The sequence below is a fragment of the Sinohyriopsis cumingii genome, unplaced genomic scaffold, assembly GCF_028554795.1.
Source record: "Sinohyriopsis cumingii isolate HCF-2022 unplaced genomic scaffold, ASM2855479v2 utg002715l, whole genome shotgun sequence".
Lineage (NCBI taxonomy): Eukaryota > Metazoa > Mollusca > Bivalvia > Unionida > Unionidae > Sinohyriopsis > Sinohyriopsis cumingii.
Window position 1 is genome coordinate 125,895 of NW_028316281.1, and position 144,179 is coordinate 270,073.

Genomic DNA, 144,179 nt, shown 5'->3' on the forward strand with positions numbered 1-144,179 from the left:
GTTCAGTAAAATACTCATGAATATCGTAAACAATACAAGTTTGATGAATATCATTGATAATACGACACATAGCACACAATTTGCCATCACAAGAAGCAGTTCCAATATTCAAAACTCAATGGAAAATACTTGTGACCGTATGGCGCAAACTAAGTCCTGACGAACATGTTGAATGGAGAATAGCCGTATCGTAAGAAGATAAATATTACAATGTCAGCTCAGCGCAACTTAGTACGCATGCTACGTGCCACTAAAAATACTCAACAAATACTCCACCAATCCCATCCTTTGGAGAAAATACGTTGAGTAGCTATCGCTGGTAGAATATGTTTTATATGAAAGAACTCCCTCCAAATGTTCTATAGCAATCCCAAAATGTCCCGCATTGTATCGATCTGTGCTTGAGAAAGTTGTGTACCTGGGTGCAGTAGGAAAATTGCGCTAACTCTGTTCATGCTGACAAAAGGTATGTTCCTGGGTAAAGTGTAAGGCTCCATTCAAAACAATCTAATAGTTGACACGATCTACAAAAAAAACAAAAGTGAATGATATCTTGCTATGTTCCACGATAAAGGGATCAAACGGAAGCTGATTAGTGTTTTTGTGTCTCGACTTACACAGACTGACGGTAAGCACAAAGATTTTGTTGAGTCCGTGAGATTCGCAGTTGGTTTTACATTGAATAATGGATGGTTGACCTGGTTTCACACTTATGAAAAATCACCTGTGATTAGAACGATATTACATAGGGTTAGAGAAAAATGTCCTACAACATTATCTGACCTCTGAATAGATGGAATATGGCATTATAGACCAGGACGGTCTAGACATGGATCACAAGCTTCTTCTGTTGGAGTCCTTCGAGAACACTAAAAGTGGTCGCTTTCCATCTGATGCAGAACAATGTCATATTGGCAGATGTAGTAAGATATTATTTTGCCTATCCAGTACCTTATCTACCCTTAGCAACAATTTGCACAACCATAACGTTTATGCAAAATTTGTTCCGCTTCACCGCATGGAAACAAGATTATCTAAATCCTTGTAGGGATTATTTTTATACCATGGGCATTGGTGGTTACTAATCTCTATTTACTTTTTCTCAAGCACCAGTGTTACCGCCGATAGATCAAGATGTCATAAAAGATGGCTGCTTTTGATCTGGATCATCCGACACGAGGATAGTGGGTACAACAACACCGCGCTTAACCTTTAAGAACTTCTTACTTTTATAGAAACAATGGAAATGAATGTAAAATGGTAAATGCGCAATTTGTAAAGTGTGGCCTATCTCTGGTGTATTATTAATATCTCATTGTAAAATGTTTATATTATACTACAAATGCCAGTGAGCATATATCATCAACATATCTTTATCAAATATAAATAATATGCAGTTCATATTTATGGGAGTGTGTGATGCTTGTAACATTGAGTATATGCCAATATCCACATACGTCTTGAGCATAATATATTTTGGTATATATAATCAGTTGTCTACGAAACATTTTAGCAATTGTTCTGTCACGGACTTGTCAGACTGAGTTCACCATTCAAAAGTATAGGAAATCTCCATCAACTGATCTCTAATGATGGACTCCGATAATTTTTTTCTTTCGGTTGCTTTTATGTCCAAAAGATCCATTTCTTGTACATGTCGTTATAGTTCGTGCAATACCAAGGACTCACTGATTGGAGAAAGGAATATCTTTGATAAATAAAAAATCACTTTCTACGAAAAAATATTCTTAATTTTGCACAAAATGAGTGAGTCGAGATTCTGTATTTCACTTGCCAAGACTTTATAAAATTTCACGGGTTTTTACACCGGTTTCTAACAGTCACGAGCCAACTACTTTGACGATTATGCTTTTGTAATGTCAGCTTGACTCAAAAATCGGACTTTCATATGCTGTTTGAGCACGGTCTTTTGTAGATATAATTCACTTACTTAGTACCTGATCATGGAATAGTAACGATTCTTTATGATTGTCTGTGTACTAACGTTTGCCGGATCATTCTTGTAAGACGTTGTATTATCCCTATATACATCAATACTTAACTTTCGTTGAATTTAAGGATATACTTAAGTTGTTTCATCAAATTTCGGCACGATGAGTTCTTTCATTTAAAATTTGACTCGTAAAGAGAAAAATGCAAGGGCAAACAAATATATTGCATCTTGCTTTGCTAGGTATCTTATCCAAACATATGACGTACGCATGACTCCAGGACAGAATGACAGGTTAGTAGTTAAGTGGGATACATTAGGGACAATGGGACTTAGCATTAAAAAGACCCCTGGGACACTTTAGGGACAATGGAAATTTAACATGGAGAAAAATCGTGGGTCACTTTAGGGACAATGGGAATTTAACATAGAGTTTGGGTCTGTCTAGGGACAAGGGAAATTAACATGGGAATAGAGTTTGGGTTTGTCTAGGGACAAGGGGAATTGAATATGGGATTTTTTTTTTTTTTTTTTTAAAAGTTTTTTTTTTAAATTTAAATTTAAATTTAAATTTAGAAAAGGGGTAGGCAATGGAAAGGCTATCTCTTTTCGAGAAATATGGCTGGCCCTGAAAAGGGCCTTTGGGTTTATGTTAATATTAATATTAACATAGATGGCATCTGTCACATCTTCTTCTTCTTCTTCTTAAACTCCTTCTAACTACCGGTCCATACACAAGTACCCTCTTGAGACATCCTTGTCTTTCTATGTAAACTCTCCTCATCCATTGACTAGTATCTGTCCTATCAACAACAGTCCACTTTGACCTGACATACATGAGCATGTCCGTCCTAAACATCATGGAAGACACAAGGGTGGATGACTCAACTGTGGTCCACATCTTGAAGCGACGAGAATAGGTGAATCAATGCAGTGAACTGTGCTTATTTATAGGTACAGGAAGGATTGAAACGGATTGAGTTCATTCACCAATCCGAACACGCGTTACAAAATTCAGTCAGCTCGCGTCCAATCCGAAGAGAGCAGTCTGTGACGTCACGTGGTCTATATAGATTCGTTAGCGCTTGTGTGCAGTCAATCTATGCGACAGTGATTCAACATGACGGAAACTCAGAAAACGATCCATTGGGGTGCACCAGCAGGGGAGACTGCCCAAGGGAACCCGGACTTACTTTCAGAAGAGGTACACTGGGATTTTGTGGATTTTCTTACCTCGCAAGAATTTGTTCCAGAACCTTCGTTACCTTCTTCATTACCGCAAGTGGAGAATTTTAGACAGAGACAGAAAGAAGAATTGGAGAAATTTATGCAACGACAAAAGGAAGCGGAACAAGCTTTTCTCCTACAGCAACAGCAACAGCAACAAGAAGAGGTAAGAAAAAAACAACAGCAACAACAGCAAGAAGAAGTATCAGCAAAGAAACAAGAGGGTGAAAATCAAACGGCTACGGTACTGTTGGACATTTTAGCGGAGTTAAGAAGTCTGAAACAAATGTATCAGACTTCTTTATCACGACCGAAGAGAATACGACCTTCCCGAGCTAAACACGCCAACCCTGTGACTAAGCCTGTCGTACCACCCTTAGTGATTTCAACCCAATCATCAGAAGTAGGCCTTGGCCGTGGCAAAGGCTTAAGGCAGTTAAAGTTGATTGGTTAAACTCACCCCTACACCAAAATAAAAAGGCCCTTTTCAGGGCCACCCACATTTCTCGAAAAGAAATACAATTTCAATTTGCCAATAACTCAAAAATAAACCCCACCCATTTTACCCTTATAGTACGTGTCTGTGTATGAGTGCGTGATTGTAACTTCTTATTTTAAAATCAAAACTCAAAGACACTTACCTTATATCATTCATGTATTCTTTTATCCATTTTTTTACAATCCAATTCACAATTCACCACAGAACACTTTAATTAAAAGTTCATTGACTTCTTCTTTCTCCTTGTTTAGTCTCTCTGTTTTTTGAATTTCTTCACCGTTTTTACCTCATTTTCTTCCCTTCTTCTTTTCTTCTCCTGTTTCTTTTTCTTCACCTGTCTTCTTTCTTCCTCTTCTTCCTCTGAAGAATCCCTCTCTTCTTCTGAAGAATCCTTCTTTTCTTCTGACTCCTCTTGTTTCTTTTTGGGCAATCTGGAGACCAATGTCCTTTTTCTTTACAATAATAACAGGTATCTTGACTTTTGTCTCTTTTAGTCCCTGTTTTTGTTCTTTTTTGACGGTCTGGACACTCTGAAGATCAATGCCCTTTCTTCTGACAGATATAGCAAGTATCTTGACTTTTATCTCGAAAGGAAGGAGAGTAGTCCGTCGGCTGGTCTGAAGAGAATTTTCTAATGACCCCTCGCAAAGCTCTGACGAAACGTTCCATCTGGGTAGTCTCTTCCATCGTTGTGCTCGGCTTGGGAGTGAAATGAATAGTGAAAGGACAAGACACACACCCTTTTTATATACGCTGGTTTGCCAAGACTATAAATTAGTCTGTGGTGTTTAAACTTGAGTCATTTGACGTTTTGCACTCAAGATGAAACGATCCCATTCATTCGAGAAGAAAGAAGAAGAAGAAAGTAAGAGGCAGAAACGTGATCTATCGCCTCGTACCAGGGCTGAAATCTTGGCACAAATTCATGCCAGTGATTTTGAAGAGGACATGAGTGAACCAGAATCCGAACCCTCTAAACCAAGTTCACCACCCTTAGTCAACCCTGAAAAGTACTATTCCATTCGAGAGAAGGAAAAGCGCTCCTCTAGAAAATTTAGAACCACGGCTTACACCTACACGGTGAAGTTTAAAGATTTCAAGGCCGACGTACCCTTGGAGAAAGCAGAAGGGTTTATCACCGAGATGTGGGATTCTTTGCTCACCTCACTCAAGCGACAATGTCAACCCAAAGAAGACGATCGCTTGACACTATCCATAGATCACGACAGCTTGAAATCCCCTGTTTGGATCGAGTTTAGCAGACCCGCAGAACTAACCCCTTCCAAAGTCATGGACAAGATTCAACACGTACAACAATCTAATGACCAGTTTGACATCACCGATGGTAAAGCCACACTGAAAATGGCTCACGTCTCTCTTCCTCAAGGGACAGGACGCAAAAAGATGTTATTGGTGGACGACCTTCGCAACACCAAAAAGAGTCTCGTCCGAATTAACAACCCTCAAGACCAGATGTGCTTAGCCCGTGCCATCGTGGTGGGACGAACCTATGCCAACAAGAACGACACGGTAGAATGGAAAAGAACCTGGGAGAACATTCGAAAATCGAACCGAACCAAACAACGAAACGAAGCAGAACTCCTGTTGCAACAAGCTGGCCTGTCCAAAGACACACCCTGTGGCATTCCTGAGATGCAAAAATTGCAAGATGCCCTAGCTCCACGCTACACCTTGAAAGTGCACCCTCAAGAAATGCGCGGGTCTCTGTTGTTTCGAGGCCAAGACTTTAAGGACGGAAAATACATTCATGTCTATCATCACGATGACCATTTCGATACCATTACCAGTATCACTTGATTCCTGGGATACGGTTATTATTGTGAGAAATGTGATTATGGTTATAACAATCGAGAGCAACACAAGCATTGTGGATTGAAATGCCCAGGATGTTTGGCCTCTCCACCCTGTCTGAGCGAAGAACCAGTGCCTTGTTCAACTTGTCTGCGTACGTTTGTCAGCCCTGCCTGTTACCAGCAACATCTGAAGACGCAAGGTTCACAGCAGAAATGTGCTTGTCAACTCTTGAGATTGTGCCCTACCTGTGGACAAGGCATACTTACCAACAATGCCAAGGCACACGTATGTCGAGGAAAGAAAAAATGTCACATTTGTCACCACATCGTGGACTTGGAACACGAATGCTACGTGCAAAAATACCAACCCCCACCAGAGAAAGAGGACGGTCACAAGAAGAAAGGCAATTTCATCTTTTTCGATTTCGAATGCATGCAAGAGACTGGGATTCACATCCCTAATTTCTGCGTGGCTCATCGAGCGTGCGAGAAGTGCATTCAAGAACCTATCTTCAGTCATTGCCCTCACTGCAGCAAGATTCCTGGAGGGCGTGAAAAAATCTTTCGGGGACCAAACACGTTAGCCGATTTTGCCCAATGGGTCTTAGACCCCATCGACAAGACGTGGAGCCAAGAGGACATCGAACGTTACGGAGATTGTCATCGTCATGCCACGGTGATGGCTCACAATTTCTCCGGATACGATGGACAGTTTCTTTTGAGGTACTATACGGAACAAGGCACCGAACGTCCTAAAGTGATTTTGAACGGAGCCAAAATCTTTTTCATGCAAGTGGGACAAGTACAGTTTAAAGATTCGATGAGTTACTTGGCCATGCCTTTGAGCCGAATGCCTAAAACGTTTGGAATGACAGAAATGGCTAAAGGGTACTTTCCACACTTTTTCAATACGGAAGCCAATCAACATGCTGTTCTACCTCATTTGCCTGAGGCTCACTATTACGACCCCGACAACATGCGTACCGAACAACGAGAAGCTTTCTACGCTTGGTACCAAGCTCACGCCTCGGACCCTTTCGACTTTCAGGAAGAAATGTTAAAGTATTGTCGTTCCGACGTGGACATTTTACGGCGTTGCTGTGGAAAATTTCGAGAACTGTTCATGGAACACGGAGGGGTCGATCCTTTGAAAGAAGCTTGCACCATTGCCAAAGCGTGTTCCTTAGTGTACCGCCAACGATTCATGCCTGAAAACACCGTGGCTGTCATCAGTCCTCAAACGACCCACTATGTCAAGCGTCAATACTCGGTCAAAGCCCTACGTTGGTTACATTACTTGTGCGACAAGGAAGACAAATGGATTCAGCATGCCCGCAACGGAGGAGGCGAAAAGACCATCGGAACGTATTCGGTCGATGGCTGGGACTTAGAAAACCCCAAGATCGTGTACGAGTTTAACGGTTGCTTATTTCACGGATGTCCCGTCTGTTACCCTGACCGTGGCACTAAAAATCAGTTTTTGCAACGAACCATGGAAGACTTGTACCAGGACACTTGTCAGCGACGCCTAAAGTTAGAACAGCAAGGATACCAAGTGGTGGAAATGTGGGAACACGAGTACGATCACCGTTTGAAAACCGATCCCGAGTTTAAACGCCTCGTGGAAAGTTACCAGTTCATGGACCCACTGAACCCGAGGGATAGTTTGTACGGAGGAAGGACCAATGCCACCTGTTTGCTGTACCAAGCCGACGAAGAGAAAGGAGAAGAAATCAAATACTTGGACGTGTGTTCGCTGTATCCCTACGTGTGCAAATATTGTCGCTTTCCTGTAGGGCACCCGCAATTGTTCACGGAACACATCGACCTGAAAAACATTCGACAATACGAAGGCTTGATCAAGTGTAAAGTTTTGCCTCCCACGAACCTATACCATCCCGTCTTACCTCACCATTGTCAAGGCAAACTGATGTTTCCATTGTGCCGTACTTGTGCCGAAACGTGCAACCAGGACCAACCTTGCCATCACAGCCAGGAAGAACGTGCCTTGACGTGAACCTGGGTCAGCGTGGAATTGTTCAAAGCTCTGGACATGGGATACCAACTGTTAGAAGTGTACGAAATTTGCCACTTTCCCAAGACACAACAGTACCACAAGGGTGACCCTACTCAGAAAGGCATTTTCGCCGACTACGTGGATGCCTTTTTGAAACTGAAACAAGAAGCCAGCGGCTATCCTTCCTGGTGTCACACTCCCGAAGACCAAATACAATTCAAAGAGAAATACTACGCACAAGAAGGCATCTCTTTAGACCACATCGAAAAAAACGAAGGCAGACGATCGTTTGCCAAAGTGATGTTAAATTGCTTGTGGGGTAAAATGGCACAACGACCGTGTTTACCCAAGACGGAATATTTGACAGAACCTTCCCGCTACTTCCAGATGATTCACGACAAAACCAAATACATGAAACACGTGGACGTCGTTCGAGAGGATTTGATCTTGGTCAATTACGAAGAAGATCTGGACTTTGTACAAGACGACCCTTTTGGAAATGTCATCATTGCGGCTTACGTGACAGCTCATGCTCGCTTAAAATTGTACGAAGCTTTAGAACTGTTAGAAGAACGCGTCCTGTACTTTGACACGGACAGTTGCATTTACATCGATCACCCGATTCAACAGCACCCTGCCATCGAAGGAGACCGTTTAGGAGCCTGGACAGACGAGCATCCCGACGACAAGATTCTAAGTTTCGTCAGTGGTGGTCCCAAAAATTACGGCTACGAATACCGGGACAAACAAGGAGAAGTGCACACGACGTGCAAAGTGAAAGGACTGACTCTGAATCATCGTACCAGTCGAGTGGTCAACTTTGGGGTATTGAAAGAAGCCTTGCATTCGGGAGAGGATGGAAACTTTAAAGTGACCACCTATCAACCGAACAAGATTGTACGTTTACCCACTCACCACATCGTCAGTCGCCCCTTGGAAAAAGTCTATCAAATTGTATACCAGAAGCGAGTGCGACTTCCCAATCACTTCACCTTACCGTACGGTCACGTCGGTATTGGTCTGTATATGAAAAGGAACCCTAGGCAAGATCGATAGTTCATTGTTCATTGAAGTAACTTACCATGTCGTTGACGAAGAAGAAACCAGACTGGTTAGGAGTCAAATGTTGGACATCACCGAGACCAGGGTTTTGAGGCTTGGACACAAGAGGTGGCCCAGTATGCACGAGAGTTATTCAAGGAAAAAAGTTACTTTTCAACCTGTGTTAGTGACGGTGCCAGAAGAACCCGTCACCCAGGACAGGACTGTCGTGGACAGGCCTGAAAGACCCTTTCGGGAGGACACTTGTGTGACCTTACCCCTACTATAGAACTGGTGAGAACTTTACCCAAAACATGTTGTACAGACACTTGTGTTTATTCCACGTTCATGGTTATCATGTGCCTTTTATTCTTGTACTTAAGCCTTTGGCTTTTATGCATTTTTGTCTTTCGTATTCATGTTTGAAACATTCAATAAACGTGTTCTGAAAAAGTATATAAACTCTTGTCTTGTTTGTTTTTTCGTGTCACAAGTGACATTTCTCACACCATGGCTACCTCTGCTGTCTCTGCTCCCTCTTCCTCTACTGTCAAAGTCATCGACGAACACTTAGATCGTGCCAGTTGGGAGGCTTTGTATCTTCGCCATCCCTTTAACATGCTCATTGCTGGACCTAGCGGTTCAGGCAAAACCGAATTCGTCAAACGTTTGATCGAATATAAACATCATTTGATCGATCGACCCCCTCAACGAATCGTGTGGTGTTACAAAGAGTGGCAATCGGCGTACAGCCTCTTGCGAGAAAGTCAAGGCGATTCCATCGTGTTTGTGGAAAGCATTCCTAAAGAAGACGATGGCATCGTCTCTGACTCCCGTCTAACCCATTTGGTCATTTTCGACGACATGTTAGGAGAAGACGAAGAAGAAATTAAACTGTGGTTCACGCGCAAAGGGCATCACCGTAATGCCAGTGTCGTTTACATCACCCAAAATTTGTTTCAACAAAGTAAAGCCCATCGCACCATCAGTCTCAATGCGCATTACGTGGTCTTGTTTAAAAGCCCTCGAGATAAATCGCAAGTGCAAGTCTTAGCCAAACAGTTAGGAACGCCTTGGCTGACTCAGGCGTACGACGATGCCACTCAAACTCCACACGCCTATTTACTCGTCGATTTGAAACCTACGACTCCCGAGGATTTGCGATTTCGTACCCACTTGTTTCACCACTGGTGCCAAGACGGAGGGCCTGTCCTGTACACGTCTCCGTCCTCGACTTCATTTCACTCCCCATAAAAAAATCTATAAAAACCTCAGACCCTTTTTTCGTCTGTCTCACTCTCAGTGCGAACATGACGTCCCTTCAGTCGCATCTTCCCGTCAAATTGATTCGTGCCTTGTATGGCATCAGTCGAGAAAAAGATCCACAAACACGAGCTCGTGTCTTAGAAGCTAGTCTCAAAGAAGTCTTACGATGGTTCACGGTGACAGCACGTCAATTACTCCAAGGAATCATTCAGATTCCTCATCAAACCAAACGCTTTTTCGATCGAAACAAAGTCGCTTTGGTCCAACTGGCCGATCCCCGCATCGACACTCAAACCAAAAAACAAATCATTTTGAAACCTGGAGGGAGCGGTACTCTAGGAGGGGTCATCATTCGCTCACTCTTAAGATGGGATCCTAATGCCCCCAAAGTTATCCCCAAGACAAAAGTCCAACGAAGCCCCAAGAAGAAAAAGACCAGGTCCCCAAGGAGAACTTCTCCAGTGGCAGGACCCTCCTCTGACCAGACACCACCACCACCCCGGAAAAAGAAAAGAAGCCCCCAGAAAAAGAAAAGTCCACAGAAAACTAGTCGCAAGAGAGGCACTTCGGCCAGGACGCAACCTTACACTCGCAAACCACGACCTGCCACGGCGGTGACTGTGTCTCCGGCAGCTTCACGTTTGTCCACTTCTCCGTTAATGACACCCAGAACTGAAGAGTACTTGGAGACGTTGATCACACCAAGAACTTCTCCGTTGATGACCCCCAAAAGAACTTCCCCAGTGGCAGGACCTTCCAATTTAGTAGCAGTGGCTGCTGCTCACAAAGTACCTTCTCCCAAAATCAAAGTCCAAGAAAGATCGGGCAAGTTACAAAGTTTGCTGGATTTGTCCAAGCAAGAACTGGCTCGATTTAGTCCGTTACGTACCCCTGCACGACGTGTCATGCCTGTCCTCAAACTAATACGACGTAAAGACAATCAGTGGCGACGCGTTCCAGTATAAAAAAGGCCTGTGACCAAGTCGGGTATCAGTGTTTTTTTTTGGTGCTCCTGAAGACTCAAAGATGTCACCCTCCAGAAAACCCCAAGGAAAGAAAAGGAAAGGACTGCCACCACGTTTAGCCAAACATGGGGACATGTTATCTGTCCTGTCCAAAGCTTCTCCACCCCTACGAAAAAAACTCATTCAAACAGACTCCAAAGAGGTCATCGATACCGTGTGCGAATGTTGTTTGAACGTTTTGAAAGGCACGATCCCTTTGTCCAAACACCAGAAACAATGCTTAAGCAAACATCGTCACGTTCTTCGCCAAATGGTTCAAAAGAAAATTCCCATTCGTCAAAAAAAGAAGATGTTAGTGCAACGTGGAGGTATTTTACCTCTCTTGTTAGGCCCCATACTGAAAGGAGTCTTGGGAACCATGTTGGGAGGACTGGTGGGAGCAAGATAAAAAGGCCTCGGAAGTTCCAAGATCTCAGAATCGACCCCTGACAACCCCATGGAAGGACGAAAACTAGCTTTAGTACCTTACAAACGATGGATGGAATACCATCGGTGGCAAGAACAACACACCCCGCATTTACCTCCCAATCCCCATTTGAGCGAGATGTCCCAGTTACAACACGAATTGCAGTCCTTGATGGATCGCCAAGATTTGTCCGAAACAGAAAAATCGCAAAAGTACCGTCAACTCTTGCAACGACTGCAACTCTTTCACCAGAAAGCTTTAGACGAAACAGCTCTACCCACTCTGAAAGATTTTAAGACCTTGATGAAAAGTCCAGCACCATCACCAGTACCAGTACCAGTACCACCAGTACCCGTGACCAAGACAGAAAAAGGAGAAGAAGAGGAAGGGTTTCAAACTCCACCAGAAAAAGTACGCAAGTTAACAACACCACCTACCTCCAGAATTGGATGGATTAAAAAGATGATGGCCACCCCTTCTTCCTCACAAGAGAAAAAGAAAGTGAAGACAGAAGTGAAGACAGAAGTGAAACAAGAACCGATATCCCCCGCTCAGACATCCTTCTCCTCTTCGACACCTATTGCTGGCCGCACACGCAAAGCATTGCAATCCAAGAAAATACCCCAAGAGAAAAAGAGTAGCCTCCTCCAAGAGTGGGTGTCTTATTAACACACCAACCAACACAAAAAAATGGAAAAAGTCTTAGCCAGCATTTACTACGATCCCTCCCATCCTGCAGGTTACGCAGGAGTTCAAAAATTGTATCGTGCTGCCAAAACGCGACTGAAAAGTCTCCGTTTACCTCAAGTGCAACGATGGTTACAAGAACAAGCTACCTACACTTTACACAAACCCATTCGACGCAAGTTTGCCAGAAGTCGCACCCGAGTGGAAGGCATCGATCATCAATGGCAAGCCGATTTAGCCGATGTCTCTCATTTGGCCAGCTACAATCGTGGCTACAAATATTTGTTTTGTGTCATCGACGTCTTTTCCAAATTTGCCTGGGTCGTGCCCTTGACTTCCAAATCGAGCAGCGAGTTAGTGCGAGCCCTGCAACGGGTGTTGAAACAAAGCGGTCGTCACCCTCTTCGATGGCAAACGGACAAAGGCACCGAATTTCTGAACCAAGCTTTCCAAAAAGAATTAAAGAAACGTGACATTCATTTTTTTACCACCGAGAATCCCGAAACCAAAGCCAGCATCGTGGAACGTTTTCAACGCACTTTGAAAGAACGCATGTGGAAATATTTTACGCATCACCACACTCTGAAGTACATCGACATCTTACCGCACCTGGTGCAAGCGTACAACCAATCTTACCATCGAAGCATCGGACGTGCCCCGCAAGACGTGACTCCCGACAACGAAGTGTTGGTGTTTGAGCGTCTGTTTGGTACGTCCCCGACGAGGGCTGTCCCCGAGAAAAGTGGAATGTTGGCCGTAGGAGATTGGGTGCGCATTGGCAAAACCAAACGCACTTTCGACAAAGGTTACTTACTTAACTGGACGACCGAATTGTTTCGCGTCACTGGACGAGTGCATGGCCGTCATCCTGCCGTCTATAAATTGGAAGACATGAACGGAGAAGTGCTCAAAGGAACGTTTTATTTGCCCGAGTTACAACGTGTCACCAAAAAAGAAGACGACGTGTACGACATCGAAAGCATTCTCGAACGCAGAACCCGTAAAGTGGGCAAACGACGTGTCAAAGAAGTCAAAGTACGTTGGAAAGGATATCCACCCAGTTTCGATTCTTGGATCGACGCTTCGCAAGTCATCGACTATAAAAAGAAGTGACCATCATGCCCTTTCACACAGCAGACGCAGCTACGTCGACCACTCCTCCTTCACCTAGTTCTTCTGTGCAAGATTTACAAAAGCAACCCTTGTGGGTGTGGTGTGGAGAACGTGTGCCTAAAACGCAAATCGTCTTTTTCTGCCAAATCTTCGTGGTGTATTGTGTCATCGGGGCAGCCATCGCCAATTTGAGTTTGCAACAAGGAGACAAACAATTGTGGACCATTTTATTGAGCAGTTGCATCGGTTACCTGCTTCCTAATCCCTCCCTGAAATTCACCTCGAACGGGAACCCCGGGAACCTTGTGTCCAGTGCCAGTGCCAGTCACCACTTCAACCACAACCAGAACCCCATTTTAGACGGAGACACGCCTCTGACGTCCAGTAATATCCCCTCGGACAGCCACAGAACTCTGGAATTATGAGTCACCAAAACCAATTTTACTTAACCTTACCCAGTGACAGCTCCATGGAGGTGTTTCCCAAGAACACGTTGTGCTGTTACACGGCCAAATTACCTCAAGCCATCCAGTTAGATCACGAAGCTCATTGGGAAGTGGCTTTAGTAGAAATGATTCACCCGACCCAAGTCCTCAATGTCCTTCCCAATCAAAATTTTTTTGATGTGGAAGTTCATGACGAGCAAATGCAACAGTGGATGGATAGCAATGTCAAATATGACAAGAAAACCCGTACACAAAATCAAAAGTACACCACCTATCACTTGTTCATTCCCCCAGGCTATTATTTTAGTGGTCAACATTTGGTCAGCACCATAACCTCCAGGTTTAATGTCGTGTTTCTGAAAGCTTTGGAGCATGTCAACAAAAGTGTCACCATGGAGTACCACAAAACAGCTCGTCGCTTCTTGATGAAATTTGAACGGAGTAAAATCATGTCCATTTTATTTTGTCCTGAATTGTTTGACATGTTGGGCGGAGACATGGACATGAGAAAGACCATGATCAAGAAAAACGAATTACCCATCGTTTACGACAACGAGTCTTTTAGCAAGTTATTTCGTGCCCCGGTAGAACTGAACCAAGGACTGAATTTGATGTTTGTGTACTCCGATGTGGTGGAGTATAACGTGGTGGGACACACCTCCGTACCGTTACTGCGTGTCATTCCTTTCAAAGTAGATTCTGCCACGGGCGCTGACGAGGAAGGTGGAAACACTTACCACGTCCACCGCGAATTTGTACATCCTCACTATTTGCCTGTCAGTAAGTCGTATTTGGACACGGTCAACATTGCTATAAAAGGAGATCTGGGACAAAATATTCCATTCACCAAAGGAAAAGTCACGGTGAAACTCCATTTTCGAAAACGGTTCTCTCACGACTCGTAAGTAAGTCATGTATCCAGTGTACCGAGGGGTTGCTCGACAGCGAGGACACGGCTTAGGAGATATGTTAAAATCGGAATTTCGTTCGGTGGCCCCGGTGTTGAAACCGATGGTGACACGCGGATTGCACGCCTTGAAAGATGCGGCACTGACGCAAGGCAAAGAATTCCTCCAAAATGTCATCATCGACAAACAAAACCCTAAAGAAGCCTTCATGAGGGCAGGCAAAAATGTCTTGCTGCAAACGGGCAAAGACATTTTAGGCCAACGAGAAACAACTATAAATGCCCTGCACACTACCGAGTCAGGCACTCAGCAAGGACAAGGCAGAAAGAGACGACGAAGAAAACACCCTTTCACCAGACTTCAAGCGAGAAAGGCCAAGAAAAGAAGAACCGTTCGAGACTTAGACGTTTTCGATTATTGAGAAAAGAGACAAAAAAATGATGCACCGAGAATCTTGCGCTTGTTCCAAGACGGAACTGGATCTGTTTGCCATGCCCCCCACGATGATGACGATGCAAGAATCCCAGTGGGTGGAATTTCACCCCGTCTCCTCACTGACCGATTCCGCTCCCATCGAGTTTGAAATCAAAGGACAGCCCGAAGATTACATCGATCTGAATAGCAGTTACTTGTACCTGAAAGTCAAAATTCTAGATAAGACTGGAGGTGCTATAGACGATGAAGCAGTAGCTCCCGTCAACAATTTCATGCATTCCTTGTTCAGTGGAGTGGACTTGTACTTGAATAACAAACTGGTCAGTAGCAGCATGGATACTTACCCTTATCGTGCCTACCTGGAAAATCTCTTGACGTACGGAATAGATGCCAAGAACACTCATCTCAATGCCTGTGTGGTATGGGAAGCTGACGAACCTACCAAGTTTGAAATATTGGAAACTGATGAAAAGAAAGACAACAATGATGGATTTGTAGAACGAAGAAAGAGAATCACGGGAGCCGACACAAGTTTAGAACTGATGGATCGTTTGCATTTGGACATGTGGTTGCAAGAAAAGTATTTGCTGAACGGGGTGGATGTCCGTCTGAGACTGAATCGTAGCAGTGCCGCTTTCCATTTGATGGCTGATAGTGACGGTTACAAAACCAAAATCCTAGAAGCCAGACTCTACCTACGCCGTGTGGAAGTGTTACCTAAAGTGGGAAACGACGTCAGTCAGACGTTGAGCAGAACGACCGCCAAGTACCCCATACGACGCATGGAAGTGAAAACCTTCACCATTCCAAAGGGACAGCGATCCATGATCGAAGATCATCTGTTCCAAGGACAGTTACCCAAACGTTTGATCGTTGGTATCGTCGAGAATACAGCCTTCAACGGAGCTGCCGAAAAAAATCCTTTCTACTTTCAACACTTTGGCGTGTCCAAAATCGAAGTCAGTCGCGATGGCAAGACCTTGTGTACCCGACCTTTCGAACCTGACTTTACCAAGAAGAATTACTTGAGATCGTACTTGTCCCTGTACGAAGCCACCGGACAGTTAGGAACCAATAACAGTCACGGTATTACGTACGAGGATTATGCAGGAGGCTACGCTTTGTGGGCTTTCGATTTCACTCCAGACCAAGGCAGCGACGAGGGACATTTCCACCCTATAAAATCTGGCCAGATTCGTGTGGAAATTCAGTTTAAAGACCGAGACCCTGATGAAACGGTGAACGTCATCCTGTATGCAGAATTCGATAATACCATAGAAATCAACAGTTTGAGAGAAGTCATCCTAGATTACTAGAAACCATGGAAGACTGTTATCCCTCTTTACCTAGTGGAGAAACTTTTAGTGTTGCATTGTTGTTAAAAAATGTTAGAGTTGTTGTTGTTTAGTGTTAAGTGATTTTTGAATAAAAATGTTGTGTTTTGACAAAATTGTTTGATGCTATATTGTTGGATTATTGTTAAAAATGTTAGAGTTGTTGTTTAGTGTTAAGTGATTTTTGAATAAAAAATGTTGTGTTTTGAAAAAAAATGCCTTTGTCTTTTGTTTAGCTATAAGAATGTTGGATTGATGCTCTTTCATTTCTTACTATCCCTCTCATGACACTCACTAAACGTTGCGACTCAAAAACCGTGTGGGGATGTTTTCCTTCACGTCCGCGCTTTGACTTTAAGAACCGGGTTGTTTCCAGTCTAACCATCCATTGTCGACTCATCCTCCTAAGAAGATGTGCTCCAAACTAGCTAAACTCAACGAAGCCTACGTGAATTTGCATAGGGTCAGACACAGTCTGATACCGAAGCCAGAAGAAATAGAGAATGTGAGAATGTTAAAAATCACTGAAGACCTGATAGAAGAGCTCTTCAGAGAAGAAATGAACAGGGAAAAAGAAGAATGGACAGAGAAGTACAGACTTCAGAGACAGCAGCAACAGCAGCAACAACAACAACAACAACAGCAGCAGCAACCTGAAGCTGACAGAGGCTTTGTCGATTGTCGTATCGACACCAAAGAGTTCTTCTTTTCTTTCCGAAGAAGCAGACCTATCGCCAGAAAGTCTATCCTCAGAGGACATCGCATTCTTAGAAACTAAAAAAAGAATGCCATAGCAAACAAAAAAAACCCAGCCCTTTTCAGGGCTACCCCAATACTCTAGAAAAGAAATAACGATCGATTTGCCAATGTGTGTAGGTAGAGTAGTGTGAAAATAAACACTAACTCTTTTTTAAAAAATGTGAGGGTATGTGTTTGTGTGTTAGTAAGTGATTAAGTAAGTTGGTATGAATAGTAGATTAAAATCATGTTTTTTTGGTGTTTGAGGTGTATATTTGGAGTTAGATTGGATTGCTTTGCGTATGTGGATAGTCTAATGAAGTGATTTATAAAAAATTTTAAAATAGTGATGGGTAGCATAAAAAGTGAGTGAGTGTTTCTTTTAGGTCCGCGCGTTGTTGTTTTTGGTCATGATGTAGGTAACATCAATTTTATGTTTTTTAGGGGGATGTTTTCCTTCACGTCCGCGCTTTCACTATAAATTGAAACTCGCTGGGCAGTCTAGCTACCCTTGTTGATTGATCAACACCAAAAATGAACACGAGACTGTCTAAACTGTTGGAACTTCATGTGCATCTGGAATATGCCAGGCGCCTGTTGAATGAACTGGCCGCGGAAGCCATTGTGGAGGAGGGAAGGATAAGAGAGGAGGAGGAAAGAAGAAAAAAAGAAGAGGAGGAGAGAAGATATAAAGAAGAAGAAGAAGAGGAAAGAAGATACAAAGAGGAGGAGAGAAGAAACAAAGAAGAGGAGGAGGAGAAGGAAAAGAAGAGAAGAAGAATAAATTTCAGAATCCCAGAGAGCGAAAATTGGGATTCTGAAGCGACATATCCTGCCTCTGCTCTCTCCCCCAAAAAAGTAAAAAGTAACTGGGGGATAAGATGTGTATGTGGCGCCAGGCCTGGAAGGTGCCACCATTAACCAGGTGTCCATGAAGTTCCACAAAAACAGCCCTTTTCAGGGCTACCCAATGCTCTAGAAAAGAAATAACCATCAATTTGCCAATGTATAGGTAGAGTAGTGTGAATATAAACATTAACTCTTTTCTAAGATAGTGTGAGGGTATGTGTTTGTGTGTTGGTGCTTGTAAGAGCTAAGGTATGTTTGTGTGAATAGTAGATTATGGGTTTCTTTATTGTTTCTTAGCGTATGTGGAGAGTATAGTTTGGGTTTTGTAACCGCTCACGTACGATTGTGTGGATAGTAGATTATGGATTTGTTTATTGTTTCTTAGCGTATGTGTTTGTGTGTTTGTGTTTGTGTGTTTGTGTTTGTACCCGCTCACGTACGATTGTGTGGATAGTAGATTATGGATTTGTTTATTGTTTCTTAGCGTATGTGAAGAGTATAGTTTGGGTTTTGTAAGCGCTCACGTACGATTGTGAGGATAGTAGATTATGGATTTTGTTTATTGTTTCTTAGCGTATGTGTTTGTGTGTTTGTGTTTGTGTGTTTGTGTTTGTACCCGCTCACGTACGATTGTGTGGATAGTAGATTATGGATTTGTTTATTGTTTCTTAGCGTATGTGGAGAGTATAGTTTGGGTTTTGTAAGCGCTCACGTACGATTGTGAGGATAGTAGATTATGGATTTTGTTTATTGTTTCTTAGCGTATGTGTTTGTGTGTTTGTGTTTGTGTGTTTGTGTTTGTACCCGCTCACGTACGATTGTGTGGATAGTAGATTATGGATTTGTTTATTGTTTCTTAGCGTATGTGGAGAGTATAGTTTGGGTTTTGTAAGCGCTCACGTACGATTGTGAGGATAGTAGATTATGGATTTTGTTTATTGTTTCTTAGCGTATGTGTTTGTGTGTTTGTGTTTGTGTGTTTGTGTTTGTACCCGCTCACGTACGATTGTGTGGATAGTAGATTATGGATTTGTTTATTGTTTCTTAGCGTATGTGGAGAGTATAGTTTGGGTTTTATTATATGAAATGAAAAAGTAGGGGATTTTTTCCTTCACGTCCGCGCGTTGTTTGGTCATGATCTATGTAAGATCAATTTTACGTTTTAGGGGGATGTTTTCCTTCACGTACGCGCTTTAAGTATAAGAACCCACAGTATTCGTCGTTCAAACCATTCTGCAAAGAATAAACAAAGAAGATGGCTTCTAACCAAATGGACAAAATACAAACATTACAAGACGTTTTAAACAACTTAGGAATGATGGAGCAGATGTTGATAAGACTGGTTGAAGACCATTATTCGTATAGTCCCCATCGTGTAAAGATGGAAATTAATAACTTAAAAAAGGTAAAGGACAAGATTAGTGGTGTCATGAAAGAGATAAAGGAGGAGAAGGAGGATGAAGAGGAAAGAATAAGAATAAGCAAATGGAACAAAAGATTGAAAAAGAAGAAGAAAATGAGAAGAGGAAGAAAGAAGAGGAGGAAGAGAAGAAGAAAGAAGAGCAGGAGAAAAAAAGAAAGAAAAGAAGAGAAAGAGTGTTGGAGATAAAATAAGAACTTGGTGGAGAAAAAGAAGAAACTAGAAGCAGAAGAAAACCCAAAGGCCCTTTTCAGGGCCAGCCATATTTCTCGAAAAGAGATAGCCTTTCCATTGCCTACCCCTTTTCTAAATTTAAATTTAAATTTAAATTTAAAAAAAAACTTTAAAAAAAAAAAAAAAAATCCCATTTTCAATTCCCTTGTCCCTAGACAAACCCAAACTCTATTCCCATGTTAATTTCCCTTGTCCCTAGACAGACCCAAACTCTATGTTAAATTCCCATTGTCCCTAAAGTGACCCACGATTTTTCTCCATGTTAAATTTCCATTGTCCCTAAAGTGTCCCAGGGGTCTTTTTAATGCTAAGTCCCATTGTCCCTAATGTATCCCACTTAACTACTCAGGTTCGTTGCAGTTACGTTTTGAAATATTGTGTGGATACATAATAAAATCCACAGCATTACATCTTTTACATTTAAGTTCAGTTTACAATATCATGAAGAAAAGTAGTGGAGCACTTTACTATTATAATTTACTCTCAGATGCAATGGGCTGGCGAACGGCGTTTCTCATGATAACAACTGTAGACGAGCGTTGTTTGTTAGCCCTGTATATCTAATTAGTCTGCTTGCTCATAATCAGCTGTGTGCACTCCGTCACCTAGTTTTGCTAATCGTCTCATATTACATTCCTCGCAATTATATTTCTAAAAGTAAGCTTTTAATATAACTCGTATCAATTATCTAGTTCATGCTTTGCAAACAAAATGCCTCAACTGTAACTTGGTCGATCAATGGAATGAGTGATAAGCGTGCAACAGACGTCGAGGACCTTGAATTGAATGCTTCAGACTGATCTCAGTCGCTTCGTGTGCAATAAAAAAAACATTGTATGTAACCCAGTCTAACAGCGTAGGATAAAGGAACGATATATATATATATATATATATATATATATATATATATATATATATATATATATATATATATATATATATATATGCACAACATGGAGATTCATTTTCGCGAACGATTGACATTCCGTGTAATATAATTTTTTGTAGGTTTGCACAGGCTAACAACACGCACGTGTCGCACATATAGTGTCACGCGATGTCAGACAACGTTCATATGACGTCACGAGGATCCAGTCAGCTGCATGCGTTACTTGAACAGTACGCATTTCATAATAGCTCGTGACTAATAGTATTACATTTTGACACACACACACACACACACACACCTACCAGTTTTTCATACATCATAAAATCAAAGTTCTTCTACTTTGTTTTGTACTAAAAGAAAATTGTCAGACTTGGTAAAGGGATCCATCTTGATAAATACTAATCTCTTCTTACAAAATAAGGTTGTGAAGGGGCAAATTTCTGGCGACCTATGAAGTACACATTAACTTGGGCCAGAGAACAATGAATTAGATTTATGGAGACAGGCGCGTATCAAATAGCCATACTCTATGATCGGTCTTTTCGAGGAGAGAATTTTATTCTTAATTAAGCATTCGTTTATTTAGCCAACAGAAGACTGGTGGAAACAAAAGCTAACTTCGATTCTATTGTGTAAATATCAGGATTGAAAGACTGCAGAACTCTGTTACTCAGACTAAAAGGTCAAGTTGACCACGTCTTTGGCGCCTCTGTAAAAAGGCGGCAAATATATTTAATCCTGATTGGTTACGCTAAATAAGGGGCGTGTTTCCCACACTAAATTTCCTAATTTTAATATCGCCACATCGAAAATTATAATCAGTCTAAGCTTTTCTGCAAGAGAAAACAAGTGTAAGAAGACACAGAGATTAAATTTGGGAGAAATTCTCTCGTAAAACTGTTGTCCAAAAGGAATGTTGTCGAGAAATCCAACGAACAAATTTGGCGGTAGAAGCGAGGAAAGCCGAAAGCTCAAATGTATTTGTGACAATTCCATGTAATTTGTGATGCCCATGTATCATGCTTTGCTGAATTTATTTATTTATATTTACATGAATCTTTTTGCTACATTCGTATAAAAATTTGCTTTATGAAGTATAACTGTCTTGAGTTTATGCATAGGAAGTCGTACATTAATCTTTAGATAAGTTTGACGAATTGTTTGAATTTGTCGTCTTTTTTGCATAAGAATTAGGTTCTAAGAATTTCATTCATTCCATTAGTTAATATGAGTTACGAGAATCCGTGTGAATTCACCGAATTTAGATTTCACGTATGATTAAGGATGAGTGTGTATTCGCCGAACATGACGTAGTAAACCATATATTTCATTCATTCGCTTGCGTAAATTGAGGCTGGCTCGGAACCGTTATGCCTCGTGCGGTGTTAATGCGTGATGAATTAGCCATTAAACTAACGAGGGTCATTATAGGACATGTGGAACCGACTGATAGCCTTAATAATAATAATAATAATAATAATGAGAACTTTGTATAGTGCCTAATCTTTAGAAGCTCTAAGCGCTTTACAACATTAGACAACACCTATAAGATAAAAGACATATAATGATATGATTACAAAAACAAACACCATGAAATTAGAAAACATTAAAAACATGCTGAGAATATTTAAGGTAGGAAACATTATTAGGTCTTTAAGTTTGTTCTTGCAGTCGAAATAAGTGAGTTTTGCGAGCCCTCTTGAATGTGATCAGTGTCTTTGTGTCTAAGTTCAGTAGGCAATTCATTCCACGTTGCTGGGCCCTGGTATGCAAAAGAAAGCTGTCCATATGACTTTGTTTTCATAGTGGGAATAATGAGTATACGATTGTCAGTAGAGGAGCGTACGTATCTTGCTGGTGTGTAAACTAGGGTGAGGTCGGATAGGTATGTAGGTCTAGAGTCCAACAGTAAAACGTAGCACAAATTTTGTGTTTGATACTGGATCGAATGGATAGCCAGTGTAGGGTACAGAGGAGCGGGGAGGTGTGCTCTGATCGTGGTACTCTAAGTATGATCCGAGCAGCTGTGTTTTGAACTTTTTGAAGTTTCTGGAGCAGATATTGAGATGAACCAGGCAGAATTGAGTTACAATAGTCCAGTCTTGAAAGTACTAATGAACACACAAGTGTTTTAGTGGCATCAACTGAAAGATATTTGCGAATTGAGCTGATGCGTCTCAGCTCAAGATATGCAGCCTTGCATATATTCATGACATGTTGGTGCAATGTGTGAGTACTGTCCAGAGTAACACCTAGGTTTCGTACTGATTGTGTGAATTTAATGTTGGTGCTGCTGATATTTATTGTTTGAGGTAAAGGATGTGAATGGGAAAGTTTTTGTGTTGTGATCAGAATGGCCTCCGTTTTATCATCATTCATCTGCAGCTTGTTACATGTCATCCATGATTTCACATCAGAAATGCACCTCTCTACACCTTGGATGGTAGCATCAACTTCAGTTGGGTGGCTAGATTTGTATATTTGGGTGTCATCAGCGTACAATTGGTGAGACACTGGATGATGATCTATGACACTTGAGAGCGACTGAGTGTACAGAATGAAGAGAACAGGTCCAAGAACAGACCTCTGTGGAACACCACAACATAGATCAACTCGGTTGGAGTGTATTCCATTTGCAGATACGATTTGTGTCCTGTTGACCAAGTAGGACTTGAACCACAGTAAGGCTGTAGCATGAATGCCAAATACATACTGGAGACGGTGAAGTAATATATCATGGTCTATTGTGTCCAATGCTGCAGACAAATCAAGGAGGGTGAGGACTGTAATCTGTCCGCTATCCAACGCAGAGAGAATGCCATTAACTACTTTAGAAGAGTAGTTTCAGTACTGTGGCAAGGGCGATATGCAGATTGTACATTGCTAAAAAGACTGTTGGAATTTAGATGAGATACAAGCTGGGATAGAGCAACCTTTTCTAAGATTTTTTTATATGAATGGGAGATTAGAATCTGGGCGGTAGTTCTTTAAATCGTTATGGTCTAGTGTTGGTTTCTTCAGCAGAGGCTTTACAATGGCAGTTTTGAAAAATGATGGGAATTCCCCGGATGAGAGAGAGGTATTAATAACATTAGTTAGTGAATGCAATACTGGATCTAAGCACTCAAGCAGCAGAGATGTTGGAATTGGATCAAGTTCAAATGACTTGTGTACTCTTCATCAGGATTGTACGTACGAAATCCATAGAGACAGATTCAAATGCTGAGAATGGTTGCCGCTCAAATTCTGTATCCCAACTGTATGGTGACGACGAGTCAGTTGAAATTGTGATGTCAAGCTTATCTCTAATGGTTTGTGCTTTGTCACGGAAGAAATTTGCAAACATGTCCGGAAGGTCGACTGGAGAGAAGTTAGTTGGAAGTGGTGTAGATTTCTTCTTTGACATTAGCTTGTTAGTAATCTCGAAGAGCTCTTTGCAGCTGAAACTTTCCATGATCTTAGTAGTGTAGTGGGCTGATTTCACTGCATGGACTATATTTGTGACATTCTTCTTAGCGGCTTCATAGATTTGCTTATAAATAGTGAGTCTGGTGGAAAGCCAAAGCCTCTCAGCTTTACGGCGGTCTCTTTTAACAGTGCGAAGCTGGTCCCTAACACTTAGCATCTGTTTAGCACCGATAGTAAGATCTGATAACGAGAGGGGGATAATGCAAGCCCCAGTTATCATAAACAACAGACAATTTAGGTTGTCTCTGTTTATATTTTTTATAAAGGAAGAAAATATCTCATGTGACCTTTTAACTCTGAGACGTATCCTGCAACGTATTATCTCTGAGACGTATTCTGAGACGTATCCTGTGACGTATTATCTCTGAGACGTATTCTCAGACGTATCCTGAGACGTATATTGAGACGTATTATCCTGAGATTCCGGTATCTGTGAAAGTACGTGCCACACACAGAGTGAGGATCGAAAGAGGCAAAGCAGAGGGAAGTCGAAGGAACAGCTACAGTGGAAGTGGAGTGGACCGGAGAAGCAAGTTATTGTTCACTCGATCCTATGATGAACTAATTCTATAAGTAAAACAGATCGGCTACTTTATTCAAATAGATTTGTGTTTTTGTAAGTCGATGAAAGTTTTTTTTTCTTTTTAGAAGCAGAGTATATTCCTGATGTAATGAATTCTTACAGTTGTTTTATGTAATTGATTAAATTGTTGTTTACATGTACGGGGGCTCGTGTTGGTCTGTTCTATATCTCTGCTCAGATCTCTATCTATTTCACCTATAAATTTCACCACTTATATTTATATTTACTCGAACCGGGCAATGACATCGAGGGTGGTAAACCTCTAGATAACGAAAACCAAATTAAGCGGACACCTTGAAAGAAGGTACAATCCGCCAACCCACAAGCCTCTTGCAAGAAAAGGGGACTTTGTGCAAGGTTTCTACAAAGTTGACCGTAGGTCGCTTGCACAGGTCTCTGTGATTTATAGGCCATGCTTCTGTGACACTTGGACATTTTGTGTTTAAAGGTCATTTGTTTTGTTGCTGCTTTTGTTATTATTATACAACTTGATAAATGGATGCATTTCTGTTAATACTAAACACATTTATATATGTTATTGGTTTACTTTACGAACATAGGTTTAGTATTTCCGTGTGTGTCAAGAAATAATTCTGAAACGATGGATAATTTTTAATATCAGAAATAATTCAAGATATTAAAATGATAAACGTTTGTAAAAATTAAGAATCTTGAGCTGGTTTAACCATCATTTCAGATGTCATCATTTTCAGCTTCTGAGTTTTTTTAAAGTTTTTTTTACGATGTTTTTAATCTAAACATTGTAGACAATACCTCTTGCATTACACATTGGCTGATGAGTATCACTCCAGCTACTGGATGAGCTGGAATGTTTGGAAGAAACATTAAAAATATTTATTACAGGTATACTACACCTTAAATGCAATTTGGGAGTTGATGTTTTATGCAGGTACACGACAGATTTCTGCCCCATTAAGATTATAGAGTCAAACAACTACTGTGTGTAATTACTTCTTCAGAATAACCATACGGGTTGGGGATACAAACTAGGCTGCACGCGCCCGCCCGCCTGACGTGAAAGTCGACTAACGGAGACAGGAGCTGCGTTGGCACAAGGCTTATTATGCCGAACAATCGGATGAAATGGTGCAGGTTCTAATCTTACCATCAGATCAATTCACGTAGCCTAGCATTATGCGTCCTTAGACGATACAGTTTGATCTATTGTCGCAAAACACCGAGCCAGTTCAAACCTCATGAGAAAAGGTCATGATCAGACATGCCGCAGACATGTAGCATGATGTCCCACCCAGTCACATTATCCTGACACCAGGCCGACCAGTCCTAACACTAACCTCTTAGTGCCAAGCGAGGCAGCTGTTAGTACCATTTTTGTAAGTCTTTGGTATGACTCGGCCGGGGATCGAACCCTCGACCTCCCGCATCCGAGGCGGACGCTCTAACCACTAGGCCACCGGGGCGGTCCCCTCTTGAGAAAAGGTCATAATCAAATAACCGTAATAAAAACCTCTTGAGAAAAAGGTCATGATCAAATCACCGTAATAAAAACCTCTTTTCTGTGCATAACCGTAGCAAATTACAAGATATGAATAAGTTTAAATATTAACAGTTCTTTAGTTTTAGCAAGCTCGGGAGAACAGATATGAGTTTTAAAAGCGTTAAAATTGTTAGGCTTACTGTGATGTGCTTACAAGTTGTAAGCTTTGCGACCAAAGGATTCACATTTTTGATACTTCCCCATTCAGTATACCTAATTTTAGAGGAAAATTTTTAGATTTTTGAAAGTGTAACTTAATAAAGCCTTAAAAAAAACAAAAAAAAACAAAAAAAAAAAAAAAAAAACAAACAAACAAACAACGAAATATTGCAATGCAAGGAAAATCTGAATATTTTTTAATTTATTGTTTCTATGTTTGGTCCAATATCTAATTTCAAAGTTTGTATGAGGTTAGACGTTACTATTTTGAGTTTCGACTTAAAGATAACTTAATATTGGATTTCTAAATTATTATTAGTTTGTCCGTTAGGGTTTGATGGATTGCCATGAAACTTTGTAAATCTGAAAATAAGACCATATCTCCATTCCATTACGTTCCCCAAAATTTGAAAGTTTTGTGCCCTTTTCAATATGGAAGTAAATTCAGTATATGACATTATCTTTCTGAAATAACTAGTCTGAAAGATTTCACTGGATTACAATAAAGCTGGAAAATATTTCAAACATCATCTAACACTGCTCAGATCGAAACATAAATGAGCTACCGCCATTCTTTTCAGTTATTGACATTTTTGACTTGTAGCTCGATATAGTGTTTGACACAGTCTTGCGAACATAGCCAATCTCACAGTTTTTTAAAAATCGCCATACAATTTTGTAAGATTACAGTCATCATTTGATGATGTGCTTGTCGACAAATCGCTATGTTCTTACAGTGTTGTTTAGAGTTATTGTCCTTTATTTCATGCAGCTGACTGAAGTCTTGTGACCACAGAATGCCTTGTAGCTTGTTGGACTGTTGCAAACCTGGCGCATAGTATAGTCATTTACGAAGGAGCATATTGACTAATGGTTGTTATTGCTTGCTTTTTATAAGAGTTATTGCCCTTACTGACTTATGATAGATGCATCGTTTGACATAATTCTGTAAAGGCAATGGTCCTCCTCCTCCTCCTCATCATCATCATCATCATCAGATTTCTATGCTGACCAATTTTTGTACTCACACTATTTTCAAAATCTGTATGCGCTTAGTTTGACTATAGACTGAGTTACATTATGATCTAGGAGTGGGCTGTGGTGCAGACAGTGGTATATTTTACGTGAACACATTGCTCACCATTCCACTGGTTTGGAACTATGCTAATACGCGTGAGTTCACTGTAAGACATTAACCATGTGGATGGCTTGAACATAGGACATAGAAAAAACGTGCCCATTTTGTGGTCAAAATATAAAAGGTCGAGGTTAGTATCGATGTAACAAGAATGGTTTCTGCATAATATCTTTAGTCATCTAAAACCCCGCCTAAAAGTGTGTGGATGGCTTGTACTTTGAACACGGAAGAAATCTGCTGATTTCAGGGTCAAATAGTCAAAGATAAAGCTCACTTTTACTGACAAATTATAAAGGGTTTCTGCACAAAAAAGTATGGCTATAAAAACCGTTGGTTAGGTAGTAACAAATGTATCAGGTGCAGGTTCTTGCTGACAGTTGTACATACTTGCTTTGCACTTCCTTAAGTCTTTGTTGATTGATACACACGTCTTGACTTATCTCAAGATTATAATGAGCAGGATTGCTCCCCAAATAGTCAACATTATTGTCTGAACCTTTTGCTACGTTGCCTGTACTGAAAAAACCCAGAATATTCTTGAAAGCAGACATTAGATCATATATGTTTATTGATCAATTAATCAAATATTTCTATTAATCCGATATTACTATTAATCAGATTCTTTTATTAATCCGATATTTTATTAACCAGATACTTTTATTCTATCATCTGTTCATAACATATGATTCTGGTACTCGTATGTATTTCATCTTGCAATATATGCCTATAATGTTTTTTTGTCTCTTCTTACAAAATGACCGGATTCATCATTTCAATCCAGTTAGGGATGTATTAACGTGTAAAAGATGCCACATATTTTATGTGTAGACTACGATACAGTAAGATGTTTCCCTTAGTCATGTGTGTTTTCAGCTACAGTAAGATACACAGTGTAGGCTTGGGTAATATTTTCATTTTGGTTTATTTTCCTTCCAGTTTGGTAATTGTCAAGCATGTGACTTAGGGTAAAAATCTATTCAATCGCACACCATTTGAAAAGCTGAGAATATAATAATAATAATAATAATAATAATAATGTGGACTTAGTACAGCGCTAATCTTTAGAAGCTCCAACCGCTGTACAGCATTAGATAAGACGTAAAAATGTATACAACGAAACGATTTTACAAAAACAGCACCATGAAATTACAAAACAGAAAGATATTGTCAATAATTAAGGAAGTAAACATTATTAAGTCTTAATGTCTTATTGTAGTCAAAATATGTGAGTTTTAAGAGCACTCTCGAATGAGATCAAGTTGTCCTTGAGTCAACACTCTATGGGCAATTCTTTCCACATAGCTGGGCCTAATACATAAAAGAACATGGTCCGTATGACTTCATTTTAACAGAGGGAACAATGAGAATCTGAGAGTCTGAAGAGGAGCGTACATTTCTAAATGGAGTTCATGCATAGGTGGGGTCAGCTAGGTAGATTTGACTGAAACCAGTCAAGCAAATGTACCATAATTAACAGATTTTCTGTTTGATTCTGTAATTTACTATCTAATAGAGATAAATTCTCAAAGAAAGGCTCATGTCAAAACTCGTTGTAAGGAAAGACGTTACGGCTATGCGTGTACGAAAGATATAACAGACCCATAACTAGATAATACATGAGAGGTGTTGGATGTAGGGATTCAGTTAGTACAAATTATTGATGATGGTTCTGTGGAGTATAAAAAGCGCTCAAAATTCACTTGTACGTTTTATTATTAAAAAAATGAATGGCTATTGCTGATGCGTATCATTTTATACGTGCCATGTGTTGTGATGTTCATTGGTTATAAAATATGGGATACTTACGTTACTTGGTCCAAATAATATGAAATCGAAATCAAAGGATTGAACAAACCCTTCGGCAATGTAATCATGTTTCATATATGTCAGAACATAAAATCTTGATAAATATATCAATTAATACTTTGACAAATTTTAGCATAAATAATAAATAAACATACGTACGTTACCGATACATACGTGACATAGATATACTAAACAACGGAACACGAGCTGATGCAGATGTTGAAAATTTATATCTGACCCCACGAAGACAGAATTTTTTAAGAAGAAAACTCCTTGTATGTAATGCAGTTTTGTCTGAAATAAATGCGTCAAAACAGTTGTTCAAATTTTAAAATATTTCCCTGTTTTAAACTACGACACATATGTTACCATTCTACCTTACAAAAACATTTTATAAAATAGATTAGTTATTTTGTTGTATTGTAAAATTCATGAATTCACATAATTAAGCATAAAAGTTTAATTATTTTATCTTCCTATAAAATATAAAATAAGTCGTAATGATTACATCAGATCAATGATCATGTGAATAATGCTGATGTTCAACTGTCACATACAGGAGAAAATACTAAAATGACGAATGTACGTGTTTGGTATGGTTAATCAAACATATTTGTAATAATTTCATACCACATTTTCATGACCAAAAGGGAACCAGGAAAACTGAGTGAAAACAATTAAGATTTAATGAACAGTATCTTGTCGTGTACATCTGATACATACGCTATATTTTTAGAGTGGCTAAATTTGAATCTTTCATGCTTATATTTTAAATCGGAATCTGTTATAATTAGAATGATATTAATTTCACAACTTAAAATGTTTTTGATGTTTTGAATATTCATTATTATCTATTTAAATGAAATTTAAAATACGAGAAGTTTTGGTAAAGATGTATTTTACTTTGCGCACATTTATCTGCCTTTTGTCATAACTCATAATAGATGTTTTGAATTAAATGTATGTGAAATTATCGCAAAATACCTAATTATACAATTTTCAACCATTTTCCCGGTATAATTTTATTTTGTAAATCATACAGAAATACTTTCAAATACGAGAAGATCTCTTGTAACGTATGTATTTTGCTTGAGAATTAAGGTTTTGAGACCATATTTGTGAGTAAACATATACAAAATATGGGTCAATTGGTGTTGTTGAAATGTTTACAGTTTAAATTTCAGATATTTCTCTGTAAAATAGGCGAATAAAGTTGTTGTTTCTAGATCATTTTATTCTTCCATTTATACGTCTAATTGCGCCTCATTGGTGAATTTGGGCCTTGAGACCCTCTAGGTTTATCACTGTTACCATCCTAAACTGCATGCTCAGATCTGCCGACTCGTCTTATGAGTATCGACGGCAACAGTTTTGCTGTTGTTATGAAATACATGCAGCGTCATATTATGCTGGGTAGACAACGGTAACTATATCCCGTTAATCTTCATGAACTGATATAGTGGATCCCTACGCTTAACTTCTATCATACTGGTTCACCTTTTCCTCTTTTGTTACACACAATTCCCATACCAATCTTATAATAAGTGACCCCCTTGCCCCCATGTGCGGGCGCCCATACGCTTACGAGATACTATAATGCATATTTACGATATATAGCAAAATTTAAGGTAGTTTTCATTATAGTTAGGCGGATATTAAGAAGGAAGGACTGAAAATGTGCCACATGCTGTGTGGGTAGGAACCCATGTGTATACAAACTTAACAGTCGTTGCAGCTTGTTTTGTCTTGTACAACACCATAATTACAACTAAATAACTGAATTATATCTCTTTGTCGCTATCTACTGCTTGTCAAATACAACATACAAATTGTCTTTATAGCTCTTGTAAATACCTTCCTTGCAAAACAGGCTGTGCCTAGAAGTTGCTTTGATAGTTTTTTAAGCAAATACTGTAACAGTTTCTGCACATAATTATCTGACTTCACCACACCCGCCGTACGAAGCCTGTACATGTTACGAATGACCCTTAAGAGCTTTCCTTAGAGGTTTCTGTAACTTTATTTTTGGGGTTGCGTTTCAAATATTCATAGCTATAATACCAGGCACGAAAGCTCGATCATGCAGATTAGATTTCTCTTGCCTTAATATCTATCCAGAATCTATAACGCTAACACATTTACAAACACGATTATATATGTAATTACTGTATCAGACGCTATCATTTTGATATTTAAATCTAGTTAGAACTCTCGAATATTCATTACTTTTTTCTATTTGTCAAAACATATGCAGCAAAAAATTGCGCCTATTCATGCGCTTATAATATTCATAAATATTTATGAGTATGTTTACTTAGTATTTCCCCATTTCACAAATGCCACTCATTAGCATTTTTTCAAAACTATTGTTATTGATTTTTACTGACAGCTTTTGTATATTGATTATCAACACACACACACACACACACACACACAGAGACACACACACACCTCACCACTAACCCACGGGAAGTTACAGGCATGCTTTCTCACACACACACACACACACAGACACACACACACCTCATTAATGTTAGGCTGTCGATTGATCACGCGAAGTAAAGCCGCTTTTTCACATTTACAACGGATTGGGTGCATGTAAGCATATACGGGGTTTGTAATTATAGATCAACGTTAGCTATAGACTAATACATGACAATTTAAATAAACTAATATAGCATACATAGCAATAACTGCATGGTTATGTTGGTTAATGCATAGCAAATTCAACCTACAACCCCTTGGTTTCCTAAAGGAGGGTTTGCTAACGGTACACTATCGTTGAAATCTAAAATTTACTTCACTGCAAACTCTAACACGGCAATTTAAGATATTTCATGCAAGAACAAGTTAAACAAAATTGTCTCATACATGTTACAAACGGTATAAATTTAATTTTGATATTCCACTTCTGTTTCCGAATACTACTAGTACATGATACGTGGTTTTCAGCTAGACGGATTCAGGTCATGATATTTTTTCTAAGTTGAATATAACCTTTACTCAAACGCCCATAAAATGCAATAGCAGGTTAATATTATGTGAAGTCAATGTTTTGATAAATATACAACTATCTGGCTGCACACGGTGGCACCAAGAACAATGACTAAGCAATACAACCTGTCGATTTTATTACAGAACTTGACACACCATTTGAATATTTACCTTGATCAGGCAACTCTATCAAACCCAATGAATTCGTTTAAAAGGAACAAATCGGGTTTGCCCTGAGGCACCACAAAGTGGATAGCCAGGATACAAACCAGGTAAATCAATACCCTGACTTAACAAATCTTCCGGGTCAAGTCTCACGAGATTATTGCAACACGTTCCTGTGTTGCGTTTCGTGGATACTTGTACATCTGGGACAGAGATACAGTGTGATCTTCACAGGTAGGAAACTATGTATATTGACCATTTTGTGATAGGTATTAGTTAATTCTGTCATAAGATTATCGTACGTCAACGCAAGTTTATTTAAGTAGCGATAGCGTAAATATGGATTTTAATCGACTATAGCCGATGATATCCCACTATTCCCCACTGTTAGTTATGCTTACTGTAGCCATTTATAAAATACTAATATTCTTGTTTTTAAATTTAGATCAGTTTATACTGTATGCGATGCGATTTCATGCAGCATACAGCTCATTGTCATGCCACATTAGTGATAAAAACCGTTATGCAAAGCCTAGAAATGTTTTAAGATCGGTAGTAAACTGAAAGGAATAGTATATTATGAACAATTGCTCATATTTACACAAGGAAGTTCGATGTAGAGGCATTGTCCTTAAGTGTACAAAGCAAAACGCAAAGCAAAATATCACGCATGTGCGGCATAATGCCGCTTTAGCAGCAGAAGGATTAAACACACACACACACACACACACACACACACACACAGAGAGAGGGGTATAAATACTACTTTTGTGGTTTTAACGTCATTATTAGCACATGATAGCTATACATGGCGTCCGGTATATTTGGTGGAGGAAGAACCAGGGAAAACCCCGGGAAGAACCACTAACCCACGGGAAGTTACACGCATGCTTTCTCACAACGTTGACCGAGCCGAGGCATTCAATCATGTGGATAGAAGTATGTATGTATGTATGTATGTATGTATGTTCACATGCATTGGATTGCATTGAAAGTGGAACAGCTAAAATATATCAGTTTATCTCTTTTCATCCCTCTCATCCTCCCTCGCTCTTTCCTATCGATCTATCTACCTACCTATGTGACCGCTCCGGTGGTTAGAGCGTCCGCCTCGGATGCGGAAGGTCTCGGGTTCGAACCCCGGCAGAGTCATACCAATAACTTATAAAAATGGTACTTACAGCTGCCTCGCTTGGCGATCAGCATTAAGAGGTTAGTGTTAGGTCTGGTCGACCTGGTGTCAGGATAATGTGACTGGGTGGTCTATCGTTCTTCATGTCTGCGGCATGTTGCCCCAGTGCTGGACATCACTATAAACGACCACAGTGCAGACATCGTAGCGATATGACTGAAAAGGCTACGTTAAAAATCCAGAACACACACACACACACACACACACACACACACACACACACACACACACACACTATGTCAAGTACATAAAATTGGAAATTTCTTCATTCATACATGCAAAAAGATAGAGTCCCGTCTATGTGTTACACTGAAAAGCACCATGAATCATAAATAGGCATGTAAAAACGATAAACCAACAGGTAGATATACAAAATGAATATTGACAGAATACACATACACCCAAAGAGAGTGTATGCTAGAGGAAATTGCAGTTTCGTTACAGCTTACAAGCAAAATAAGAACATTAACCAGTTCGACATTACGAAATCAAGCTTTCGAGAGCTACATTTTACTACGAGACTTGGTAAATCAAGGGGATATGGTAATGTTCACAATATTGCAATGTGTTGTGTTACCGACATATAACTACCCTGTTTTGAGGCAGTTGTTTGCAGTCACTGATAATAGTGACAAACAACCTTGCCTGATTTTATTGCAATTATTCTATTTTGGGTTATATTGCGTTAGAATGTACTTCATTTCTTACATTATAGTTAGAATTGTGGTATGTTACATGTGAGCTTACTTTACCTGCAAATGAACCTAAAGATCATTCAATTTCTCTTATTCATCATTTCTTGTTATTTTCTTTTCATACTTTGATGTTTGTTTATTGTTTTTTTTTTTAAACAGATATATTTGCAATTTTATGTGTGTGAGGAAGTTATTTTGAATTGATATTTCCTTGCAATATATAATGCTTCCTCAAGGATCAAAACAGTTTAAGTGTACGAACGAATGTTTATCAAAACGAACGTAAACGGAACGAAATGACGAAAAAACCGCAAGCTACTTTAGCTGTATTTTCGACAGAGAATAAGATCGGTATACGGCGTTTTTTGATGACTGACATACCTGAATTTCAAATGAAATATGTGTGTATCCCGTGTATTTCATAATAAAATATAGTAATTATTTCATGGTACGCATATGAAATCGCCACATCGTTTGTCGTGAAATAAATATTTCAGTTTTTAGCTCATCTTGTCATACGGACCAGAGGAAATTATGGGATTGCATTTTGTTCGTCGTTCGTTAGTCCATCGTCCATCCGTTATCACAAGTTCGTTATCACTGCTTCTCCTAATCTGCTTCGAAGATTGTCATGAAACTTTAAACATACATTCATCACAATGTCCAGTTGGTTTTAAATGTCGGCCATCTAAACAAAGCCTCATTGTCGCTACGCTTCCTAAGCAGATGGTGAATTCATCGAACACACAATCATTTTATGATTGCGTCCCGGTCTATAATAACAAATGGTGTCGATCTGACCCTTAATATGGCGGCTATCATGAAAATCTTGTTACCACCTCTTCTCCTGAATGAATGACATATCTACATGGGGTTCTCTTCAAAAGACTTCTTATGATGTCTAGATGATCCTAAATTAAATGGTACCGATCTAACATCAAATATGGCTATTGATAGCAGACACCGTAAACTCTTTTAGTTCTGTTTCTTCTCCTAATTGGATGGATATATCAACACAGAATTTTCACCATAAAAATGTGTTTCGTGTACAGAAGTGCTAAATGAAGAAGCCGCTTATCTGACATTCAATATCGTCATCATGGCGGTCATCTTGAAAATCTTGTCATCGATACACCTGCTGAAGGATGGTGATATCTACGTGGGGTACTCACCGAAAGACTTGTTATGCTGTCTAGGTTATTCTAGATGACAATGGTGGTTATCTAGCATCCAATAAGGTCACTACGAAATCCATATCTTGTCATCGTTGCTTCTCCTTAGTGGAAGGTCATATCGACATAGAGCTATTTCCAAAAGTCTTGTTCTTATTTCTAATTAGTCCTAATTAAAACGATGTCTATCTAGAAAATCTAGGTATGCTAAAGAATAATATAGTTACAATGTTCAGCAATTTAAGAAAAACGAAGCAGTCCTATCATGGATTTGTGAGAATTCTTTTCGATCAGAAGATCACTTGTCTTTCGAGCCTACATGAAAATCTTACTTGTAAATTCATAGAAGCATAACACTGTCTTCGTCTGTCTGCTCAGATTGGAAAGAATCATTAAAAGGCACAAATTACACTAAAAAGGAACAAATCGTACAAAGGCCTTGCTTTAAACTTGCTGGCATGAAGTAAAGTTGACCCTTATCAGGATTTGATTGGCTAGCTGGCCTAAGTGAACTATCTGAGATAATGATTGACAAGTGCAGCTTGAAATCTTATTGATTATTTATTAATGTCTATTTATATGTAGAGGAGATTAATTAACCTACAACCAGTATGTGGTAGTTATTATATACGGGTTGATATTTGTGTTCCATCAGCTTGGCCAATCGCAGCTCATGTGCAGTATATCGTACATACCCGTCATTCTAAGTCCAACCGCCGGTTTACGATTTTCACAACTCTCGAGTGCCAGCAAATAATTATGGCAGAAATAACCCGTGTATTAGGAAATACTGAATTACGATACAATTCCTTGTTACTACTAAACTAAAAGTTATGCAGGGTATGCTTTAAATAGAATCTTTGTGGAAAACGTCGATGAGCAGAAAGCATGTTATTGTTGTCACTTGAAATGGAAATTGGAAAGCGTAATCAAATTCGTTTTCAACTTACTGTCATGTTTTCCATTGTTCCTTCTTAGAGTATTTCGTGTGAATGATTGTTCTGTTGTGGCGCATATTGATTAAAGATACCAATCAATATGTCTTCTCCATCTTTACAATCTCTCTCTCTCTCTCTCTCTCTCTCTCTCTCTCTCTCCAAACACACACACAGAAGCATACATACATGACAGAATGTGATCATTTGACGTAAAATTCAAACTTTCGGCTTTGAGCAACTTGAACATAAAAATTCTCACCCAAATTAATATGATATTTTTTCTACAATTACGTCATATTTTCTACCGAGTTCTTTATATATAGTATGTAATACCGTTAGTGGCTTCTCGTTATAATACTCCACATCATACTGCTTCCCTTAAATAAGAAGGGTTTGGGTAAATTATCCCTTCAAATTGTTCGAAATTTATTGTATTACTGTTGCATATATATATATATATATATATATATATATATATATATATATATATATATATATATATATACATTCAAGAGAGCTCTCAAAACTCACTTATTTCGACTGCAAGAACAAACTTAAAGACCTAATAATGTTTCCTACCTTAAATATTCTCAGCATATTTTTTAATGTTTTCTAATTTCATGGTGTTTGTTTCTGTAATCATATCATTATATGTTTTTTATCTTATAGGTGTTGTCTAATGTTGTAAAGCGCTTAGAGCTTCTAAAGATTATGAGCTATACAAAGTCCTCATTATTATATATATATATATATATATATATATATATATATATATATATATATATATATATATATATATATATATATATATATATATACCTCTGTGTGTGTTTGCAGAATTGAAAGTTGTAATAAGAAATGTTGTTCGGAAAATTAAATTTCAATCTTGATATATTGAGAAGGCTTGATACATTTAATGAAAATGCAGATTGTTCTAAATTATTTAGTGTCACATATCTGCAAAATGGTACAACTTCACACTTTTACAATGGAATAACACAGAGTGCTTGATTTACTTTAAACTGTACTCATTATGACTTACTTTTAGTCACATATTAAAGAGTAACTTAACGGTGATAACTCGATAAAACTGGGCCCCGACATTAGAACGATTTAAGACGTGCACATGAATAGTACCGCACTAACGGGAGGGGGGGGGGCAGTTTCCCCGAGTGCCGGAGGTCTTGGGGAGCCAGAAAAAGTAAATTTAATTGGTCTAGTGTGGAAATGACAGACATGCATAAACTGGTGCTTGATTCTCTTGGGCGAATGCTAGAATTTAGATGCCAGGAAAAGCCACCAAATGGCATTAATTGCAAGAAAATCGTTGGCGGCCTTGGCTCTGCGTTACGCTGAGGGAGCTCACAACACTCCCTCAACCACCTAGCTGGGGGGGGGGGGGGGCACTAGTCCCCTCCCAGGAACCCTCCTCGACTTGGCCTTTGGGTCTAGTATTCTGGTTCTTTGGGCCATCATCATAGCCCTGTGTGCCATTTACACCACTGGCCCCGAACTCCATTACCCAGAGTACGGCACTGCAGATGAAATTTGTTTCAGTTACTATATATATATATATATATATATATATATATATATATATATATATATATATATATATATATATATATATATTAATGAGCAAATTAAAGAATATTGTATATTTATATTCTACACCTTATTCCAGAGGAAAATGCTAAATTATCAAATATTCACATAATCTCTGAAGTTACATAATTAAAGGACACAGTGCTTCTGATTGTTTTTACCTGCTTCCATTCAAATCTAAACAAACATGTCTCTTCTTTTTTGTTTTGTCCTCCTTGCGATCTGGGAACTCAGTTTTTCAGTAAGGGCTGGGAAAATAATTCGTTGACCCAGTGCGTGGAGTCAATCCCAAAAGTTAAGAATTTGGTGTTAAGCCACAAGACCTTTCCACTTTTTTTAAAAGTACCAGAGGTTCATCATTGTAAAGTAAGAAGTTTGATACGTATTAGTTTGTGTTCTGTTTGTCATAATATGTAACTTTTCGTTCCGATTATGTCAACATCGATGTACTTAAGTTTGAACTTGGCCGTATTCCATTGGAGTATTGACACTGCCGTCAATCTGAGTTAAACTGCATATTACTGTCCAACACATTATATTATCCATGGCTGACGTACACGCAGGCAAAGTGAGATACTCATAGTTTACCTCATATGTTGCGTATTACAGCCTGAGTCTAATAATGAATTTGCCATTGTCATTGTCAACAAAAAGAGTTCGCACTGTAATAGAGTTCAGGCAATATACAAAGTGTTTCGTTTTATGCTTGCTGCTTTTAGATTATTCACCACAATAAGAATTCAAATCAATTTCAACAAAAAGGGAATTATATTAAAAAACGCTACTTATTTTCATCACTTTCTTCGTTCATGAAAGACGAGATTCTGATTTATATGATTGCCTATGTTTCTGATCTACCTATCCCAATAAAAATGAAAACGAATCTTAAGTATGGCTGCTGTTCGTATTATGCAATGCATAAAGATAATTTTCTTATGTAAATATATTTTAATAATACTTTGTAAAACTTCTAATTTTGTGCAATTTCATCAGTCAACATCCCATCAGGCTAATTAGGAATTCCGTTAATTAATGGCTACATTTATAGAACAGTCCATCCGGACGCTATTAGCTGATTACAAAAATATGTTATGGTTACTTTCCTTGGTTTGAACAACAGTTTTATGCATATGTTTTATGCATTTAACTCATTCTGAAATTTTATGCGAAATGTTGTTATTGTATGAATTATTTTCAGTTTGTGCGGAGCAAAATGAAATTCAAAGGATGACTATTTCAGCATTTTCTCTTCTCCATCTTTTAAACAAAAGTTCGTGTTTGCAACAATCCCCAGTAACGTTAAAGTTAATTCATGACTAGAAACATTCCTTGTCATAGGTTTTATGTATGTCCACAAATGTATGGCCACTGTACTATATCGATGTTGCCTGATACTTTATATAAGCAAATATGCCTCTATAATTTGAGTTTGGATGTGGTCCTAACTAATAATAGAGAATGGAAGGAAATAATCACGCCATTTCGTAAATCAAAATTATAATTTTTTTTATCTTATGTGTGCTGCATTTCGCTGGGAATTTCAATATATTTCTGCAGATAACTGAACTGTTTTCATGAAATGTTCACATTTGGACATGGAAATGTCCTTTCTGTGTGTGACTGAAATTTTTAAATGAAAAAGACATGAAAAGTTACGTAAATTAAAATGGCAATATGTAAAAATTAAATCTCCACACTAGTAATACTTTCATTGAATTTATAAAACAAAGCAATATTAAATTGTAAACTTTATTTTTAAATTGGCCTCTTTGGACAGTAGCTTTCCACGTGGTGTTTGGCAAATAAAATAACTACCCGTGAACACCATGAGAGAAAGATACATTCGAAAGAAAACTTAGCTGCTAATATTTCTTATAAAAAAAACATGAATAACCAGGTTTGAACACACATAAAACAACTACTTAAAGATAGTCAATGATTCAAGATTGTGGAAGTGGAGAAGAAGAAGTGTGACTTGTTCCATGTACTGTGGAGACATATATCTCGTGGCTTCAAATACAAAGCAAGAAATTATAAGCCTGTTGCATAGTGAAGTTGAGCTGCAATAATGCATATTGCTATCAAATAGAAATGCGGTTGTTTCTGACAAACATGCAATATTGAGATTTATGAAAAATATTTTTTATGATGTTCCTAAGATTGCCATCTTGAAAGAGTACTTCCAGACAACGATCCTCGGGATACAATATCAGTTACGGAATTAAAATTTCACAGCATGTGTATTATGTCAGAACTTTTTTGCACAAATAATTTTGACGAAAACAAGTGTTTATGCCACAGACCGCTGACAAAACAATATTGATTAGTACGGTGAAATATTGTATTTGTGGTGGTGATGATGGACGAAGGATGATATTGAATGAAAGCGAGAACCGTTCAAAGAAGTTTCATCTTCAGTGTATTAAAATCGACAATGTGCTTAAAGGAACATGACTTTATGTCGAATGCCAAAACCGAGTATTCTTCAAATGTTCGTAACAGTTAGCTTTTTTAACTTGAATGATAACCAATTGACTGATTGCAGCCCATGAAAATTGAAAATCATAATATGTTTCTACTTGTTTATGCATCCATTTGTTTATGCGTCCGTGTATTGATTGAACTATTTATTGATGAAAGAATATTAAAAATGGCTGAAATTTCAATGTTTTACTTGAATAAAAAATGAGAAAAGTCGCGCATTCGGTCTTCATTGGTTAATATGCACACCAGAATGTGATGTATTAGGATATCGGTAGGCACAAAATGAGTCGTCCCTCCATAATTATGTGAGAATAATAATGTTAGACGCGGCTAGGGAATCAACATGGCGGATATGGAAGTGCACACGTTTTGTGACGTCACCTGAAAACAGCGGATGGAGGACTGGCTACAAAATGTCGTAGCAATAACGGAGAGGGATTGCAGACTCGTGAATTGTTAAACAGAGCAGAGAGACAGTTAATGCATGACTCGTTTTAGCGAAGCAGAAATCAACACCTCGTGGATCGTTTCGCAGTAGAAGAGATTAAAAAGTCTTGGTCTTTATCATAGTCAGAAAGAGATTACCAACTCAAGACGAGATTACCAACTCAAGACGAGTTTCGATGTAGCAGAGATACTACAGGGCATGTTTCATTGTAGTAAAAGAAACTATTAGCTCGTGACTAGTTTCATCTGTTGCAAGGAGACTAAATGCTCGAATAAATATAACAGATTCTACAAATTTGAAGTCTGCTTAAAATGGAGTTGGGGAATGCAAACTGATGGCTCGTCTTTTATAAAGGAGCTACAACTAATTCAAAGTTCATTTGAAGGTAACAGAGACCATACGAACTCGTAAACAATACGAACTCTTAAACAATACGAACTCGTATCATACTACAATGTAGTAGGACGATGACAAAACGAGTTTTGAGCATCGAGCTCTAGCTCTGATTTTACTCTATGACACACTTAATCTCAGACGCTGCATAACTGAATACAAATATACAAATACAGCATTGTATATTCATGATATAAACATGGTGCTTAGGGACGATATATACGAGATTATGGGATCGTCCTATAATACTTTATCATGTCCATTTTATATGAATTAACCAAAATCTAGATAGTTTAGAATTTAAATCCCATAATGCTCGAATGTAACAGGTATGACGAGAATATTTGTGACTCGTGAAATCTTCAAAACATGTTTAACAAGCATAAATCTTACCTACCTATCTGCCAGCATGCATACTTGCACACCACTCTTCCGTGCATCGGTGAGTGCCTAAACATAGTGATGGATGGGTTAAAAGATGCGTGAATGTGGGAACTACTGGAGTATCACTATCCATATCCATCTGTCTATGGGCATATTCATATCCACGCGTATGTATGTATGTATGTATGTATGTATGTATGTATGCATGTATGTATGTATGTATGTATGTATGTAACTGTTACTAACCATCTATCTGTATGCTTTTACAATAAGTTTTCCCCTAATTTTTCCATTGTTACCATTTTTTACGCTCTCTCATTCTGGCTGCATTTACACATCTATGTTTCTATGTATTTATGTACTTATGTGTAAGTGGACTAATGCGCTCGCTTTACGTATCACTTTTATGTCACCCTTGTCCTCGTATGGTTTAGCCTCGGCTTGGCCAACATGAACACGTGAGGAAACGTGTAAGTAGCTTCCCATGGGTCGATGGTTTGTCCTCGGAGTTTCCAGGGTTCTTTATCCACCGAATGTACTAGTTCCTGTGTATGTGTATGGGCTGGAAATGGCGCGAAGCCAATAAAAAGAAAGCTAAACGTAATTACGTATAAATCATCCACGACTTTTTTCATTCATTCATCTGTGCATCCGCCCATCTCTTCCGCTATGTATGTATGTATGTATACGGTATTTAAATTTGTGCTTAATATAGGATCAACACAGACAGTAGGTAAGTTCCCGGTCTAGTTCATGCATCAGTTCACATCGTGACCGACTATGGTCTTGGTGTATTGTAATTTTTTTGTATTGCACATTAATGCATGATCTCATCAGTTAGAGAAGACATATTTAGTTGCGTGCCGGCCTCAGTGTTTATTTGATTGGTGAAACGTCATTTGGCTTTTGGGAGACTATAATACTGCCGTGCGTGAACATAATCTTGGCTTGCGTTCTGCATGAGAATGCGTCCATTTAACAGGGAAATTAATTCGATATAGGTAAGGTCAGTAAGGATTTGTTTTATTTGCGTGTGTGCGTGTGTGTGTGCGTGCGCGCATTCAATTACGTTTGGCTCTGTTTATGTGTGTATGTGTGTGTGTGTGTGTGAGAGAGAGAGAGAGAGAGAGAGAGAGAGAGAGAGAGAATGGCTTATCTCACTGCTATAGCAAGCGAAATTAGATGGGGTTTTGGTTTAGGGGGTAAATAAAATAATTACGTAAAACATTCAAATTATGGGTGCTCTCAAAAGGAAAAATTAAGAAAAAGAATAGTGGAAAGGAATTGGTATTAACACTATTTGCCTTCCCTTAAGCTGTGTGTGCCTTTCTTGACTGTTAACCGTGCATTCTGGCTAGACGTATAAATTTCAACAAGCACAACATCAACAATATATTTGAACTGATAGGATTATCTAGATTACAGGGGTGTAATTACCAATGGATACCAATACTTAATCAACTGCCACTTAAAAAAGCAACTGCACTTTTAGTGTCTAAAACTTCACCAGAAAATGGCCAAGTCAAAAATATTTTAAAACTATTTTGAGACGACCCCAATAATGATCATCACTATACACGTGTCTTCACAATATTGTGTTCATTTATTCAAACCGCAGTGGTCACCTTGGTAACTCATGTTACCAAGGGGGAGGTGGGGGAGAAAGGGTTTGTCACACTGATATAAGGAGCGAACTTAGATGGGTCCTAGTTTAGGAAGTAATCAAAGTAAGCAAAGCATGCAGATTAAGGAAGTTATCAAACTGGAAATTTAGAAAAAAAATACTGTGAAGGAATGTCTGGTAATATTATTTGCTTTTCATTTCAGGATCATCAACACCATGCATTTTGGCCATGTGACTTTCAGTAAGCACGACAAAAATATAAATTGTAACTAATCTGAACTAATGGGAGTATATTACAGTAGTATAATTACAAATCGGTAACAATACTTAATCGACTATTACTTACGCAAGCAATTTAATTGTTGTTACGTAAAATGGCTTATAAGGTTTTATGTGCTTTTGTGGTAACTAAGCCATACATGTGGTCCATATGACTTCTAATGAGCACATCAGAAATTACATGTGTCAACTAATTAAAATTGATATGAATACCTAGATTATATTTTACTTCTAATACATTTAAAAAATTGAAGCTTTCTAAAACTTCACTAAAATGATAAAGTTCAAACATTTTTAACATATTTTTATACAACCCATATAATTGTGCATGAGACCACACACACAGAGATGTTTTCTCACAAACGTGGTCATCTATTCATATGGTAGTGATGACATATCACGGGTGAGCGACCTGAACTGTTCAGTTCAAGGGTTCATTCACATTGAACCTATATCTGTTGAACATGTTACATTTTTGGCAGAATATTGAATAAATATATAAAAAAAATTGCTTTTCCTAAGCTGATTAAATATTTTTACTTATTTCTAAAACGTAATCTATCATTTAAAATTATTCACAATGTGAAGTTTCTCTGTTCATTTTAAGTCACATGGTCATCGTACATGTTGTAATGGCCAGTATATGCACATGAACCTTACATTGTAACTGTATGTGCACAGTACATGTTCTCTTATTAACACTGATAATTGTTTGTTACTATATAATTGGACGGAAGGGTTCCTTTATTGTTGACACCAGTCACCGCAATACCGATTTGACCAGGTCATTCATTGAAATCTGTCACAGCAACACTAACGTCATTTAATGGTGCCGCATAGTAAATTTTGTTATCTTTGCTTGCTTCACTCAAAATGACAACCTTGACAAAGCTCGCGTTAATGACAGTCGTGTAATGTCATTTTTTGGTCAAAGGCAATAATTATAGCCTGCCAAGGTATTAATTGATGTGTAAACATCATGATGAAATTAGCTTGACAATACAATAGGATAATGACATGGTTCAATTCCCCGTATGATACGACATTTAGACAAGAAAAAAGCAGTACTCTTTAAACTGATTGGTCTGTTTAATTGAACTAAGACTTTGTTCTCTAGTCAAAATGATTGCCCGTGCGAGAAAGTTGAAAAAGAAAATACAAACAGGTGTTGTAGCTATCCAAGCGGATATTTTAAAAGGGTATTTATGAACGAAACATTTTAAACCCCAATCATTCATTTGTTATTTTCATTTTCATAAACAACTGTATTTGTACTTAACATTTAGGACGGAGAGAGAGGGTGTGACAAGAACGAATGGGGAGATTTAAAATGTTAATGTCACTTTTTGTCGATTTAACAGCGAGGTAATTACACTAATTTAAGGCAATTAAGCTGCACGTCTGTATTACTTACACATAACTGTGTATATGAATTCTATGAAGTTTAATCGAGATCAAGTAAGCTTACACAGATATTATCATTCACATCACATTTACTCACCGTTTTTTTTTTTTTGTTGGACCAAATATTCTCCAACTCGTTCCAACACAAATAATGAGACGATGTCACGCAAGATAAAACGGCACTGTTCCGTCGCAACCAGATTCTGCAATGCGTCTCAATTTCGCAACAGGCGCCATCACAACAGATTTTTTCATTTAAACCAAAAGACAGGAAGTCTTTGTCATATTAGCCTACTCCACACCACACGACACCCTTATGGATGTCCCAGAAGTATCAACTAATATAAGTACGATGGTCAATTCGTCCCTCTGTTTTCACTGATATATGCCTGCTGATATCGACTACTTGTGGGATTGGAAAACACCCAACCTATACCTCACCAGCCCCGTATTTGAAGGCCATGCGCGGTTGACCTTCTTTACATAGATTGGAAACGCGTGGAAGGTTACTCTTACCTTCAACACACCGGTTTCCGACGGGGATACAGAGAACAAGAGAGAAGAAATGACACATCATCCTGATTGCTACGCTCTAGTATGATTTAAATCAGAATCAACAACGTTATCAATCTAGTGGCGAAAATTCGCAGAAAAATATGTTTTCTTATCAGCGGAGGCAACGACAACAACTGACAGTTCATCTCAGTTTAAACATGGGGAATTTGCTCCAGCACAAGCCCTCAAGAATAAACAGTTATCTCATCAAGCCGTCGAGAGTATTGGTAGAGCAAGGCGGCGCCCCTGTTGAAAGTGTGCGAATGGAAATGGATAATTTTTGTACAATGATGTGAGCGTGAACAAACTGGACGTATAAATACCCCAGTAGCTAACTTCCTACTTTGACTCTTTGACGAGAAGCGGTTATCTCCAATAACAATAAAAGGCTAACTTTCTACGCTCTTCAGCAAGCTGCGTCATCATGGAACATAAGATATCAAACAGGACCTATCCCATCTGGTGCAAATTCTGAGCTCTAAAGGATAAATGCGTTGACATTGTGCCCCACGTGGAATCTATCATGGGTGCTAATCTGGCTAAATAAGATACCGTTTGAATGCAAGCAAGGGCTTCATTGGTTCACCTCTTGTACAAAAGCTGTTTTCTACTCACACTATTGACGGCTTCAGAATTAACGAGATACATGCTTTATCTGTTGACCTGAGCCACTCGTTGAGACAGGATGGGTCAGTACCATTCATTATGACCCCTGATTTCATTGCTAAGAAGAAACTCCCTTTCACGTGGAATCAGACTTTTGTAGCGACATACGTATCTAATCTGGACACTTCATCTCAAAATCGTCTAGAGGATCCAGTGCAAGGTCTGAAGTAGTACTTGAAAAGGTTGGAGCCGGAACTTCGAAGGAGGTCACGCCGTTCTTAACCCTCAGAGAGGGAAATCATGCGATATTATCACAGGAACATCGTCCTGGATAAACTTGTTATTCACTCCTCATGTCGAAAATTAAAAGCAGATTAAATGCATTTGCCACCTATTTCAGCTCATTAACTTAGGGCAATCGTCACAAGCATTGCATTTGAGCGAAACGGCTTCCTAACTGACTTTATCTGTCTTTCCTAACTGACATCTATGCCGTGGGATAGAGTTCAGAGTCCACTTTTTCCAGGTTATTTGGCAGATATTCTTTATCCCAAAAACGCTCAGCTCGACATGGTAGGACCTACTGCGGAGGCGTAACAGGTTATCATCCCGAGTTGTTCGATAGCTTCATAAAGACGCGGTTTCATGACTTCCGATGGATCTGCGGGAGGCACAAAATATCCTTTCCGCACCTCTCCTCTACATATATAATCTATTATCCTGTTGGGTTATTTAGAATCTGTCACACATCTCAGGAGACGAGACATGGCCTATCCGTACCCCTTCTTTAAAAGTATTCTAAGGTATTATGGTTGGGTAGAGTGTTTGAAAAAGAAAGTATTATTCTTCAATAATACTTATCCGAGCACAATATACACACACCTTCTCATAAGCGCCGCATCTACATATAGGAGTGCCTTCCGCTCCAGTAGTAAATGAGTTATTCATGGCATTTGGCGCCAATCCTTGTATCAAGGTGAGATCACTTTCTAAGTGCCACCTAGCTTGGTAGATGTCTCTTAGATTTGTACCTAAAACGTTTTAACCTGGATGGGTTGGATTTGCGAGGCTGCAGTAATTCTCCTAATGTATTATTATCGGACAAGCATTATTAAAGAAACGTATTTTAATAGCAAAGAAAAAAAATGTTTTCTAATCTATGTCACTGTTGATTTTGTGGCGGTCGTTAATCTTACATAATGAGAATCTTCATCTTCTGTCCATTCCGTGTTGTTGAGAGCATTCGATGTTTTAAGTTTCCACACATATTTTGCATCGAAGCTTTTCCGTCAGTCAGGAGTTTCGTGTGATATATTCGGTAGCCGTTCGTGTTCATGTTGCTACTGATTATTTGTTGTTCAACTACATTTATACTTTGTTGAATGACGAGTGCATGAAATTGTTGACCAGATGTACGCTAGGATATACGTCTGAATTGGTATTGTCCGATTTGAGAATTTTGACTTTCAGGAACAAGTACTATTATTCAGATCGATGTAATCTTCTGTTTATCCTTTCATTTCAATATCGATAGGTGCTGAGGTGTCAATAGATGATACATGCTGAAAATTCTACCCTGCGATTCTTGCATCGGTCATCATCGTCGTTTGCATAGCAAAGAGATCGGTTTCTATTTTTGGAACATTCGCAAGAACCCCTGTCCATAATAGTTTCTTATTAATTATACATGTTCAGATCTGAGATTATTCTTCCTCTCTTATTCTTTCTTTTGTTGTGTTTATAAGATCTGAAGGATATTCGATGTCACTTTGTGCTTTCTAATTGCTGTCGCATGGACGAACAATCTATGCCTTCGACATGAGTATGACCAAGGAGTTATATTCCTATCTGAACTCATTTCTGTATGATTTTAGTAACGCTTGTTTTAACATGTTTTGTAGAAATTGGTTTCATTGCGTCAAGGTCGCATCTTTGAAAGAATGCAATTCTTGAGTGGCCATAAGTTTGAGAACTGGTGCCACCGTACGAAATGCCAATATTAATATAACCTCAAAATCAATGTACTCGTTGTCGCGTTACTCCTACATTTACGGATACATGAGTTACAATGTAGTGGAGACACTATTTTGAGAATACAATAATTGGCAAAATATCTCCTTTTGTTGTTGTGTATATTTGATTTAACTATCTGATTTAATATATATTTATTTCAATTTAATTGTTTGTTTGTCAGTTTTAATTTTTTAAAATATTTTTATTACATGCTATTGTAATGTAAATTTATTCAATGGAGATGATACTTTTTCCAGGAAATAGTTTGACCTTGACTGTTCGTTTTAGTAAACACCAGGTTTCACCTAGATCCTGACCTTGATTCAAAATTAGTAGCAACCACGTAAACGAGTTCTATTCATATTATAAAATGATTGGTTGTTGTCGAGGTCATGATGGGACTACGTGGTTTAAGATGTAAACAATTATGTTATTTTATTTCTTAGAGAAAAATGATTGGTGTTCGTCAGAGCCACACTGGGTTTACGTGATTTTTAACAAATAAATAATTTCGACGAAGTTCTGGAACATGATCATGTGACATCCATTTTGCGTTTTAGAATATGATATAACCTTTGTTTCGGAGAGATATTCTCAGTTTTGGGCTTTTACTTTATACTGGAAAGTGTCTGTGACCAGTTTTCGAGTTTTTGAGTTATATGTTAATTTTTCTCCAGATTATTTGGATTCAAAAGAATTAATTATTTTTTTCCTGGAAAATACGTATGCTCATGTGAGATTCTTAAACAAAGACATTTTTATAAAAAGTTATTCAGATTTCCAAAACCGGAGTGATGCTTCTTGTTTCTACAAGGAACTGTAGACTTCAACACTACATGTTACATCATACCTCATCGTCTTCCATCTTGGATTCTTCGTCGGGACTCGAACTTGAAATCATAAGAACATTTTATTATTAGGACTTCACAAATTTTATTCGTGGATTATTCTTGGATTATTATTGGATTTGATTCTTAAAACCGTAAGTTCATATTTTTTTCATTTTTACAGAATTTTTCCCAGGGAAATAAATTATTATATTTTTCAAAGCTTGTTGTTTTCACTCTTTCTTGTGTTACTGTTTATTCAAGCCTAAACACGTAACATTATACAGATATTCACATTGTCAAAATATGATTTACTGACAGGAAGGGGTCCCTGTTTGGCCTGGTGGTCTAAAGCACTGACTGTTACAGATTACTGCTATCTCACCTCTGTATGTCGTGTGTTCGAGTTTCGGCTAGGCCAATATGGGTACGTGAGAAAGCTTGTCAGGAGGTTCCCTTCGTTTGTTTGTTCTTCCCGGCGTTTTCCCAGGTTCTTCCTCCAACAGTTATGTCGCCGCAATGTATAGCCTGTCGTTAAATTCTACAACAAGACAACAATAATTTACTGACAGGAAACTAACGATGAAACTCTTATTCTCGGTGAACGTGATACGTGTTTTCTCCTTTATCCTAAAAAGATATGTCAGAATGATTCTCGGGAACGAAGTGGCTGTATTTCTCAATACATTGTATTCGGTGACATGAGAGTACACGCATCAAATTCAGTACTTCGTTAAGTTCGATAGGGTAGGTAAATACTTTAAAAAATCAGGTGTTGTTTTTTTATCTTTTTGGTTGTTGTTTTTGTAGTTCTTTGACGGATGAACTCTGGGAAGTGATCGTAATATTGAACGATATTTTTGTGACTTGCACTTCATCTGTTACGACTCTATGGTCTAAGCTAAGTAACAGAAATAGCAAAACCAACAAGTTTCATAAACTTCAATATATAATTTAATTTCCTAAATTATAATGTGAAAATTTATAAGGAATTTACAGCATGTGAATTAAACCTCGAATAATCCTAAAAAGTCTATAACAAGTCCAAAATTTCAGGTGTTCCAAATGACTTTCAGTTGTGTACCAAATACATTCCAATCTAGAATGTGCTGATGTGTTAATAACATTGAATGTAACGAGGTACTTACATTATTGTTATATAACCTTCTATAATGTCTTTGATTATATTCACAATAATCCCAAAATAGTAATTTAGTCCAAAAGTTAATAGGCACTTTGTAACTTAAATGAATAATTTAAGCAAATAAACCCTCTCAAATTGTAACTTAACGGTTGATTCCACAAGGACTGATGTACATGAAGAGTGAAGTGAACAATTATTAATATTCCTATTTCTGTTCTTATTTTATTTCTGCAGAAGTATTTCATATTATATTTAGGTTCATTTTGAGAGAAATCATTTTTTTAAAACCATTTATTGCAATGACAATGTACTCATATGACTGTTTGGACTTATCAATATTTTGCCATTATTGCGGGTTCATTCAAGAAAATGTTGGGCAATTCCATTGTGATCGATCAGTGTTGTTGGTACTTACGTATATTCGAGGCTATTGGTACGTCAGCACATTCAAGACCTGGAATTAATTCAGGACACTTTTTTTTATCAATATTTTGAATTTAATGTACAATACTGTTAGTTCTGCTTACAATTTGAATTTATAATATATAGAATTGAATTATTTACGAACTTTACTAAAACATTTTGCATTTGCGTCATTCTTTTACTTAGTTTAAGACCACAGAGCTGTAACACTGTCACTTAACTTATGACACTAAAATGCACTAGACCTAGATCATTTTACATAATCAAGGTCTGGTCTGTTTACTTAAATTTTATTACACTCCCTGACAAACATCAGGTATGTTATCGTTTTTCCAAGGGCTAAATTAATGTCCTACATTCAAATCCAAGTAAACATGTTTACACATATCATCCTAAACTATTAATCTGCAATCATGGAAAACAATTAGTTATGTAATATGCTGCTTACAAATTACCCGACAATCTAAAGTCATGGACACAAATAAACACACAATACATATTTGTGTAACACATTCTGTAGTCGATAACATGTGAAGTTGTCTTCCAAGATTAGAAGCTAAGTGAGAATCCTTTCCAACGAATTGTTACTTCTTGAATAGAATGTTTCTCACTTGATGTGTTCTTCGATCGAAAATGCTTTCTAAATCGTACACATCTTGGTACTTCTTGGTAACTTGTTTTCACTCCAAAGAAGAAAATTTTCATTTTAACACTATCCTTTCATATGCTGTCATTTATAGACAGATGGTTAATGTCCTAGCATTTGTCCAGTACTACGAAGCTATTTTGCAGTCCAGTTCGGTAAATAGCTTTGTGAAAATTATGTTTTGTTTTTCCAATACGAACCCGATCTCCTGTGTTTCTTGCTTCCTTTTTCTGGTCTTCAACGTTCCATTGAATCGACCAAACAGTCACTTCGTTTTTAATCGTCGCTTCTTGTAGAGCACGCTTTGACGCTGGTACGATTGATTGTAGGCTTTGTCCAGGCGTGGCAACACATTGATGATATTTCATAGTATGTTGATGATGAAACTATTTCTACACAAGTTCTTTAGAGGTTCTTAGAAATATTCCACGACACTGGATTTTGTTTCAGAATTTAAAGTTGTGAAAAATTGAATTTCTTTTCAATTTGTTTTAAAATCTTAATTAAGTGTCTTCTTGCACTGGCCTTAGCTGAAGGTGTCGTTTTAAAACTCGTACAATCTCTAAACCTCTAATTTTGTTTTAAAGATAGTAGAAAGCACCAAGCTGACTTTGAAAACACATCAGTGACATAAAATAAAAAAGATATGTAATCTTGTTTGGACGAAAGCTAAATGAGATATATTGGTTGATTCGACATTTCGTTGATGATCGATTCCAGCTACTTTACTATGGCTTGTCGAACATTTTGTCGAATGGGTTTTCGTAAGGTGTACATCGATTGTTGTTGTAACCATTGTCTTACATCTTCCAGATTTAGACATTTTAGTCTGGTTTTGACTACATGACACAATGTATAAATTCTTCTGTAGCCTAATACATGTGCGAGATTGTAGCAAATTATATTAGGTATATCCATTTGGTATATTTGGTATATCCATTGCTATTGCTACTCAGTAAGTTAACCAACTTCCTATGCTCTTCTTTTCGTATGGTATTAGTTGGATAAAAGTGCTTTAAGTTCCCGAGGAGAAATAGAGTAAATGATTCCTCCTCAACAGAGATGATCGGTTTATGTTTTTCTTCTTGTGTTCCCTTCGCTCGTTTTTCTTCTGCTAGATAGGATGTCTATATTAAACTTTTAGATCCAACCCATTCTAGATGTAGGTGTCAACTTGGATGTTTTAGCAAGTGGGCTTTGAAGGTCTTCAAAGTTTTTCAGTTCTGTTTCTCATCCTTTCCCTTGGCTGTGTCTGTTAATACTTTTGGAGTTGCTGCTGTATTTGGTTTGCTTCGTTATTCAGGGTATTCTTGAACACTCTCGGAGTAGGTTTGCCGTCTCGTCTGAAGATTTCTGGTAAAACAGTTGAAGATGTTGCAATAATTGTGTTATTGCTGGTGTGTTTATTTGGTTACTGACTAATATGTTAATTTCATTAAGAATAGTAACTTTTATTGCAAGTGGAATATGTCTCTGAGATTAAGATGAGGAGATCAGTGTAGAATCTATTTTTTATATCAACGATGGATTTCCGTCCACCTTAAGAAACTAAAGTGAATTGCCGTCTTTCTCTAAGATCCAGAAGTATAGGTCGACGTCATTCCAAAAAGGTCTGTCCAATTTATGTTCCCGTCAACACTCCCGCTGAAACAGGTCCATCAATTCTAACGGAGAAGAGACTCTTAACAGCGAACCTATAATCAAGGAAGGACATTCAACTCATTGGACGAGAATTATTTCTTTTCACTGATTGTAATTTTCTTTTCACAAGAAAAGGTTTTTCTTTTGATATCAGGATCTCTTCTTGGAAGTGAGCGATAAATAACACTTCTAGAGATCCACTTTCACCTGGTTTCGTGATGATTTATTTCTTGGGTTTAGTATAGATTCCTGGCGCAGCCAGATACATTTGCTTTTCGTGGAAAAGTCTTGTGTGACAATAAATGTGAATAATTCCCTGTAGTACTTGATATAATGTCAAAGCAAACAATACTAACACTTCTTTTGAGACTGGCTTCTAGCAAATCCGAAAGCACTTGTTCACTTTGTTCTCGTTCTCGTTGATCATATACAGTGTATGAACCAATCTGGCAGTGCAGTGAGACTGAAAGGAAGTCATTTTTGAATACTGTCTGAAAGAAAAGAAGCGAACATTGCTTGTATAGCTGTTTTTAAAAAGACAAAAATGCGGAAGGTGGCGAAAATGACTGGACATTTTTCGTGCCAAGGATCGCGAAAGAAATTCATACAAAACCTTTAAAAAAACCTGGCTTGGTAGGTTTTAGATTGATCGCTAAACACGCATGTTGAAATAGAATAGTATCGTCATAAGCTGAATTCAGCAAGGGCGTTCCTAATTATTTAGCCAAGACTGGAACCTTTCCTCTACGATTTGTTAACATTACTACATAATGGAGTTAGGTCTGATGGTATGATGTTCTTAACTTTGTTGAAATAAATTCCGATTATTTTAAATAATACCGGCATTTTGATAATAACATTTCAGTGCAAAATGCAGTTTAATTCCTTCGTGTTATCCTAACATATCATCAAACATGATGAGATTCGTTTGACTAAAGTTAGACATGATCCCATCGTCTTCGCGAGGATTTCCTTCTATAAACGAAATGGATCATCTTTGACATGGAGTAACATGTAACCCGATCGCCACTCTGTGTAGCACTCGATATATTGTAGAGGACGATAGGACAAGTGATTTTTGTTTGACGTCTGCCAAATTTAGTTTTGCATGAATCACTTGGTCCAGCGATTAACATTGTAAAGAAATGACGAAGATAAAGTGCCCCCCCCCCCCCCCGGCAAAAAAAAAAAAAACATTTGGAGAACGGACAATTCAGCCATAGCTATGAAGTAGTTTGGACAAATCTGAGACAATCACCAGGAACACAAGAAATAGTATATGTGTGTTCATGTTACAAGATAAATATTCAGATTTCAAAACAAAGTTCATGTTCTATTTCTATATTCAGTTACATAATAAAGTCTTTCGCCATATCTTGTTTCCAGCATCAAAATTCAAACATTTTAAGTTCATATGAACGTTGAGTTCTAAATATGTTTGTGATCATCACAAGCCACACCCACTTCCTGATAAGTATGGAAAGTTGATAAAGTACAGTAAATTGCTTCTTGACACTGGCCGCCATGTATAGAGTATCCTGTCCCGAAAATGGCGTTCATCCATACAACAACAAACTCTCTCTCTCTCTCTCTCTCTCTCTCTTGTCTCTGTCTCTGTCTCTCTCTCTGTCTCTCTTTGTCTGTCTGTCTGCCTGTCTGTCTGTCTCTCTCTCTCTCAATTATGACAGTTTACCTTTTCAACGAGTACATGCCATCATTACAGTAACTTGCTCAGTTTATTTCGCTTTGAATTTGATAGCGGAAGCAAATGAGATCTAATGAATCTTGAAGGGTCGAGCGTGATACGTTGTCCCTGTCGATCAAACTAAACACGATAGGAACAATCTGATTAAGTTAATGTAGTGATGATGTATTCCTTTAAATAATACCAATTATTTCATATTCCGAAGACAATGTTAAAAGTTTTTGTTGATCTTTTACGTTGATTCCATCCATATGTTCCCCTCACGCGACTGTTGTGAGGTGACGTCATCCTTGACGCTAATGAATCCAACTGTATCAGTCGTGCATCTGATAAAAGGTTTCAGATCAGCTTCGGAAGAAGTAGTTTTCATTAAGCATATTTGAATGTTTTTCTTTGCAGAACTCGATAGCATTATACAGTAAAAGAGAGAAGCTGACGATACTAAACTGATTTAAAATCCAACGTCATGGACTCAGATGTTGAGACATTTCCAGTAACCTCTGTTCATAATTTTGGCATATATCCCAAGTCCGGCAAAAGAGCGATCTTACAGGTGAGCGAACATGTGTGCGCGTGTGTGTGTTGTATGTCATTCCAAAGTGAAGTATATTTATAGAGGAGTTATAATAATGACTTTTATAATTTATATTGTTTTTAAAAAAAAAATAAACTCTGAGATATAAAGTTACCAAGAGAACTTGTAATTTAGTTCTGTGTTGGTTTTTCAAGGAATATTATCTGCTTATTTCTGATTTATATTTTATATGGCTCCTTGACCAGAAGTGGATAGGACCATAATAAATGTATACGTTTCTGAAATTAAATCACGTCAGTGATTAAAAGTACTTGTACCAATTATCCGTTATCGTGATTTATCTGGAAAGATACCTATAATTAAGTGACCATACAGTCATTATGATTGCCAGTGTTGTGTTTTGAAATGTTTGGTTAGATGAAAGCTTTGTGTCCATTCAACATTTAGAACACTTTCTTATTTCATGCTTAAAATTCTGTCTCTTCACAGCTTGACTTTGCTATCAAGAGAATTAATCTGATTGAAAGAGGATTTGTCAAGAAGAAATTCGACTTCGACGAGTTGATTCAGTTCGATTCGGAGGTAATTTGTCTCAAATCAAGAAGTATTTAGAACATTTTCAAGAGCCAAAATTATATTATTGTTTTTATCAATACTGAACTAACTGATCTCATGTTTTTGTCTATCATGATTGACAGCCGAGCCGTGAATGGTTCGGAAATTCTAAAAGTAATGTCATTCGTATCGGTGAGCTTCCAAACTTTGTCGCCAAGAAAATAGTGTCCTTTATTTAACTTTGTCGCCCGTGGACGAAGGAGAGGTAGAAAGAAAAAAAAATTGATAGCCAAACAACGTATTTAAGACTTATCATGCATATCACTCAACCTCCAAAATAATCTAATTTAGGAAGCTGGTATAATTGGAAGTTGCTTATGCTTTTAATTCTTGTAGGTCATACGAGAGAAAATAGCACAACCCTAAATTAAAATGGGCAAGCCAGAAAGACTATTCAAAATGGTTTTGTTTGTGTTCATTCTCCATGAGTAATGTTTTTAATGTGGCCACATCTAGACATTTTTCATGGATCTGAGTAAAATAATTACACTGTGATTTTTTTCCCCATCAGGACAATCTGCACATAGTGGTGAAATTTCGTGCAACGAGTATAGAATTTGATGCTGACACTGCCGAAGAAAAATATGCCATTTGCCATTTCTTGAACTATATCAACGGAGATGAGACAAACACAAGTGACAACACGGCTGCTGGTATGTTGAAAAATAAATACTGCTGTAAAATATAAACATGGATGTAGAAAGAAAATTCTTTATTCTACTCTTCCTCTTCCTCGCTCTCATCCTCATTTTTTTGTGTGCATGTTTTCTACAAACTTTCACTTAGCTCTAGCAGGAAAAGGTTCCCAAAGCTATTATATTCGAATATCAGCCAATTATATCTAAAAAAAGAACAACAAAGCCGTTGTAATATTTATTTGCATTTATGGAAATGTTTGAATTAATTCTACATCAACACTGACATCTAATAGCAAATAATTAATGATGATTACTCTTCTGCTCCATTGTCCATTTTTTTTTTCATGAATGTTATAAGTGTACAGTCGAAACTTAGGTGCCAAACGGTAACCCGATTAATACTGTCTATTTGGAATTAGGGAAGCAGAGGCTGTCTTTGTTTCACATGAATCTGATAACATCAAACGACCCTCGTCATATACGTGTTGAGTATGGCGATCAGAACAAGTGACACGTTCCTATCTAAAAATAAAAGACGGCTACATTGTTTGTTACTGGCCGTTGCTGCTGAACGATTGAAGTATGTACTGTACCGTCTGATTTATAGATTTAATTAGACTGAAATGAGTCGAAACAGGTCCCAGGCCGTACCAGTATAATAATGCGACATTATGCGGTTTATTGCGTATAGAGGGCACAGTCACTTTTGTAAGAAGGTTGTATTTTGCTTTGACGCGACAAACACTTCATGTCCACAAGTGCTTCGAATTGATAGTGTTTCAAATACGAATAAAAAAAAATACTACCTCTTTATTTACAACGATAAGCATAGAAAGTTAGCATGGATTACCTGAGACAAATAAAGAATATCAATCACATTACATAGAGATAGCATTGTTTCGTCAACTTGTTGTTTTAATTTGAATTATTAGCCTCGACAGCCAGCGAAAACGAATCCATCTTCAACAACTTCCCCGTACAACTCAGGACCCGGAAACAGATACTGAAAGAGGGAATAATGGAGAAGAAAGGAAACACTAAAATACCCACCTGGTCAAAGTAAGATAAAAGTCTAAAAGCCCCACATAACAAACTAAAAATACAATACTATTTGTAACACCAAAGGGGGACGGAAAAGCTTATTAGAAAAGGAAAATGTTTATTTAAAAGAAACCAGAAGAAAAACATTCAGGGAATCATCCGAAAATCAGTGTAGCCATTGATACAGGACCATTTATGGTCGTTTTATTATTGTTTCTACTCTCCATTTTAAGTACCTATTTTGAACTGTGCCAGTTTAGTTTGAAAATATTTTATTGCCATCATGAGGAAGCAGTTGGGATTGCGCCACAAGTAATTTCCATTAAAGTATTCAGTATAATACGCTCTCTCTCTCTCTCTCTCTCTCTCTCTCTATATATATATATATATATATATATATATATATATATATATATATATATATATATATATATATATAGAGAGAGAGAGAGAGAGAGAGAGAGAGAGAGGGAGGGAGGATCACGATTAAACTACATCTACACGAATATGAATGATACAGATACTATTATTGACATCTGTATTCTAATTAATCATTTACAAACATAAGAAGAAAAAAAGGAACATGCTCTAACGTCCTTAATAAAATCTTGAATAGCTCTTTACACCTTGCTATGAAAGTCCTGAGAAGATTGATATAAATTTTGAAGCCTTGTTGAAGGCAAACGCTTGTGCGTAATAAGATGATAACAGTTACACTCTATAACACAATTTCATTCAGTTTTGCAGTTTCAGGTGCTTTTGCATAATTGGGGCACCAGGTGGTCGAGTGATTTAAGCCGTTCACCTTAACGGACCACTCACACATCTCACTTATGTCCGCACGAGTTCGAGTCTCGGCTCAACGACGTGGGTATGTGAGAAAGGTGGCTGGTAGTTTCGTATGTGTCGTTGGTTCTACTCGGGGCCCTCCCTGGTTCTTCTTCAACCAAATATAATGGCCGCCATGTATTGCCTATCATGTGCTGAAAAATGGCGTTAAACCCTGAAAAATCAAACCAAACCATTTTCATAGTTACATCAGGATATCCAAACTACATGGCTAATAAATAAGTAATCGTTTACAGAACTGCTTTTTATTTATAATCATCTCATGGATAGAACACTTCCTCTCATTGTATGTATTGTATTGTGTTGGTTTACGTTATTCCACTAAGATAGAATCTAAATAGTACATTATCTCTTTTATATTTCGTATAAACAAAAATTGTGGAATACTTAGGTTAATAGAATTTTATAGACTATAACTTATTAGATCGGCGGTGAGAAGTGGTAATCGATGATATACATAAAATGGGCACTAACTGTATAATTTTATACAAGGTACGAATTATAAGTTGATTCCTGCTGCTAGCAACTTTGATCTTGATATACCGTCACGTAAAACTGAGTATATATTGTCAATAACGTTTTTAAATTTGCGTCTTTCGCATAATGTTGACCATCCAGCTTCCACTACAAGTTTTTAATTCTGGTATTTCTGGTAAGTCTAGCAACAACTCATGTTGCGTCTAATTGGATTTTTTTGAGCGTTCTTGAGAATCATAGGCCTAAACAACATCTCCATGCTCTAAACGTTATCTCATGACTAACAGGTATATTTTTGCAATAGGCTTCCTGGTTAACTTAATTTTAGAGTTGTATGTGATCCAATGAGTTTGGATAAAGACTTAACAACCAGTATATTTTCTTACCGAGAGGTAACTTTCTAAACAATTCCAAAAGTTGATGTCTAATTTTATAGGTTCTTAGTTTGTACAAAAGTTCAGTATGTCAAGCCGTGTTAGAAGTCCTGGAGCAAAAGACCATACATATATTATATTCATTATTATTAAGAGCTTCATAACTTTGATGATAAATATTACTGGGTTGTGAGTAGTGGAAAGAGATGGTAGAAATCCAGGTTGATACAGGTAATTTAAAATCGTTTTGAAACAGATAATTATGTACGTATTTTTATATGACCCATTCAATCATTTCCCCAAAATAACTCAAATGTGATTTTGGTCTATAATTTATGGGATTACTCCTGTCGCCTTTTCAACAACAGGCACAACGAATGCAGTTTTCCACATTCTTGTGAAACAGCTTCTCTGGGTGATTTATTATATTGTAAATATAGTAGTTTATAACCCAGAGAAGCTGTTCTTTTGCGAGTTTTATCATAAACATTTGCTTTAAGAATAGGAATGTTTTGTATCATGTCCAGATAATGTTTTTCTAGAATATTATATTAGTTTAATATTTTGGTTCGTTCAACTCTGCAAACATGGTATTTATTGCCAACCGAGTCTGGGTATAACCTACGGTGAATATAAGTCTAGATAAGTCTGAGACAATTAGCTTTCTCATTATTGGAGAAGTGTTTAGTTTTATGTCTGGTATTGTGTTGTATATACATTGTCGTGTTTTAGAAGTAATGGACAAACTATGGCGGAAGTGCTGACGTAAATTTTGACTAAAATAACTTATTAAATTCTCCTATCCACTTAAGTTCGATCCAAAATTGGCCATATTTTCACATCTGTCCTGTATAGTTTTCCTTACGGATACCATCCATTGAAGACTATTGGAGTGATTTTTAAGTTCTTGTTACCTGTTCTTGTGGAAGGCATTCCAATCTCTCGAGATTCTTTTTTTCTGTCGATATTTTGATCTGTTAGATATCTGAATAAGGCTGTCATACCATTGTTTATTGTTTAACCTTCTGAAATATTTTATTGGAATACAGATATTTTTCTTCTACATTATCGTTATCCTTACGATACAGTGTATTATGTGTGTGTGTGGGCGTGTTTGGGTATTTTGATGGAGGATATGGGAGAAGAAGAAATACTATGTCTTCCAACGTGTTTAAAGACTTTTGTCCGTTTTTCTCAGAAAATCTTAAATTTCGTTAAAATTACCGTTCTAATTCGCATGTAACGCACGCCTGTCTACAAACAACCGTGAGTAGCCTCAAACCTGGTGTCCGTTACTCCGCTGGTATTAGTGGCGTATCAAGCGCCCGTAGGTGGGTGGTGGTGGGGTGGGGAAAGGCCTAGTGGGAGCCCAAATTTATTAACAGACAAAATACTTTTATTCGTTTTTACTAGGGATAGGCCCTGAAGGGTGGTGAAGGCAGAATATATTGCTACTCTACCGAGGAACAAATATATTTTACTCATTATCCAGAGCAAACAGCGTTGACTCTGGTCGTCCAGCAGATTTTGCGACGATAGATCAGGGACTGTTTTCCTTGGTCTGGCGCTTGCTCTGCTCCTGTATTTATTCATTCACAGTTATTTATCATTTGAATTCAAAACTTCTCCAAAGTACCTCGTGTAGCAAAATGCAGTGTTCAGTAAGCATTGTTCCGAAGTATCTGATACTAACAAGAGGCAGTGTTTTGTAAACATTATTAGGAAATAAAAAGCAGCACCTCATCGATAAAGTATCACTGTGAAGTATCACAAAAGGGAACAAACGCATAAAATAATTACTTATTGGTAAATATTTTGAGATTTCTTGGGTGTCGCTCGGATAATACGTGTTCTTATCATAATTGTATGAAAACTTCCTTACAGACGGAGAGTGAAGGTGTGTCCTGGGGAATTTTCTTACTTCAAACCAGATGACGAGGTGAGAATGGTTTATTTATCTTGTATTCTGATTCACGTTTTATTGACGTAGAACTTCAAATTTTGCCTCTAGCATGGAAACTTGAAGGAGATCTCTAATATCAGGAACCTGATACCCGTAGACATCAATTTAAGAATGATTGGGAATCATAATAGATCGCACCTTATCGTTGGTGTTTTAACGCCGCAGGCATAGACGCCCTTTTGTGACGCCTTAACAAAGACGGCAGTTTTAACACAGGCCCCAGTTTTACTGAACATATCAAATTGTTTAACACAGTTGGCCAAATCTAATGGAAGTGTTCCAGCAATAACGTAGGTACAAGTTTTTACAAATATTGAATATTTGCCATCCAATATGGTTAACAGTAATAAAAGTTGAAAATCTTTTAAACAACTTCTTTCCAAAAGTCACTTATAACAAAATTTAATTAAATTTGACAGAAACTGTCCTGACAAAATATCATTCAAATTACACAAATGATACTTATCCAGATGTAAGATTTTCCCGATGTTGCTAAACAGAGAAACACATAGAAACAACTTCACTTTAAAAATAAAGAACCCTCAGCAGAATTCAACCAACTTTGGCATGAAATATCCAGGGCATTGGAAGGTATAAATACTTGATGAGTGATGCAGATGTGCCTTCAAATATAGCTGAAGGTACCCAACAATTGAGCAACCATTAAATGATTGTTGTCAGAACATACACACAATCAAATGCATTTGAGGAAACTCGTGAAGAAAACTTTCACTGATCCAAATTTCTTGATCAGACCCGTTTACATTTTGCCATTAGACAGATGACAGCGAGGTGAGCGATCTCAGGTCCACTTCAGCCTCATGTTGGGAAAATATTTATGATGCTTTCAAATTTAATACCATGCCCATTTGACTATGCAAACCATGAAAATAAATGCTTTACTATTAAAAGAAATAAACACGAAGCTTTTATCACTGCATATTTTGCGTGCAAGTCTGTGCTGTGTGTAATATTTAAAGTTTATGCATAAAGTTACTTTGGTGGATTGGTGTGAGAAAAGACAACCAGTTTTAGAAATGACTTAAAATCTAGGAAAAAATCCTGCATTTTCAAACACCGAAAGTTTGTCAACTTATAAATATAACTTTCACACTTAAGTTACATGTTTTGTTGGATCATTATGTTAATGATAGGTTTAGTGCTGATTTAATTTTCGAGTGGAGACGGATTGGTTTTGAGGAAAAGAGAAATAATTATATCCATTATGTAAGCTGAAAAAATTTATTGCGGTAAAAAAGAAAAGACTTTCCAGGTTCCAAGGAAAACCCTTGCTTCCCTTTCCCCCCTCTAATGGAAATTATAACGTTAGGTCCCTAAATAAATCGTATCAAGATGTTAAATACAACCAAATTATGTGAATAAAACGAAAACAAAATAAACGAACATAAATGTTGTCGACTTTGTGGGGAAAAAAAGAGTTGAAAAGTAATAATAATTTACTAAAATGTACTCTTTAAAATTTGATCTTTTATTTTTCAATTTAGGTAGCCTTGAATGTGGTACAATTATGGGCAAACACATCATCTGTCCTTCCCCACGGAAATAATGGAATTATAGTCACAGTCAAAGAACGGGCCTACCAGTAAGTCAGATCTCAACCAAGAAGCTACCTACTTACCTACTTACCTACCTACCTACCTACATACATACTACCGCCTCTATAGATGTAGGGTTATGTAGTATTATCCTTGTTCGTTAACTCGTCATTCTACCGTTCTCAACATCTGGCACAATCTCGTTGGCGCAGCTAGTCTCCACGTTTCTCCTTTAAATACATTCCCCAACAATTTAACGTTTAGATGAAACTCCAGTACCTCTCAAATCCAGCAATCGTGACAAGAGAAATGGTTTTTCTTTACCATCTACATTCCATATAGACGGACCCTTCTCGACTTTTCCTATTACATTCTCTCACCACCTCTAGGTGCCTACGGTAGCTATCGCTGATCCTATATAAATCGTATTTAATTATGTCACATAATTAAAGATAATCTTGTCGATTATTGAGCATTCATCCACAAGATCTTTATAGTATTGAAAGTAAACGTATTTACTACATGTTGCAATTATTGCTTTGTGACGTTTAAAACATATTAATGTTGATTCTTTTTGCAGTTGAGGATTTTGTTGTTTTTCTGACCTTGTGTTCCAACACAGTATCATTGGTGCTCTTTGTTGGATGTATTTTTGCGCACACTGCTTGGTTTTTTGTTTATTTAAATAAAAAATGTGTTTTTTCATTGAAACACTTTTTGGGATCTTAATATTTATTCTTATTGTCGTTATTTTAATTCCAGTTAAATAATGACTACTGAATATAGTAAGTGCAAGATTTTAAGTTGACAAGAACACGCACGATATTTATCTCTCTTTCACCAAATATTCTTCCAGTATGGTTATTTTTATATGTGAACAATATTTGAACACTTTCGGGTTATTATTAATGATCTTTATGGTATTGTTCTTGTCATTTCCGATTCAACAAAGGCGGTGCTATGTGCCCAAGTGAGCTCGGACGCACATCATATTTGTCGCACTTGCAGAGAGTGTTCATCGACTTCTAACGGAAGTGAATATGCGAATGGTCAGAATTAATTTGGTCCTTGTTTTTTCAAATAAAGTTTGAAGAGACGAGTCAAGTCTCTGCGGACGGAAAGGAACGTAATCTCCAATAGTAGGAAAGTGGTGTAGCCTCCAGTAGTGCCACTGACGTATAGTCAGAGTCAGAGGGCCCTCCCTTATTTAGGTAGATCAATGGGTGTAAGCAACCCACTCAAACGCAATTTCCGCATATCCGATCGCGGCCTTAGGGTCTATGAGTCCGGGCACATGGGATTTTGTTCGGAGCTGATAATTCGTTTTGTCATATGTCTACGCCGTATACCATCGTTGCTGCAGCTGACCAGTCTGTCCAACCATTTGACAGGCCATACTCCACGATCAATGACCGGGAATCTGTCACTTCGTGTTGTATACCGCCCCCGTCCCCCCCCCCCGCACCTTGATATCCTAAGGTATACGGCTTTTAGGTAACCTGCACACACCAACCAGGCGGTTACCAAACCAACTATGCAACATCAACCTTGTCGTCCGTTCAGCCAACAGAGTTGACTGGCCAGTTGACAGCCGAGCCGACAGGCCAACACATTTGATGACATTTGATACCGGCAAAACAACCCGTGACAATTGATCGGCAGACAATACAGTGGCAAATTGTTACAGCTGATCCTGTCGCGGAGATGTCAAACGGTAAAGGTGGTACGAATTCGTCCCTGTCCGGCCGATTGTTTTATTCTCGTGCTGATTTACCGTACGTCAAATCCTATATAGGAGCATAGATTTTTGTAAAAAAAAAATAGGCGACATAGAAAATCTACATACTTGTACTTGTCCAGTGCGTCAGCTTATAGTCAGGTCTACAAGATCACGGCTTTGGTGGATTTGTACGACAAAGACAACCTAATCCTTTTGTCTTCTTCCATAGTCAGCGTACATTAAAGAAAAGATCTGACCATCTGACTGATACAATACGAGATACAGGGAATTCCAAAACCTTTTTCGGAAGGCCATCTACCAGCTTCGTTCTCCCCATGTATTTATCGCGCTAGGATAAAACGTTATAGCGGAAAATATGACCAACACTCTCATTTATAAAGTTGACAAACATGTCTTGTTCATCACATCCAAGTTGTGCGAAATATGATCGCTGTCTCCTAGATGCTCGAGTTGGCTTCGCTAGCAATTTTTCGACTGGCCAAAAAAAACAACAAAAAAAGCAGGTCGCGATCATAGATTACACTGCTTGCATCCATGATAGCTAACTCTGTAATTTTGGCCAGCTTCAATATGTTTGCAACTCCTTGGCCTATACAATGCTGTTATGGATTTGATTATCCAGGGTCTCAGCTTCTTCCGCCTTTTGCATATGGCTCTGTAAGATTAATGTCACCACTTTTCCTGTCTAATATGTTAACAAATCTCTCAGTAATGTGTTTACAGCGCCACTGGCACAACAAACAATTGCTCACGGCCTGAATTCTTTAGAAAAACCCAAACATAAATGACGATCAGTAACGTAATACAAGGTCTCCTCAAGCAGTAGGGGAGCACATCTGTTGCCCAGCTTCTACACGATAAGTGAGGAATAGGGGACATAATTACCACCTCTGAACATTAACATTATAGAAATTAAAGCCATGGTAGATGTGTTTCATTTCTGGAAGAAAAATTTGTATAGTAAGGTTGTTCTCATTATGACGATAAATTCTGTAGTGGTGGTATACATTCTCAGACCGGACTGGAGACGATATCACCATCTATCTGCGTAGTGTTTCGTGATTTTCGCCGCTGGTGAGCCAAATGAACATAACGGCCAAGAGAAGATATATTCCGGGCATGTCCAGTGTCCAAGATGATTAATTATCAAAAAGGGGTCAGATCCTTCACACAAGGTTGTCAGTCGGCCCAGCTGCCTTTCAGTGGAGTCAGGCACTTTGAGGCCGCTTGATGATGTATCTGTTTGTGACAATGGGCCATGGGTGTACTCTCGGATAGTTTGGTGGGGGTGAGTGGAGGGTGGCATTTGTGGATAGACCTACACCTAGAAAGATCTTTGCTTCATGAACGTTAACGCTCTAAGTGATCACATTGGAGCAGATATCGATCATGCTAAGGATTTATTAGACTTATTAGCTAATGTTTAAACGATTTGACCAAAACCACTGGCCATGCTTCCTAAGGGGAATTTATCTTGATGCAGTCCAAATCAGTTCGATCCTTTAGACAGTACCTCCTTGAAGCTTCCATCATACAAAACGTGTTTCTTAATAGTGTCGAGTTACACGCCTTTTAGTTGGACCCAAACGCTCTACAGTTCAGATCACATGGTTCTGATGACGCAACCAGGTTTCATATCGAAGGAAAGGTTACTGTCATTGGACAGAGTGGGAATGGTCATCATTCATCTCACCTCCATCGATGAGTCGTGGTTGGGAGCAGTGATACAGAACCCTGTCAGGGCACTCAAGCACAACCTGAAGCACACTGACCAGTGGTTGTCAGGTACGCCTCTTTCTTCCCGGTAAAGTCAAGGAATAAGAATATAATCACCCAACCACTGTCATAATGCTAAAGTGGGTAATATGCACTGAGTATTCCGGGATCTCAAGCGATCAAGTGTGCCTAATGAAATCAGAGTTACTTCAGCAAAACTTGTGTTTGAACTGCAGATGTCGATTCGAGACATAATATATGCTGTTTGCTGGTACGCACAGATAAGCATCTTAAGCTTATATCTGTGAGATCTAGATTCACAGAGACAAAAGTTTAATGTGGTTGGTCATCCGATGGATGCAGCTCACAATACCCAAAGACCAGTTTGAACTCAGCACAGACTTATCACGGGTGTATGACATGGCTTTTACTGGATTTTTTCTTGTGATTTACTCTGTAAGAAAATGTCGTTTTTTTATTTATTTTCTCTTAAATGGGTACTGTCATCACGGCTCAGGTAGCATCAATTGTGCTGTTCTGATGTTAGCAATGCGGTTGTTTACCATCCAATAAGAGAAGAATTCTTATTCTCTCTAGAATGACCACAGTAGAGTATGATGCTAAGCGTTGCCTCCTTCTGTTATCTCTTTTCCCAACATTATTGTGTTAGGAGAGCATATTCCAAGAAGAATGCAAATTTTTTAAAATTATGTTCTGCAGAGAATTATTTCTTGATTAACTAACTATTAAACCCTTCTACGCCTCCCCACAGGTAAGAGCATCATCCTAGAGGTATCGCTCAAGCAAAAAGGGTCAAGACACTGCAGCCACCTAACAGTGGTGAGGGGTGATAAGGGAAGGGTTGTGAAGAATTTCTTCTCTTTATATAGTATACAGATTACTGGACCCGAAATGTAGCTGCAGTTCTTCGTAACGTTAATGTGATCGGGTAATTATTCTCCGAAAACATATATTTACCAAAACAATGCTTTTGGCTGGGTTGCGTTGGGACTTGGCAAATATTATGGTCATGAACGGACGATGCGCGTATCGACAAATCACTTTGTTCCCGCAAGTTATTTTAGATTAGTACCATTTTGGCTTTTAGATTAATGCAGCGTATGACAGTGGATTGCTGTAGGACTTATATAGTATGGTTATCATCATAATATGTGCATGTTGGCCAGTCATTGTATTCACGTAATTTCACATGCGGAAGGGTGTTTATGCTGTGAAATTTGTCACAATTCCTTAATTATACATATAGGAACATCTTGTTTGCCCGTCATACTGAATTATGTCCGCTCGCAAGGAAATGGATATCATAGGTTTTCATCCATTCATGGCTAAAGTAAATTTGCATGGACTTGAAGCGATAAACTGTCGCTTTGCATGACTTTTGGACTTATGGCGATAGTTACCCACTTGTCACCACAGTTATCATGGCTCTTTTCCTCTACAGGTGTTCATATGAATTAACTTTCTCAAAATATAGCCATCTCATATTTTAAAATTTACCTTGTGATTTCGAAGGACACATAGTCAGCTTTTGCCTTATATACGTCTCAAAACAAATGCAGACCTACATATTCTCTCGTTTTCTGTAAGTATTCGCCAACAAAATAAATGTTTTTTTAACGTTTTGTTTATAAATGCCAGTGGTCAGATATCTACACAAACATCAAGCTGAATCATTTGATTCCATTCCTTAGCGAGTGTTTCTATCATGGCGATTATGACGTCATTATGCCGATCGCGTTATTATTGACGATCGGTTAATGTACACTTGACATTTCAACAACTAGTTAGGAGTGAAATAAATTTTAGTTCTGTTTACTATTAAGGAGTAAGTTGGCCCATATTGTTTTCATTATTACATTTAATTTACCTTAGGCAGCGCCACATAGCGTTTCAAATACGCCCCGGTTCGGCTTCCTATTGCATAGCGATGAAAGCCAAAATGGACCTGGCGACCAAGAACATTTACATAATTGACTGGCAGCACTGTGAATTCAGGGAGAGACAATGTCAAATAACGTGTGTGACGTCTGTGTCATAGTAATCAATGAAAGTGAAACAAGTGCTTATTCATTATAATAATCATTAAAAAAGGTCTCTGAAGAAAATAATAAAGTATATGAAAAGATCTTATGAGATCTTTGGCAATTTACAACCTGCATTTAATCGGCCACGCAGGATTTCTGTTGCAAAACAACTGTTGTGATCTCTGTGCCATAATGAAATAGAAAAAAAAACAATATTTTTCAATATACAATTTCCTTTATGTGTTTGATAAGAGGAGTCGGTGGTTTACATTTAATGCATTTCTAAGCAATCATCTATGTTAGCATGGAAAATTAGTGAATTTAACATAATCATATAAACTCTTAATTTTTTTAGTATACATGCATGCATTTACTGATGATATTTGATATGTTATGAATTAGTAAACATATATTAAAACATTATATATAACCGTATGTCATAATTTTCACAAATTCATGAAATCACCAAACAGCTCAATTGAATTTCCAGATTCAGACTTACGGGAGAGAGTAAGCAGAACACAGAAGTCGAAAGAAAAGAGTGGATACAGGTAATTCTTATACAAATCGGGGGTGGGGGGGGCACTGAAAACTGAAAAATTTGAGCGGGAGAAGAGATTCGCCCACATTACATTTAACATTAGGAAAGTTTTGCACTGAAACGTCTATTTAGGAAATACAGATTTGTCAGAATGCACAAACTGTCTGATAAAAGATATTCATATAAAATAGCAAATTGTAGATTTAGAGACCTCTACATGGGCTAAAGTGAGCAACGGTTTGCATCGTGATGAATGCATAATGAACTTTTCAGTGTAGAAGATAGAGAGGTAAATAAGCATGTTTTAATGAACCAGTGTCTTTGTCTGCTGGGAATAATTTCTTCAGACTAGCATGGACACAATATGATACAATATACCACTCTTCCTCTCTTAATATTTTCTTCTGATTCGTAAAACTAATTTTGGCCGGCCAGTTTAGCCCAACCAATAATGCAACTAAGTGCATTAACGGTGTGGCACTTGTTTGTCGGGCATTTACAGTTGTATTTCATCCGTCACCTTTCGCTCTTTTAAACATCTAACACTAATAGTATCAGTTTCAACCAACTTTATCCAAAAAATATTCTGGAATAAAAAAAATTTCTTTAATGTTATGATAATGACATCGATCTGCTATTTGACAAAACTGCAAAACTTTAGACGACTTCTAGAGTCGTACATTGAACAAAAAGTATTCCCAGTTCCACGTTTATTTAACATCTTTCAAAGATGAAAGGCTTTCATTTTCGAACATTAATCTGCTGACAATCATATCCACTGCTAATAATATAGAACTGATTTGAATCAAAATGTAGGACAACGTTTTCACTGATTATGAACAAGGTATGACATCGCCGTTACTAAAATAAGTTAAAACAAATTGAATTAGTTTTTCTGAAAACTATGTTACAATTACAAAGTATGCCATCATAAGGGCAAATTTACAGACACCAAGCTCTTTAAAAGTTCATAAAAGATGCCGACCCACGATTTAATATGTCTGCAATTGCTGGTAATAGTTAACTTCAAACAACATCTTTTCAAAGACCATTATACCAGTTTGGACCTAATTTATAGTTAGATGAATAACATTGTCATATAGTATTTGCAAAGACGATGCTGATTTAAAAAAATTATGGTAGACGGAATAATAGATTTACCATCATTTTAACAGGATTTGTATTTTGTTATTTTTTTATTTTTTCGATATAACCGATAGATCGCTAAAGACTAACTTTGACTTTAACCACCCCGGCATCAAAACTGTTTTAGTTCCTCTACGCATTTTTATACTTTGAATCTGAAGGGTCTTGTTCCTAGTTTGTATTTGCCTAACATATCTGACTTTATCTGTCCAACAAGCTTCACTATTTTCCAAACTGCATGGTACTATTCATTGTCAGGCCTTTCAAGAAGCATGCAAGAATATGCGGAGCACCCTTGTGTTGATTGAAAAGACACAAAACGCCAGACGGGCTTTGCGGCTCCAGGACATATGTTACAATCAGGAGGAAGCCACACAGGTAGGACAGCATAGAATTTGGAATAACAGCTGTATACCATGTGAATGACGCGTGTGTGTGTGTGTGTGTGTGCGCGCGCGCGCGTGTGTGTGTGTGTGTTTTGGCTGCATGCATTTACATTATTGTATGTGTGTAAACACTTAAATTTACGGAGATGAATATTAAAGTGTGGCTTATTAATCACTGGTTTGCGTTTGTAAAGCTGTACATGTTCGATAGAAACAACTCTCTTATATCTAGACAACACTGCGTTTGTACATTTCTTTACTAATGTCCGATACGAAAAGTATGGATGGATGGATGGATTGATGGATGTGGATGGATGGATGGTCTTAAACTAAGTAACAGAAAAAAGCGAAAACCAACAAATGTTGTAAAATGTAACAAATTATTCATTTCCTTAAGATGCAAAGTGAAAATGTAAAACAAACTTACAGTTTTGCGAATTAAATTCCAAAATGTTCTGTCACCACTTCTAATTAAAGTCCAGTGGTGTTAGAAATAAGATTGAGCGCTGAATGTTTTGATATGCCTGTATCCTCGAATGTGCTAAAGTGCCAACGGCCTGAAGTGTAATGATATGCCAACAGTCTTTTGATAAATCACAAAAAATATAGCCCCAAACTGTTATTGCCTGAAATCATTATAATTCCAAGTTAATATTTCTCTCCAAGAATATTATTAAAGAGCACTTTGTATTTCCAGAGAATAATAAACTGAAGCAATGATTTCACCCAAATTAAATACTGAGCGCAACAATAAAACTGATTCTGCCTAAAGATATTAAAGCAAGAGTGAATAATTTTTCAAATAAACAAGATTATATACAAAAAACACAAAGGCACAAAGAAGAGACAGGATGTGGGGCAACAGTTAATTTCTAGAACAATCTGATTTGTGAATAGATAAGATCTGCTGCTAAAATTATAATAAGGAATGTGGTAAACATCACGCTGAATATGCATTGTTATGGGGAATACCAGTGTCCTCAGCTCAGACCCCAATCAATATGTTTACCTTTATTCATAACGATCTTCATATTTAAACCTCCTTCCTAAGGAAATATTAGCTATATATTATTTGTTTATAGAATAACGGGCTCTAAGTCCAAGATACAATGATATGTACCACATAATCATGGATAAAAAACTAACAATACAAATTAAAGATATATTATTATATTGATAGGCGGATGGATTGTTACAACTCCATAGTCATAAACTATGGCACAAAAAGAAGCAAATCCAACACGTTTTGTAAAACTTAACAAATAATGTAATTATGAAAGCTATAAATGAAACTACGAGAAGAACTTACAGTATTATGAATTGAATCCAAACTAATCCTGATAAAGTTAGACGAAAGTCCAAAAGAATGAAAAGTTTCGTATAAATTTGGCAGCCGGAAATGTACTGGTCCGTTAAGAATCGTGACGTCAAAATGGCGCTGTCCAGAACTCCTTTGAATAATTCACAATAGTTTCAAAATAATATTATAGTCCCCAAAATGAGAACTTTCTATTTCAACTGAACAGTCCGAAACGATATTTTCCCTCTCGAGTATTTTATAAGTACGACATTAAACACTTGTGCAGACTTACAACAGGTACACAAGAAGCAAGATTTACTCCAAAATAATAAATTTGATTGCTCAGTTCTCTCCTTATATACACCTTCTATTACGTCTGTAATTCACAGCATACCCTACGTGATAGATAACACTACTCAATTTATTTCGAAAATGCCTAATCATGTGACCTAGACCAACCAATGGGAAATTAATTTATTCTTCTAGAGCCGCCCAACCGCAACAGGCAATGAGAAATTAACCTCAAATCATCAACAGCTCTTATTATTAGTAATTGTCAACACATACGTAATCATCGACTTTTAGATAATGTGTATTTTTTTGCCCTTAATATTCTTAAAATAGACTCAAGTCGTGTAGGCAAAATCTAACTAAGATAATCGGAAATTATTACAATTTACAGCCAGGTATAAAAACTACAAATAATTAGATAAAATCATGTACCAGGAAATAAAATATAGATATACATCATAGGAAGATGGATGCATGCATGCTTGGATGGATGCATGGATTGATGAATGCATTAATGGATACATGGATGGATGCATAGATTGATGGATGGATGAATGAACGGAGGGATACATGAATGGATGGATGGATGGATGGATGCATAGATGGATGAATGGATGCATGGATGGATGCATAGATAGATGGATGCATAGATAGATGGATGCATAGATATATGGGTCATGGACGGTTGGATGCATTGATGCACGCATGGATGGATGGATGCATGGATGGATGGATGCATAGATGGATGCATGGATGGATGATGCTAACATTTCATTACTTTATTATCCATTTTAATGTTGATCATGGTCTGTAAAAAGGTTGTTAACAAACTCAAATAGTAAGCCAGAAAGCTTCCAGATAAAATATCTCAGTTGCCTAGATCTGATTTGCTTCACTATGAAGATGCTAAATTAAAATTAGATTACATGATGTGCGTAATCGTTCTACACGTATAATGGTACATTATAAAACATTTACACGGTCTATGGTGCATTACTTGGCAAAACTGTGTCTTACTGCCCTATTTTAAATTTACTGTTACAAAGTTATTGATTCTTTGTCCTAATTCTCACTTTGTTAATGAATGTTCAAGCCTGCATTCTGCCATATACAGTCGAAGATGGTCAATTAAAGATTTTCCTAAGTAAAGGAACTAGAAAGTAGTTATTATGCGCATAAAACGTCATTAATGATGAAAGATTCGTTGATATCTTCTTGAAATGATCCTACATCGTTTGTCTTATTATCTTAGGCACAAGTCTTGGATAAGCTAATCAAATATATAACAACGAAAATATAAGTGAACTATGTTTTATAAATGTCAATGTAGAATATAAGAATACCCAAATCAACGCTGGATACACCCTTCCTTTTATGTGAACACTTTTATTATATTTCTTTTGCACTCCAAGGTACATTATGTTTATTTAAAAGACGTGCAAGTCAGCTTCAGGCAGTCACCCATGAAATAATGTCAAAATATTATTAAAGAAGTTTTTATCTCATTATCATGGGCTTTGTTATTGCTATAGACCAATAAATACGATAGAGTGGAAAGTTCATAGTTTTTATTGGGAGATAAAAAATACGCATGTGTGATCACACTTTTATATTCTTTCCAAAATTGATGGAAACCATGGCATATGTAACTTTAAAATTTATCTTATTTCTGGTACTGAATCATTACTAATAGCTCTCTTTTGTAATTATTTGAAAGCTTGGATTAGGTACACTAATAACTGGTACATGAGCCTACCCCCATCCCCACTTAGCAAAAAAACCCCACCCCCAAACAATGTTGACAATAGTTCTGGTGGCCGTTGAACTCTTGGCACAATATTTGTCGGGCCCATATTGTGCCACATTATGGATAATCGCAACAGTGCATAAATGTAAATTTCTTTACAAGTTTTTATTTTGTTTTAAAAAGTGGCACTGGACAATTTTTCCTGAGCAACAACAACAGAAAGAATCGCATTCAGTAAATACATGCGCTATAACAAAATGCATGTATATATCCCTCCCAATTATACGTTACACTTCCATGCAGTGTTTCATTCATTCTATACACCTATAGCGTGAGTACTTTCTATACCTTCCTGAAATAATTGTTACATATTGCTTTGCACTTGATCACAGGAATATAGTGACCTCCCAAAGGTAATATTTAAAAACTTTGTTATTTTGCCAGACTAGAAATGAATTGATAGCATTAATGCCCAGTAACCAAGATGCACAATTTTTTTAGCGTACGGATGGACACATTTAACACTTTATTCTATGCACAACGAGAAGTGTTAATTTGATATAAAAATTATGACACGAGTTGAATAATACATTATCACACAGTTGTCACCTGTTAGCGTTATGCTGTAGTACAACATATTAAAATCGCTGAGTAATCCAAGTCCTTAACAGTATGTGATAAGAAGAATCTAGCAATCTTGGGTAGATTTCTTTTGTGAAACTCGTTCAAAAATAAATGCCACTCAGGCGACCTGTGGTATATGGTATTATTAAACTCGTATCAGCACTGTACTATCTAAATAACTCTTGTGTCAGATCCTTTACATGACGTCAGCTGACTGCAGCGAGTGTAACGTGATATTATTTAATATAATTTATTATCATATGAACACGAGATCGATAGTATATTTATCACATGATGTAAGAATTTCTCATTAATAAATTGCATTGCTATGTGACATTGCTCAGTGGTATGCCACAGTGTCAGATTATTTTATGACCTGATATAATCACTGACAAAGATAAACTTCACGTGATAAAAGATATTAACTTGATAGAAAACCATCAATATTGGTACTTATTAGTTTTGCTTGTTCTTGTTTATATAGTTAGGATTTCATTTGTTCTAGACTTTTGTTTTACTAAGATAGTCACTTTTTCAATGTGAGAAAAAGCACATCTTAATTAGGTGAAACTGAATCAAACAAGTCATTAAGTTAATTTCGACCGTTTAATAACATGCCTCTTTCATACTTTACATGACATTTTTCGAGATGTTATTTATGACAGTAACACTTTAAAATACAAATAATCGTTGCTATTTTATTATTGACTTTGCTTTTCTAAACGTCCCAAATAGCGATTCTTTCTTTCGTAGCCACAAATAAATGGATGTCAATAATATTTTTCAGCTGTTTTTTTCTTTAAAAATCTCACGAGCTACAATATTTACTTTAGTTTTACTCCAATCTCCCTCACTCGTTTTAAATTATTCAGCTATTTCTAATATCAGATTTCACCCATTTGTTATAAAACTCGTTTATTATTTATATAGAATGTTGCTACCCATCAAGTATAATATTGTATATTTGGTTTCCTTTCCTTTGAAATATATTAATCGTGTGCACAAAACACGTTTGACACCATACTAGGTCGATTTAAATCAAATCGGATACAATTGCAGATAATGCCATCATATACTGTTATCTTATATGTGACGCATTCTAAAGGGTCTATTTAACTGCACTATCCATACATCAATACCTGGATGAACTTATAGAAACACAAAAAGGGAGAGATAGACAGCTCGACATATACAGGGAGGGGGGTAGATTCTACTAAAAATGTTCGCAAGCTATTTTAAGAACAGCAAAGACACGTCTCCTGAACAGGAACATAAATGACTACAAACACCACCACCACCTCCCCTCCGCATATCGGTCCAGGTAGCTCTAATATTTTTTATATCGTTATGTGGCTGTAGAAATGCTTTATATATTTTGACTTTGCTTTCCTATGTTATAGCCTTGTAAAGGTAATTGCTAACTGTTTCAGACGACTGCTTTTAGTATCCTAAGGCATTTGTGATTATTTCAGCCTTCCACAATTTTCTTTTTATTTGTATGTTTGAATTCTTAACATATTTGTTGTCCAGTCATTACGAGATGGTCTCTTAGTTCGCTTCATATGACTTGTAAGTGATAATTACCATATAGATACAAGAGTCTTCGTATTCAAACAACAGGTCCTTACAGTATTTCGTTACTATTGCTAAAAATGGCTTGGAAAGCATCCACTCTGTGCAGTACCACCGATAGCATGATTGTACTGTTGAATCAATGTTTACAAAATCTTATAACCGAGGCAGTTTTCATCCACGTGAAAAAAGGAAAAACTTCCAAAATATTTAATTGATAAACATGTATAATCAAAATCTATTCTGAAGGTCTCATTTCAAATAAAGGTCAAGTGCAATGATGTAATAGGTTTCTTAAATAATAATTTATTTAGTAGTATAAAAGGAGAATTGAATCAGCCCTAGATTTTATCAACAACACTTAAATCTTGTCCTAAGTGTATATATTGATTCCATTGATTTAACTGTCTGAAATTTAAGACTGGATTTCTACTGAAAACTCAAATGTTTGAAGCCTGGAGGTAACATTAAGAATTATGCTGATGAAACTGGAATAAGTTTGGTGGTGGATATCTACAAGCATAGAATACATCGAGTTATGGAGTAAATTCAGAACATAGCATTCCGAATCGGAAATCAAAACTGACTATCAGAAGAAAAGGGAGTGTACGGTAATCAGGTAATGTGGCTACAAATATGTATAAATACAAACAACTTCAACTCAGTACTCCGAATCAGAAGTACTAGGTGTCAGCTAAAGGTGGGACACGATGTTGGTGCTAACTTTAGGATTAGACTTGCCTTATGTAAATGATTACTACTTTGTGTAATTTTTGAACAATATTTGAATCAATATAGAAATTTGGGCTGTTTGTATAGAGTCATAAATAATACGATTATGCAAACATTTGCATTATATCATTCTTATTCCAGGCAAAGTTTCACAATATCAGACTTAACAAACGTGACCATTACTTTAATTGTTGTACTCGTATAGTTCCACGTGCAACTTTTCCACGTGCTCGTTTAGCTCCTTTATTTCCAACACCTTAGACTTTCTACCAAGGAGAAAATCCCACCTAGGTGAATTTCTTTCACTGAAGGCAAGCTCAAGGTTTTCCAGTGTTTATCTAATACATTTGAGTGTTCACTCAAACTAAATTTTTTGGTGGCTATTATTTCAAGATACCGATAGATCTAAAGTTATTTTTTATTCATATATAGACTGGCATAAAATAGAAGTTTCATTTCCATAAAACACAGTATATTCTATGTGTATTGCAGAAGACACGCTTCAGTACACATACAAGCTAAAGAAACAATTTATGATTCATAACGATCGAATCCACAAATGGTTGAACCCTAAGCAAAATCATATTTGTCTGGTACAGTAACTAAAGAGAAATCTTTTGACGTAAATTCGGATAATAAGAGCAAATAAATGTACTTTCATAATTTTAAAGTAAAAGTCAACGACTTCATGCATCACTTTTCGAGTTTGCTTATCGATCGCAAACGTTTTTTGCAGGTATTACAGCAACTCGATGATGTAATTGAGGAAGAAAGCACTAGAAGGTAAGAGGACCGAACAATTGAAATTTTATTTAGAACAACAACTTTTATATCAACAAGCTATGAAACAGAAAAATGGTTCAATTTTTTTATTATTTTGGGTTCAAATTCGAAATTATTTATTTGGAATTCATGAAAAAGGTAGCTCGAATTACTTAAGTTTCCAAATCCCCAAAATTTACAAAATAAATAGCAGAACGTCCAAGATCATGGGTCATGTTTAAATCTTACCGTTACATGGAACGTCTAAGTACCGGGTGCCAAATACATATTAAGATGATAATGTTAGGGGAAAATGGTTTTATTTTCATGCGTGCGTGTGTGTATGTTTGTGTGTTTTGTTTGTGGATTTGTATGAAGGTACAAGCAAACCATTACACGTTTTACTCAAATTGTGATAGTTTACTGATTAGCAGACTAGAAATCCCAATGCTAGGTACGAGTTTTCTTGTTCTTTGTATAACTTAATATTAATAAAGTCGGAACGTTAGGAAAATGATCTTTATCACAGCAAGAGCTCAGAATCGGGAGCTCAATTCTGCATATCGGACCACTCCATGTTATCATTATAGATGTCATTACGTAACTTTAAGAATAACAAACCTTTACTTCGTTTCAACTGCAGTTATATTGGCGATTTGAGAGTCATGTTAGTTCTCCAGTTAAATTCTGAATATAAACTTATTAAATGGGCGGTACCTTGTTCTCAGTATTTTCCAAGAAGTCGATCGGATCATTTGAATCTGTTCATCCGGGCTTGGTAATGCAAGCACAATCTCTTGAATGGACCATGAAGGTCAGGTTTTCATCGACTTCATTGACTTATTGGAGCACCATTTCGCAATTTCATCTCAAAGTCTTGCGATAGGTTCCTAACTTCTTATGATTCTCTTTCTTGTGTCTAGGTTTTAGTTGCACTTGAATTAATCTTAAAATTAGCTGTAACTACAGTATTCAATATTATCAATTGTTCCAGGCGTTGACGATCTGCCTGCATAGCACATCTTCTTTTGATTGGTCGAAAAATCTTCTTAGCTTAAATTAATGGCACATCATTTTAGGATAAATTGCTCAGGATAATGAAGAAAGGTGATCTTGGATACGATAAGTAGGTCACTTTCCATCCGTATTTTAATGTGGGACGTCGGGTGGCTGTGTTCCTCAAGTCGCACGCCTTTACAGGTGACGTACACAGCTCACTCGGCTCGATCAACGATGGAAGGTGTGAAAGTTTGCCATTAGCTTCCCAGAGATAGCTGGTTCTTCCTCAACGAATATACTGGCTGCTATGTGTAAGTATATCATGTCCTTAAATATGGTTTTAAACTCCTGAACAATAATCCGTATTTCACTCGAGCAGTTTCATCATCGACTCATTCGTTGGAGATCCGATTTATTATCTTACCATGGGTTTTTCTTTATTGCTCGACTCTGGACAATTAATGTGTCCAAAATATTTTTTCTTTGAACGGTAAAATATATGCCTGGGTTGCATATTCCAAATGAGAGTTTACAATACTCATGGATAATCTTGGGAATACGTCCTTACTCAAGCATGTCGATGATATCTTGATAGGTTAGTCTAGTATTTTACCGTGTAATATTGATAATTTTAATTTCGAGATCTGAGATGTGATTAGCGTTGGGGTTATAGATGTGAATAATGGCCGTAAGATTGGTTATGCTTTTTCTGTAGTTAGTACAAGGAGACTCGATGTGAAGGTAGTTCGACGGGACAAATACGCCTACTGATGAAAAGGTTTCTTGTTTAACTGGAATTGATTTTGAAGTCTGAAATAGAGTCTGACGCCCAAGAAATTATAACGACAATGTGCCGTCTAAATAACACTTAATTATAGTTTCAAAACATTTATCTTATTTAGATACCATTGAGTTCTTTTTCTTTGTTGTTACATAGCATTGAACCTAATAATGACAAGAGGCAAAATTACCTAAGCGTTGTAGAGAAAACTATTCCTATGAAGCCCCTACCAACAAAAGGCCGCGCAAAACCACCAGCGATTGGTAATTTGAAAGCCGGTTCTAAATCGGAATCAAATCCCGCCCAAGAATTTTCCGATGACAACATATACAACGAAATACCTGAGCCGGAAATAGATTATAGCCCACCACGATCACCAACACAAATTAAAAGCCCACAAAGTTTTAATCATGGACAAGTGCTTAGAGTTGTTTCAGGAAACTATGAAAAGAAGATTAAAACTAGTCCATCCACCGACTTAGAAGATACTAATAGAACATCGGGAACATACTCAAAGGTTATCAAAACTCGAAGTGAAACGGCAGTATCCGACGAAGCAGGAGCAAAATCGATCAAAAATACAGAAGTAAGTTCACCAGAAAAGAGTGTTCTCACATCACTTCCAGAAACTTCGACAAAGTCGTATGATACAATTATGAACAACATCGCACCTGATGATACTAAACCGCCACAGGTTGCAAAAGAAGCTGTAGGGGAAAGCCATACATCCAAAGATCCCATTTTGAAAAGAACAGACAGTAAGCCTACTGAAAACTCTCGTGTAGATGATGCAACATATGAAAACAACGTTGGTGTAAAAGCTTTTGTGACTCGGATCGAGGCTGAGTCGGCACCGAAATCCCCTCTCATGACGCCACACGCACCTGCTGCCCTAGTTCCTCTTCCTTTGGCACCAATTGCACCTCCTCCACCTCCCCCAAATAAAACACAAAGTGACAGAAATGATTCTACAAGACTCCGTCTGAAGCAAGTGCATTGGAATAAAATTCCAAAGAACTTGGTAAGTAGTTTTTCGTAAATATTTTTATTTATCCTGCTGGAGACTTCTGGGAAGATTGTATGATATTCACAGCAATTGTATGCATGGTGTGTTTTTAATGATGCAAAAAGGTATTTGTATCATTCATATATATATAAAGTCGTGGAATTAAACATTGTGATCAAACTTGTTCTACTTCATTTTTCCCATGCAAGTAATTGAAATTATAGTATTCTTAGATGTGGTCGTTATTTATCGATATAGATGCTTATTACTGTATTTGTCTGTATATGTGCATGAACACATTCACAGAACCACCAAGATAATAAATTATTGCTTTTTCTCTATTAATAGTTACAAAATACCATATGGAGAAAATGTCAAGATGTGTCAAACAAGATACAAGTCTCTCTTCTGGAGGACCAGTTTTCTCTAGCAGAGCGAGATGTTCCACAATCGATCGGTAAGCAAAATTAAACTTTATATGGCCTGCTGTAGAGAACTGGCTTATACAAAGGATGGTATTCGAAATATATGAATGTGACATACTTTTGACACTTCAGTGTCTTTTTAAAGTTTTGCTTTAGATCCGTTTCATAGATATTGTTGGCCACGAAGCTGTGTAACTTGGCCAAAGAATAGGTCACTTACCTTATATTTCACAGTTCAGTGACTCCGATTAAGTTTTGCATTTAGAGCAGTTTGTCGCTACCATTTTGTCTTTAAATATGTTACCCAATCATAATATCTTAAAAGAACTACCACTACCTTGCATATCCAGCTATCCCAGATACTACTTTTAGCTAAAGGGAGCTAGAGCTGAAGGTTGTCTGGCGACCTATCTGGCCTTCGGGCAGAGTGATATCCTACTTCCGCTCGTGCCAGGAAACACGCTCTAGTCACAAGAGACCTTGCGTAAACCAGAATCTGCGTGGAAGACATACCATTATAAGTTGGAGAGTTTTTCACTTCTAAGGAAAGTATACATCATCTATATTTCCAACCTTTCCTCTTCTTATTCTTACAAAGTTCTGCCATTACAGTGTGCTAACACTTTGTCGTCATTATACATTGAGATACTTACACGGGGAGCCTAAGCAACTTCTCATTCATTTCGGTTTATAATAATTTTGTACGTGCAAGACATTCGCAGCGTCCGAGCGCCAACTTCAATGTTTTGTTTGTACAGACGGCCTTTTTCCTTACAAGTAGTTGCCTCGTAATGGATATTATCGCACCTACCTTGTACGTGTATGTAACGGTGCCTAAGTTCCCTTTTCTGTGAAGGTTATTGTTTGTAATGTAGACACTTGTGTACATTTCTGTATTGCTTCCGTTCTGGTAGGACAAATACAGGTAAGCTTTCTATACACGGTTTACTCATTCGCTTCTTGCTCATGCATGTTACAATAGGCCACATGTTTATACCTTTCATAGTTGTATTGTTATTGTATTTTACCTGTATGCTTAACTGTTTTGTTAGACGTCTGATATAAATTTCTGGGTCACGTTTTAGGTTTAGCTCTGCACGGACATTGCGTTCTAACAAACAGGTGTAGAGTTGCATTTAAATCCGTTTTGCTCTATTTGTCTTACAGATTAGAACAATGGGCAAAGCGCAAAATACACAGCTCAAGGCGAAGGCGTTACCTTGTGCATGACGACCATTCTTCAGTGTGCTAAGAGCCAAACATTTCTTCTCTAACCTTCTGTTTAATGGTCAGATTGAAGAAGTCTGCAAACAACCACTCAGGAGACCGATTTCCCTCCCTCCCACAACCACAGCATCGATAGAGGGGTAGCATGCAAATCAACAAAAGAACCCAAGGGCCTTTCACAAGACACGAACCTCTGAAACCGTCCTATCGAATATCCATCTAGCGAAGGTCACAGTTTTCACATAACAAAGCGGATATAGCACCGAGAGTGTCCTATCGTTTGTTCCAGACTTTTCTTGGTTCTAAAGGCAAAGTGCACTCTGCGTCTGGTCATCGACATATGCGTCGTCAATCAATTTATTCACATTCTTTGGTTTTCAGTGGAAATACCAGAGCACATTTGAACGCCATCCACGAGGGAGACTTAGCTATCTTTGCGGATTTAAACGGCATATACCTTAATATCCCTACTCACAGGATTTTCAGTACATTCCTGCGGTCCGCCAACAACATCGTATACTAATTCAGGGCACTCCCAACTGGGTTCAACACAATTTCCCTGGATCTTCACTTGTATGATGAATCGAGTAATGCGCATGTCCAGACCATTTCTATGGCGGCAATATCAATTTGCCTTAACGACATCCTGCAGAAACATCAAAGAGTTAGATCTGACAGGACATGACGAACTTTGTTACTAATCTGGACTTCTCGTTGTTGTTGTTATTATAGGGTTTAACGTCATTTTTAAGCACAAGATAGGCTATACATGGCGGCCAGTATAAAAGGTGGAGGAAGAACCCGTTTGAACCCCAGAAAGAACCATCGACCCACGAGCAGCTACCGGCAATCTTTCTCGGATACCCACATTGGCCGAGCCATAGACTAGAACCCACACAGACAGAGGTGTGATTGCAGTGATCGGTAGCGGAGAGCGCTTTAGACCACTCGGCCATTCTGAGCCTAGGACTTCTCATTAACAAGGATACACAGGACATTGTACCCTGTAAACAATTTGCTCACCTAGGCACGACAACATATTTCGTCTCTCTCAAGATCGGGCCTTGAAATCCGAACGATGATGGTAGCACCTTTACTTTCGAGGAATTATGACTGCACTGGAATTCCTTCCCTTACTACATGGTTCTAGGTTGCCTTCTCATGCGCCCATTGCAACGATTCTTCTACCAGAATGGAGGCCTAAAGTTATCCAACTGGGTCATCCTCTCACCATCTGCAAACAAGTGAGTCACCATGGTCGGAACTGAGGAAACATAAATTGGTTCATGGCAGGTATACATCTACCAGTACACCCGACAAGGTTACAGTATGTACGATGCAAGTACGAAATGCTGGGAAGCCCATCTACTACTATCCTTTCGGGAAACCAACGGTACATACTCTCCCCAGGAATAACATCTTGATGTCAATACATTCTGGAGATGACGGCGATTGTGAAAGCCTTTCACTTGCGACAGGAATATCTGCATGGCAAAGGAGTTTTCATTCTGTCCACAATTGTACAGTAGTGACTTTTCTTAAATAACAAGGAGGAACCAAGTCCTACATCGGTCACGTATTTCACGCGACAAGGAGGAACGAAGTCCTAAGACCTTTTCGTCACCTAACAGACACTGAATAGTCTTGTCATCTCTCCGTTTTCATTCAGATATGTACCCGATTGGACCCCCGGTTGTGGACCAGTTTGCAACAAGGTAGAATATCAACTACCATCATTCGTATCTTCAGTCCCGGACTCAATAGGCAGTCGACGCTCTATAGATAGATTGGAAACGACCTGGATGCCTACGCCTACCCTCCAACACATCTGATCCGAAAGTGATAATAAAAGCAAGAGATACCGAGAGTCACCTTATCATCATTGCAACAAATACATCCTCGTCAATCTTGCAACGGGAACTCCTCATAGAATTCGGATTTTCCCTCATCTACTTAATCACGACGGCAGTTGTTTCATTCCTACTCAGAACTGCGGAACCTGCACGTCTGAATCATATGAAACATTCCCTTAGAAATAAGTAATTCTCACAACCAGTCGTAGAGAGAATCGCTTTAGTAAGACAGACCTCCACTCGGAAAGGATACGAAGGCAAATGGCTCGTTTTCACCCAGTGACGCAAGTAGTGAAGCGGGCCACTATAGCGACAATGGGAATTAACATTAACATACCCCCTGGGCCACTATAGCGACAAAATTTATAGCACAATGGATATTAGCATTACAAGACCTCCTGGGCCACTATAGCGACAAGACTTTTTCAGATCACACTGGAACACGTTTAGCCTCAAGGGAAATTTAACATGGGACTATTGGGTTTGTATAGCGACAAGGGATAGTGGGGTCTGTATAGCGTCTGACGTCACGGTATGGAAGATTGGTAACAGTGTTGCAACCATGTGAGGTGGCGTCACAGTACCGAGCAAAGGAGGGGATTTAGATGTATATCTAGCTTTTATTTGGGATGTAGATTTATATCTAGCTTTTATGTTCCGGATCTGTCATCCCAGAGGACTCAATTCGATCTGGTAAGACTTATATCCACAGCTAAACAAGTCACACTTCCAGGTCGATCAACAGCTTATAATACAGATGGAGTCTCTTCCAGTCCGGTTGCCTGGAAGCTGTCTAACATATCTTACGGGACCGAGATGGTTTCTCTGGGATAAGGTGATGAATCTCCCTCCACCTCTTACATATTCTTCTTTGGTATTATGATTGGGTAACGTATTTAAAGAAGAAGCCGATTGTTCCTATTAAGGGGCCCCTAGTGGCTGAGTGGTCTAAAGCGCTCTCCGTTACGGATCACTGCCATCTCACCTCTGTCTGCGTAGGTTCGAGTCTAGGATTCAGCCAATGTGGGTATGTGAGAAAGCTTGCCAGTAGCTTCTCGTATGTCGGTGGTTCTTTCCGGCGTTTTCCCGGGTTCTTCCTCCACCATTAATACTGGCCGCCATGTATAGCCTATCTTGTGCTCAAAATGGTGTTAAACCCCATAACAACAACAATAACAATGTTCCTATTAAAATATTTTTCGTCGAGAATACGTACCCATCCATAATCCACATAACCCTCGGGGTTCTCCGCAGTTACATCCAAGGAGAGCGTGCCTTCCGTTCCATAAGAACCGCTCCAGTGGCCTAGTGGTTAGTGCGTCGCCTCGGATGCGGGAGGTCGTGGGTTCGATCCTCTGCCGAGTCATACCAAAGACTTACAAAAATGGTACTAACAGCTTCCTCGCTTGGCGCTCAGCATTAAGAGGTTAGTGTTAGGACTGGTCGGCCTGGTGTCAGGATAATGTGACTGGGTGAGACATCATGCTACATGATGCCCCAGTCCTAGACATCACTCTAAACTGCCACATTGCAGACATCGTATCGATATGACTGAAAAATTGGTAAAGCTACGTAAACAATCCAAATCACACACACACACACACACACACACACACACACCGCGGAAAGAACCACTGACCCTCGAGAAGCTACTGGCAAAGCTTTCTCACATACCCACATTGGCCGAATCCGAGAATGTAACCCACGCAGACAGAGGTGAGATGGCAGTGATCTTTAACGGAGAGCGCTTTAGACCACTCGGCCGCTCGGGGCCCCTTGCGAGGTAATAGTTCTCTTTAGGTATTATGATTGGGTAATGAATTCTCGACGAAACAGAATTTTACTAGGAAAATTAGTTTTACAATAGGTTTGTACAAAAGGAAATATGTGATGGCGGTGTATTTGTGCTATTTAAATTTATTTTATTCGGAAAAATCAGATGTTTGGTTACATTGTGGACAACAAATATGTAAGCATTATCCTGTGCATACTATCTTTGATTTAGTCCAATAACAACGAAATATTGATACAAAAGTGATGCATTTTCTTAAATTTAGATTTTTATTTCCAATCGGCAGGATGAGTTTAGCAAACATTTTGTTTCTCCATTTGTGGTCTTTTTCTTATATCTTTGTTATATTGACGCAATGAGCTTCTATAGCTTCTTTACCTTTTAAAAGAACAGCTTCACTGAAATGGCCCATTTGATTATTTTCTTAAACTAAGGATTCGTATCATCAGCAAAACAAATAACCGATTTCTGTAAATTTGATAAAAAATATTGAACAGTTAAACGATATTCTAACTTTCATTCGCTAGTATCTAGTATGTGAAAAAATAATATATATATATTGTATACAACTGAATGCAGTATGCGTTCTTTTGAATCATTTTTGGGCCCATGATTCAGTGAAACCACAAAACGCCAGATTGCTGACAAAATTTTAGTAATTCAGAATCAAAAGCGTATTAATGTTGATAAATAGTACTCTCTTATGGTTGTTTGTTTTGGCTTGAACGGCTTTTTTCAGCACGTGATAAGCTATACATGGCGGCCAGTACATGTAGTGGAGGAAGAACCTGGAAAAACTACGGGAAGAACCACCGTTCCACCGGAAGCTACTAACAAGCTTTCTCACATACCCCATTGGCCGAGCCCGAGACTCGATCCCACGCGAACAGAGGTGAGATCTCTTAGACCACTAGATCACCAGGGTCAACTTCTGTGTTGGTAGTTTAGTACATTTTATATTACTAGCATGGAGTCACTCTATGATTTCAGTATGAGAACTGCCGTCAAGTTAAACTCGCTTTTCTCAGATTGTTGCACCTTAGTTGATAATTCAAACAATGTTGGTAGACATTTGAAATCTGAGGAATGTCGTAGCGATTCACAAGTAGCTTGAAATACAAATGGTCGGCGGTACATGTGCTCATCGATAAGAAGTACATGAAAGAATATATGTCAGTTTGCCAAAAAATGCCAGACATGTCATGACTAACTAATAACAGACTTTCACATCTCATGTGTTTGGCGTTAAAATGAAGTGACGTATATCAAATCAATCATTGTACGGCAAAACAAGAGGTCTGCCCATTTAATATTTCCCTTCCGATCGGTTGCCAAGTTTTCACTTTACGCATGATGAAGCTATGTGTTGTTTTATAGGTTTCAAATCATCGGGTAAACAGCTGCTGATTGACCCCAAACGTGCCCAGAATCTGGGAATATTGATTAATGGTCTTAAGCTTAATGGAACAGGGCGGTTACAAGAAGCTTTAAACAGCGTGTCCGAAGATCAGATATTTCCATCAGAGAAGCTTACCACAATTAGAAGGTATTGCAATCAGCTCATTTATTCTATACAGTTTATATGTTCATTTGCTTTTGCCTTGCACTTTTGTTATCAAGATGTTTTCTGCAGTCGTCTTCCAATTTTTCAGACAGTGCCTTAAATCGTCAGGTAATTTGTCAAAGAAAAGATCTGATCATAAATTCTTTAATATGAGTTAGACATGAAGGTACTCCAGACTTACCAGCTATCCTAGTATCTTTCTTCGCTGTACTTTGGAAATTTGTGATATAAAGCTGTTATTCAGGTCAAGTCACTACCTGCAATCCAGTTTACACTTTGTTTATTTTATGGCTGCAATGAGATTCTGCCACATACATAGGTTTTCCGAGAGTATGGTGGAATTTTGTTTTAATTTTTATCATTTCGGTTATTTAAAAAATCATCGAAGCAATGGTGTCTATAACGAAATTAACCACTTTATGCTCATCGCCTTACAGATACCAGCCGACACAGGATGAGATTGACATGTACAGGCAATATTTAGGTCGTGAGCACGAGTTGCACGATGTGGATAGATTTATGCTAGAGTTGTCAAACATCCAGTGTCTCTCTGTTCGTCTGGACCTTGTCCTCGCATTGTGGGATTTTCCTCGACAATTTGAAGCCATCGAACAGGTATGTATATATGTTAGTATTTCATCATTTGCCTCTAAATTTTCCTTGAATTTAGGACAGTTTGTACTCACATTTTCATAGTGTTGTAAATCTATAAATCTTGATTAAATATCATTTGATCAACCAACTAATTGGTATATTATCTCAAACCTTATCAATTAATTATGAGGTATATCTCTCATAGAAATTACCACTCCGGTGGCATAGTGGTTACAGCGTCCGCCACGGACCCCGAACTCCGATTGAGTCATACCAGAGACTTATAAAAATGGTACTACCAGCTGCCTCGCTAGGCGCTCGGCATTACGAGGTCAAACTTTAATTCATGTTCCTATTGTACTTGGAACATGATTTTTGATAACCGATTTGAGGGTTAATGACCAAGATTAGAGAGTGAATTATCCTTTGGTTTTATCTGGGTTCGACTGCTGAATGTTTTATGAAAGGTGAGGTGTTTCGTGTCCATTCAAGTATTATTAATAGGTTTGACACAGCCGTTTAGCAAAGAGATGAAACAGTTTTTGGGAATTGTGAGGTTTAAGGTTAGAAGATAAAGTCACAGACGGTTGTTGGTAGTGTGCTACTGGGGCCACATATTATGATATATTACCACTCTCACAAATCCATCCCCCTTTGAATAGTTAAAATTGCCTAATACATTTTGGTGACTTGTAAAAGACATTGAACCTTTTCATGACCCCAGTTAATCATGGCCTACAAACAGAAAGATATTATGACAACAATGGAATTGGATTACGATTGGACTAGATTTTAAATTCTGTTTTCTTTCGGCGATATTAACGTTCAGTTTAATCTAGCTGCAATAAACTTAGATCTGCAGCGATAAGATACATTTTTGCATGGTCGTATCAGTTTGTTAATTCATTGTGACATTTAGAACACAACTGTGTAAGTTGTCTCTCTCTCTTTATATATATATATATATATATATATATATATATATATATATATATATATATATATATATATATATATATATATATATATATGCCGTTTAAAGATTATAAGACTTTTACATTTTTTGTTCCTTGTAGTTAGTCGAACTGGTGCACGCTGCCTGTGACGAACTTACCAGTAACGTCCAGTTCATTTCGGTGCTAGAATATATACTGGCCATCGGAAATCATCTAAACTCTTTCTGGTCTGAATCAGTGAAGGGCTTTCAAATCTCTTCCATTGAAAAGGTAATTGTTTCTCACCTTCAGAAAAGATGAATTCTTGGATTTCACACATCTTTTGCAACTTCAGTATTAGAATCATAGCTTTACTCCGCCTGTGACAAGTTTATCGTAATGCAAGACGCTAAGGGTGAAATCGGTTTACTATCCCTTGTTTAACTTCTGCTTCAATTATGTTATATAATTATAATACCTTAGAAGAACTACAACTACCTGTCAAATTCACACATCCCATGCTAAAATCTTTGAGCTAAAGTTACATATATCTGCCCACATACGAGACAGTTATATAAAGTTATCTCCCCTTGATACGTGGAATGACGCTATATATATATATATATATATATATATATATATATATATATATATATATATATATATATATACAGTGAATGCTTCAGGTACTACTTCCGCTTCTACCGAGCTGGCCGCTATGTAGAGATGGAGATGCCTCGCAATACACGTACAATTATTCCGGCTGTTTTCTACCTTAAAGCATGTTGGAGTAGTTTTCGAATGTGATGTGTTGGATAGATAGTAAATGGGCTGCAGTACTTAGGAACTAAAATTAAAGGCGCAGACGCGTGCCTTGACGGATAAAGACGTCATCAGTATACAATATGGCGTAACTGCGGAGAAGAACTTGCTTTTCAATGGGTACTGCACACGATTTATCAATCATGAAGCGCTCCAAGCTCTAACGATCAGCGACAGGTCTGGCTCTTCGTTCAACACCGCAGCATGATGAACCTTTCTTTGTAGAATAGTAGGCCATTTACCTAATGAGCTCTACATCCAGTTGCCTTTATCACCTGCTAATGAGGGAAAATGTGATCGAAACAACCCGTTTAAGCTGAAGTTTCGCATTACAGATGCATGGACCGGGCAATCAGATAAAAAATACCGAACATCCTGCTAACTGGAATAAGACCACGTCATGCAAACTACGATTGTCACAACCGGACTCGGCCAAGTGGCTCTGAACGCAACAGGTAACTAACATAGTTAATCGTACATTGCAAGCGAAAGACGGACGAATTTTATTGAAAGCACTGGGGCAAGATATAGATAAAAGCTAGCAGACTCCGATATTATCACTGCTACGCACTGGTTTTGTGGATCAAATATCTCCTAACCCATCCCAACATAAATAACGGGACAACTTCGTGCAAGATAAAGTAGCAACGTTCCATCACACCGGAACCCTGCCATATACCAAGGATTGCAACAGGTCACAACCACAGTCGATCTAAGTGCATAGCTAAGTATCCCAGTACACAGAGCATATGGATTCACTTCGTTCCCATACCTTTGCCACTCAAAAGGAGTACCCCAATCAGGACCTTCTGGGGGCATGAATGGCCACTACTTTAGACTATCTTCTCCAACTTCATTCCAGCTTCTGCGACACCCCGTTCACTAGATCCATTGTCTTCTCTTGATCTCACTATGACAATAAAATACTCAGCGTTCCAAACGTCAGTCGAACATTTGAGCAAATCGTCTACTTGTTATCATTTGCGGTTTGTTGTTTTGCTCCTTCTCCGCCAACACCTTGGTTCAGAATTGCAGCATGTGTTGACCTTCTAATCAAGAAAGACCAACCTACGTTCAACTGATATCGCTCTCAGGCTGAGTGGCTGACTTAGAGAGCATTACAGAGACATAGCACTCGTGAAAATGACGAAGCCCTTGACAGGAACCCCGCAGATGATTTCGTGCACGGTGTAATTAGAGACCAGTTTTGTAGGCTACATATTCCATAACTTGATCCACATAATAATTGAAACGGAGGATACGATGGCTCTGTCCCGTCACTATTGAATTAATGACACTCTTACACTGATCAATAACTTGTATGCCGTTCCGACGTGTGAGCTCTGGTACTTTTAGATCTTGCCTGCCCATGACAGTGGTACAAGAGATAGCGTTATGGAGGATAAGATGGCCATGTTCCGTTACTATCGGACTGTGCCATCCGTATCAGATCGCACCGGGTCAATATACAAAAATTTGTTTTTGAGATGGAATTATGAGCCTGTCTACGATGTGCAATATTTTGTGTAGTGATAAAGTGCTTCCAGCTTGCTTCTTGTTCATTTGTGCCATAGTGCCTGTTAGTATGAGGTTTCCTCGAGGGAAACAGTCCTGCAGATCCAATACAGATTGAAACGCACGGTCCTCGAGCATCAGTATGGATAAAAGCAGGGAGAAGGTATCGTTAATCTATTATCGCGTAGTTAGGCTACGCATCTGCACACATACCATCACTGGAAAGATGCATACCGTTAGTGGATACATACTGTATAATAGCATGACGGTTCCATGTAAATCCATGGCCTGTTAGTGCCTGTTGTGCTCTGTTGTTATTAGGGATCCAGGGCGGCACCCAATAGTCATGATGTGCTCCTATTTATTACCGATCTATTTAGAGCTGGTATTTTATAGCTCCGAATCCATCCCATACCATCATCGAACATTATCGGAAGATTCTCCATCGCATTTTTGTTTCATTAGCGTCTAAGGCGACGTTCACCCAAGACACCAGGACCAGGTACGATAGTTATTCGTAAGTGCTATGGACCTGGTCACAAAGAGGAAACTAATGACTCTGTTTCATCAAAACTTAACTTGGTTATTGAATGGGATCACATATGGCCATCACATTCTCCTACAGCCATTGCTTCCGCTGAAGGTGTCGGGTGACAGAGATCTAATGTCCCGTATCCCTTCCTGGCATTATAGCATGGGCTTCTGCATCGCAGTCACATAGTCTTTACCCTTTACTGGACCCATCCAGGGTAGTCTTGTGTATTTGGGCACTGTTCGTTTGGACTGATCATTTCAAACTTGATTTTTTGTCAAGAATCGTATTTGAGCCCGAAAATTCCTTCTGAACAGAGTATGTCACTAAGAGTATAATGGATGGAAATAATTTTAATGCGAGCTTCAATTCTTACAAGAATCATGTCTCAGACCGACAATCCTTCGCCCACGGTATTTACTCAATGCTACAGCGAACATGACTGTTCTAAGTCGTCTACAGTTAGCACCAATCATTATCAAAGGCTGCTGTTCCATGATTTAAGAAACGCACCATAATGGAATGGAGGATTCTGCCCGTCGAAAGACATTGGCTCTGTCCCTCATATGAAATATATCACGGGTGCTGACTTAGCTGGATAAGGCTCTGTTTTAATGTATCTCTCGGTCTTCATTGGCTCACATATAATCTAAGATCTCCTTCCAATTCCGCACTAGCGACAGCGTGTAGAATCCGCCAGGTGCATGCATTATCAGTCAACCAAAACTACTTGCAGTGCCGAGAGGAATGGTCAGTGTCACTCATCATGACCCTTGCTTTGTATGACAAGAACAGGCTATCATTCATGGAAATTAATCCAATGTGGTGCAAACCCTGTATGATATGGACACTTGATCTCAAGGTTGTCTATAGGACCCAGTGAAAGCCCTGACTTTGGTACCTGAAATGATCCGAACCGGTGGGTCGAGGGAGATTTCGCGTCTTTTTAAATCTCAGATGGAAAAGACGACACATCAGTGCAGGCACTTGCGTCCTGGATAAAACGACTATCCTCTACGCATATCGGGTATTAATCCAAAATCAAATGAATCGGCTACAAATATAGGTAGAACAGTCGCAAAAAGTATTGCACTGGAGCGAAACTGTTTCCTAGTTCACATCCACGCCGTCGGATGGAGGTCATACAACACCTTCTCCAGGTTTAGTCTCAGATATCGTATATTCCCAAAACCCTGAGCAACACCTGGTAGTATCAATTGCCGTGGCGCAACAGGAATACTTCCTAGTTTGTTTGGCTTCTTCGATAGGGAGTGAATTCACAACTTTCAGTGGATTTGTGAGAGTGATTTTCCCCTTACAAAAGCAGCGCCCCGACATATGGTGTCTCTTCTCTAGCGGGGTTATAATTTAGAAGTGCCTCACCAATCTTAGGGGACCAGGAACGATCTCTCTGGAGGTAAGGATATGTCACTTCCTCGACCTCTTATCTGTTCTCCTAAGACATTATAATCGAGCAGCGTATTTAAAGAACAAATCATTCTTTTAAGCAATATGTATTTATTCGATAACACTTACCCGATCACAATACACATGCACCCTTCCACTGTTCTGGTAGTTAAATCCACCTTGACATCATGCACTCATCGCCAGTGGTATCTAAAGAATCCACAAAATATGACGCTATCCTTGTATCAGGTCGAGATCACTTGATCTAACTGCCACTTGAGTGGGCAGATAACAATTAGCTTCTTAGCTATACATATTTAGCTGTCGGGGGTGAGATTTGATAGGTAGTTGTGGTTCTTTTAAGGTATTATGGTTGGGTAAGTATTGTTGAAGAAATATATTTTGCTAGAAAAAATTGGTATTTCGTATTTCCGCCATCATCATTAGATCGCTTTGTAAAGAAGATGCATAGTTTCTGAATAGGAATTGAGATGGGTTTCAGCATCATTTGTAATACTGTGAATTTGCTTTGCTTGTTCTGGGGCGAAATGGGATGCCCTTAAGGATCATTAGGAGGCGACAGCTACTGCATGTTTGAATAGTATGTTATACTTTCATAAAACAAAGTTTTAACTGATATTTTAAAAAAAGAAATCGAGGTGGCTCAATTGCAACATAGTTGGACATGTAACCTGCCGTATGCGGGTTCAATACCCTCAGTCTCAATCAGCGAGGGTAGGCTGTTTCTCTGCGTCCTTGGAGAAGGTACTTAACTGCCATTTTCGTGTCAGGGTATTGCCAAAAATGTGTTAAACATGCGGTTAAAACCAACATGCCAGACATTGTATACCTTTTTTGTGTCTGTCCTCAAATTGGTGAGAACAACAATAAATTTGCATTGAATTTAAAACATAGATGTCGTACGTTTCTATACCTTTAATAGATAACAAATCTTAAATAATAACATTTGAGGTGACCATTGATTCACTAAGTTAATACAGTGCGATGCTGATGCCGCAATATAATATCTATATTTTATGTTCCTACTATAACATACGATTTTGTCCGAAAAGAGCAAACATTAATCTAATCGTTGATGTATTATAAAATTTGTTCTGTACTTGTACTTCACAGATAATGGACATTAAAGGCCGAACAGCCAGCTACACAATGATCAATTTTCTGGTGGATCAGCTACAACTTACTGACCCCAGTTTGATGACTTGGCCGGACACTGTGCTATCAGTCAAAAAGTGCCAGGACTGTTCGGTCAAAGCCGTGGCTGCTGAGGCGGAGGGTGAGTATGAACGGTTTAGGACCATCATTAAGCAATCAAGTACTTCCTTTTGCGACTTCCTCACAGATTAGAAAAATATTGTAACCCACGTTTACAATGTTCATATTTTTGACTATTTGCGAGTTTAAGAGATGACCAGGAAAAATGTATTCCCCATTACCATTAAATTCAATAGGTGATGTGCTATTTTCAAATCAACTTAGAATAAACACATCGCGATTCAGTTTTTAAATATATGGAATATCACTCCGCAGACCAAATTTGTTCCTTCTCAGATACATTACTTATTCGCAATCCTTTAGGAAAACTACTGCTACCTCGCAAATCCAGCGCTCCCACGCTAAATTGCTAACCTTTTTCTGCATGCATTAAAATACACTTAAATAAAATAATATCCCCTTAATGCAGAGATTGACGCTAAATCACATGAATACTTCAGTTACTACTTCTGCTTGTGTTGATTAGCTCCCTACAGAGAGACCTCGTAAACCACATGCAAGTATTTTCGATGCTTTCGAGCTTATATCAAGTTGGATGGGCATTTACCTCGAAGAAAAGTATATTTCATCTAGAAATGTCCAACATTTCGTTTCTTCTTTTCTTTGACGACAACGTTTCAGCATCATCACTTTTTGTCGTCCTTACACACTTAGATGCCATAGACACGTATCTGCACGGTTCGCTATTGCGTCCCAATACATTGTTATAGCGGTATATAAAAATACGCAGGTCTATCGAAAACACTTATATTATTACTGTGTAATTCCCGATACAGTCAGAAATATATTGGTAAGTTTTCTATATTAATTCAGTTCTATGCGACCACTTCCTCGTTATATAAGTGACGAATTACTTATTTGTCCTGTATTTGACATCATATCGCTTTTCCTACACTTAACATTTTCTTAAAAAGGTATAGTGCCCATTTCGTAAGTATCATTAGTGATGCTTCAGTGCATTATTATTTGCATGTATTTGCGGTGTACTATATAAAATTCAGTTATACTCCTGCATAATTTACGTTTTGGTCTGATACGTACATTTAAGTTTTCTTTACCTAGTTTAGTCATAGCGTCCTCTTCACTTTTGTTATAAGCGACCCTTCGATGATTTCACATCCATTCCTTAAAGTAATATTTAGAAGAAATGATATCGTAACGCCAACTTCGCAAGTATTAACAGTTAAAAATCGGGACCGGTTTTGTGGATAAATATTCCCTAATCTACCTCAACACAAATAACGGCACAGTGGAATGCAAGATAAAATGTCAATATACCGTCAAAAGTAGATTTAGGCATAAGTCTCAGCTCGCAACAGGTTACTATCACAGTTGATTTTATTACACGGAATGCCTTTATCCAGTTTGCCTACTTATTAGCACAAGGTACTTTCATTTATCTTATGCCCAGTGCCCGGTGCAAAGAACCCGCGAGGGTGTATGTGTATCACGATTGGATAAGTATTCTCGAAGAAACTTAATTTACTAGAATAAATTAGTTTCTTCTTTAAATACGTTACCCAATCATTATACCTTAGGATAATATGCAAGATGTGGAGAGAGATACCATCTCCTGTCCCCTAACGTATATGAAAAAGCTTCTAGGTAACCCGACTGGAGAGGACTCCATTTGTGGGGGTGCGGATTCAAAAAGGGAAACATTCTCCCCTCAAATCCATCAGAAGACTTGAAGATGCGTCTTGTGAAGCTGTCGTTTGACCTGGAGAATGTGGACTCCAATTTGCATCCCACAACCTGAATTATGTCGGTTATAACAGTTCCGGTCGAATGCTAAGCTGGTGGCAACTGTTTTAATGAGTAATACATTCGTTTCAACTATGGTTATTTCCATATCTACTGAGCGAATAACCCACTTAATCCAGGACGAGAAAGTCTATTGATACATCCTCCTGTCCTGTCATGAGAGATAGAAAGAGGCGTGATCTCCCTTGTCCCAACGGCTCTGTTATATTAAGGTACCACGTGAAAGCCCGAAGTGGGTCTTGTAAGTGGTCTTCAACTGATATGTCCAGGCTAGACAGAGGTTTCATGACAAAAGTCTGGTTACACGTTGAAGGAAGTCGGTTCTTAAGAGATGAACGAGGATGCCGTCATAAGTAAGACAAACCTGTCTTGTGGGAACTGTGTGTACTTCAGGTTTGTTGATAGGGCATGTATTTCGCTAATTCTGCCTGCAGTCGCTAAAACCCTGAGGACAGGTTTTGTAAGAAAGGTGAGCCAGAGATGCTCTTGAGATTGGTTTAAATTGCGGTTTGTTAAGCTACGTTTATAACCTAAGATAGGTTCCACTTGGGTATAGGGTTAATGTTTTCGGACGTGTATAATCAAAGTTGGCGAGTAGGTCGATAAGTTTTTGTTTTGTTTTAGCCGATATCCTCTCTTTCATGATGAAGAAATGTGTCAGCAATAATGGAGCGGTAACCTTTTACCGTACTCAGTGCGAATTTTCTTCGAAGACTCAGAGGAAGTTAGATATTTGCTGTATATATCCGCGGAGAGGTATGATTTCATCGTTCGTGCACCACAGGGTGAAAACATACTACGAACCTTCGTATGCTTTCAGATTTTAGGGCCTTTCAGCTAAAGTGATTCTTTCCACGACTGGTTATAAGAATTGTTTTTTTTCCGAGGGCCTGTTTAATTTGAACCAGATGTGCAGCTTCCGTAGCACTGAGTAGAACTAAACAACTGTCGTAGTGGTTGTTTGAGTAGAAGGATGTAAATCCGAACCAAGGAGTTCCCATTGCGAGATTGATGTATTTGTTGATCCACGACTTCTCCCATCTGATTGGTGCAATGAGGTTAAGGCGACACTTTGATTCTCTTGCTTTCTGTATCATTTTCGGAATCAGAGGTTTTGAGGGTAGGCGTATGCATCTCGGCCGTTTACAATCTATCGATAGAGCGTTGAATGCCCAGGCTTTGAGTCCGGGAATGGAGATACGAAGGTTAGGAATTAGGTATTCCACCTTGTCACAAACAAGTCCACCATAGGTTTATCCCCTTGGGTACATATATGAATGAAAATCGAGGAATGATGAGACCATTCCGTCTGAATTATTGTATTGTTCTGGGACAAAGATTCGGCTTGTTCGTTAGGAGTCCTTGGATAAAGCGAACTTGCACGTAGATTTGTTCTGGAAAACACCCCTTTAGAAAGTTGCACACCAAGTCCCAAATATCCTGGTACTTGGTTCTTCTTTGCTGACTGATATAGGTCATTACTGTAGGACTTGATCCCTCCTTGTCGTTTGAGATGTCACCACTGTAGAGTTTTGGGACATAATGAGGACTCCATTGCCGTCATCTCCAGAATGTATTGATATGAAAATGTTGTTCCTGGATAGAGCATGCACCGCTGGATCCCCGAAAGGATGGTTGTAGGTGGCCTACTCAACCTTCAGTACTTGAATCGGTACAGACTATAATCTTGGGCTGGTGTACTGGTAGATTTATACCCGCCGTGAGCCAAGTTATGTTGCCCTAGTGTCGCAGATGGTGACTCAATTGTATAGTGGGAAAACGTTAGGCCTCAATTTGAGCAGAATAATTATTTGTAATAGGCGCATGAGAAGGCGACCTAGGACATTGAAGTCCACTGCCGTATGAAGCAAGCCTAGTAGGCCAATGAATTCCCGTATGAATAAAATTAAGCGAAAGTAAGGGTGATATCACGGTTTGGATTTTAATGCCCGACCTTGAAGGAGATGCAACATGTTGCCTGTATATTGAACTATATACATGGGTGAACAAATTGTTGAGATGGTACAAGGTCGAATTTTTCCTTGTTGACAAGAAGTCCAGATTGGTAAAAAGAGTTATCATGTTTTGTTAGATCTAACTCATTGATGATTTTGCAGGGCGTCTTCCAGGTCACTTGATGTTTCCACCATAGAAATTATACGGACATACTCCATTATTCGATTCATTTGACGAGTGAAGACCCAGGGGCTGATGTTGAGCGACAATGGCTGTGCCCTGAATTGGTATACGATGTTGTTGCTAATCACATGATCGACCTGGAAGCCTTGTGAATAAGGACATGAAGGTATTCGCAATTACGTCTACACTTATGGCGAAGTCTCCCTCATTGATGACATTCTAAATGCGATGCGGTGTTTCCAATGAGAACCAAAAGGCGTAAATTAATTGATTGAGGGCGCTTAGGTTGATGACCAGACACAAAGTGCCGTTTGCCTTAGGGATCATCAAAAATATGGAACGAACGATAGAACCCTCTCGGAGCTATATCTGCTTTGGTATGCGCAAACTGTGGCTTTCGCTGGGTGGATCTTTGATAGGACGGTTTTCAGAAGTGTGTGTCCTTTGAGTGGCCTTTGGTTCCTTTTGCTGATTTCCCATACTCTCCCTGTATCGACGCCGTGGTTGTGGGAGGTGGGAAACGGGTCTTCTGGATGGCTCGTTTGAGGACTTGTTCATTCTGGCCGGTTAAACAGAAGGTTAGAAGATAAATACTGTCCTCTTTGCTTCGCTATATAGTGGCCCTTCAGGAAAGTGCATGCAGAGAACACTGAGTCGCGTTCGGCAATTTGTAAATTCGTAGCTGCAGTTAACGCATTAGCAAAGTGTGGTTTTTTTTTTTGAGGCTCTATTCAGTACTCGGGCCATTCCTGAGACCACTGAAATGCTTGAAACTTAGCTGACCAAGAGTAACGTGGTCTGTCTCTCACTAAACTCGTACAATGGCATGTAGTAGAAACAGACTTCGAGACAGTCTCTTAGTAAATAGTCTCTTCTTGTGGCAGAGTGTAGAGCAATTGCGAAACGAATTCTGTTTGAAACGTGAGGAGCTATTTTGTGGCGTTGTGTTGTATCAGTGTCTCGATGTGGTATGAGGGTTAGACTTGCCCCTGTACATGTCTGTAAAAGTCGGGTTCGACGTACTGGAAGCTGAGTTGTTAGTGGTTGATGTTTTGCCCATTCGTGGTTTCTAGTATGTGGTTTATTTCGGTTGCAACTTAAATAGGCCATCCATATGGGGAAGATATCTTTAGGGTCATCAGTCTGGGGCGTGTTATGGGATGTTTAATCCATGTGACCTGTCTGTACGTCTGCTGAGCGAGAAGGGACTTTTGCTGTTTGTAAGCTGCGTCCTTCGCTGTTACATAATATGAATCAAGTCGAACATCGAAGCTGTAAGTTAGAGGTATTTGCCACAAATTCTGAGTCCGAGTCCTGTGGAAGAAACATGGGTACCGGAGCTGTTTCAGAGCGTGACATTGTCCGGCTCTTTGTGGCTGGAGGTTAAATTGATTTATCTCCATTGTCCACCAGAAATGCTCACACTGAGGAAAGGTCCGCATGCAGACTGGTGACGTCGTTGTCTTCAGCTGTGTGTTTTCACGCTTTGCCCATAGTTTTAATCTTCAAAACAAATAGCGCAAAACGTATAAAACAGTTGCCCTGTGCCTGTCTTTTATAATGCATTGTTTGTGCAGAGCTCCCTTTAGATAAAGATAGTTCCTGGGAGGGTGTGCTTTGGTAGGTAGTAGTAATTCAACCTTAGGAATTGTGATTGGGTACGCTTCAATTCTTACAAAATAACCGTCTCACATCCCATGAGACTAAACTGACATTATCCATCCTTGCCGTGGTATAGAGGTCAGAGTCTATTTTTCATAGCTTTTATCTCAGAGATCTATCATCCCAAAATGCTCCGCCGAACCTAGTAGGACCTGTAGCGGCAGCGGAACGTGCTACATTCCCATGTCATTCTACAGCTTCACGACATCAGTCAGATTTGTGGGAAGGAAGAATTTCCCTTTCGTAGTCGCTCCCCAGCATATGGAATCAATTATCGCGTTGGGTTATCTAGAAGCTGTCTCGCTTATCTTAGAGGACCGGAGATGGCCTCTTCATGGTAAGGTGATTTAAATCCCGCCACATTTTATACATTACACTGTATTATGATCAAGTAACGTCTTTTGAGATGTCAACATTTTATAGCAAAATGTTTCGTCAATAATACTTACCCAATCATAATAAACATACACTCTCCGAGCCTAACTATTGATCCATTCGTATCGCGAGCATGCCTCCAGCTCCAGTAATAAATGGATTATTCACGGGATTTGCCCCAGTTTCTTTATCAAGGGGAAATCAATCTAACTGCGACATAGGTAAGCAGTTACCTTTGAGCTTTTTAGTTTAAAGGCTTTAGCCTGGGATGGATGAATTTGCGAGGTTGTAATAGTTCTGCTAAGGAATTATGTTTGTTTAAGTATTATTGAACATGCTGAAGTAAACAAAAAATGGTTTCAAGATTCATGTTGCTATCAACGGTCAAACGTGATTTAAATTATTATATGATTACAGTCAAAGATGGCACAACGACACAATGTTCGGAATGGGATCAATGTACGATTGGAATATTTGTTTTGTTTGCTCCAAAACTATCCAGGAATGTATTACGATTTGCAGTCAGATGATGTTCTTGTTCCAATATGTAAAAGAGTGAAACAAATGATTTAACGTGATACTAGGATAATGATTAACAATACTCTTGGTTGTGTATATTCCCATTTATTCAATGACATACTGATTAAAAGGACCAAAACGTACAATACAATTTCTGATAATCAGTTTTGTTTTCAAGTTCATAAATAATTGATTGACTATATATTTATATTTCGTCCCATAATTTGAAACATTTAGCACTGATAATAAAGTATAGTGTACCTGTATTGATTTTGCAATGACTTTTGTAAGCCTGAATATAATCTGTACCCGGTTGTAGTTGGGAGTCCAGCTGGAAATTGCATAGAACCATACTTCCCTTTGCATAATACGCCAGTAGAGCAAGGTCTCTGCAGTTTGTTACGACGAATCCGTACCACAAACAACATCGACCGATATGCTAGCGCATAATGCTCCGGCAGATCAATGTCTTTATTGTTCGCAGTTGGATTCGACTTATAAGCCAGTACATAGGGTAGGTTAAAACTTTGAAAGATACGTATATTTCAATAAGGCACATGTTAAATACAATGCATGCATGTCAGATTCTTTGGAATCATATATTGGCGTTGAGCAAGGTGATCCTTTATGTTCATTGCGAATTATATGTTTGAATAATGATTTAACGACACTCATCTCGAGTGTGTATTTACTGTCAATGAAACTAATCTATTTTGCTGTATACAGCTGATGCATTCAACAAAGGCTATACGAGTAATAAGTCCAATAACCACCATGAATGTGTGCAATTGGGCCTTATAAACTGAACAAGTATCTCATTAATTAATGCAGAGCTCACTTTATGTGGAAAGTAGATTTTTCTATAAATAGCAAATGAGAGAAGAAAGGAAAATCGAGACGAAGTAAGTTCATTCGTATTGATTGTGTTTATTTATTAGATTATTTTCATCAGAACCAGTAGTTGGATACTAGTTACAACGACACGATATACACTGAAAGCACAATTCTCTATCACAACCACCACTATGCCACACATACAAAATTCATCATTTTATGTTCCTTAAATTTCATCTAGCAATGTGTGTCGGCATTAAACATAGGCGTGAGTTTTGTCAAAATGGGGACAGGTTTCTTATCATCAGAGTTGAAAGATTAAAATATTGCATAGGTAGCCTCAATTGCTCATTTTCTTGGGCAAATGACTCGTAAGCCAAGGTCGCAGGATCGCTACACTGCTGTCCCAGCCACGGTTGGAAGCCCTGGCATGTCCTTGATATAGAAATAATGTGTTTAACGTTCAGTTACATCAAAATTGCAAAAATATATTTCTGGCACAAAATTTGTCAGGATTCAATATACTTCGGTTCAAAATCAGATCTCGAATTTATTTAAATACATTAACTGAAAATGTAACGTGGTCTGTACTTTACGTTTTGTTATATACTATATTAAATATATCCTCAATTCAAAATTGTATACTTTTGTTTTATATTATTAGGGCATCTATCATTTTCATTTACACTTCATTTCTCTGAGCTAAACAAAACGTTCTCACTCACCCTAATGACAATACTTGCCCGCTGCTAGTATTCTAACAGAGCATTTGATGTCAGACTTCAAACTTTGTGTTTGCTTTAATATTGACGCTGTTTTAATTTATTGTTCACTACAGTTTTGAAAGGAGATCTACAGAAAATGAAAAAGAACCTTAAAACAATAAAGGGAAAACTGAAAGCTCCCACGAGACAAGATCTGAAATTTCAACAAGAGGCGCAGGTAATTTTTAAAAAAATTAGCCTAACTCTTTGCTCTCAAAAATATTCGAATTCACCTTTAGAAGAGATCCACTCCCCTCAAGGCTCCACTCTAATTTTGGAAGTAATCCAATGTATTACATTTTAAATTTAACTGACGATGTTTCCATTGATGTATGGGTATAGTAAGCTCAGTTCGTTCCATATTTAGATATGTATTTTTGAAGTTTTCACTAAATATGACTAAACTGAATACTAATTATATTTAGCTCCCAGTCTAAGTTAATTAAACTTTATTTGCTATGATCGAAATTAGGTTTTTTTTTTATTTTGGACAGCATGCATACATACATCAGTACATACTCACAGGCAAGAAATTGTTGCCTACAATTTTCAGAGAGACTTCATGAACATATATTTGCTGTGTCATCCTTTTCTACTGGCTCATTTTGTTTTCAGACCCTTGTTATTAATTATGAGATGAATATAGAAAAACTGGAGAGAAGATCGAATGAACTTCACATCAAGTATAGAAAATTATTGGTAAGGAATTCTTTATGTTAGTTTGTAGAACATTAAACCACTACGACCTAATCCATTTGACAATACATATTTTGGAAATATATTTCAAAAAGCATTATCTTTCCATTAAATACTAGATCAGCCAACAGGGAAACGCATTTTGGAATCTTTTCACCTAGCGGTTTATTTCGAATTTGTTTAATTAACTAAATGGTAGGTTGGTTTGTCGCGGACAGAGATGAAAGTCGAAACTATACAACATTTTTGATATTTTATTTGTGTTCTGCATATGGTGTGCTAGTTAGATGTTGGTTTGTTTTTTTTTGGGGGGGGGGGTTTGATGTTTTATTTTCACCTACAAAACATTGCCATTTGTCGTGAGTATCAGGTCAACATCTGGTGGAAGATTTGTAAAAAAAAAACAAAAAAAAAACCCAATCATTCCCGACTGCTGTCATCACTTTTCATATCTGCAGGGTCATCATAAGTTGCTAAAGTTCAATAATTCATCCCAACTAGAATGAGGTTTAAATAGGTTATGGTTACTTACGGGAACTGTTGTTGCAGGCTGGATAGAAAAAATCAGGTTTTCAGGGTAAACCTTTCTTTTATGTAAGTATCACCTCTAAATAGTCTGACCACGCTGTGATTCGTGTACATAACTCATGCATTAATCGTTTATTACATACAGTAAGATGTAAAGTTATGCTGATAAATCATTGGGCTTGTATATACCGGCCATAATTATACTCCTAATCATCTAACTTCATCCGTGTACGTATTCCATACAACTATACCAAGTAATTTTACAAAGTAAAGAAGTATCTTCCTCAAATACGTTATCATATACTACCCACTTAAGAGGAAGTTAGAGTCATCTCTCCTCTATACAGGGATCGGCGAAAATTCCCATGAATGCTTCAGTTACTACGTCCGCTCGTGCCTAGTAGCACTGCCTCTACAGACAGAGAGGTCTCACAGTGCAAATACAATTATTCTAGAAGTTCTACTGTAAAGCAAGTTGAAAGAATGTGCTTATGGAAGGGAAGTATACTCCATCAATAATTACCATATGTTCTTTCTTTCTTCGACAACAAAATTCTGTTCTTTAGGATCATCATTGTCAGATACAAACCAGTAAATTTTCTATACTACTTAACACTTAACGTCCAATTCGTAGTTATATAGGAGTCTTTTTACTGATATTTCCCTTAAAGGCCATCATTTGGCCTATCCTACAGTTAACAACATCTTACAATTTATATTAGAGCGTCCACTTCGTAAGCATCAATATAAACTCTTCAAGGCATTTTTATGTGCAGGTATTGCGTTGGGTAGAGAAGCCAAGTTGTATTGCTGTATAGTTCCGCCGTGATGGAATACATACAGATAAGTTCTGTACTGTTCGTCTTAGAGTCTACTTAGTAGTTACTATAAGTAACGTTTCGGCGATTTTGCATGTGTAGGCAATATTGGCATCTCTTACAGGTAACTTTATTGGAATTGATATTTTAGCGTCCACTTCGAAAGTATTAATATCAATAATCCGATACTCAACCTGTATTGGCGTCCATGTGTGCACCTTTACAGACAATTCTCATAGTGTGTAGCTCTGCACCGACACGCTTTTAGTACATAAAGTTGGATTCATGTGGGGTTACGCCCGTATAGGGTCAGCTCTTTTAATTCTTACAGATTCAGACCATCGGCGGAACCAGATGAGGTAGGTGGGTTCCAGGGAGTCCGGACCCCACCCCGCTACAACAAACGTTCACACCCAAAGGTACAGTAACTTGTCACTTAAAATTTGACCATAGTTTTATTCGCGCCCACGTTTATTGCATATTATGCACACTTTGAATAAAAAGTCACACATATATTTGCCTTGGTGCCATTTCGAGGACAGCAGGGGCACTTTTGGACACCCTCCACAATACTTTGCCTGATCCAGCCCTGATAGGCAAGAACAAGTGTGAAAAGTTAGTAACATTAAAAATACGGGACTGATTGCTACTCTACACCTGTAGCTTGCTCCCGTTGTTAATTTACTAACACATTTCAGATTTGCACATCGTGGGCTGAAATCAATGGGCTGCTGTATTATGGGTACTAATGGGGGGGGGGAACAGAAACACACCTTGACGGAGGAAGGCATCATCAGTATACGCTCTTTGACGTCACAACGTGGAATGATTTGCTTCTCGACGGGTATCGCTCTTAACACGGATCATCATTCATGAAGTTATCACAGTCAGAAATAGCTCCGGCATCTCCTCACCGCAGCATCGTAATAAACATTTCTTGGCCTAACCAGAATTCGGTTTACCCAGCATGTTTGACACCCAATCGCCTCTATCACCTGCCATATTGAGAGATCGAGGTCAAAACAAACTACCTCACTGTCTCACATTTTAGATGTGCTGTCCGGCTTGGTTGTACAAATGTTCTCTGCCCCGTCTATGCGTAATGAACCGGAAAACGTGATGCCAACGTCGATGGTCTTTTTGCGCCATTAGCGGGCGCTGCTATATGGTCCGATCGCATGGGGACAATGCCAGAGTCAAGGGTCCATTGTCAACTACCAGACGAATGATCTGTGTCAAGTTTGCCGAACCCACATTAGAGAGCACTCTTGTGGATCAGATTAACCCATACTGCGCCATAAGGCATTCACTGCAAAAGATGCCCATCTTAGTGACTCAATCCACAGTGGAGGTGACCATTTTGTACTCAAGCCTTTGCGACTCAGAGGGAGACTTTACTTAGCGACTATTGCGAAGACACACTATCTCACCACCACAATCGATTGAATTGTGAAGGTCAACACGGAAGTCCTTTGTCATCTACAATAGAGCGAGATCGAGATTAAAGCAAGCCTATTCAGATATTATCTCACACATCAGAAGTATGGACCGGTTTTGTGGATCATATATATCTCACCCCGTCTAAACATAATAACGGTACAATGTCAGGCTAGATACAGTTGCACTGAACCGTTAAAACCGGACTCTGGCATATATTTCAGATTGCAACAGATCAACACTATAGTCGATGTTACCATATAAGCCAAAAGATGAAAGGACTTTGTCGAGCTTGCTTATTCCACACCACAAGGCTCTTTCATGATCACTCACCGGTGCCCAGTTTATTTCCCCAGTACACGCGGTATTTGGATTCACTACGTTTTTGTGCCTTAAATCATAAAGGGAACGCTCGCTAATTAACCAGATCTCAATCTGGACGTTTTGCGTCCTTTGTTTATATCCCTTTCGACAATCTTCTCCAGTCATCTCAGTTTGCACAAGACGTCAGCGCTGCCCCATTCACCTAGAGACAACGATGGATGCTGAAAAGCTTCATCGTCTTTGTTAGATCTCACGGACAAGAGAAGACTGCCTTCCGAGCAACAATCAATGATGTATTTCGCTTGTTGCAGTCAGAATTTCATTCTCATCCACCTTCTCCATAAACATTTTGGTCCATAGTAAAAGCATCTGTTGACATGCTAATTATCAAAGACTAACCGGCGTTTACGTGTTATCGCTGTCGGGTCGAATGGCTGACTCGGAGAGCATGACAAACACTTAACAGCTAGTGTAATGGCGATTTGTTATCGCTGTCGGTTCAAGTGGCTGATTCGGAGGGCATGACAAACACTTAACAGCTGGTGTAATGGCGATTTGTTATCGCTGTCGGTTCAAGTGGCTGATTCGGAGGGCATGACAAACACTTAACAGCTAGTGTACTGGCGATGCCCTCGTCGTCAAGAACCTTGAATACCATTTTGCACAGAGCAATGAGGACCAATTTTGTAGAATACATATCCTATAATCCTCTCTAAAATAGTAATTGGACCAAGTCATGCAGGATACAATGGTGACGGACACTAACGGACTCTACCATTTGAATCTGACGGCACGAGTTCAATAACGAAGCCGATCATTCCTTTTCTGTTGAATTATGGGTCAGTGGACTGGCTGTCTTAAGGCTCAGTCTACTCATAGTGCCACAATACAAACAGCTCTAACCAAAATAGAAGCCATGGTTCTCTAAAATCAAAGTGGGTAAACGCACAGAGAAAGGGATCGTTCCAAACCAATTTATATATATGCCATCAAGGGTAGATCACTCACGGTCTATACCGAAACCAATTGCGAGTATCTAATACCACTATTCCGTCCCAACATCTGTGCACAAACCATAACGAGGAATAGACACCCATTTGGCGGAAACATGCTATATAGTACCATGTTGTTTCCATGCCACTTTATGGACATTTAGGGCCTTAATGCCCATTTACCATATAAGGAATCTAGGGCAGCGATAGCTTGATCCTTGCAAGAACCGAATTATATCCTGACATCTCCTCCTGAACATACCCTGTTTCCCGCAAGAATATGCATTGTTAATAATTGCAACGGGAGCTTTAATTCTTGCAAAGAACCTCCTCTTAGTTTGAGAATCCTTTGCCTCTGGCGTTTACGCAATGCCACAACGGACATTATTTTCCTAGATCACCCATTTATGACGTAATTACAGTTATCCCAATGGCGGCCGGAATTTCAATGCTTGAAACAAACAATGCATATAAAGGCCCATGTCATGAAATGCGAGAACCTCATTTGGCTTACGTCGTGTTGTCCCGGTCGAGTACAAGCTTCAAGTTGAAGATTTGTACGGAGGCGAGCACAATGGGTTGGAGTGCACATCTTCTTCCACTAGTCCAGGAGTCCAGTGGACAGTGACTCGTTCATAATCGTCAATCGCATATCAATATCCAATAGATGAAAATAATATAGAAGCATTCCATTGGTGGCAGGAGAATCTAGATGGAAAGGACATTCTTATTATGTCCGACAACTCGACTGTATTGCATTGTCTAAGAAGGCAAAGGGAACTAGGTACCCAGACAAATGCGTCCTTTTTTGGAAATGTAAAAGCTGGTGTTTTAATGTGATTTTCTCAACCACTTGATGAGAGAACTGTTTGTTCGAGGATGCTTGTTTAATATAATCCAGACGTGCATGTTCAAAAACTGTGGATTGGTATGTAATGCCTGCCATCGTGGTTGTTTAAGCAAATGATAAAATGTCGCTATTTCTTTCAGTTTACAGCTGCTACATTCGTGGGATCGTTTCTCCACGATTTTTTCCCCATTTAATTGGTACAAAATGGATTGGGTGACACCAGATTCTTTTACGTTTTGTATCACACACTGGAACAGGTGTGTTGTAGGGTGAGAGTATGCATATGCATCTAAAGCGTTCCAAATTACGGAAAAAGTGTCGAATGCTTAGGCCTTCCTGATCTAGATTTCCATTCCATTTTTCCCGAATAGATGCGTCTGTGGTCGAACGCAGCGGACACCAAGCCTCAGCTCGACCTGGTAGGACCTTTTGCTTTTGGCGCAACAGGTTACCTTCTCGGGTCATTAGACAGTTTCATAAAGACGCGGCTCCCGCTTCATTTGCGGTAGGCAATATCAATCCCATTGAAACCCACTACCCGGTAGATGTAGTCCTTTTTCAGTCAGTTGTTCAAGAAGCTGTCTCACATACCTTATAGGACCTAAGTGGACCTCCATGGGGTATGGGTAGTAATTGTCTCCACCTCTTATCTAATCTCCTTCGTAATTATGCTCGTGTTACGTATTTTGTTTCAAGTAAAATATTTTTCTATAATAACAGCTCCCCGATCATATTACACATTGTCCCTTCCAACCTCCCCGCAGTTACATGCATATAGAGAGTGTGTCAGTAGTAAATGAAGTATTCACTTGATTTCGAGCTGATACCTGTATCAAGTGGAGATCACTCTTATTGCTACCTTGGTGGTCAGATAATAAATTTCAGCCTGTTTGGCGCAAGCGTTTTAGCCTGGAGGGTTGAATTTGCGTGATTGTTGTTGTCGTTATCCTAAGGTATTATGATCGTGTAATTATTATCGAAGAAACTTTTTTACTAGACAAAATGCTGTCGTCCGTCTGGCGGGCTCTTCAATTTGATAAATATGTTGTTTTTTTTAAAAAAAAATCATTTTATGATTTTGAGAACTAAATTTAAACACCAGGCATAAAGCAATGTTTAAGAAGTTCGGATATATTGCCTAGCAAATCAAAAGTTTCTGCAGGAAATAACCCAGCAATTACTTCTGTATGGAAGATTCGAACTGTGGGCCTTTTGTGATTTTGAGAAATAATTCTGATGAGCTGAGAATTTTGAATCAGATAAGTCGAAAAATCACACAGTGCACTGCAGCATCTTGCGACAGACTGGAGCAATGTGTGCGTTTCGTTCCAACAATTATTATGAGTTTGACATTCATGTGAATAAAATACTCTTTTCTTGTGTAGGAGTATTTCGGAGAGCCGATGTTTCAGAGATCTGAAGAACTGTTTGGTTGTGTCGCCAGGTTTACCGACAAATTCCGCCTGGCAATGAAGGAGACTGAAGGCAAATAATTCCAAAAGTATACGGTTAATTAGTGCAATAGATTAAAAGGCATTGTGTGACAACTTCAAGCTTTATAGTGCAGTGGATATTTCATGCGGAACATAAACTACATAAGAACCGCTTGTGTTTTATGTCATTCAAGAATGGATACGGCAACTCTTTTACCCATTCGGAAAATATTGAAGCTGTTGGTTTGGTTCATAATAGAATACAGTAAATTGCTCATATGACCTTTATTTGTGTGGAGTCTATTGTTGCTTGTATTGTAAGTTAATTATATTGCATCTTCTTTATTTATGACAAATTCATGAATGTGAAATCTCCTTCCGACTAAAAGAACGAGACATTACACATAACGCTTTACAGGTGGAAGAGTAAAGAAATAAACCCTGATATAAAAGCATTATCTTTATTGAAGTAACTTCTTTTATTTGAAGTTACCGATATAGCACCAAGTCATTCATATATTTAACATCAGGTTTTCAATCATTCTCGTCAGCTGATAGCAGAACCAGAATAAGATGACTTGGCCGACAGAAGAAGGTGCTTCAATGGTATGAATGTAGATTGACGGCGTTCTTTTTTCCACATCCATTTAAAGAGCGGTTCGCTTAAGACATATTACAGCCTGCTATTTGCATTGTCTGAACATAACAGTAACATTCAAGATACAATTTCTGACCACACTCCTAGACTAGCATGCTTTCTTTTTAGAAACGGTCATTTTTAGAGATGGTTTAATGAGTGAACATGTCTTTCTCTTTCCAGGCTTTAGATCGTTATTATGTTATACTATGCGAGGTCCAAAAAGCTTTAAAACTCCACAAGCGCAGACGAGTAATTAAACTGGTTACTCTTGCAGATTCAACTATCTATTACAGAAATAAACAAGTTCACGTAAATTTGATTGTGTCAAACTCGTTTTCAAGGGCGCATTCTTTGATCCTTCCTTTACCAGTTTTAATCAACTACAACACACTGCTTTCCGTTGGTAAGCGTCTAAGTAGTAATAAAAAGTCCAGTTGGGCAAGGTCCCTGTACTTGCAGAGCACTATATTGGATGAAAATATACAGTCAACACGTAACTATAATTAAGCTCGTAAGAGGTTTAAAACGATGCATACATAAAGTATCTGCATGACAAACATATCTTAGGTCATTTAACCCATTTATTATTACATCCACCCACCCTCCAACAGTGAGAGAAACTCGGTAAACCTTTACATTTTCAACCTCAATACAGTTAATGCCAAACAAAACAATGAACTACAGTAGTTACGGCTATCAATAGAGACCCGAATATGTTAAAAAAATAAATCATTAGCAGCATTAACCTTGACAGGAATGTTTTTGCAAAGAAATTGCCAAAGAGTTTGCAGTATAAAGGTAGAGTTGGTGCAAGCGGAAACACGTTTTAATAGCGCGATAGACTTTACATGGCGGCCAGTGTAACTGGTGGTGGAAGAAAGCGAGAAAAGCTACAGTCCAACTTTCTCACGTACCAAAGACTTGAACCCACGCAGACAGAGGTGAGGTCGCAGTGATCGGTAAATTCGAGCGCTTTAGACCACTCGGACAACTAGGTCCGCCGTATGAGCTTGAAAAACAAATAGAAAACAAACCAGGGTTTAACCATGGACTTTCAATGACCAAAGTCCATAATATTCTGGACAGAGCATACTTTTCATTAAAGAAAAGGACTGGTCAGTTCTAAATTAGAAATGAATGGAAAATTCACTCGACCACCAGAAACGTTCAATTGCCATTTTGAAAAAGTTGATTGGTTTTCCAACCTTTGCAAAATGTCTTCCGAGTATCTTACGTCCATGACGACTAATGATTGCAAGAATTTTTTTAGCCACAGTTACTCACTCTTGCTATACGAGTATTTTTTCTCTCTAATGCAGTATCTTCTCTTTCTATTGTCACGATTCTATGGTCTTAAGATAAGTAATAGAAAGAGTGAAAACACATTTTTGTAAAACTGAACAAGTAATTTATTTCCACAAAAATATAAATTGGAAATTGAAATTTACTTGCAGTATGGTGGATGAAATCCTAGATAGTCCTATCAGTTCTATCACAAGTCCAAAATATTGCGTATTCCAAATGCGTTCCAGTGGTGTTCCAAATGATGTACACCTATTGAGGTGATGTTTCAATAGACATGATTTAATCACAATAATATAATCCAAAATGTCTTTAAATCAATCCACAGTAATTCCAAAACTCAACTATTAATTCTTTAAATGTGAGCACTTTTGTAATTCCAATGAATAATTGAAACAAATTAAATCCATACAAAAGAATTGAACACAACCATTTGCCTCCACTAAGACTAATATTTATCATAGGAATAATTATTTTTAAGTAAACAATCACTTGTATAAAAAAAACTAAACGTAGTTTCAGAGACAGAATCTGGCTCGAATAAGCATTTCGAATCACTCTTTGTCACCAAGGTCAAGTACTTTAGCAGCTAGCCACTCAAGAGTTACGTCGTCCTGGTTTTCAAGAAATATATGACCTGAACTCGTCAACATGCAAACTTCTATCCTGCAACTATGTTACGCGTTTCCTAAAATGATTTCATCTTAAAGTACAAACCAACAACAATAAAGAAAAAAAATTCAAGCTGGCCGGCATAGAACAGGAAGAAGAATTCCAGTTATCTCCCTTATGCCCTTTCCTGATCAACAATTTAAAACTTTGACCGTTAATTTAGATAACCTAATTCAAATCCCTGTTATATCCTCAACCTTTATGTCAACTATCCAAGAAACACCTCTGCGTATTGCATAATTCAATGCCCAATCAGTAGGAACATCGGAAAAGCGCACAGGAATAGTTAATTTTATCAACGATCAGAATATTGACGTCTTTTTCTTGTCCGCAACATGGCTGAAAACATCAGGCGATGAGCCCAAGTGAGCGATTCTAACACCCACCGGTTACTCCGTCAAGTCGTTCCCCCGCCACTCTCGCGGAGGTGAAATTCCTGTCATCACAAAGATCTCCATGATCAAACGTGTAAACCACACCACAACTTTCAGTTTATACCACACATCGTTTGAACTAGTCCAAACCACACTCACACTGGAACAAAGGTCAATCCATTTTGTCTGCATATATCGCCCTCCTCCTAGTAGAAAAAGACAAGCTAACCGAATCTCTCTATTTGGAGCAGTTTCCGAATCTCCTGGAGTATGGAAATTCGATATATAGCAACCTGATTATTCTTCGATATTTCAACTTTAACTTTCACTGTTCCGGAAGTCCAAAACACATCAAAACTCCTAGATTACATCAATGTTTTCAACCTCAGACAGTCAGATAACCAACCCACCCATAAACATGGTCACATTTTAGACTGGATTCTTCATAGACCGGATGATAATATTCTACGGTCCTCTCTGGTATCCCACGAACTTGCATCAGGTCACCTCTGAATTATATGTCATCTTGACGTATCAGTCCCTAACCCTCCACCTTTATTTGCTACTAAGAGAAACCTCGGTACGATAAATAGAAGGAAACTAATGCATGACATCCAAGCAAACCTAACAACTTGCTTACCTCCTACAGCAGAAAAACTCTAAAACTGCCTACGTTCATTGCTCAACAAACATACCCCAGCCACCAAGTGCAGAGTATCTATTCAAAATGTTCTCTATGGTATAGAAGTGCAAGGGACAGGCTTCACGCTGCTAAAAGAGACAGCCATAAAGCTGAGAGTCTTTGGCCTTCCATGACAAAGTACAAACCATTAGAGATAAGCTTGACAACACAATTTCAGTTGACTCGTTGTCACCATACAGTTGGGACACAGAATTTCAGCGGCAAGGATTTGCAGAATTTGAACCTGTCCCTATGGATTTAGTACGTGCAATCGTGATGAAGAGTGCACCAAAGTCATGTGAACGTGATCCTATTCCAGCAACACTGCTGGTTGAGTGCTTAGATCAAGTATTGTCTTCACTAACTGGTGTTATTAATAACTTTCTCTCATCCGGGTTATTCCCATAATTTTTTCAGAACTGCCATTGGAAAGCCTCTGTTGAAAAAACCAACACTCGACCATAACGATTTAAAGAACTACCAGTTTCTAATCTCCTATTAGCAATGTACAATCTGCATATCGCCCTTGCCACAGTACTTAAACTACTCTTCTAAAAGTAGTTAATGACATTATGTCTGCTTTGGAGAGCGGAACGATTACAGTCCTCACCCTCCTTGATTTGTCTGCAGCATTTGACAAAATAGACCATGATATATTAATTCACCGTCTCCAGCATGTATATGGCATTCATGACATATCCTTATTGCGGTTCAAGTCCTACTTGGTCAACAGGACACAAATTGTGTCTGCAAATGGAATACACTCCAGCCCAATTAATATATGATGTGGTGTTCCACAGGGTCTGTTCTTAGACCTGACCTCTTCATTATATACACTCAGCCGGTTTCAAGTGTCATAGATCATTATCCAAGTCTCACCAATTGTACGCTGATGATACCCAAATATACAAATCTAGCCACCCAACTGAAGTTGATGCTACCATCCAAGGTGTAGAGAGGTGCATTTCTGGTGTAAGATCATGGATGACATGTAACAAGCTGCAGATGAATGATGATAAAACGGAGGTCATTATGATCGCAACACAAAGACGTTCTCATTCACATCCTTTGACTCAAATAATAAATATCAGCAACACCAACATTAAATTCAGTCATTACGAAACCTCGGTGTTACTATGGACAGTACTCTCACATTGCACCAACATGTCATGAACATATGCAAAGGTCGCATATCTTTAGCTGAGACGCATCAGCTCCATTCACAAATATCTTTCACTTGATCCCGCTAAAACACGTGTGTGTTCATTAGTACTTTCAAGACTGGACTATTGTAACTCCATACAGTCTGGTTCATCTCAATGTCGATCAGAGCACACTTCCCCCCTGCTCTGTACCCTTCACTCACTATCCATTCGATCCAAAATCAAACACAAAATTTGTTCTGTGGTACGCTTCACTGACGGACTCCAGTCCAACATACCTATCCGATTTCGCCCATGTGTACACACCAGCAAGATACTTACGCTCTTCTTCTGACAATCGTATACTAATTATTCCCACTATGAAAACGAATTCTTATGGACAACGTTCTTTTGCATAGCAAGGCCCAGCAACGTGAAATGAATTGCCCACTGAACTTAGACACAAAGACACAGTGATCCCATTCAAGTGTGCTCTTGAAACTCACTTATTTTGACTGAAAGAACAAACTTAATCATCTAATAATGTTTCCTGCCTTAAATATTTTCAGCATGTTATTTATGTTTACTAATCTCATGTTGTTTGTGTTTTGCAATCATATCATTATATATATATATATATATGTTTTAGGTGTTGTCTAATGTTGTACAGAGCTTAGAGCTTCTAAAGATTCGACGCTATACAAAGTCCTCATTATTATTATTATTATTATTATTATTATTATTATTATTATTATCATCATCATTATTATTATTATTATTATTATTATTATTATTATTATTATTATTATTTAATATGATATTTACTTTACAATCTGTAATTATTAAAATTAATACACATGATATAGATATACTTAACACTATCAAATATGACTTCAACAATCCATGTACTTTTATCTTGTGCGTTATGGAGAAGTAATGTTTATATTTACATTTATTTTAATTTTTTGAAATTAAATAAATAAAAATCGTCAAATTTATCAGGAAATTTTGTAGCCAATTCAGTTTACCGTTGCATCAGAACAATTAGTTCGCAAATGTTCATTTTTTATGCATGAATCACTTCTGTAATTGCATATTTATGCTATGGAAGATGTGCATAGTTTGCATCTCACTGGTTCGTATTATGCACAGGGTGAACTTCCAAATACATAGTGAAACCCGACATTGGAACATTGTGTTTTTAAACACAATCCAGGAATGCATATGTGGGCAGTCCGTTTTGTGTAAGATTTAAGAGAGTACTAGATGCTGCAAATATCTAGTATGAACTCAGTACGATTATCTCAGGGTTCGAGGGCGAAACTATGCCTTAAGACTGAGAGATCAGTTTTGATAAGGAAAATATGCGTATCAAACGTTTAGGGTGCAATTTAGGAAATAGAATAATTGCCAATTTTTACTGAACCTTTGTAACAAGCCTCTGCATTGGTTACGATCAAACTTTATGACACAGAAAGCTAGAAGTTATTAGTTCGTAACTCCAGAAAGAAACTACTTGCCTGTTTGTGCTCACTTTTTGTGCCCTTTGTAATATTTACAAACAATGATCAGTATATATTCTATTCATTTTTTTTAAATTCATTATAATTTGTTAAATATTACAAAATAAACAACGCCGACACGTAAAATTTGAGACCACTTTCGTTTTATTTCTCTTTAGACTGAATTCAAACTGAATTCAATATTATTGTTTACGTCTTTAAATAAATTATGTTTCTATATGACCAATGTCACAAACAATACGACGTAAACAAAATTATTATATGCTCAATTTTTTCTCCGTTAACTTTACATTGTCAGAATCGTTCAGTATTTTATTGCACACCTTCACATTTCATTCACGTGCATAAAGGAACTACTTTTTATTGTAAACAAACAATGGACGCAGACGCCAGCGCTTTTGATTTGTAAACAAATCATATACACTCACGTAGTAGGCGCTTTACGTTTTGGTTGATTAAATTTGTTTCTGAATGAAGTAAAGCACATGTTTCGTTGACTGCCACATACCAGCTGCTTTGGCACATTCCGCGTTAACTCTTTTGATACAATGTTTCGGATTTAGGCTAGCTATACAGTAGACGCCAGAAAGAGTCCTTACAAATAACATACAAGTGACAGGCATAAACTGTCTTCTTTAGCTGGTAATAAGAATGCCAAGAAATATACTTACAGTTTTACATCCTGAATTTTTTTTCAAAATATACTTTTGTAGTTCTGCAAATCCAAATTACATCATCCATGTCAAAGGTTCTCAATCTTGATTATACATTTCGAAATTGTTCTGTAATTTCGAATATAAGTGCAATTACATCATCCTTACGGCACTCAAAATTAAATAGGCATTACATTCCGTAACGTCAACACGCTTCTCCCTCGCTTCTTCAACCCAACACTGCTGAATCAAAATGATGCAAAGCCAACAAAATCTGAATGGTTTACGTAAACTTCTAATCCTCCTTTCCAGAATTTTCCGCGGAGAAAAGAAATCAATGTACATTAAAAGCCTGGTTTAATATAACGTAGCAATATACGACCGAGCTCATCATTACTGCATATTAATGACGTCACTTAGCAATTTTATGATTTTGCACGCTGGTACCGAAATTCTGAATCATGTATTAATATGCCCAAGATGTATTCATTTTGGGAAGTGCTTCGCTGTCCTCGCCAAATGAAAAATATGTTTCTTTATGATGTGTTTTCAGTTCATCATTTCATCTGTATCCTTTACCTCGGCGAACTTGGTTTTAATATTTATTGTTGCTGGGATCTAAATGAGCATTTTCTACATTTAAGTCGTGTCTTATGTATTTGATCTTCCAGCTTAGCATACTCACAGAAAGTGATACTCCTGTACCTGGTTTTGGTTTTATCATTTTACCTGTATTTTACTTGGTGGGTTTATCTTATGTTTTAATTTTCATTCCGCATGTGAAAGATGTTTTGGACTTCTAGCACGTAGCGATCTATAAAACATGGATTCCCCAGCATATGCATAATAACTACGTCAGCATGAGATATATACTTCAACCAATGGTAGCCAATCTAATTTTTTGAACGATCTAAAGTGGTATTTATATTGTTTCTAAATGGACACGTGTATTTTATTGGAAGCAAATATTGAAAGCAAAGATGTAATGTTATTTTAGACATAAACATGACTTTTGATTAGATCATTTCATGGCCTGCGTGAAAAGCGATTTCATAGATTCATAGCTGTTTAGACTCGTCAGTAACCCATTTTCATTCCTTAAAACTTATATTCCTGTTTATATGCAAACTAGGATAAATAACTTAATAAGGAACAAAGAACATGTATGTCGAAGTATTAGTTTGTAGAAATTGTGTAATCACACACACACACACACTAAACAGGATACAGTGAGTATTATTTGATTCCTATAATTTTGCAATCACATTTTGTATGTGAACCAAATAGTATTTACATGATTATCACCCTCCCCAATCAAATATGTGACATCAGCGTCAGCAATTAATAGATACACGAAGAAACATAGAAATAGAGACCAAAAGTTCATAGGCAATGTTCTTGGTGTCCAAAAAGTCAAGTATTTTCCACAGGAAATTATAAGTAAATCTAACCACTTTGTTTCTTTGAGCAATTTGTGTATATTAATAATACACTTTTCTAACAATATTGTTATAAGAATTACAATGTAACAATGACATACAACTTAAAATATCACAGTATTTAATGATTTGGTATTTACATCCAAGATAAGCACAATTTTCAGAATCCTGTAAACAGGACATGAAAGACAATATAAATTACCGAATCTTAGCAGGTAATTACAATTGCAATAGTGTTGGTTGATAAGTCTTTTGAAATAGGATTTAATCAAGTAGTATTATCAATTATTATGTAAACTTTTCTACACTTATTTTGAGTTGAAGTTGAAAGTGGAATGTTGACTGTAATTGTCGAGTTGCTTGCAAATCTTTATGGAAAATGATGCAGGAGATGGGATTTGGTCTTTGTGACTTCATGCGAATAAGCTGAAAGTGACCGGAGTAAGCCCAGGGACCAGTGTGGTGTAGACCAGCTAGTTACTTGCAGAAGAATTTGAATTGCTTTGCGCAGAGGAGACATTGCACAAGATTACTCTAATATATGTTTTCTGTTTAGCAGAGATCGCTGTTAGATGACCTGGTAGAGGTTTCATTTTTGCACCCGGATATAAACATTGTATGATTTATTTCTAGGCCCGCATCATTCATTGATTGGATGGCAATTCCTCTGAAACAATGTAATATCTCATACTAAAGTGTCTTTCCGTAATTAAGACGTACTTGAGGCGTTATTTTTTAAAAACAATTTCAAGAGTGAGATTTCATAAAGACCACCTAACCTCATATGTAAACCATGTAGAATTCAGATTTAAAAAACAGTGGAATTTGAGACGAAATATGCAAATTAGAATTTCAATTATGCATGACCCCTACAAAAATGGTTTATCGTGTCGCTTGGAAAATGTTTTGGGGTCTCTCCTCCTTAAAGAGGCCCTCTGGAACAGAATTAGATTAGGGAAAGCGACGAGCGTCATTTTAAATGATCGATATTTAGCATCATTTTCTGCTTTGATGAACTCCGATTAAAAAATAAACACATTACAAAAAAGAAACGAAATTGACTACAAACTGATTTATTCTCGAATCTTAGATTTGTTTGTTAAACCACTTCAAATGTGTTTACCAACTTGAATTAAAGGGGAATCTAATTTATGATCATGAGTATGCATGAAGGATAACTTTTGACAACTTTCCGGTTTTGTATAAATAGGGATCTTGCGTGGTGTGAACTTGTTAGGTACTTTGTGACGGTTGATATAAAAGATGAGAATTCTGATATTGTTGCAGCTTTAGAAGTTCTGTCTTTCTTTTCGTTAATGGATCATTTACAAAACACTGGAAGATAATGACAGAGACTACATGTACTTCCAGTGCTATTTTTGTAACTGATGGGGTGTGGTTTTAATCTGATTTATTCCACATATGAACACTGTTGAAGAAAACTAAGTTACAAGTGCTCAGTGTTTGTTGTCCAAACATTTGATGCTTTCGCATGTAAGCATAGTGTCTGAAGGGCAACAATTGGACAACAATCCGATTCAGATTTGGCAACCTCTTAAACTCTGCGAAAACTGTCATTTTGGCTGATTCGGGCCGTTTTTGCTTTGGGATACAAGCGTAGTACCTAAAGGGCGACATTTATCGCCCGATCCTCCGATCCGACTCAGATTTTGGCAGCCTCTTACACTCCACGAAAACTGCCATTTTTGGCGGTATAGGGACGTTATTGTAGGCCAATGAGTATATACTTTGGCAGGTAAGCATAGGACTTCAAGAACAACAATTTTGAACCAATCCGGCTCCGATTTGGCAGCTTCTTAAACTCTGTGAAAACCGCCATTTTGGCGGTATAGGGCGATTATTATGGGCCATTTTAATCCTTTGACATGTAAGCATAGTTACCGCTCCGGTTGCCTAAGGGTTGGAGCGTCCGCATCAAATGCGGAAGGTGGTGGATTCTAACACCGGCCGAGTCATACCAAGGACTGATACAAATGGTACTAGGAGCTGCCTCGCTTTGCGTACAACATTAAGTGGTTAGTGTTAGGACTGGTCAACCTGGTGTCAGTATAATGTGTATGTGTGGAACATGATGCCATATGTCTGCAGCACCATGCTGCAGTGAAAGAACATCACTATAAACAGCCATACCGCAGATATCGTAGCGATATGACTAAAAGTTTTAAAACTAAGTTAAAAATCTAAATCACACACACACACATACATACACGCGCGCATGTCGGCGCAGGACCTCAAGAACAATATTTTGGAACCAATCCAAGCTCAGACTTGGAAACCTCTTAAACTCGGCGAAAACCGCCACTATTGAGGTATAGGGAGATTAATGTGGACCAATGATTATATGCTTTGGCATGTAACAATGGGATTTCAAGAGCAACGTTTTGGAACCAATCCGTCTCTCACCAACCTCCTTTCGGGTCATCAACCGTAACTTAGCTGTCTCCTCCCTTTGACCGCTCTATGGGTGTATATGTGGGGCTATTTGCCTTTAAAATTAAATAATAGACGACCTAAATGTTTATCAGTTTTTTTCTTCTGGGATCCAGCCCTATCCCAACTCTCTTTACCTCAGATATTTTCATATCGGAATTCGACAGAAACTAACGTTAATATGGGTCAGTTCGCTGCCTGACACATGATGCGCAAACCCTAGAACAGAAGATTAATGTATCCCTTCACGGCTATTCAGCAACCCTAACTGACCCATGGCATAAACTAGACCTCTTAGCAAATTATTGCATCCTGGTGTGGACTATAAGTCACTAACTGGGCTAAATGTCGGCCGCCAGGAATTCTTGATGCTAACACCATTGATTCTCTGTTAAAAGAATTCATTTCTTATTACAGAAACGAATACATAAAATTCACTTCTTGTCTACGATATTTGCTAACCAGCAATCCATCGCGTGAACATCCTATGACACAGGAGTACTAATTTCTTAGGGTACATCATTTATAACATTTAAGACAAATAAATTCAAACAATTATCTCATGAAATTCTCAGCAAGGAAATAATGTCAGAGGTTTCTTAGAATAAACGAGTCATATAGCATTCAAGACGAATTAATGAAAACAATTAATTTCTGAACTCATCAGAAGAAAATCGATGTATGAATTTGAAACAACTAAACTCAGGAAAATAATTACAAACTCCTAGCATGAAAATTGTATGAGACTGAAAAGGAACAATTGAACTAAATACTCATTGACTGATATCAATGAAAAACTTGTATGAGATTGATGCAAATACCATGTGCTTTAAAGACTCTCTCTCTTCTACGTCACAGATTATCCCTGTGTCTGTAAGGTTCCGTGCCACTCAAACTTCCAGACACCCGTCCCATGGACATTTTTAACGAGTAAAGATACTTGCTATTTTTTCTCCGTGCTAAGAACTGCCTGCCTCCCGCAGAAAGTTACACTGACTAATTTTGCGAGGGAGAATACTTCAAACATTGAATTTCGTCTGTGAACATCCCCCTCTTATTTAGCTTCGCTAATCAGGATTAAATTTATCTAATCGCCGTCAGTAATACACGCCCATCGATATTATAATAATTTTCTCTATTTCGTCGTTCTTAATAACGATTTGTGGAAAATTTAATTTTGTAACACTTATTACAAATGGCACAAAATGGTTTCTGCATCGTCTTAAATTAGGCGTTTTTCGGTGCTTAGACCCCAAATTCACCTTGCCTTGTCCAGGTGTGTAATTGTTATCAAAATGGACTCTAATTAAAAATCAATCATGCCCCATACCAGATTTGTTAAAACCACTACCGTCTAGCAATCTAATATGGTACCTAAACCCATTCGTCAATTTTAATTGTTACGTGTCTCGCTGACCGCGGCAAGATTCGCTTAGTTATGTGTTGCCATAACTACGTCACACTGTTACAATAGTATTATAACATATTCTGCCACAGTTCTTAACTACTCAGAAGTTTGAAACAAAACACAAAAGGAAGACAAAGAGAAAACGGAACAAATTATGAAAGAAAGGAAAAGACAAATAGAGATAATGGAGAAATAAAAGGAAGGTTGGAAATATTTAAGACAGGTAAAAAAAGAAACGGTAATAATAATATGAAACTTGCTTTGCTAAAATTTCATTTAAATATCTGGAAACCAAAATTAGAATAAATCCCCTTCATTACGCCATTATGATTAACTAATGAAGGGCCAACTGCATAGAAACACCTCCTCACTGTTACCATATTTTCATATTACAATAAAGTTCTTATCAGCAACATACCTGTCACATGCCTCAGTATTCAGCTGAAATGTTTATATCAAATGCTATATATTTAGTCATACATATGTTGACATTATATGCGGCTCTTAAAATTTAATATTTTATGTATATGTTTTGTGTGCAGAATTCAAAATTGAACTCATCTTTATGATACCCTTTCAAATAAATTCACAGCATGCATTCAAACACACGCACCATCCACCATTCTAATATTGGTCTTTGGCAACTGTTTGCACAATCTTGACCTCATTGTTATTTCATGCTGAAATTGGCATATTTCTTACACATGGTAATATAAAAATATTTTGCGAACATTAAGCTTTATTAACAAATTTAGATTTTTATTATTTCGGGTACTTCTGAAACCTTTGTCTGCCTTGTTTAAGCCCCATATTTTTCATCCAATACCATAACGACAAGTCATGCATAAGTTTAAATTAAATCTTACTCTTAAAATAGTGCATGATCATTACATTATTAGTGGACAAGTATATGTTGATCTGAAATCATAATCTAGCAAGCAAAAATTGCCACTGTAAAATTTAATTACGATAAGATAGTTTTGGTCAATTTTCATTTCTTTAAAATTAATGACAAAAATTTAAACAAACAGAAAAATCTTATATTGAATACTTCTACAATTCTACAAAGGATGTTAGTCACATAAACAAAATGCTTGAAAAATTCCTCATTCACTTTTTCATACTGCACAGGTTTTCCTCTTATTTATTATTTCAGTAAATCTGCAATTCTATGGTGTAAGTTATGGATGTTGCAGTATTAAATTTTGGATGTCAAGTTTTTATACTTTCTTATTAATTCTGATAAATTTTGAGCAAGAATGTGCTGTTTATGAAGTAGTATTAAATCGTGAAATCAGAGAGTGCTAGATAAGGAACGGGCGCTGAGCTCGCACGAAGTATTTGTGATTATTTTATTTTTTAAATAAAGTGATAGAGTACAGATCTATTGTTTGTTCTTTATAATGTCAATATTCAGAATAGATTGATATTCACAATAAATGCCATGAAGTGTTTTTCTTTCTTCAAAATAAGAATATCTTTAAAGACAAAACAGAACTGGAGAGAAGCTTGTGCCCTGAAGAAGCCCAAGTGGATAATCGAAATAGTCTGGGCGTGAGTTTATGTGCTTTACCTTTGATTGCACTTAGCTGTAAGAAAAAAATTCTTTTATCGTTAACCTTTTCCCATTCACTCAACACTTGACAACTTTTTGGCATAGACTTATCCTTTCTACATAATCAAATGCTTGTTTGAAATTAATAAAGGCACAAAGACACATTTTCTTCTCATCGAGTAGCTTTGGAATCGAAACGTTTAATTTAAACTGGCGTCAACTGTATTGTGCAAGGTTGTGTGAATATTTTATGTGTTCCCTTCTGTAGTAAAGCCAAACGTACAAGATTATATATTTTAACAATTGGATTCTAGGCTTGACTCTTCTAGTAGAAAAAAATTGTATATTCATCCTGCAAATAGTTTTCCGGATAAAATGTATCTTTACTTTTATTACTATCAAGAATTTTGGAATATCACGACATAAATTGAGAACATCATCTTTATCAACTTAATCTGGCAGCAAGTAGATGGATTAAGCAACAAGCAGCCTCATGGTAAATAAGAACGTAGTCTTTGGTAATGTGCCAAAGGATGAATTTATTTTTATAATATAATGTCAGTGCTACGTAGATTAGATGCATACTGATTTACCTAAAAACTACCGGGGCATTTAAATATAGTAAAATTCATTAACGTACTGTCAACTAATACTCAGAAGATTATACTAAATTTAGGTAATGTTTAGTTTTTATATCTTTTCAGCTTAACATTTAATTATATAAATGTGTCCCACAGTCTTTCAGTGCAATTAAAAATGGTTAACAAAATGTACACTCCCTAACCCATCCTCAACCAATTAGTTTATAAAATGATTCTTAGCATGAACTATCGTTAGTTCAGTTATTGTATGTTATGTTTATCGGTGTCTCATGACTGTAAGTACGTGTGTGGATATTCACAAGAGAGAGAATGGTTTATTTGTACAGTTTTCTAAATTCTGTTGTTTTTTTTTAATCGCATGCATGTTAAAACAGTTGATGTTACACATGACTGGATACGAATCAATATTTATCATTGTTTGAATTGTTTTTAAATTTGATGGTAAGTTGCTCCAATTTGCCACGTCATATTTCCGCGGTAGTGATTTTGACAATCTCACTGGCTTGTTGGACAGACTGGTCATAATTTTACACGCGTTACTACAAGCGATTGGAACATAAATGATACACAAAATTGATACTTGTTTATGAAAACGAAATGTACTGATATATGCCAAATATTTATCAGCTTGTGTCACATTTATACATAATTGTTATATCCATGATTTCTCAAAAATTTAGCCTAATGGGGTAAAACAAAGTCTAAATTAATGTTTTCCTCATATGTTGAGCTGAAATTTGAATTTGATTGTCGTTTGCTTGATCGACATGTATAATCTGATATATATATATATATATATATATATATATATATATATATATATATATATATATATATATATATATATATATATACATATATATATACATATACATACATACATACATACATATATATATATATATATATATATATATATATATATATATATATATATATATATATATATATATATATATATATAGAAAGTGGTGTTCCTGGGGATATTATATTACCATTTGATTGGCGGACTCCCCCGTTTTGATAGTCTGCAAAGTAAAACAGAACAACACAAGAAGCTAAAATGTTGATAAATACTTACATACAATGCTTATAATCCAGTGCTAACTAGAATTAGCGTACTTCTTTATGTGACTTATGCCCCAACAAATGCTGATACCTACTAACCACTGGCAAATGCTATTACCAGAAACGTTGTGACCGTCACGTGATTTACACGGCACTGACGGGCTTTGTCAGACTTTTGGGCTTAATCTCCATCACCTAACCCACTGGCACTATATATCATGTATCAAACATTTTCATGACATGTTCACTGTGGAGATAAACAACTAAGACAAGCATTCATACGAGGTAAGTATGACTATAAAACATTTGAGTTTATATAAAGTACTATGCTAATGAGTGCTTATTTTTGCCTTTCCGATAGGGAAAAAAGCATGGTAAGGATTTGGATATTATATTTTTGCAACTGTTGGTGTGAGTATAAGTGGATATAAATTATATGGCAAATAATAGTTCTTTCAAGCGCATTGAATCTAGCAATAAATCGTGTGTGTGGGAAATGATTAAGATAATTGTACTAAAAAAGCACATCAGCGCAAAACTAGTTTGTAAATAAGCCTAACCGCTTTTGACTCTCAAGGAGGTTTTTTTTTTCAAAAGCGAAATTACGGAGCAGAGAAAAATCAAGCTAACATCAAATACAAATGAAAACGTTGAATTTACAGAAACGGTACGTGAGTATGGATCTAACAGAAGGATTGTGACTCAAAAGTGTGGACATCGCGCTGTATTGCTTCGAATTTCGATGGTAAAATCGCAATCCAGTAGGTTGTGACCTGCACCAAGAGGAGTACAAAGTCTGGCACAATGAGCAGCAAAATGTCGAATATACGCGGCACCAGCAAACCATGCAAATGTAATTTTATCTCTTCACGTGTACACTTCAGATCATCAACCATCGTGCCTTGAAGTTTGGCATTATATTCCTATTGTCATTTATTTTATTTGAAAGATCATGCAGATCTGATTTTATAAAGCTTGTTTGTGTGTGTGTGGAGGTGGGGTGGGATATTTAACTTAACTTTAACAATTTGTCAGTCATATCTCTGCGAAGTTTGCAGTGTGGCAGATTAAACTGATGTCTAGTACTAGGGCGTCATGCTATGGACATGTAGCATCATGTCCCTCCCCCCACCCACCCCCGTCACTGGTACCATTTTTATTATTCTTTGGTGAGACTCGGCCGGGGTTCGAACCCGCAACCTCCCGCATTTGAAGCGAACACTATAACCACTTCAGCCACCGGAGCGGTCTGCTTTTTATAATGAAAGTTAACTTAAACGTTACGCATGCTTGTGTCAAAATTGAAACACGTTTGGTTTATCTGTATTGCGATTTTAAGAAAATTTAGATTTATTTAAGGAAATAACTTTGTTCATGTATAAAACCAGTATAAAATAGAAGAACTGATATATAGTTATTTACTGATATGTTTTAGTACAACCTATATTTAAAGAATCGCCATCGGACATTTTTTATAGTTCTTTTCTGTTCCTGAGTGAGCATCTAATGACCAGTTTAACTACATTTATATTTATGGAGAAAATAGTTCCATTTACTATTATTAAATCTCTGCAAAGTTTTAATTATTAAGAGCACCGGTCGTCTGTCTCAAAGAGGCTGATCTAAGGTCCGATTTCATATTAATTATCCAAATAATCATTGATTACCAGCTGGAAGTAAGTGAGCTATACCCATAAATGCCAACAGGCCCAATTAATTGCCATTCAGTTGGGGTTTATTACCTCCATTTATAAGGTCAATGTAGCCGTAAGACGTGGAAAATCGTGCGCCTATTTGGACAGATGTGGCTGACCTGTCCTAAACTATTGTTTACCTTTCACTCGTGAGGATTTGGAATCTCTCGGAGCGCAGCCTTTAAGTATCAATAACCATAAAACGTTATACGACCTGTGCATGGCTCAGACTAACCAATCAAAACACCGTTCTGGGTTTTAAATAATTAAACTGATCACGCCTTTGTCACGAACCCATTGTTTTCAGATCAGACTTTCCCTAGGATTTCATGAAATACGATCAGAGAGTTTGCTTTGCGGCAAAAGAAAGCATCACTGACGTATTATCAGACCAGGGCAGACCACTCCTAGTCATTCGTATGTCACATCATAAAACAAACAAAAAAAATTAAATTTATTTCATTTAACAAGAAACTGGAATGAACAGAATGAAATATATGATAAAATTTGAATTTATTAAACAAAATGAAAAATTAGGAAGTTATGTTTGTTTATGGATCAAAAAAGGAATAATAATGTTATTCTATGAAATTATATATATATATATATATATATATATATATATATATATATATATATATATATATATATATATATATATATATAAACTGATTAACAACAGTGCAAACCTGTTGTGAAAACAGCACATGCGCTTTCGGAATGTACCGATTCCTTTCTCATCCTACCCCCACCATCTGCACCATCCCTTTTTAACCCAATATTTCATTAATTTTTTTTTTACAGGAGTTTAATTAATAAAATTGCATATTATACTCCGTTATATTATTATTATTATTCGTATTTATCTATGGCAATAACTCATTTTATTTGCATTTGCTCAGCCATCCTGCTTAGTAACTATAACAATCTGAGCTGATTTTTTGGGGGGTTGCTTTGCTTGCGTACTGGATATAACAGAAGAAAAGAGAACAAGACCTCTTATCCTTTGACTCTTAAACCACGTACAGATGGCTTACGAAGAGTAAAATAATTTGTAAGCAGTAAACAATTGTGTTGTGAATTTAAAAAAATGTGTGTTTCTAGCAATCGGTAAAAGGAATGAAAGAAACTAATGATTCGTTATTCACACCGATATTCCTAAATTGTAATCATTGATAATCTAAATCGAGATACCGTTACTTTGACAGGTCCGTAGCAAGTTTCTACTGAAGAACAATCAAATATCTTATAATCATTAATATTAAACAACAAAAAACTCAAATAAAATATCCTCTACGTAAAAACAAAGTGTTTACAAACTCCTCCAATAGTATCAATTATACAAATGTATTCGTAACTTTCAAGAAGTGCAATCATTTGTCTATTTAAAAATATTTCTCTTTGAAAGCGTTTAAATTTCACATTTAGTTTAATATAAAAGATAAAGTTTACACAGTTGAGATATTTGGCTTAAAACGAATGAATTTTGAACATACTGCATTATTCATCACCAATAGCCGTTTTTCTCTCAAACATTTTCTGTTGAGTGTACATAATGGGACTCTTTTGTATCCGACCTGAGTAACTGACATATCATTTTATATTAATTTAACTTTATGCTATCATTGTTCAAGTAATTCGTATTCAAACTGTTCTAAACTACATCATTACGTATTTGCTTTCTAAACTTAAATGACCATTTCACTCAGAAAGCATTATGATTTTTCCTTAACTACCTTCGAACTGAGTAGGCACTAAATACTTGGCTTTGGATGAATAGTCATGCTGTCGTCATCAGTGGCTTATGGATACTTGTAACAGCATGATGCTGTTAATCAAAGGAATTAAAAGCGACAAACGAAGAACTCGCGACCATAATCCGAGCGCAAAACTGAGGGTTTGCATGGGTTCTAATGCTCAGTATTTTCTTTTTCGTTAATAAGAAGCAAGTTCTTTTAAAATAGGTGTGGTTCTTCGCATTGTTTATACAAATGACCATTCGGTATATATATAGCACATGCATTAAAAATAACATGGCTTTTAAAGTGTTGGTATAAAGCAAATTGCTATACCAATACTATTGGTATATCAAATTGTGATCCGCCCATGGTGCAATGATACGAATATATAAACATTCTTTCAACTGCAGGCATATAGATCAATAATGAATTTCTACTCATTTATTAATCATAAATGACATATGAAAATAACGATAAAAAGTATTAATAGTCTATGTTTTCTACACGGGACACAATTTCATCAGAATCATTTCTTTTTTCCATTCCCCGCAAAAATATGGAGTGAGAGAGAAAAACATATTGCACTGGACGAAAACATTAAAACTGAACTTGTACCAAGTTACCTACAGTAATCTGGTTCATCGTAACGGTATGTTTAAGCTTTCCTTGGGATCTATCTACAGTGTTCATAATATCTATGATACATTATTGCAATAGCCAGTCGACGCTAGGTCAATATGTTAAATTTGTCGGTTACGAGGCACACATACTTTAGCGTATTAATGATTTGCTGTTGTTATTTCTTAAACCCATTATAATGTTGTAAAAATCGATTATTAATTATTAAATATAAAAATATCCAAATGGTCTCCCCGCCTCTCTCTCTCTCTCTCTCTCTCTCTCTCTCTCTCCCTCTCTCTCTCTCTCTCTCTCTCTCTCTCTGGTCGAAAATCCATGAAAATACGTGTGTTGGGAATTTTCGCTTGCGACATACGACGATGTCTCTGGAGAGAGAGAGAGAGAGAGAGAGAGAGAGAGAGAGAAAATTTTTATAGTCTTTAAAAATGTTAATTAAAGCAGAATAATGACTTAGATGAACTGTCAGTATATTAAAATATTTAAATTATCTCTTGTTGGTTTGTCATTTCGCTTAGTTTATATTTCACGCTGATTTCCATTCGCCAGTACGTGAATGCCTGACAGTTCAGGTTGTGTACAAGAAACTAACCGTGTTTGTAGTGCACTACTTTGTTAATATATATTGTTGTATATAGTGAACCGTAGTAAGGGATTTTACGTGTATATCAAACTTTTCCTGGAAAGAGTTTATATCAGGAACAAGTTTACACAGGTACATTGACCCTTGTCCATTTAGTCATATTTAAACAGCTTCATACGCGCGAAATTATAACACATTGTTATCCATTCACAAAATGTTTAAGTTCGATAACATAGGCTAGCATACTGGAAAACCACAGGTACTTTGCTTTAGTATACTCCAATGCTTTTGTAATGGATACAATATCCTATATGGACAGACTATGACTTTTATATATCGTTAAAAGTGAGATGCATTTTATGTGTTTCAGATTGCATACCATAATTTAACAGGAGGAGCCTTCTTAATGTAATGCGTGATCGAATTAAAACTTGTGAAATTTATTCTTTGTCCAATTGAAAAATGGACATCACCCTAAGTTCAAACAGATCATTGTTTTTCTTACTCGAAGATCTGATTGGAAATGGTTTGTGAAATTATTTTGATAGAGATGGTTTGTCACAGAAACAAGACAAACAAAGACAACCCTGTCAGAGGTCGCATCACAGAGGTCATTGATTATTTCCTTATGTTTCAGTAATAACTGCCTATCACTAAGAATAGGTTGATTCCATTGGAGGAAAAATCGATCCCGATCTTATGTCCGACATCATTGCATTATGTAAAACATAACTAAGCACTTCGTCTCTGTTAAGAGCCTCCACAAGCCGTTGCCATAGGTGACTGTTACCAGACAAAATTGCTACAAATCTAGTGTATAATCCGAACAGTGAGCAACATCAGGCATTCAAGACATAATGTTTTTTAGTGTTTGATCATTAGCAGTATTCAATGTACAGACGGTGTTATATGCTGAAACGTTATACGAAGAAACCTTACTGGGTAAGTACATTTTTTGAAGTTAATTCGAATCTTTAGTACAAAGGTGACCGGATTAAACAAAATATCACCATAAAAGGTTAGGCGACAGAAGCAAACCCTATTTGTGACAAATAGGCCCTTTTTTATTTCTTGATTTTGTATTTAAAAAATGTCTCCATATTTGTATACTAAATGAAATGTTTACTGTTTAATGAATTTATAGCACAAAGAATCTTATAAGATGGAACAAAATGGGTATGTATGTATGTATGTACGTACGTACGTACGTATGTATGTATGTATGTATGTATGTATGTATGTATGTATGTGCACGCATGTATATATCAGAAAATATGCATACACACTATTTCAATGAATTTTCAAATATTTGAAGACTAATCCGTTAAGTTGTATGTGCTTTTCTAGTTCCATCAAACGATAAAGAATTCCCAGATTGGTAGGAAAAAATAATCTTCGTGTATGATAAGAACGTATTAGGTCTTACCGTTGGGCAAAACTGGATGATGCGTATGCTTTATTCTCTATATGGTTTTTATCACAGATAAGTGTACTTTTTCAAGTAGAACATGACCCAGACGCTATATGTACACAGAGTCTGCTGTATTGGACAAGTATTGAGAGGTACTAATAAAAATACTAACAATCGAACTGTCTAACTGACGCACAGACCAATGATAACTGTCATACGTCACTACCAAGATGTTAATTTGATATATTTCCAAACGCTTTTAAACTTAAAGCCACCAAGTTTGATATTAGGTCGCGATTATCAATAAAACATTCAAGAGGCTCAGAAGTCGATGGTTGGTGAGATAAAAGCTGTGCAAACTCAGTAACCAAAATCAAAAAGTTACTCTCCGGTTTCCGGCTAAATAATACTTGAGTGGCAAAACAGAAAGAAAAAAACAAAAAACAAAAAAACAACATGTTTTTCACAGATTGGCACATAATCATTACGTGCAGCAGACTGGGCGTGTATATTAGTCCTTCGCTAATTGTCTATGATGAGAAAGAGTCGAAAATTGCACAAACCTTCCAGATGTGGAGATAAATACTGAAATAAGCGACGTTAGCTGTAATGATGATGATGAACTAAAGGTAATTACCGCCACATTTTGATCGATTTGGATGCAGCAGAGTAGCAGATGATGCACACGTGCAGCAGATGACCACCCCACATCCCATTTTTAATGCTAGAGAAATGGGTCCGGTATCGATGATTTCAAAAGAAAATACAGAACCTACTGACAGACTGTGATCCTGACGACTACACCGCATCGAATACCCAATTAGGGCTACGCTGACTGTTTAAAGGATGATTGTAGTGAATGAAATCTTGCCAATATTTTATAGAACCCTAAACTCATTTAATTCATTTACTTATACAAAGATATTAAATGTCCATTTTTGCAGAATTAGACGTAATTTTTTTTACATAGACTTCTTTGAACTCATCCAAAAATATGATATTGTTTTGTCTTTGTGAAACAACGCTTACCAATTTTGATATACTTGAATTAGTTGATATACTTTTTTGGTCTACCAGTCGGACACAAAAATGCTGGGCGTTTTTATCAAAACTTACAGGTCTCCTTTTGAAACTTTCATTCAATCAAACTTAGATTATATACTTTTCTCTAAAGCAGAGAAATACGGTTTTTTAAACTGACGATGAAGTTCATTGTGGTATCGTCTTTATTCCTCCATCAGATTACAGATTTTATACTATTGATGAAATTTATGTTTACATTCCGAAATGCAATTCGAATAAATATATTTTTAATGGGATAATTTACTGACAGAACTCGTAATAAAAATCACTGTATTTGAAACAGACGAGTGCCTTTCCAAACTGTTCAACTTTTAATCCGATTACGTTCAGTGTCTAAAAGATACCGAGAAAATTCTCGAGGAGATATATTGCCTATGAAACGAGTAATACTAGATCCGGAAATCAATAATGGATGATGTGCTGATGTGCTGATGATAAGCGTGGTGGTTCTACACTTTCCGAAATACTTAAGTTATTGATTATTCAACTGTTTCTTGCACATCTCTGAAATATGTTAAAAATTCTGTATACATGGACTTGATCAACATTTTAGGAATGGTTTTAATTATTTGACTTGTTTTATTTTATAAAACCAAGCAAATTATAGTTGTTAATAATAAACATAATTCTAGAAACCGAAATGGCAAGAAAATAGAAAGGCTGATTTTTATTCAAAGTATTGATACGGATAAAAGTGAAGAAGACTTGGGATGCACGGATCAGTTTGGAAGCCAGGGATAAGACTGGTATCAATAGCATGTATTTATCGTTCTCACCATTATTTAATGAGTCCGCTTCAAAATGTTTTGCAACAGATAACCGGAATCCAACTTGTTAAAAACACAACCAAAGGGTAAAATCTTGTGAACGCAAGTAAAATGTATAAAACAACAAGTTTATACAGTATATAACTTGTTGAAATTTTTAACCACCAAGTTTTGGCTACAGAAATGAAAAAGAAAGAAAAAATCAAGAGATTAAGCGAAAATGATACAACACGTAGAAGGATTTTAAAAAATTAAACTCGATAAACTCTACGAATTCTTTACAAATATGAATATTAACACCGTTAATGAAAAAGATGGTGTAAATATTACAATTCTTAATTCTTCAATTACTGAGTAGGAAGTTATTAATTATATTAAAAGTCTTAAGAATAACAAAACTCCATTTACGATAATGTATTAAACGAACATGTGAGATGTACTTCTGATACACTGCTGCCTTTGTATGTTTCTTTTCTGTATTTATTCAATATGTTTCACACTGGTATTATTAGGATGCATGTTTTGAGGAAATAATTAGACCACTATATTTATGATAGCTATCACGATTTTGAGCTGATTAGTAAACGCTTCCTGGGCATAATTTTAACCATCTAACTGTAACGGAATCTTACTCTACAAAATGTTCTTGCTGTTTCAGGTTCATCCGTCCCTGCACGAAAAGATGATAAACACTGAATCAGAATTGATGTGAATTGAATATATATTTGTGCGAAATTTAAATATTTAGGTATTATTTATTTTAAAAATCGAAAGTTCGTAAAATAGCTAAATACAATGTTGACAAAGCTAGAAGAACTTGGATCTACTTTATCGAAAAATTAGATACATCACTCTCTCCATATACCTTCAATTGCATTTCTTTCGACCATACTATTAACTGTTCAGTTTACCGTAAAAATGCAAAGCTTAGGGATTCAAAGATATCATAATTTATGGAAAATTCTTACGATACTTTAAAAACAACCAGTTTAACATTGATGAAAAGCACTTCCATTTACATGCTTTATTCAGAACTAAAAAGGAAACATATCGACAAAATTATTACGAATTTATCAATAATGTTAAATGGACGAAATGCATGATAACAGAGACTCCAAGAAACCTTTATATACAGGAATCTGTATTGACCTATGATACAGTTTAGGACTTTAGATTCCTTGTTGAAGCAGGTAATTGTGAAATACATATTTTAAGGAAAGAATACGTAATAATTGTGATTAAAACGACACTGAAGACGAACTTTATTATTTGTTCTGTTTCGTCTGCTCAAACTAAGACAGTCTCCTTTCGTTTGTGTCAACCAATGTCATAATGTGAACTACCACACCGATCAGCTCACCTTTTAGCGCAAAATATGGGATTCTTCTATTGATTCTCACGCTGTAATTTACTTACTTCCTGTGAAAACGTATTCGTGTTGCATACATTTAATATTGATCATAAGATGCATAGCATTGATTTGGATATACCTTCTGTACAGAGATTCGTAGATGTAAGTAGAGGCACACTAAAGTCAACCTAATCATTTCAGTTCAAATTTGTTGTTCATCCTTCGAATTCGAAGATGACCATGATATTACTGACTGATTTTGTTTATGTGAATACGTGAGTGGCTGATCAGGCTAATTTGTGCTCTGAAACATCTTTGGCACACTTGATAGGAGTTCCCGCATGGGTTTGCTTGATCAATAGAGAACATACTGTTCTTCTGATATGCATCTGGCTCACGCTTCTGCACTCTCTCTGCTGCACCCTCTCCGGTAAAAATCTGCAGTTCCAGTATGGATGAAACTCCGTAGGTGGAACGATCCTTCTTTGTGATCTTCCCTTGACTGAGGGTTAACGTTGAAGTGTTTGAAAGATGACTTGAGGGAGTCTTCGAAGCGTTTCTTCTGACCACCTTCTCTCCTTCAGTGCGCTATAGATCTTCTTAGTCACTCTTCTGAAATCCTGATGACGCTGTACGCCCATCTCAACTGTGATTTCATCAGCAGAATGTGAATGTTTGGAATGCATGCTGGGGTGAGAACCTCAGTGCCTGGGACCTGATCCAATATAGTTCAGCCTCTTGGCATGAAGTTTGTAAACAGTCGGAGTTTCGCAAGCATACAGCAATTCTGGTGTTGGTTTCGTCATCGATGTGGGTAGTACGTGACTGTGCACTTCAGAGATAGCTGAATGACACTGCTACGAGATTTTGGCTATTTACTCCGATGGTAGGTTCTGTGTAAGGCTTATCAGATGCCGGTTAATGCATAACCTGTCTTGATACTGATTGTGAGACCAAAATTATTATTTTTGAAGAGAAATTATTCATATTGTGTTGCATATCGGACTCAGATATGTGGCATTCATGGAACAGTCGTCAGAAAATAGATCACAAACAGTCACTTCCCATGACTTCGTCTTCGCCTGCAGTCTTCTCAGATTGAACAGCTTGATGTCAGTCTGTTATCTAAGGTGTCATAGTCATAGAAGGCATAAGTGAGCATGGTGGAGAACATCATACTGAGGAGGAACACAGCCCTGCTTGACTCCTCTGGTGAATGAGACGACACAACACGAGCAAGCATGTCATTATGAAATTGCAAAACCATCAGGATGAATTTCTCTTGGCAACCAGATTGTGCCATGATTTATCACGTGCAATCAGAGCTGACTGTGCCAAAGGCGTTTTAAACATGTCGATGAATGTCGTGTAAAGGTTGCAGTTCTGACCCAGACATTTCTTCTAGAGTTAACGAGCTGCAAACACCATGTCTGTGGTTCCTCGTCCTTGCGTGAAGCCACACTGACTCACTTGCAGACATGCTAATGACAGCAGGGAGACCCCAGATGTTTGTCGCTTGATTGTCTATTGCATTTCCGCTTGTGCAAGTGAACGATGGATGCATTCTTGTACTCCTGTGTCATATTTCCCCCGAGCCCACACTGATTGGAAGAGTGTAGTCGTTTCTGTGACATGTGTGAGCCTCCGACGTTGTAGACATCTGTTAGCATTGCATCTGCTCCATGCGTTTTCCCATTTGACAGCAGGGGGATTGGTTTCACAGTTTTAGTCAGCTCTGGAGGATCAGCAAGTGATATGTCGGTTTGCACGTGGGCCAGTCGAACAATTGCCTCATCACTGATAGATGACTGTTGATCGATAATGCTGTTGAAGAGGCCTGTTCATCTTCTAAGTATATTTTCTCTGTCGGCGAGCAGCGTGGCACTGTCGGCACTTAGTAACGGAGATGTCCCTGATCACTGTGGCCCGTAGATAATGTTCAAAGTATCATAAAATTTATAAATATCATGCCTGTCTGCACAGGACTGTATCTCTTCTGCCTTATTGCTTATCCATAAGTCTTGCATCTTTCTGAGTTTGTATTGAACAGTCCTCTTGATATTGCCGAAGGCTTCCTTCTTAAATGATGAAATGTTGTCTTCTAGATAGAACTTCTGCATCTGATGTTTTTCATCCAGAAGTCTATATAAGGCAGCATCATTCTCATCAAGCCAATCTTGATGTTTACATGCGGTGGGATCGAGGGTTTTGGATTCATTTGAGCACACAGAGTCTCTGAAAGAAGCCCACGTTTCCTTGACATTCTATGAGTTTGGTTCTATTGCATCCAGTTAGCTGCACATTTCTTCAACAAATACCTGTTTCACATTTTCCTGTATAAAATGTGGCGATATTAGGCCTTTTAGGCGCTTTTTGCTTTGTGGTTGTCTGCTGGACTGAATCCGGATATTGACCTTGTAGACTAAGAACCTGTGGTCAGTCCAGCATTCTGCACTTCTCATGATCTTCGTCACATGGACTGTATATATTCATTACGATGACGTAATCATTAAGATGCTAGTGCTTGGAGCGTGGATGCATCCAGGTTGTCTTGATGCGGTTTGACAGGCGGAATAATGTGTTGGTGATTAGGATGTCATATTCAGCGCAGTTTCTCAGTAAGAAAAGTTCGTTGCTCTTGCATATGCCAAAGTCAGTTTTGCCAATGACATCTAACCATGTCTGGTGATCTGTGCCGACTCTAGCACTGAAATCACCAAGGATGATGAACTTATCTGCTTTTAGTACTTCTGCACTAAGAGACTCCAGGTGTTCATAAAATGTGTCCTTCATCTCATCTGGGATCGTCTTAACTTAACAAATACACACGTTTATTTTCTAGTTGTAAAATTATGCTTCTCTGCTAAAACTTCAAACCCATCCCCCATTTATAATTTATATTTTATAGCCCACGCAGGAACAGCGTTATATGTGACAAGGCTATATCTCTCTTCAATTGCACGCAGTGTTCACATAAATGTGCGTAACGGCTGGCTAATTCACACTTAAGATATCCCTCCACCCCGCCAATTTATACCTTTGGTTTAAAAAGTCAGCGCAAAAAAGTCAATTTACAGGAATAAAAATATAATTAACATTTACACGAGGTGTTAAATACATTGGTTAAAAGGAAAAGGACAAAGCTACGCAAAGCATGCAAAAGCACACATGTATGCAAAGTGTTAATACATCGGACTTCTATAGTTATTAAATGTATCATCCAAAGATAGTCAAATCGATACAAGCCAGCAGTTAGTAACCAAATGCGACAAAGCTACGTATGTCAACAGTAAGGGCAACCAAATGCGACAAAGCGACACAAGCCAACAGTTAGGGCGACCAAATGCGACAAAGCTACGCATGTCAGCAGTTAGGGCAACCAAATGCGACAAAGCGACACAAGCCAACAGTTAGGGCGACCAAACGCGACAAAGCGACATAAGCCAACAGTTAGGGCGACCAAACGCGACAAGCAAGATATGTAAGAGTAGAAGCTTAGCAGTCGATTAAGGTAGCAGTGTTAGTAGTGAAGGGGGATCTTATAGGGTCTATGGGATTTATCATTAAAAACACCCTTGGGAACATATAGGGTCTATGTAAATTTAACATGGAGAAAAATCGTGGGAACATATAGGGTCTATGGGAATTAACATGGCCAAAAACCCTGGGACAATATAGGGTCTATGGGAATTAACATGGCCAAAAACCCTGGGACAATATAGGGTCTATGGGATTTATCATTAAAAACACCCTTGGGAACATATAGGGTCTATGTAAATTTAACATGGCCAAAAAACCCTTGGGACTGTATAGGGTCTATGTAAAATTGAAACAGGGAGGGTCTCTATTTTTTTTAAAAAAATAAAATAAAAAAAGGGGTAGGCAATGGAAAGGCTATCTCTTTTCGAGAAATATGGCTGGCCCTGAAAAGGGCCTTTGGTTTATGTTAATATGTCCTTAACATAAAGGGCATTTGCGACATCTTCTTGTCCTCAAACTTCGTCTTACAGCAGGGCCATACATCAGAGTCCTCTTGAGGCAACCTTGTCTCTCTATGTAGACTCTTCTTATCCACAAACTGCTGGTGGTCCTGTGGACAACGGTCCACTTGGATCGGACATACATGAGCATGTCCGTCCTGAACATCATTGTTGACACAAGGGTTGAAGATTCAACGTCTGTCCACATGTTGAGGCTCCGACAGTAGGTGAATCAATGCAGTGAACTGCGCTTATTTATAGGGACAGAAAGGATTGAAACGGATTGAGTTCATTCACCAATCCGAACACGCGTTACAGAATTCAGTCAGCCCGCATCCAATCCGAAGAGAGCAGTCTGTGACGTCACGTAGTCTATATAGATTCGCTAGCGCTTGTGTGCAGTCAATCTATGCGACAGTGATTCAACATGACGGAAACTCAGAAAACGATCCAATGGGGTGCACCAGCAGGGGAGACCGCCCAAGGGAACCCGGACTTACTTTCAGAAGAGGTACATTGGGATTTTGTGGATTTTCTCTCCTCGCAAGAATTTGTTCCGGAACCTTCGTTACCTTCTTCATTACCGCAAGTGGAGAATTTTAGACAGAGACAGAAAGAAGAATTGGAGAAATTTATACAACGACAAAAGGAAGCGGAACAGGCTTTTCTCCTACAGCAACAGCAACAAGAAGAAGAGGTAAGAAAAAAACAACAGTAACAAGAGCAAGAAGAAGTAGCAGTAAAGAAACAAGAGGGTGAAAATCAAACGGTCACGGTACTGTTGGACATTTTAGCGGAGTTAAGAAGTCTGAAACAAATGTATCAGACTTCTTTATCACGACCGAAGAGAATACGACCTTCCCGAGCTAAACACGTCAACCCTGTGACTAAGCCTACCGTACCACCCTTAGTGATTTCAACCCAATCATTATCATCATCAACATTACGCAGTCCAGAAGTAGGCCTTGGCCGTGGCAAAGGCATAAGGCAGTTAAAGTTGATTGCTTAAACTCACCCCTACATCATAAAGAGAAAAAGGCCCTTTTCAGGGCCACCCACATATCTCGAAAAGAAATACAATTTCAATTTGCCAATAACTCAAAAAAAAACCCACCCATTTTACCCTTATAGTACGTGTCTGTGTATGAGTGCGTGAGTGTACGTTCTTATTTTAAAATCAGAACTAAAAAACTCTTACCTTATATCATTCATTTATTCTTTTATCCATTTTTTACAATCCAATTCACAATTCACATCACAACACTTTAATAAAAAGTTCATTGACTTCTTCTTTCTCCTTGTTTAGTCTCTGTTTTTTGAATTTCTTCACCGTCTTTTCCTCATTTTCTTCCCTTCTTTTCTTCTTCTCCTGTTTCTTTGCCTCTTGTAAATAGAATTGTCTTTTTTCTTCCTCTTCTTCTTCCTCTGAAGAATCCCTCTCTTCTTCTGAAGAATCCCTCTCTTCTTCTGAAGAATCCCTCTCTTCTTCTGAAGAATCCTTCTTTTCTTCTGACTCCTCTTGTTTCTTTTTTGGGCAATCTGGAGACCAATGTCCTTTTTCTTTACAATAATAACAGGTATCTTGACTTTTGTCTTTTTTAGTCCCTGTTTTTTTTCTTTTTTGACGGTCTGGACACTCTGAAGACCAATGCCCTTTCTTCTGGCAGATATAGCAAGTATCTTGACTTTTATCTCTAAAGGAAGGAGAGTAGTCCGTAGGCTGGTCTGAAGAGAATTTTCTAATGACCCCTCGCAAAGTTCTGACGAAACGTTCGATCTGGTTAGTCTCTTCCATCGTTGTGCTCGGCTTGAGAGTGAAATGAATAGTGAAAGGATAAGACACACACCCTTTTATACACGCTGGTCTGCTATGACTATAAAGTAGCTCATGGTGTTTGAACTTGAGTCATTTGACTTTTTGCTTTCAAGATGAAACGATCTAATTCATTCGAGAAGAAAGAAGAAGAAAAAGAAAGTAAGAGGCAGAAACGTGATCTATCGCCTCGTACCAGGGCTGAAATCTTGGCACAAATTCATGCCAGTGATTTTGAAGAGGACATGAGTGAACCAGAATCAGAACCCTCTAAACCAAGTTCACCACCCTTAGTCAACCCTGAAAAATACTATTCCATTCGAGAGACGGAAAAGCGCTCCTCTAGAAAATTTAGAACCACGGCTTACAAATACACGGTGAAGTTTAAAGATTTCAAGTCCGAAGTACCGTTAGAGAAAGCAGAAGGGTTCATCACCGGAGTGTGGGATTCTCTGCTCACTGCACTCAAGCGACAATGTCAACCCAAAGAAGACGATCGCTTGAGACTTTCCATACAACACGACGGTTTGAAATCCCCTGTTTGGATCGAGTTTAGCACCCCTGCAGAATTGACCGATTCCAAAGTCATGGACAAGATTCAACACGTGCAACAATCTAAAGACCAGTTTGACATCACCGATGGAAAAGCCACATTGGACATGACCCACGTCTCTCCTCCTCAAGGGACCGGACGCAAAAAGATGTTATTGGTGAATGACCTTCGCAGCATTAAGCGTAGCCTTGTCCAAATTCACAATCGTCATGACAAGATGTGTTTAGCCCGTGCCATCGTGGTGGGACGAACCTATGCCAACAAGAACGACACGGTAGAATGGAAAAGAGACTGGGAGAACATTCGACAATCGGACCGAGCCAAACAACGAAGTGAAGCAGAACTCCTGTTACGACAAGCTGGCCTGTCCAAAGACACACCCTGTGGCATTCCTGAGATGCAAAAATTGCAAGATGCCCTAGCTCCACGATACACCTTGAAAGTGTACCCTCAAGAAGTGCGCGGGTCTTTGTTGTTTCGAGGGCAAGATTTTAAGGACGGAAAATACATTCACGTTTATCATCACGATGACCATTTCGATACCATTACCAGTATCACCGGATTCCTGGGATACGATAATTACTGTGAGAAATGTGACCATGGTTATAATAATCGAGAGCAACACAAGCATTGTGGATCGAAATGCTCAGGATGTTTGGCCTCTTCACCCTGTCTGAGCGAAGAACCAGTGCCTTGTTCAACTTGTCTGCGTACGTTTGTCAGCCCTACCTGTTACCAACAACATCTGAAAACGCAAGGTTCACAGAAGAAATGTGCTTGTCAACTCCTGAGATTGTGCCCTACGTGTGAACAAGTCATACGTATCAATAATACCAAGGCACACATATGTTCAGGAAAGAAAAAATATCACATTTGTCACCACATCGTGGACTTGGAACACCAATGTTACGTGCAAAAATACCAACCCCCACCAGAGAAAGAGGACGGTCACAAGAAGAAAGGCAATTTCATCTTTTTCGATTTCGAATGCATGCAAGAGACTGGCATTCACATTCCTAATTTCTGCGTGGCTCATCGAGCGTGCGAGAAGTGCATTCAAGAACCTATCTTCAGTCATTGCCCTCTCTGCAGCAAGATTCCTGGAGGGCGTGAAAAAGTCTTTCGGGGACCAAACACGTTAGCCGATTTTGCCCAATGGGTCTTAGACCCCGTCGACAAGACGTGGAGCCAAGAGGACATCGAACGTTACGGAGATTGTCATCGTCATGCCACGGTGATGGCTCACAATTTCTCCGGATACGATGGACAGTTTCTTTTGAGGTACTATACGGAACAAGGCACCGAGCGTCCTAAAGTGACTTTGAACGGAGCCAAAATCATTTTCATGCAAGTGGGACAAGTACAGTTTAAAGATTCGATGAGCTATTTGGCCATGCCTTTGAGTCGAATGCCTAAAACGTTTGGAATGACAGAAATGGTTAAAGGGTACTTTCCACACTTTTTCAATACGGAAGCCAATCAACACGCCGTTCTACCCCATTTGCCCGAGGCTCACTATTACGACCCCGACAACATGCGTACCGAACAACGAGAAGCTTTCTACGCTTGGTACCAGGCTCACGCTTCGGACCCTTTCGACTTTCAGGAAGAAATGCTAAAGTATTGTCGTTCCGACGTGGACATTTTACGGCGTTGCTGTGGAAAATTTCGAGAACTGTTCATGGAACACGGAGGGGTCGATCCTTTGAAAGAAGCTTGCACCATTGCCAAAGCGTGTTCCTTAGTGTATCGACAACGATTCATGCCTGAAAACACCGTGGCTGTCATCAGTCCTCAAACGACCCACTATGTCAAACGTCAATACTCGGTCAAAGCCCTACGTTGGTTACATTACTTGTGCGACAAGGAAGACAAGTGGATTCAGCATGCCCGCAACGGAGGGGGCGAAAAGACCATCGGAACGTATTCGGTCGATGGCTGGGACTTAGAAAACCCCAAGATCGTGTACGAGTTTAACGGTTGCTTATTTCACGGATGTCCCGTCTGTTACCCTGACCGTGGCACTAAAAATCAGTTTTTACAACGAACCATGGAAGACTTGTACCAGGACACTTGTCAGCGACGCCTAAAGTTGGAACAGGAAGGATACCAAGTGGTGGAAATGTGGGAACACGAGTACGATCACCGTATGAAAACCGATCCCGAGTTTAAACGCCTCGTGGAAAGTTACCAGTTCATGGACCCGCTGAACCCGAGGGATAGTTTGTACGGAGGAAGGACCAATGCCACCTGTTTGCTGTACCAAGCCGACGAAGAGAAAGGAGAAGAAATCAAATACTTGGACGTGTGTTCGCTATATCCCTACGTGTGCAAATATTGTCGCTTTCCTGTAGGGCACCCGCAATTGCTGACGGAACACATCGACCTGAAAAACATTCGACAATACGAAGGCTTGATCAAGTGCAAAGTTTTGCCTCCCACGAACCTATACCATCCCGTCTTACCTCACCATTGTCAAGGCAAACTGATGTTTCCCTTGTGCCGTACTTGTGCCGAAACGTGCAACCAAGACCAACCTTGTCAGCACACCCAGGAAGAACGGGCCTTGACGGGAACCTGGGTCAGCGTAGAATTGTTCAAAGCTCTGGACATGGGATACCAACTGTTAGAAGTGTACGAAATTTGCCACTTTCCCAAGACACAACAGTACCGCAAGGGTGATCCCACTCAGAAAGGCATTTTCGCAGACTACGTGGATGCCTTTTTGAAACTGAAGCAAGAAGCCAGCGGCTATCCTTCCTGGTGTCACACTCCCGAAGACCAAATAAAATTCAAAGAGAAATACCGGGAACAAGAAGGCATCACTTTGGACCACATCGAGAAAAACGAAGGCAGGAGATCGTTTGCCAAAGTGATGTTAAATTGCTTGTGGGGTAAAATGGCACAACGACCGTGTTTACCCAAGACGGAATATTTGACAGAACCTTCCCGCTACTTCCAGATGATTCACGACAAAACCAAATACATGAAACACGTGGACGTCGTTCGAGAGAATTTAATCTTGGTCAATTACGAAGAAGATCTGGACTTTGTACAAGACGACCCTTTTGGAAATGTCATCATTGCGGCTTACGTGACAGCCCATGCTCGCTTAAAATTGTACGAAGCTTTAGAACTGTTAGAAGAACGCGTCCTGTACTTTGACACGGACAGTTGCATTTACATCCATCACCCGATTCAACATCACCCTAACATCGAAGGAGACCGTTTAGGAGCCTGGACAGACGAGCATCCCGACGACAAGATTCTAAGTTTTGTCAGTGGTGGTCCCAAAAATTACGGCTACGAATACCGTGACAAACAAGGAGAAGTGCACACGACGTGCAAAGTGAAAGGACTGACTCTGAATTATCGTACCAGTCGAGTGGTCAACTTTGGGGTATTGAAAGAAGCCTTGCATTCGGGAGAGGATGGAAACTTTAAAGTGACCACCTACCAACCGAACAAAATTGTACGTTTACCCACTCACCACATCGTCAGTCGGCCCTTGGAAAAAGTCTATCAAATTGTATACCAGAAGCGAGTTCGACTTCCCAATCATTTCACCTTACCGTACGGTCACGTCGGTATTGGTCTGTATATAAAAACAGGAACCCTAGGCAAGATCGATAGTTCATTGTGACTACCAAGACCGAGCAAACAAGATGAATACTTTGAAAGAGACATCGTTCCAGTTTGGGGATTGTAAAAAAGTTGTATCTTCCTCTAGTGTGACTAATATTGGATGGATAAGACCCATGCATTGCGACGGAAAATGTCCGGAAGGAAACTGCGATTGTCCATGTGGTTACCATTGTAATTGCGTAACGGAGTTTGCAGACGAGTGCGATTGTGAGCCTTGCGATGGATACGATGCTGTACCTTGTGACCTGAGCGATGCCGTAAAGCATCATGGGAACTTTGTTCTCACTGCCCCTGTCATGGAAAGTGATGCTGTGCGTGTCAAACCTGTGGGATGCGAAAGCGATGCTGCTCGTCCTCTTGGACATTTTACTGGGTTTCGTTTTAAAGGGGAATGTCGACCTTCACGTTTACCTCCCTACGGATGTCATCCAGCCCTGAGCAAACTCCTGCCCATGTCACTCAACCCTCATCGAAACGAACCTGTGAAAAACGAATATTCGTTTCCTGTGCGTTTGTCGGAATACTGCGACTTTGAAAATCGTCTTCAATCGTTCAAAGGAAAATGGCCTA

At 38.0% G+C, this 144,179-nt stretch overlaps 1 protein-coding gene across 6 annotated transcripts; it reads left to right on the forward strand.

Annotated features, from left to right (window-relative positions):
• The first annotated feature begins 32,237 nt into the window (after window positions 1-32,237).
• Window positions 32,238-109,797, forward strand: LOC149770083 (uncharacterized). Of its 6 annotated transcripts, none has more exons than XR_016418957.1 (21): window positions 42,272-42,443; window positions 54,709-54,862; window positions 55,334-55,426; window positions 55,971-56,112; window positions 57,030-57,156; window positions 60,723-60,777; window positions 62,307-62,404; window positions 68,350-68,410; window positions 69,805-69,924; window positions 73,663-73,683; window positions 76,935-76,981; window positions 78,897-79,761; window positions 80,095-80,203; window positions 86,421-86,589; window positions 87,045-87,222; window positions 88,278-88,427; window positions 93,547-93,709; window positions 101,840-101,943; window positions 102,381-102,464; window positions 103,337-104,226; window positions 108,796-109,797. XR_016418957.1 is itself a non-coding variant. In XM_089949420.1 (21 exons), the coding sequence occupies exons 3-21, from the start codon at window positions 54,776-54,778 to the stop codon at window positions 108,901-108,903; spliced, it is 2,781 nt and encodes a 926-aa protein (XP_089805546.1). In that variant the 5' UTR covers window positions 42,277-42,443; window positions 43,270-43,307; window positions 54,709-54,775; the 3' UTR covers window positions 108,904-109,797. The 6 variants fall into 6 exon arrangements, 5 of the variants coding, with proteins under 5 accessions (XP_089805544.1, XP_089805546.1, XP_089805547.1 ...); XM_089949420.1 differs by lacking the exon at window positions 103,337-104,226 and adding an exon at window positions 43,270-43,307 and having other exon boundaries at window positions 42,277-42,443; XM_089949418.1 differs by lacking the exons at window positions 42,272-42,443; window positions 103,337-104,226 and adding an exon at window positions 32,238-32,365.
• Window positions 109,798-144,179: the final 34,382 nt, after the last annotated feature.

Coding starts and splice junctions, on each gene's coding strand:
- LOC149770083 (XM_089949418.1), top strand. CDS start 54,776: ATGGACTCAGATGTTGAGACATTTCCAGTAACCTCTGTTCATAATTTT. Junction 73,684..76,934: donor AATATAGTGACCTCCCAAAG/GTAATATTTAAA, acceptor CGTTTTTTGCAG/GTATTACAGCAACTCGATGA. Junction 79,762..80,094: donor ATAAAATTCCAAAGAACTTG/GTAAGTAGTTTT, acceptor CTCTATTAATAG/TTACAAAATACCATATGGAG.